Raw genomic sequence first — 144,179 nt, forward strand, 5'->3', positions numbered from 1 at the left:
TGCTGTGTTCCCCATTATGTAGACAGATAAATTTTTACTTTTCACCAGGGATGGTCCACACCTATAATTTATCATATTGAAGAATGTCTCTTTGTATCATCGATCCTAAAGTATTAATAGGTGCCAATTGACTTTCTGTCATTCCTTGTACTGATTTAAAAGTATATATACTTTAAAGAGATAGAAAAAACACATAGGTATGAGCTGAATTTTTTTAAAGCAAAATGCTTTTTTTCTGAATATGTATTTGCAGTAATCCAGAACTAATTCTGGATATGGCTCTAAATTAGTACTACATTACAGCTGAGTGAATCAACTTTTTTTAATGATCGATAAAAGCATTTGGAAATATCTAGTTGGATTACCATTGTGCTTAAGAGGCAAATCTAAAAAGTCTACTTACATCAGGATTAAGATATCCATTATACCATCACAGAGAGGGTATGATATGATATAACTCATCTCTACCACAACACCTGAAGGACTTAACAAGGCTGTGCAGCTAAAGGAAGTGCTGATGTCAGCATTTTTTTTTCAAAATATCACAATTTGTGTAAAATATTTAGCTATTCACTAGTTCCTGTGACTAACTGTTTGTTTTCTGGAAAAAAAGGGTAGTCAAGATAAGGCTGCATTAAAATTTTGTCAAGGTGTGCAGGTTGTGTAGTACTTATCCCTGCTTATTCCAGTTTTTTTTCTACAGACATGGAGAGTTACAATGGAAGTGTCATCTGGATGCCTGTGAAATCAGGTAGAATAATGAGAGATGCTTGAGGCATATCTACAGGTCCCTATTGTCACATAAAAGAGTAGGAGCAAAAATAATTTCTCAAAATAATTTAAAATATGTTATACCTGGTATTACTTTTCCATATGGTCAGTTTATTTAGCTGTTCGTTGCATAATCAGAAATAAAAGACTGCACAGTGCTGCTCAGTCATCATGTACACATGAAGAGACAGTTTATTGTCCTCAAGACTCACTTTATATTACAATATTGCTTACCTTTTACAGATATTTAAAGATTTCTGTTATACTTCATCCAAAGGGAAACATCTGATCAAGACCTTAATATTAGCCCTTGTTTATATCAATCCTGCATGCAAACAGCCTCCTTTCTTCTTGAATTCTTTCTTTGAATTCTCAAGGGCATTTAAAATAGTCATTAGAATCAAGGCACTTTGCTTCCCTAAAGTCCTTGATAACCATTTTTTTCATTGCTGGACTTGTCTTTAGTCCTAGTGGACTACTTCTTTCCAGAGATTCTCATGAGCAAATCCCTGCATTTGGGTCATCTTCTTCAGACCTGTGTCTAGAGTCAAATTTCTGAGCCAAAGCTCAGGACAAGAAATGAGGATCAGTCATGTCTGGGGACTTATAATCTCCTTCATTTCCATTCCCCTGGGGTGGTACTAGCTTGCTTTGTGTATATTCTTGCTAATTTGTCCTTATGCAAAAATCCCTTTGTTATGCTTTGATCCGGAGATGTCTTGTGCCCATTTTTAAAGCTTACTATTAAATCAGTGCCTCACAGGCACAGCAGGTTTAAAAAGTTCTAAACCATAGGAAACATGAGAGGACACACATAATGAGAATTCTTCATGTGCATTAGTTGAACCTGCATTGCATCCAGCAGCAGATTTCTGTTTCCTAAATACCCAACGCTATGATGCATGTTGAGTTGGGCAGAATAATGAGGGGTTAAGGAGACTGTAAGGCCCTGACAAGTTCTTGTGAATTCAAGCTGTAGTTGGCACAATCTCAGATTCAATCTTATTAGTAGAAATATGGAAGCATCAGAAAAGGCATTCTAGCTTTTGAGCTTCTGCCAAAACATATATCAGGATGGAAAAGGGGCTTACTTTATATCTTTTAGCTGACTATTTTATCACTGCAGTGGATCTGCCAGGCAGCAACACCAATCTTATTAGCTACTCAGCATCAAACCAATGCAATCATATTACAAACAGTAGTTTTTTGGCCATATTTTCTTTCCTAGTGTTGGAGGATTTCACTTTGAGCTAGAGTTGGGGACTAAATTTAAAGAGTTACCTGAGCAGTTCCTACTTATTAGAGGAAGCTTCTTGTCAAGACAAAAGCCTTTTTCAGAGACTTATGTTATTGATCTCAAATCTGAGCAGGTATAGGCTGCCTGACCTTGACTCAAGGTGTGGATAAAGTAGGGTTTTCAATTTTCTATTAGAAGAGGAAAAGTACATTTTAGGGTTCTACCTACACATATTTCATAGATAGTCAGCCTTATCAGCGAGTTATTCTATGCTTTTAACATGTGGTCATTTTCTGCATCTTGTCTGAAAGGACACATGTGCTGTAGGTTCTCATTAAAAGAGTTTTTCTTTTGCTTTTCCTTTACCAGCAAAAGGTCATGGTAGGTATTAGTCCCCTGTCCCAGCAAATGACTAAAAATTTATCCCAGTATTTTTCTTTGTCTGTATTGGGTATTTCAGGTTGGTTTTTTCTTTTGTTTGCTTGGGATTTTCATTAAATCTACTCATATTTATTAAACACATTTTTTCCTTTCTTTATAAAGAAGACTGTGGGTCTTTTGTTTGCAAGGACTAATGACAGAAATAGATCGAAGCATCAAAAGGTGCAAACTAATTCATTAAAACAATGTGGAAAGAGAGATGAAAGATAGAGGCTTTGAGAATATAGAATTTAACATTATTTCTGTACACCATCAAAATAAAAAAAATCCATAGAAATTAAAAGTGTTTTACCAAACTCTGGAAAAAAAGAAACTAAAAGCTTTAGTTAGCAATATGCAGCAACAGAGTCTGCATCAAAGGCCTTTGCTGTTAATTGGAATGAATTCATGCCTTCCCCATTGTAAGTCAAAACTGCACAAGCTTCCTCTCTCTGATAATGTTGCAAAGGTAGCCTCACTTCCATCTATTAATGTCATCTCTAGTGTGCCTGCAAAATTTGCCAGAGCTGATTAGAGCAGATATTAAATGATAATTGGACATTTAGTGCTCATCAAACAGAAAGTGACAGATGGGCCGCTAATTAAATTATAGTTCTGACATTATTCACAATGGTTTATGAATCTTCAGTAGTGACCTTCATGCATCTCTTCTTTCTTTTGGGGGATAAGAGAGTGATAAGAAAAAAAAAAAAAAAGCACTATTATAATTTTAACATATATGTGCAAAGTGAAAACCTGCTTTCTTTCCTCATTGATCACTCCTTACAATTAGATAATTAATCATAAAATGGTGCAACAAATAATCAGTTTCATGTAAATCAGGCTGAGTGGCTGAAGCTGGGAGGAGAAATTAATCATTCTCTGATAAAGCAGAGTGTGTTTTAACCAGGTTTTCACTGTGGAAAAAGAAAACGTGCCTAAATGCAATCTGATTCTAGAAAAGGAACTGCAGGGCCCCCAGTAGTGTGCTTTTTTATTTTTCAGCTCACAACAGCATTGCCTACTGTCTCTGCCAGCTAAATGAACAGGATTTACTTCACGAAAAAGAGTAAAACCTGAAGAAAGAGACACAGTTGCTGAGCCAGAACTACATGCCCACTTTCAATTAAAAAAGTAAACACACTGTTAATTACTTTGTAACTTTGCTTTCAGCAGTTTTGCCTAATTTTAGAAACTAGTTCTAAAAATTAATAACTGTAATATTCCTGATTATTGCCAAACCCATTTTTTGTAATCTGTTTTTGTGTTATAATTGGTTGACTAATATTTGTATAATATTCAAATAAATAAATAAATAAGTGCTAGCTTTAGCATTTCAATGTAGTTCTACTTGTTTATAACATTGTACAGACACTACTGTATTAAAGATATTAGAACATTTTATATATATATATATAATTATCATACTGCATGTGCATATATAGCTACACACACATATGCATATATTGTAAGTATTCAGATATCTGTTGCTATGATAAAAAAATGAGTAACTTTTCTTTAGGTAATTAGTCTTACTGTTTTCAAGGGAGACTGGTGGCCAGGGCAAAATTCCCATCTATATGTTGCCAGAAATTGCCTTGTTAATGTGAGGACATATAGGTAAACCTTTAAGATTTAGAAACAGTTAAATGCCTTTTTTTTTCCTTCCCTGTTTTATTTAATAGATGTAGGTATAGGAATTATTAATCAAATAATTATATACATGCATCTTTGTAAGTTTAATTTTTCTCCATGTATTTCCTGACAGGTTGAAGGTATAATGTGTATACAAACTGGAGCTCACAAACTAAAAATAATTAAAAACCCACAAAGGCACAAGCACCCAATTCCCTCTCATCTCCAAAAGAAATCCTCAGAAAGAACAAACCTTTGGAGTACTTGGAAATAAATACAATCCTTAACAGGTTTTTTGAATATACTTCATCCTCTCTACACTATGCAAAATCAACTGTGATTTTGAGTATATTGGAACTTTCTTCTAGTCACATGTTCCATTTTTCAGTAAGGCAATAGAATATTTTAAACCTTTTGATTTCTGAAATATCTTGCTCACACATGACCAGAACCTCCAAAAGAAAGTATGTAAAACATACAATACTCAAGCCCATATAAACAACAGAAGTAATTAAAAAAAAAATCCAAGCAACCAATCAACCAAACAAAAAACAAAACCAAAAAATCCTAACAAAACCTAAAGACATAAAATTCAGAAACTATAAGTAAAAATCTATAGAAAATATGGATGCTGTAACTGGAATTCCAGAGTGTTTGGAATCCAATATAGCTAATGTAAAAAACATAGCATATCCTGAGCATATTTTAAAACACTGTGTCCAAACAGTAAAGAATTAAATGTAGAACAATAGTGAGATGTTATTGTTCTGAAATGGCTGCTCTCCTCTGAGCTTTCAGGAGTTTCCTGCTGTGAAAGTCATTTGGACTTAATGGAAAACTCCTTGATTCAATTATACTCAACGGGCCTTTTTCTTTTCTCAGTTAAACTGGTATAAATGTGGAGTAACTTCACTGTCTTCAATAGTTACTCTGGATTTATTCTGCTGCCCTAGCCCACCTAATCTTGTGCTTCTGTACCGTAATGGGTATTTGCAGAGGTAAGTATCTTTGCTGGATTGTCTTCTCTATATTTATTTTCATTTTTTTCAAGTTACCAAAGTGAGAAAACCCATTAATCTCTGCTCATGAGATCTGTGTTATACTTCCTATATTATGTTCTAGGAAAGCCCTTAAATTCATCATAATTTCTGTTGAAATTCTTTCTCAGTACCTAGTTCCTGAAAAGAAAAAATGCTGTTCACTTTATTTTATATCTGAGAATCTTAGCCTATTGTAGACATAATAGTGAGATGCCTATGAAATGAGCCATTTTTTTTAAATTGAACTTACAGTATCTAAACAGTATGAACCAACTTCCTAGGCTCCTCTGTGTTTCACAGCCTGTCTCAAGATCCTGAGAACACTTCACCCATTCCTGGAGCTTATGTGGCTGAGGTAAGGTGTTTATCTGGCTGAATCCAAAGTCACTACTTCACCCATAAAAGCTGCTGTGAAGAAAGCCAAACGTGAGGCACTGCCTCTCCTTTCCATTGGGAGCTGCTTTAGGAAGAGGTTTTACTGCCAGCCCAGCCTGTGTGTCTGCACAGACGGGCAGCAGTGAAGGGTGTGCTCTGTCCCACGTGTGACCCCATCCATCCTGCCCTTGGCCCACACCTGTGCACTGGGATTCCTGGCTTTCCCTGGCACTGTGGACCTGCCAGGACACCCCTGTCCTAACTCTGACTCTGATCACTGCTCCTGGATGCAATCCTGATGCTAAAGTTGTCACTCAGCATGCTTGCTGATAATCAGAGGTCCACTTTCCCCTACATTCTGAAAAAGATAGGGAGAAGAAGGAGGACAGTGACCTCAAGAAGAAGTGATCAACATTAGATGCCTCCTATAGTGGCTGAGGGGGTGTTAGCATTAAAAAGATGGAAGGTTAATAAGACAAACAGGAGTACAAAATCTTCAGTGCAACATCCAAGCAAAAGAGAGAGTGCAACTAGCTGAACTTCTTAACTCAACCATCTAACTCAGCCAAATAAACTCAAACAGGACAAATGATCTCCAGGCTCTAATATCCTAGTTCAGAGGAAAGTACCATCTCATGTCTTTGAAAGAAAGAGTAGCTGCAACTTCTGTTTAAAGTGAAATATGAAACTCTTTTATTGTCAAATATTTCATATTGGTCATCTCTGTGCAGCTACAAGCTGGCAGTCTGAACATACCTTTTTTACATACTGAACATATTAGGAATACAAGAAAGAAAAAAACAAACAATCAAACAAACAAGGCCCCAGATATTCAGGTAAGAAGGTTTTGAGCACAAAAGCTTTTTATCCTGACTGAATCCAAAGCAAGTTACAGGGAATCTTCGACCTTGTCACTTCTTTCCTCTGACTGTTGGTAGCAAATAAATCAAAATTTCCTTATTTCCTTATTTTCACTTCTCACTGAAGACAAGGGAAGGCAAGGTAACAGCATATTCCAGGAACAGAGCAATCAATTCCAGAAAAATCTTGGAACTATCAGACTCATCATACCCTGTGAACAAGCTTCATACATATCTATCACACACATAACTTGTTTTATCCTTTTAATATGCCTTTCTCTTCAAGGCTTTTGCTTTTTGTAAATATTTTGTAAGTATTAAAGTTTTCAATATAACTCTTTGAATACCATGGTTAATGCTCACAGAGAAAACAGCACCTGAGGTACAGAAGATAAATCAGAATGATGGAATTATCCGCAGATGGGAAAAAGTAAAACAAAAGTAGTGTCTGAGTGGAGAGGGAAAAGAAAGAGATTTTATACTTGTGTCAACAGATGGTTTTTCCTTGGGTTTCCATGATGGTGCTCCAGAGGGACAGAAAACATCCACAATATTTGCTTTTGAGAAAATGAGAACTTGTTATGCTCATGTGTTTTTTTCTGACAGGATGCGGTCAACTGGAAGTTGGGATAGCAGGGTTTTGCTAGCTAAGATCAGGTTGCTGAGGCTTTTTTTTTTTTTCACAGCATATTATTTTATATATGTAACAATACATAAGAGACCAGGAGGATCCTCACAAGTCTTTTGGACCAAAAAGACGATAAAAGTAACAACTTACCATGAATGATTGTATGGTATATCCATGCTTTATCACTGCTCTTCTGCACCCCTTACAGTCTCCTTGAGGGCAGTCCTAGTTTCTTTGTCAAAACTAAAATAGATATGGTGAGCTCATGGGCTGCTTTGGGCGACAGACTGGTTGACAAAACCAAAAACAGCACAAACATTAACAGATGGAGCAGGGGGAGACCACATGGCTGCCTGACTCCCCATGGATGGCCGAGCCTGGGCAAGTGCTGCCACAAAATGAATACAAACTACCAGGCAGGCCCTAACCTCGTGACAGCTGGTCCAAGTGACCTCTTTCCCTGGGCCTGTGATGTACTGGGCGAAACTGGATTTAGGGGATTAAGCTTTGGTTCATGTGAGTGAGTATTGCTGTACCATTCCCAACACACATCCAATTGAGTTAATACATTTTATGAGCATGTATGTATGTTTGTGAGTATGTGTCATTGAGCTGTGCATTTCTCTTCTAGTAGTCTTCCAACCCTCTTTCTCATCATTCATTCACTGCAGGTTGTATCACTATAAGTGCAAGGAATTTTATTTTTTTTTCCACTGGAAGATTTATCAAGGCTGCCCAGGGATTCGGCAGAGTCACCATCCCTGAAAGAGTTCAAGAAATGACTGCATGTGGCACTTATTGCTATGGTTTAGTATGGTGGTGCTGAGTCAGAGGTTGGACACAATGATCTTGGAGGCCTTTTCCAACATTCATGATTCTCTGATTTTGTGAAAAGGAAGAAGAAAGAAGAAGGAGCATGAAAATCTTCACAGCCTTGTTTAAGTGCTCAATTTTATCCCAATTCTAACTCAGAAAAAGTTGGAAAGCTTCAAAGTTCCTCAATCATTTTCTGTTATCACTGAACTCAAAGTACCTTACTATTTCTAGGTGCAAATCTCCTTTACAGCTGTTCTTATGATAGAGGCATTTCTGATTTTTCAATCTTAAGTAGTTGCTGATGTCTAGATCAGACCACTTGTTAAATCATGTGCATGGTTTTTCAGGAGTGTCTTCAATCACAAGAATGCTGCTGATTATGCACAATAATGACTCAAAATTAAGGAAGATGCATTTTTAATCGTTGTTTCCACATTCTCTGCACTTAATTAGTTTTTTCTAGTCATGACTGATAATATTTTCAATTGGTTCAGCAAGTGGTATTCATTTGATCAAATTCTTAGAAAATTAGAAAGAATTCAGGAGTGAAGTGCTGCAGCAAGTCTGAATGAACAATGGCAATTTTTTATTTTCCGCAGGATCACTGACATAAAATATTTAGACAATTGATCTAACACGGTAAGTTTCAGGAAAAAATCCTTTAAATGTTTTTTATTTAATGGGACTTGTAATTGAAGGAGAAAATAAAGGAATAAATGCCATTTTTTATCATTTGGATAGTTATGCTTAAAAATGTCTTGATATTGATTAGCTGCTTTGCTCTGGGGGGATACACTCACAAACCAGCTTGTGTTAGAACATAACAAGCATGGCTTTGTCCTTGACTTCTCAATTACCTTGCATGGCAAAAGAAGGTAAATCACAGCAGAGGGGCCTCCTGATCCTTTCCTTTAACTTCCTCCTCCCTCTACCTCATTCTCTAGTGATTCAGTTGATTAGTCCACCACTTTACAGCATCATTCCTACCAAAAGAAGTCATGTTTTCACTTCTGTTTTATTGGGTTTGTTTTCCCCTTTGGGCTGTATTGAAAATGCCCAATTAGAATAACAGGAGTTTGACTTCAGTAAGCTTTGGACTTGGTGTTTTTAAAGAACTTGTAAAATAAAATAATTTTTTCTCTTTTCATTTCCCTAAAAACTAGGAACAGGGTCTAGAGAGCCTTCCTGTTGAATGACAGCACAGCACTCTGGGGTATCAGCCTCTCCTCCAGCCTTTTATCATCAGCAGACTTGCTGAGGGAGCACTCTGTCCCTTCATCAAGGTCACTGATGGATACATTGAACAAGACTGGACCCAGTTCTGACCCCTGGGATGCTGCTGGCTGCAGAGCTACAGCTGCACCCTGTGCCATGGATCCCAACCCTCTGAGCTCTGCCATTGAGCCAGTTCCCAATCCATGTGACTGTCCGCTCATCCAATCCACACTTCCTGTGCTTATCTATAAGGATGTTATGTGAGAAAGTGTCAAAAGCTTTGTTGAAACCAAGGGACGCAAAATCCACTGCTCTTCCCTCATCTGCCTGCCAGTTTTGCCATCATTGAATGTTATCAGACTGGTCAAGATGATTTCCCCCTGATGAATTCACATTGACTACTCCTGATAATCTTTCTCCATGTGCTTAGAAATGAAAATTAGGATGAGGTGTTCCATAATTTTTCAAGGATTGGAGGTGAGGCTGACTGGCCAGTAGATTTCATGTTGCCTTCTGAAAACTGGAGTGACACTGGATTTCTTCCAGTCCTCAAACACTTCTCATCTCTTTAAGACCTTTCAAACATGATGGAGATTGGCTTAGCAATAACATTTGCCAGGTCCCTCAGCACTTATGGAGCCCCTGGATTTTTGGATGTTAAGCTTGCCTAAATGATCTCTAACATGATCCTCCTCTGCAAAGGGAAAATTTTCCTTTCTCCAAACATTCTCTGGTCCCCATGGCATGTAATTGGTGAAGATTGTCATTAGTAAAGACTGAATGCAAGTAGGTTTTCAGCAACTGTGTCTTTTCTTTTGTGATCTTCCATCACAAGGGCATCAATCTTATTTGGCAGTGTTCCCACATTTCTCCTGGTCTTCCTTGTGCTACTGATTAAAGTGCTGGTACTTAAAGAAGTCCTTTATGCTGTCCTGACATTTATTATCACATTTAGTTCCAAGTGGACCTTAGCTTTACTGGTTGCATCCCTGCATACTCTGAAAATATTTCCATATTCCTCCTGCTTGGCCTGTCCTTTTCCTCCACATTTCTCTAGATACAGTCAAGAACATGAACTGCTTAGTTCAGTAGCTGTTACCTGATGAACTTTTATGACTGAATTGCCAGACTAGATGATTGTCTCCCTTGTCAACAACAGTGCAGACATACTAATGGTATGGTAAAGGTGAAAATCTTGCTTAGGTACACTACCTCTTATATGGTAGTAGCCTGGTAGTTCTTCAATCTGGCTGTTCATTATAGCCTTCCTGCCATGAGCTGACCACATGTACCTCATTTTAAACTTATATATAAATGAGGGAATTAACATGGGTTAAAAGTGGCAACTCCTTAAACTGAAATTGCCATAAAGAAAGGTAAGTGTGGAGCTTACCTTTGAATTGCTAGAACACGTTTGAGGTAACTCATTGAAAAATTGCAGAACTTTTAAAGAAGTTAAAATATAGTAAACAAGAAGGATTCAAAATAATAAGAATGAAAAGTCACATTCATTATGGCAGACATACCACAGAAAAATTGCAGATGAGGATATTGCTAGTGATGTTTGCTGATAGTTCATGCTGTTCTAATGGATAGCTCATTTTTACGCCTCTGTGTTAAGAAAATTAGTGGTTAGCTTTCAATAAATAAAAGTATAAATAAAATATTTTAATGGATGCTTTCTTCTCCCCATTTAATGGGAAAGAAATAATTTTATGAAGCTATTACATGCAATACTGAATTGGAGCTTATTTCATCACTGTCAATTAATCATGAAACCTATCTCATTATCTTTAAACATATGTGGCTTGTATCACTGCCATATGAACTCTTTTTGTACACAATCTGAAGCTGTAGCTTGTGATTTTTTTCAACCTGAAACTGAATGAATGAATGAAACTGTTTTGTTGATGTCTGATTTTTTTCTTCTACCTTGCATCTCTTGGCCTAATTGAAAAGTAGGTCTCTATTTAGTAAAAAAATTGAAAGCATCAGTTACATTTTCCCATCTATTTTTGAGAATTCTTAGCCAAACCATTGTTCCATGCACATTCTGGTAGAATGAGAACTTTTACTTCCCTAACCAGCTAAACTATATCTTCTGAAAATCCAGCGCATTGGAAAATTGTAGTCTGTCTGATGAATGTCATGTAGCTTCTGCAGTGGGTTAACATCAAAGACTCTACAGCTTTTTATCTGTTGACCAGAAATATGGACATTTATTTCTCAGAAGTCAGCAAGCTTTTTCATGGAGACGATCACTATAGCACCCCAGCTCTTCACGTGGATTAATAGATTAAGCTTCACAGTGACCTGAGTTTGAACTTAAAGAGAAATCTATTCTCCAAGTTCAGCTGTAAAATGTGCTCAGACTTAGACTTTTGAGCAGCTTCTGGGTTTTTTTTTAATTATGATGCTCACCTCCATACTCAAGGATGTTGAATTCTGCCCATATTTATGCTTGGCATGATAAAAGGCATGCACAAGTGAAGAAAATGTGAATAATCCATCAGACTCTGTGGAATAAACTGGGGCACTAGAAAACATGGCCAACAGAAACAGATGAACCTGGGTTAGGACTTTTAAAGACTTTTAAGGACTTGGAACAGTGAAAATCTGAAGAATTGAATAATTTCCCTGAAACATGTGGGTTTTGGAATCTGAAGCAGCAGTGCCAATGAATACATTCCTGCTAACCTCAAGTAAGGAGAAGATTAGGATTTATAAAAGAAGCGTGAAGTGGATAAGAAATTGTCTACATGGAAGATGAAAATAAATTGTGTTCAAGGCAGAATTTTGGAGCTAGAAATGATTACCAGGATCCTTCAACAAATACATGTGACCTTACATAATGTTTTCATTTGTGACCTTGTCATAAAGTCAGTTGATCTAGGGAACTATGCTTACTCATGATGGAAACCTGAAGACATCATCCATATAGAGAAGCAACATGGTATCTCATAAAAAGAATAAGCAGGCAATGAAAATTTAAGCAGTAAAAGGATTTTATAGGGGCTGGTAACTTGGCACTTTAGTATTTTCTGAAAATTGATTAGTTATAAATTAAGAAGAATTACTTTGTGTATTAGTCACTAAAAAAGTAATGATAAACACTCAATGTGCTTCATTTGGGAAATTGGAGACTGTGCCTGCAAAACAGACTGACTGAGGTCTACAGGGTCTTCTATTGTCAGTAGTCAGAATACTACATTACCCATGGTGTGTTATACTACAGGCCTAAGGCTCAGAATTAAAGAAAGACTGAAACCATTGAACAGTCTGGTGAGACACATGGATTCAAGAAAGGTGAAGCAGCAAAGCAGATGCAAATAAAGTCTGCCTGAAAGCACGTGGGACTAGCCTCGGAAATTTTGTAATAGGGTGGGAAAAATGTGGTAGGACTAAACTGCATTCTAGGATGAAGAACTATAAAGAAATGTGAAATGGGACATATTTTATGAAGACTGGAAAATCTAGATTTCATTTCATGTAGACTGAATGATAATGACAGTAAGAGAAACTTTTAGATTCTTGGATAAACTTCCACTGTTTCCAGCAAAAATGACAGGGACTAAAATCCTTAGTGTAGCTGAAGAATGTATTTGCCCAATGAATTTCCAAAAGCTTCATATACTGCTGCAGAGGCACAATTTTTTTTTTTTTTTCAACGGTAGATCCAGGGACACAAAGATTATCAATGGAAATATGGTGATGCAGAATATAAACTTATTGAGTTCCTGTTCAGAGTTTTAGCTTCACATCAACATTCAATCTTTTCTTTCCCTCAAGTCAGGTTATATTCAGCCAAGAGCATTTTAATGTCCCTACCTCCTTATTGCATTCTATGAGTTCTAATTGCTTTTGTAGGAAGATCTTGAGACAAAAACTCCTACTCTGATTTTTGAATTCATCATGTTCATTACAAGAGATCATTATTAAAGATTTTTCTTAGGAAAGAATATGTGTTATAAATTGCAGTTTCATAATAATATATGAATCTGTTTCCAGGGATAACCCTTGGCATATACACATGGATTAACCGAAACAGTTATCTTGGACATAATGACTTACTGTCATTGTAATAAATGAAAAAAATAATCCCATAAAATTCTTAGAGTTTTTTAACCCATATGCAGGAAAATTTATAATGTTTTTTATTTTCAATTGTACTTTTCAAAATCTAAAATGTTTGGATGAGGCTACTCTCTGCAGTAGAAAATGAACAAATGCATTAAACAGACGTAGATGGGAAATTAAAGTAAATGAAACATTTTTAATGAAAACTATTAAAAGAACAAATTAGGCTAAAATGTCACTGTCATTAAACAACATTTAGCAAATGTCAGAGTTTTACAGAACTTCATAGCCTTCATGAAAGTCCTGTGTCATCAGCTAGTGCAGGTACAGGAAAATATTGTTTTCTTTTACAGTCATTGTTTCTTCCAACTTTAATACAATGTATTTATGCTGCTCATTTTTGTGAAGGGAACCATTACAGATCTTTCTTCTTCTTTTCAGCAATGCAGCTGCAATATACACAAGTGCCATGCAGTCTCATCCTTTTATGACAAACCTAAGTGACACCTACGATGCAATGGGGATATAAATAAATCCTTACTCAGCTATGATGTATTTTGGGCTATTGTTCATCATGAGAGGACTTGTCCACTAACTCTTTCTGTTCTCTTAAAACTAGCTTATTTTTCATTCCACATACTTTGAGTTGTGGCAAAGAGAGAAATGTATGGCTTCCAGATGTACACAAACTAGAATTGTTCAAAGCACATTGGGCTTAGAAAAAATATCATCTTTGCAATGCTTCAGAATATTAAAGATAAAGAAAATATTACAAGATAAACAATGTCTTGTTATGCCTATCTGTCAGGGTTTCAATCAAACCCACAATAATTGCCAGAAATCAGTGAAAAGACTCACAGTTACCTTTAAGAGTATATAATATAAGAGTATATAATCCCCAGCTGCTAAATTCAGAAAATGCTAATTGACTTCACGTTCCATCATCCCATAAAAAGCCAAAGGTACTTCCCTTGCCAGTCTTAAACTTCTTTAGAATCTTGTGGTCCTCATACATGTGATTCAGTGATACTCAAGGAGTAAAACATTGAAACATCATTTTAATTTAATTGCCCACTACTCTGCTTTTCAAAGGATCAGTCATCAAGATCCAAAAAAGAGGTAGAAGGTATTAAATCATAGAATATTATGTTGGAAGGGACCCCAAGGATCATCTGGGTCAAACTTTCTCAGCATAAAGCACTATTAAGGAAAGAGGGACCAGCACCTGAACCAGGTGGATCCCCAAACTGTCTGATTTCGGGGAAATTACCGCCTGCCTGTGGAGATTATTTCAACAGCTGATTGTTCTTGTTGTGAAAAATTTCCCTCTTGTGTCCAATCAGAATATCTCCAGGGGTACCTTTTACCCACTACCCTTCATTGTTTCCATGTGATTCCCTCCTCTATAAAGGGAATCTCCATCTTTTTTGTAGCCATCTCTTAAATGCTGTAACATGGTGATCAGGTCTTAGCTAAGCATGCTTTCCCCAGAGTTACCCAGCTCTCTCAGGCATTTTCATACACCAGGCTTCCTGGTCCTTTGGTCATCTTTGTGGATTTCTCTGGATCCTTTCCAGCCTGTCCACATCTGTTATGTGTTACAGGAACCAAAAGTGAACACTCTGCTCCAGCTGTGGCCTGGAAAGTGCTGAGTACAGTAGGATAATGATTTCTTTATTCCTGTTGGTGATATTCTTGTTGATTCAACCCAGCATCTCAATGCCTTTCTTTGCTGCAGGGGCACACTCTACACTCATACTGATCTTGTCCAGCAGGTCCCCCAGGCCCCTTTCCACAGAGCTGCTCCTGAGGAGGGCAGACTTCAGTTTGTGCTGCACTCCCACATTATGCTTTCCCAGGCACAAGATCTTACCCCTAGTGCAGTTTGTACTCAGTTGGCTTCAACCAGCATAGTTCATCACTCAGACATGCATATTTTATTGGTAAAGTGCAAGCAGTGAACTCCTCTTTTTATTTCCAAGTAGTGGTAAAAAGTTGAGGAATGTTACTGGGAAATGCCTATGCAAATATGCTCATTCAGGCCTTTAGGGGCTATAATACCAGTCTGTGTTATAGAAAAAGGAAATTTGAGTTTACATTGCCTTGATTTTAGCTGGGAAATTGTGGCAATAGTTACAATTTTTCTAGTCTTTCTAAGATGGTGGAATGTAAATATTGTCTGAGCAGTCTAAATGATTATATAAAATGATTATATTTTAAAATTGTTTCTTTACTTCTAAACATTCTCTGTCTTCTTGTTATAGTGCTTTTTTGTTGTCATGAGTTCATTGTATGTTAAACAGGTGTCACTGGGGATTCATCTTAACCTTGTCTGAAATGAAGTTATCATGATGTTACATATCTACATGAAGGCATTCTTTTGATAGGCATATCTCTTTCTATGGTTATTATAGGAATCTTAATGATGAACTTTAAAATAAGCTCCAATTTTTATGATAGGTAAATTTAAATAAGATTCATCTTAAATTCAAAATATGGAGTTAGATTGCAATAGTGTAAAGCATCTAACATACTCTTTTCCATTTGAAACTACTACTGTGTTCTGGCCAACTTCATATAAATTACATACCTTTGTAATTTACTCCTGTAGTCCTGTTTACAGACTTAAAATTACCCTGATGCTCTCCTAAACTGATGTTTACATAATCAGGCATTCACCTGTGAAAAGGGTTGTTGAACAAGGATAATTTTCTCCACGTAGAGTCAGTAACTTCTAAGTACTGCACAATGAACTTTCCCGTTATCAGTTGTTTGCATCTTGCTGAAAATACCTTCCTAACACTTGAATGGTATTGGGCTATGCTGAAAAATATTTGATGAAAGCAAGTGATGATTATTGGTTTGAAGGTATGGTAATAAGAAGATCAAAAATGAATTGTAATTCAGAGGGATTCTGCAAGACTATAAAAGGTCATGCTTTAAATTTAGAACTGCACCATTCCTTTATTTGATTGCATGCAAATTGTTTACAGTATTAAATGTTTTCTATTTTTTTAGAATTCATTTTATAGCTTTTTCTAAGAGTGAATAACATAAAAGCAGGTTATGAGGTTTTACAGTTAAAATAAATCTCTGAAATAATTTAAAATTCATTTGCCTTTGAGACTTGCGGTTAATGAAAATTCTGTCATTAAAGCTTCTTAATTTAAACAACTGTACTTGATTCAATTGAACCTAATGTTTAAAAATAATTGTCACTCTGCAGTATTAATTTCACACTGGACTAGAGTCTTCCTGCCTTAAAGTGAACATAAATTTCTTGAGCTTTGATTAAAATATGCAAAATGGTACCTACATATAAATTTTGTCTTTCTCTCCCTTTAAGTCTGATTATTGTTTTGTACTACCATTTCTTCTTATTTTCCTTAACTTTAAAATGCATATACTGTTTGTCCAGCTCCCACCTATATTTGTAGAAGGGCATCCCAGGAGAGCAGACATTTTGAAAGTTTCACCCTTAGTATGTCTAGAAGCTGTGTCTCTGCCATTTAGAAATGCTGGTCAGTAATGACTTCTGGAAACCACATTCCTGTAAGCAGTTCAAAGGATGTGTTTAAAAGCCAGTTCAGTTTGAAAACAATTAGGCTACTTCCACAGTACTTAATCTTGCAAAGTCCCTTTTCATTTATACCAGAAAAAATTAGCTATTAGTCTCCTACAGTTATTGCCATTTTGGTTTGGGGTTATGCACTGTGGGGGTTTTTGCCACAGTCTGAGGGTAAGCAATCCATACAAATACGCAGCCTATGTGAATTGCTTTGAAAGGATTGCCACAAATTGTTTAGAAAACATAAGCTACTGTGTTCACTCACACCTGAATTGCTTCTTGAGTATTATTACTATAAAATATAAACCCTTCAGTGCCTGATCTGAAAAGCGAGAGGCTCAATTTCAGTTTGGGAAATAAGAGAAAATTAGAAGGTTAAAACAGTAAGAACTGAGTGTATTACCAGTTTTAAAAGTGTCTGCTTTGGGATTTGGTGCCTTCCTTTCTTTCTCTTGGGTCTTATGTTTCTAGCCCCATAGATAGCTTCCTGTTTTTCTCTGAAGTAATAAAAAATTGAGGCTCTATTTCCCTGAGGGATATTTCTTAAAACTTATATGAATAAATTTCAAGTAAGATGCAGCTTTCTTGAAAGACATTGCAATTTGACATTTGTGTTTGAATTTTAAGTGAGCTTAGGAAGAGCCATTACCACCTTAGGCAGATATTGCAGTCTATTTCTGTATAATGAAGTAACTTGTGTTTTCTGTATTGAGTGCAATCTTGCTGAGAGGTGTCATATTTGTGTTCCCTTCTATTGCATCTTCCAAAGTTCATGGAATAAATAACATCTACAAATCTTAATTTCTTTTATCATTTGTGAACATGGAAACAGCACAATAGAAAATGATAGGGTTTTATTTCCTGTCAGAATGTAGAATGTGTTACTGAAACAGCAACAGCCCACAGGACTTCAGTGTTCTTGATCTACAAGAAATCCTGTGTAAGATGAAATGTGCAAGTGCTAGGTCAAGGGAACAGAAAAGCTTGTGAGCTTTGAATTTACAAGGAAAGACAAAATGCTTTAGTGGTCTTTAAAAATGGTGTTTCTTAGAACTCCTTAAAGGCTTTTGGCAGCACAAATCATAGCCGTGTCATCACTGACTTCAGTCGTTTTATTTCCAGTTGTCCTTTAGAGCTTGAATTGTCTTTGTGGAAGGAAAAAATTCACTCTCAAACCCCTTGTTTGAACTATGAGAGAGATCATGACAACAGAGACTTTTCAGACTTTTTCACAATAGCAAGATTAAATATGATAACTAGCACAGAGAGTTTGGGTGTGTTAGATTTGTGGACTGGATTGGCAGAACATGGAAAGGCCATAGGAAAAAAATATTTTAGGGGATTGGGAAAAGAAAGAATAATTACTGCCACTTCTGAAAGAAAAACTCCCAAAGCCAACTCTAAAAACAAAATACGAAAGACACAATTTCCATTTAGATTCCTACACATAATAACATTACTCTGTAAAACTCATATATTTGGAACAGAATAGTCTCAACATACAGAAAATCAGGCATGGATTCACAGAAGATAAACAATATAAAATGATAGAGAAGTTCTGTTAAAAAAAAGGTTTTATATAGAAAAAGTGCATTTATTTATCTGTTCTGTCATGCAAAATTGAGCTCATGGAACTTATTTCAAAGGGCAACATATTCCTCTTGCACCTATATAACCACTCACAGGTCCAAATTATTTAGGTTCAGATCATCAGATACTGTAATGGGGCCCAATTCAGAGCTATCCAAAACCAGTGGCACATGGGGAAACTCTTCTCTGCATCAAATGATATTATAGGTAATTAGAACTTGAATGGATTTAACAAAAAGATTTGAGAATTGAATTGTAAATCTAGCCACTCCAGATAAAAATAATCGCATGACAATTAGATGTCTAGAATTTAAGTAATTACTATGAACTAATCATCCAGGCATTAAGTGTAGTACGTGGAAAACAAAGCCACCTCAAGAGAGATTCTTCCCCATGTATCTCGGCAATATATTTGTACATCCCTAATTTAAGACTAGACATATCTTCCAACACAACTGTACTTTGATACTTGTTAAATTTTGGTGGTTTGGGAAATAAACAGGCACACTAAAACATTTGCAGGAATAGTTTTTATTTGGCTATTTGGCTATGCACTGTCAGCAAATGCCAACAAAACAGTGCTCTTTGCCATTCATCTTCTCCCTGGAGAATAAGATTTACTGTTTGTGCATGAAAAGATACAGCATTCAAGTTGGACTAATGTTTTAAGGAGAAAACATTGAAGGGCCAAAATAGTGTCATGACTAACTGATCTCCCTTCTGTGATGTCAAAAACAAAAGGTTACATGTTTTTTTTTCCAAATCACTTCAAGGTTGTCATTTCAAGATAGTTGCTTTTCCTGATAATACAAAGAGAGGGTAGCAAAAAGCCTTAAGACAATCAATACTTTGCAATGAGTTGCATGCTTCATAATTCCTTGGTAAATAGGGCAATGTTCTCTTCTCTGAATCCTGCATTCAGTCAGTGATTTTCTGTTCCTAACACAGTGCTGATTTACACAGCCAGATCTTACGTCTTTGTGATAAAGCAACTGAGCACTGCAGATTATTTTTAATCATCCACAGTACATTTCAAATGTCACTGTACATTGTTTTCCATCTTTTGCTGAAATGTGTCACCCATACATATAAAAAAGAAAGGTTTGACTGGACTCTTACTGCCCTTTTTATCAAGAAACATAACTGGAGTGTTCAGGGACAAAAGTGGCTTAAGAGTGGATGAAGAATAGTCTTCAACTGGCTAGCTATCTAAAGCTGTGGGACTTCAGACACTCAGATATAAACAGGAGCAGGTGAGACCCTGCTTCACATAAAGACTTCTGGCTTCATTCTGAAGTCATGGGCAGTCCTAACTAAATTAAAAATTGTGCTGGGAAATATAAATGTTACATATTGTTTTAAGTTTGTTTTGATAAATCTGATCTTCTATCTCCAAAGAAGAGCTAAACTGATATAAAAGAATAATTTTGTGTTTGTTTTTTAAGTTTTATTTTTACTTTTCCTTCAATCAACACCTTTGTACAAACTTAAATTGATAGACTAAAAATGTCTTTAAAGTAGGTATAGCAAGTGGACACTAAAATCAGCCCAGTTTTCCTCCAAAAGAGGAAAGGACAAAGGCTGGAGTACAAGCATAAGGAGTGAGATGCCTCATTTTTTTGCTGCGGTAGTGAAACAGATCAAAATTACAAACTAAATTCTTTCTAGGCTAGCCCAAATACCACAGCTGGAGATTTCAGATCTTTGGAGGTAGTCCTATGGAACAAGTTAGACCTTTTTTTTTTTCTGTGGAGGTTATTTCAGAGGAAGCCTGTGATGCATTTTTGACAACAAAATTGGAAATTATGATCCCAGCTCCCATTATCTCCCAGCAGAGTAGAAGTCCCTTTAACTGAATGACACTGAGTTGAAACCCACAACTTCATATTTCTTTTCTGGATGGACCATGTCTGGATGTGAATAAGAAGAAAGGGGCCAGAAAAGAAAGAAAAATAATTCTTTATATTTCTGTGCAGTCTGTCAGTATGGAAATTCAATGGCTGTTTTGGACTAATAAGGAGAAGGGGATTACCTACATAGTACATTTTCTCTCTGTCTATATCTATCTATATCAGCAGGCATGTTATGCATATTGTAAAACACTGCTAAAGGCAGGTAGGAAAATGGAAGGAAATCTGTTGCACTTGGATATGGTTGTGCTTTAGTAAACCTAAACCACACCTCAGTAGCTATAAAACAAACCAATACCTATAGTATTCTGTGTCTACTGAACAGATAATAGCCCTGAAGATGGAAATAAATCTCTGCATTTATTTTTTTAGATTGTGGTATCTATTGTTGTTTATTTGTTTGAGGTTTTTTACTGAGTTTAGCTCTAAATATAAATAAGGAAAGTAAAATCTTTAAAAGTCTACTTTTGTAAAACTTGGAAGCAAAAAGGAACTATCTTGTTGGGACATACAGATTCGTATTCATTTTTAAAAAGTAATAGGGACCTTTGGTTCTGTATTTTCTCCATAATAGCATTAATGTATTTTAGTTATCAAAGTAGTCAATGTTTTTGAGGAGAAATTTGTTCCATGTTGATCAAGAAAAATAGTAAAAAGTAAGAAGTCTAAAATTCTCTCCCAGTTAAAGTGATTTTGCTAGACAGATGATATCTACAATTTTTTACACCAATGAGGAAGAAAAAGATGAGGCTCTCAAAGGCATCAAGCATAATGAACTTTTCCTCAAAACAGGCAAAAATATGCTAGTTCAATCATTGAATATTTAGCCATAGTCTTCTGTGGGATCAGGATTTTACTCAGTATTTCAAATTCAGTCAATAAAAATACCTACTTCTGAAGCATTTTCTATTTTCTCTTATCTGAAAGCTGTATTTTTTATCAGAACTGTATTTTTTCTAGAAACAACTTTTTTGTTCTAGAAACAGCAATTTTTTGAGATAAGTTAGTGTGACTAATTTCTTCCAATGAATATTAGTGTAAGCAAATTAAAACATAATTTGTTTTTATTTTACTCATTAAGTCTGATGTTAAAATAGAATGAGGAAGTATTTTCATTTCATGTCACTTATTTGCAATAGGTTATTTGCAGTAGGCATGACAACAATGTAAATCTTGATCTCCGCAATGTGAATTTTATAAATCTTGAGTTACTAATTGAAGACCAAAATCTCTTGAAGAAGAGATTTGAGGATTAATTTTTAAATCAGTTTTTAATCTGCTTATTCAGTTTTCATTACTGTGCAGAGGAAATTTATAATGAAAAATACAGTACTTAACCTTTAATAATTTTCCTGTTTTCAATATACTTAATCCCAAAGAGCCAAAAGACACTACACATCTGAAATATTTTCTAGAGGAAAGAATAAAGAGTTCACATTATATTGTTTATATTTTATTTTACAGCATATCTCTTAAACTGTAAAAATATTTCCTATACTTCAATTGCTTAATGTAACATATATACATTGACTTTAAAATATGAGATCGAAGTTGTCAGCATGACACTGGACAGAAAATCCTTCCACAGGAAGTATTTTGTAACTTAACATGCATCAAATACCACAAAATACAAGTCAAAAAGAAGTCTTACAGCTAATAAAATGTTGACTTTTTAAAGACATCACCTGCACAGATTCATTGAAATGAATCCGATTTGCCCAGCTGGATTGGCCAAGGACCTTACCTTGACAACACGTAGATGACCAAGGGTGAATGGAAATTAATCTTAGGTTGATTTTTAACTTGACTCATGGAAGACAACATGAGGTTTCTTCTCGTTAAAAAGGATCAAGTTTTTGTACTAAGAATGGATTGACACAAAGGGTAAGATTTTATGAAATGTCTTCCTTTTATGATTGCGCAGAATTAGATTGACAGTGGTTACAACTGTTGGCTGCACGTAAGAATATTTTGTGTAAAGTCCAACAAAATTATTGTGAAGCCTATGATATGAACTTGTTTGCTTTTTCTTCATTTTATGCTTCATCAATGTCTGGCTTTGGCTTTAAATTTAGGATTTGACTTCAGGGGGGATGTGAATCCCATTCATGATACACAGATAATTTGGCATTAGCCAAATTTTGTTTTGGCTAAGCAAGGAGATTTTACTCTTTTTTGAGGGTTTTTTTTTTTTTTGCCTTGTTTTACAAGAAGAAAGTGAAAGAAACACACTATTTTCTTCTGTTTTGTAAAACTAATCTTTCATTAAGTCAAAGATGCCTTTGAACTAGGATATTCCAACCAAGAAAGGTGAACAAAATCAATAGTCTTACAAATAAAATACTGTTAACAATTCCAGTACTATTGTTACTAATTTATAATGAAAAAAAAAAAAAACCACAAACAAACAACAACTCTATTCATAACTTTTCCTTGCGCATATAGTTTTTATTTTCCTTTGTAGATTAAGGGAAGCATCTCCACAGGCCATGTTAGGTTGATGCAACACCTGCTGCCACTAACCAGTGTCTAAAAGAGAAAGTGAAAAATGTAGCATTGGAAAGACACAGCAAAAATTGTGTGAATACAGAGCATTTACATATGACTTTCTTTATGATGTTTAGCTTATCTGCATGGGCATATAACTATGTTTATTAGATGATGAGACTGATATGATCAGTACCTGATATTGTTTTTAACTCAGCCCAGCAGTGAGACTCAGAAAACAATGAAGCCTGGAGGAAGGCAAAGGGTCAGTACATGCAAATCTGGCAGAGAGGTGTGCAAGGTTTCTGCCACAGATTGGACCACAGTGCTGGCCAAGGATCCATGTGCAATCTCCTGCCTAGAGAGAGACTGAAGTTTATGGTTTGCTTTACTATCTCTTAGACAGATGCTCCTGCTCCCTGCAAAAAGAGTTTTCATGTCCTGTGTTGCCCTAAGAAGCAGTAGAGACGCCATTCTGTGTACCTTCATTGATTTATTCTCTTGAGACTTCCTGTAGTGAACAATGATCAAGGAACTGGCTGCACATCAAGTCCTGTCCAAGGCCACCAACAAGCCTGGCTGGGCATGTATAGCAAGGTTGGCATTTTTTCTGTTGCTATTTTTTGTTTTCTGTTTTGTAGCATATGCAAGTAGGAATCCCAAGGGGTTGCACATATTTTGAAAATGTTACATTCTAAAAGCCAGCAAGCTTGTCTGCAAAATTAACCTTAAACTCTTATGGACCAGCTGAGTGTGGAAGGGACTACAAAGTATATAGTCTCATTGATTTTCCCAGTTTTCCCCCCTTCCTCAATAGTTCTGATGGAACTGCTTCTGATTAGGAAGCTGGCCCTTTCAAGGACTGTTGTCCTGTTCACAGATCTCTTTCAGAAAAGGAAGAAGTTTCTTGTCTTAACCTTAGATTTTTCTTGCTTTTATGATGTACAGTGTTAAATTGAAAGTAGCTTGGATGTATGAGCAAGGGTGACTCTTTTGGAGGGGAAGCATTTTTTCAGAAGCTGCCAAAAAGCTAAAATGCATTGAAGTCACAAAAAGTCTTTTCCACACAGTCCTTTCCTTACATATTTTCTTTATCTTTGAACTGAAAAGAATAGCAATATTAATGTTATTCCAAAGTTTAGCAGTTCATTGATACCCAGTAAAATCATTCAAATTACATGCAGGAGGTGTGCAATTATCTGGTAAAACAGGCTCTAGATCTATTTTTCACTGTGTCTGCACGTAATTGCATTTAACTACTTCATTGCTAAAACCCACTTGAAGCATTGCATTTTAAAGGAGCCTAATAACTTCTTTTAAACCAAAATATAACAAAAAAATTAAGTACTGCTATGGTACCACTCTCTGTTTGATTTAATGCTTCAAACAAAGAGCTCTCACTCTTCACTAATGGCTTAATCAAATGTTCTGCATTGTGGACATGAAGAGATACATCATTCCACCTTGCACAAGACATCCTTTCTTGTAGAAAATAGTTTAATGTGTTAAGACTGGGCAAGAGACACAATCTCAGAACAATCCTTTATTTGAGTGGTTGGATAGTTAGGGATGAGGCTCCTCAATTTCAGTATTTGTCAAAATGAATATTCATTTAACCCTGCAAAATGACAAGAGGCAGTTTGACAGCTTATGAGCAGAATAACAGTGCCATAAATGTGTTTTAGGAAATCTAAGCTAGCATTTCTAGGCCAAAGGAATATACAACTTTTTTATAGGTTTATACAGGGTTCTTTTAGCCCATTCCACAGTCTAGACAGATAGTTCTCTTTTCTCTCTTCCACTTCTAGTTAAAAATTTATAAAATTCCATACTAAAATCCAGTAGGCCATTAGCTCCAGTCACTCCTCTTGGAATGTAGTAGCAGAGACCCTAATAATCAGGAGCCATTTTATAAATTCCAGCTCTAATTTTCTGTGCTGGCTTATGCAATTATGCCCATGCACCAAAGTTAACCTCTAATTAAACAGAAAATTTTCCTCCTTAACACATTCATGCTCTTTTCCTACCATTATATTTTCTAGTGTGGATACTCTGTCTCAGAGTCTTCTTATCTCAGTTTGCAGGTGCTTTGTTCCATCAATTACTTTGGTGGACCATTTCTGTGATTCTTGCAGCTTAAATGATTTTTTTTTTTTAAAAAAAAGGTGATTGGACCTGCATTTTTGTCAAAATTCTCTTGTATGGTGAAATTAACAGATCACGGTCTTTTTGGAAAATGGCTGTTGCTTTGTATTTATATATCTTCCCTTCTGCATCCCATGCATGCATGTGCCATTCCTAAACACTTTTCTTCCTTCTTCAGACTTGTTGGGAAAAAGTCTGCTTTACATTGCATAACACTGTTTCTTGCTTTCAGCTTCCACTAGTCCAGGTTGCTCCGAACCCCAACCAACCCAGCCATGAACACTCCCAGAGACAGCACAACCACAATTTCTCTGGGCAACCTATTCCCGTGCCTCATCATCAGGTAAAGGATTTCTTTCTAATAACTAATCTAAACCACCATATTTCAGTTTGAAGCCATCCCCCCTTGTCCTGGCACTATGTTTCCCTGTAAAAAATTCCTGTCCCAGTTTCTTGTAGGCTCCCTTCAGGTACTGGAATGCTGCAATTCGGTCACCCTTGAAGCCTTTTTTTCCCAGGTTGAATAATCCAGATTCTCTTAGCCATTCCACATAGTAGAGGTGCTCCACCTCTCTGATCTTGGTGGCCTCCTCTGGACTCTCCAACAGGTCCCTGTCCTTCCTGTGCTGGGAGCCCAGAGCTGATGCAGCCCTGTGGGTGGGGTCTGAGCAGAGCAGAGGGGCAGAATCCCCTCCCCTGCCCTGCTGCCCACACTGCTCTGGATGCAGCCCTAGATATGTTTGACTCTCTGGGCTGTGAGTGCAGGGTCAGGTCCAGCCTCTCATCCAGCAACATCCCCAGTTCTCTCCCAGCAGGGCTGTTCTCCTTCTGTTCACTCCCCAAACTGTGTTGATACTGGGGGTTGCCCTGATACAGGTGCAGCACCTTGCACTTGGTCTGGTTAAACTGCATGAGATTTCTAAGTAAAAGACAGTAGAATGGCAGAAGCAATGTGTTGCACAGATAGTGGTACAGATGCAAATATATTCTTAATGTAACTTCCACAGTCTTAACTGTGATTTCTTGGTTTTAAATTGTAGAAATCTTCTACCTAATAAATTGAGAACTTACCATCCAAGGAGAAAGCATGTTTCTCCACTGGAAAAAGGGAGTTTCTCTTGAAGAATTTCTTTAGAGCTAAGTTTCCTTTACAGAATTATTGATCTGGCCATTTTTAGGTATGTAAAATCAGATTAATACTACTCAGGATGCTTTCACCTGTCTTAAAGGGAGTCAAGAATGACTGCATGTCTGGTTTGGATCGAATTCCTTTTTCTGTGTCTGATTCTCCAAGACCTGTCTGCTTTCCTTTGACTCAGCTAGCTTACATTTCTGTCAGGCAAGATATATTATTGCTCTAAAAGGAAAAGGAAGAAGTTAAAAACTGAGCCTATTGAAATACACTTGCCTCCATCTTTTTCCAGACCCTATTTGTCTTTCTCCAAGTGTTTGTGTATGTGAGATCTCAGGAAGACTGCTTTAAAGAAAGATCTTATTTTCAGTTGAGCCTAAGGAACATCCAGTCAATTAAAGCAAACTATTCTTAGTCTTATTTTATTCTCTCAGGGAAAGGTAGGAGGACACACACACACAAAACGTTTTCTTCTTGCAAACATAAGCATGGGAGTCATTTTATAGGCCTTAAAAACTGAAAAGTTCGGGACCATGTTTCTTGCTAAAATCAGGTAAAGTTTTCATGGTCAACATAAAAATGTTTTGGAGCAGAATTCAACAGCTTTTTCTGACTGTATTATACTCAAGGAGCTGTTTATCTGAATTCATAGCTGACTAAATACATTTCACAGCAATCAGCAAAGATATTTATATGTGGAGTGACTCCTTGGCTCTATGTCCAGGACCTTCACAGACACCTTATTCACAATTTGGTCGTTTATAATATTTCTTTGTATGATGGAAAAAGATATAAAATTGCATTAAAATAACATTTGGATATTATCAGTCGGAACTCATTCCCTATGATGTTTCTGCTAATATGAGATTTTTAATTAACAGTAAAAATCCCTTATTTTAAAATTGCTGTACTAAAATTCTTGTGGATATTGACTTCTTATAGATTATTTCTCAAAAGAAAAGTAGTAGGTGAATGCTCTTTTGGGTAGTTGAAATAGTTTTGATGTTAGTTAACTCTTATCTCTGCAGCTAGAACTACATGTCTGTTTGGCAAAAAGTGTGACTATGTATATACTTTTCATACCTCCTGTTGTTGTATTGGGAATCCTAGACTATTGCTAATATTACATCATTATTTTTCAGGAACATGTTAAAAAAAATCTCTTGCAAGGTCTGGGAAAGCAATACTGGGGAAGTAAGCCCAGGAAGATACTGGGCTTACTTTATTTAAGTATAGGGAAACGGGGAGTGATATCTTTCTTTTATGAACAGCATGAAGCTGTCCTTTACAGAGCTTTCTAAGCCTCTATTGTTGCTATACCCTCAGGCTTCTCGCTGCAGGTCCTCATTCTGCAGGAGGGATTTTCATTTTTGTTTCTGATTCATTCCTAAAACCACCCTAATCCAGTTGTAAATGGGTCATTCAGACAAATAGTGAGAAGCAGCTCAATTTTAATGTAGTCATATTGATTCTGCAGTGTTGACTACAGTGAAATTAATATTTGTCTACAAAATCTTCCAGGCTTATTTTAACTAGACCAACCTGGGTCAAGGTGGGTCATCTCAACTAACCTGGAACTTTAGGAACTGTCAGGCTTCATTCAGGGTTGTCCATTTGTGTTGTACATGAAGGTCTTGACACATTTACTGTGATGTCAGCTGAAATAGGAAAGTCCCAACTTTGCAACTTGAAAACTGAGACAAACATGAGGTCCCAGATACCTTAAAACACCAGCAAATCCTTCTATTCACAGGCAATATAAAATTGAATAGGAAATATGTGTAAGAACAATTTCTCCCACCCTGTGATGGTTGAGGCACTCTTCCTATTTAGAGCATCCTAAAATAGAAGCAAAGCAAAGGACTCAGCAAGGTTTTTCTCAGAATAATACTCCAAATTATTCTGTGGGAGTCCTGAGGTTCTTCAAGCTGGTGTAACAGGTGTGTCTTGCTCCAAAGCTGAAGGTGTGCTTGAGGCACACAGCCAAGAGTCTCAAAACACTAATCACACCCTACCAGATTCAGGCAATCATATGGGTTTCCCCAGCTCCCTGAAAATGATAACCACAGTGTGGTCAGATGTGTGTGTCTATTTCTGTCTGCAGAGATACATCAAAGTGGGTTAAGAGCACACTTTACTTTTTTTCATATACTTTTTTTATTCAGTGAAGTCTTCATCTAAGCCTACAGATAAACCACTATAAAATATCCCTCTAGAAAATACTTGAGCATCAATATTCATACTTTTGTCTACAGTGTAAGAAAACTTTTGTGTTAAGTATCTACAATTTTTTCTTTTGATATTACCTTTTCCATTCAGAAAGAAGACAAAAGATAAAATTCTTTGAATGGGTTACTTCTTCACATTCATGAAAGGATCAATGACAGAACCTGATATTGTACAAAGAGAAATCCACACTGCTTTTGGATACATGCCTATAAACCACTGCACTGGAATGACAGTGTGTGTTTGGATGTGCAATCCCCAGCATTTCCATTTTTCAGAGAGAGAAAGGAGAAAAGAAATGAGGGGAGATATGAAGCAGGCTAGAGGCAAGAGCAGGAGCCTGATCAGTCATAAGAGAAAGTAGCCATTATGAAAAAATACCACTTCTGAGTCAAGAGAATGGGCTAATGATCATACTTGTCAAAATCACTGTTAACAGGAAAGTAGTTTTTTTACCTTTATTTTCAATATGGCATTTTTGCATGGGAATGCCCTACAAGACCCTCAACAGCAGGTTTGCCCAGAAGTGCTCTAATTAACTGTACCAAATGGCCTACTCCACTGTCATGTTAATGCCTTCTATCTGGCTGTTTGCTGGCCATCATGTATCATTGTTCAGCAAATGACAGCAGTCAGGTTATTAAAGGTGTAGATATTAAATTAACAGCAGTGGTAAACATTGTAGCTGTACTTCACATCTCAGCAGAGCCAATGAAGTGGATGACACTGCATCCATGCTGATATGCTGCAATGACAGATGGGCGTCATTTAACACAATACATCAGTGGGCAACCCACGTACCACAGCTGTCCTCCACTAAATGAATTAGATCAGGGTAATTAATCTAAGGCAGAAAGTATTACTAAAGTGGGTCCTAAGCGGAATTAGAAACGAATGAAATATCCTGTTAAAAAAGGAAAGGAAAAGAAATCGAAAGAAAAAAACAAAACAAAGGCTCATTGCAGCATGAGTGTGGAAATGATTATTAAGTATTTTAATTTGACACACAAAGGACAGTGCCCATGTCTTAGTGTGAAGGAGTATATAATAGGCACCCTTTTGTTCTGCAGTATTTTATCATATAATGTTTTTTGTCACTATGTGTGTCAAGGAAAGCAACAACACCAGCAAGAGACCAAGATGTTATACTTGATACTTTAATGTGAGAAAATCCTATCATCTTTATTACTTACCTGTACTGCTCATGGAATTATTCCTTGTTACATATCCTCCACTTATATTGATTGACCTGTTTAATTTCCATGACATTTTATCAGAAGTATGTCTTATTTCTGGTTTTGGTCTGAGGATAGCTGTAAAAAACCCCAACACAATTCCCTTTCATTTACACAAAATTTGTAGTGTTTCTCCAATATTCCCCATCTGTATTGGGTCAAAAAACCAACCAACCAACCAAACAAACAAACAAAAAAAATCAACCAAAAAACCCCAGAAGGAGTAAAACAATTTTGTCTTGCTTGCATTCTGGATGGTTGCAAAAATATTTCAAAATTTTTTATTATACATTGGTATCAATGTTCTATATGAGTACATGACAAGTTTGTTGGATTTTTTTTTCAATTAAAACCCAATCAATGATGTGATGTGTGTTTGAGATAATAAGATCATAAGCAGGTTAAATAAGCAATGCTTACATCTAGGGTATAACAATTCATTCCCAAATCTAGGCAATTTAAAGAGCAGTTATAGAAGAAAAGCAACAAAGAAATATAAGCCTGAAAATTTCATTGTTAGTCTTGCAGGTTCTGTATTAATTCTGTTCCACTTCATTTAGTGTATGACATCTGCAATGGAAAATTTCCCTAAAGGATGTCTCTGACAAAGGCAAGCATTGATCAAGCATCATGTACTTGCTTGATGCTGTCAGCTCACTTGCAGCTTCCTCTTTATTCTTTTCCCTTTGCCTAAGAGAGCTATCATCCTTCAAAACACCCTTCTCTGCAGGTAGAGACTGGGATTTGCTATTTGTTTTAATCTTTAGAGGAAAAAGGGAGTTGAGGAAGGAGAATTATTTTGGGAATAGGTATTATAGCAGTGATTATATTAGATTGGTGTGATGGAAACACATACTGCTATTAGACTACAGGCAATTTCTGAAATGTATTGACTTTTATGAAAGTGATGTTTAAAAACAAGTCACAATGTGTGTTTCAGAGTGCATCCAAATTATTAAATAGCTATTTACTGTTGTTTTGGTATAGTCTCCATTGTGAAACAAACTTTACTGTCTGTGAGCATTGCAAATTCTGTTATCCTCTTCACCCTGCTAAACCAGAGCAGTGTTATGAAAAGATGATATGGCATATGCTTGGAAATTCCAGCATAGCATATTTTGCATGTAAGTTGCTTCCTCATGTGTAAATATGTTAAGAGTGACAGCATGACAGGCCCTCAGTTATTTTTGGTTAATACCCATACTTTTTCTACTTCTGTGTTACTTTTGCTTCTATGGCATCATGTAAAATGTCCATCCAACCTAACAGCACTATCCCTTACTAATCTGTTCCTGCTTTCATTAAAACATATTTTTCTTCCATGTGTAAAACATAACTGTTCAGATCAACTTTTCCCTATAGCCTTGAGCATGTACCAGATTTCCTTCACTGTTAGTTTTGAGATGCAGCATAACTCTTGTCTCTTTAGTTTTATACTGATGGAATTTTCCTTTGCATAAATTTTCCTTGGCATGTCTTCCTTGACTAAAGGGACATTCTTATTTTCTTGTGAAGGTTTTATTTCTTCTCTGATTCCCATATAAAATCAGCCAAATATCAATATTGGCTGAATCGAGCAGAATGTGGGCTTTTATGGTGCCTTAAATCTCATTCCTTTGCAATACATCAATGTTTTGAATCCACATACACATTATTTTTACATGAGTATGATATCAGTTTTATCCTTGTAGATCTTCCATCACTGATGTCTTGGTTTTAATTGCTTCACTCTTTTATAAAATCATCACACATATAAAATTCTTGAAGTCTGGAGCATCTCTCTTCATGAGGAGAGACTTTGGGAGCTGAACATATTTAGTGTGGAGAAGAGTGAGAGGGGATTTCATTAATGCATATAAATATCTCAAAGGCATGTGTCCAGAGGGTGAGGCCACATTCTTTCAGTGTTGTCCAATGACAGGACAAGAGTAAGGACCATAAACTAAAACATAAGAAAATCCACTTCAACACAAAAAAGGACTTTCTTACACTGAGGGTGGCATAGCACTGGAACAAGCTGCCCAGGCTCTCTCTGGGGACATTCAGAACCCAACTGGCTGCATTCCTGTGTCACTTGCTCCAGGTCACTCTGCACTGGCAGAGAGCTTGGGCTGGATGATCTCCAGAGGTCCCTTCCAACACCAATAATTCTGTGATTACCGCTCTTTGATAGCAGGGGTCATACACACCTAGGGTTTTAGATACAGGCATCACTGTGATTATTAACATACCACAAAATAAAACATGGACTGCAATACAAACTAAATGTGAAGAATATGTTGTCTGTAAATTTAAGGAAAATAAAATGCTTTCAGTTTTTCTTTATTACACTTGTTCTGACTTCCAGAAATGCTCATGCCTATGAAAGGTATATCCTTTCACTGAATTCATGCCAGTAATTGAGTGGGAAAGCTGCATGTGGTTTGGTTTATTTTTTTGGCATGGACACTGAACTGAATGGAGACAATAAATTCACTTTGTAGAGATGATCAAAACTTTGTACAGTTATAACTTCAGTTTCTTCTGATTTAATCCTGATTTGAATTGCTGCTTTTGAGGCGACATGCTACAAATGTCCTGTTACTACTACCTTCTTTGATCTGAACTCTAGACAAGGGTCTACTTTTTTGCAAACCTTTGAAAATTAGGATCTGTAACAAGTATAAACACCTACATTGCAGAAAAATTGTGCATAAATGAAGTTAGAAATAAATGATGATTTATCAAGGTGTCAGATGTTGTGTGATGATAGATGAACCACAAAGATGTTATAGTACAGTTTGCATACTCATTGAAGTGCTGCATCTTCATCAGCATTTTGAAAATTAGCCAAAGTTTTTGAAAATTAGCCAAAAACCTTAGAAGAAACAACCACCACTTGGCATGCTCCACATTGTCATAATGCTGAAACTTTCTGATGCAGCTTCTCTCTTGAAAGTTTTCTGAGATTTCATGTAGTGGTGGTTTTATCGCCACTGCTGACTGCAGTGAAATCTGGAAAAAGTTTTATGAATTTTGTTGAGTGTTCATGCACATACAGCTTAAGAGACTCATCACCACTGTAGCCTTTATGTACTTTTATAGCTTAAGGTTTAATAATGAGCATAATAGTGATTTTTATGAATTTGAAAGTTAATCTTTCTTATAATATCCTGATATGGCTTCTTTTACAGCATATTTTCACAGTGGTCAGATTACAAGTGCTACATGAGACGTGGACATACCATCTCAGGACAGTGGAAGATTGCATTGGCATGAAATAGTATAAAATTGCACTTAGAGGAAAAGAAAAGTATCACTGGCTTCAACACTGGTAAAAACTGCTATATAAATTCTCTGAAGATTGAATTTCCTCTGTTTAACTACAAAACCTCTTCACCTAAGACAAAAGTGATTGTTTTCATAAGATGGATCAGTCCCACAAGCGAGGGGCCTGAAAGACAGAGAGTACAAATTATTTTGCATTACAATTTAATTCTGTATATAATTTTCGGAATCAATTCAGGAAAGTTTACAGAGTTATGCAAGGAATGATTCATGGGGAGTGGAGAACCTAATCAGAATATCAGAATATGATCACATAAGATTTCACAATCAGCACACGATAACATCTCAAGACTGCTGACTTCAAAGGAGGAAAAAATTATTTCAAATGACATTGCTAAACTTCCCTGCAATCTGCCTAGTTTTTGAGACTACACTTCAGCTTTTTTTCCCCTTTCCTTTTTCTCTGTCATTGTTACTCTTACTTTTAAAATGTATTTTATGTATGGAATTAAAGATAGTTTCTGAGCCTGTGGTTCCATGAAGAAAAGATTTTTTAACATAATTTATAGCAAATGTCCTCCTACTATATAATCTCCAATTTTTTGGGGGGAGAGAAATTTGGTGGCCAGCATTTTCAAAAAAAAAAGATGAATCATAAATATATTTTACTAATTAAATGTAACTGTAAAAAAAATTAAGTTCATTTAGCTATGGTGCATGTTGAGAATTAGTTTTGTAAGAGAAGGACACCACAGTACAATAGAAGCCCATATTTTATGATCCATTTTCAGTGTGGTTTTTGATACACTTTTCAGGTTTACAAGGTAGCTCCCTATATACATACAGCTCCATAAAATGCCAAGTGTAGAGAAAAGAAAACAAAACTGGACCAAACCATTGATACTTTTTCAGAAACTTCACCACACTTACTAAATTTCCAGGGCTTTATCTTATTGAATCTGTGCAGTATGTCTAGACAGGTAGTACTGTCATAACATCTCATGTCTGGTTCATGTTAAATCTTTAGTAAGAACAAAACAATATTTTCAACTGATTTCCAGGCAACTGCAAAGACTACAAAAGGCTTGAATCTCTTACCAGGATAAGTCAGGTTATGTGGTCATAACCCTCTTCTCTTTCTGACCTGGTTTGATTAGGCTAATTAATGCCAGGATTTGCCTCCAGCAGTCTTCACAGTCCTAATAACTGCTCAGTATGGCAATGCTGCTGCAAGGCAAGTGCAGAGAGGCATGACTTTTTGTGTCCTTTTCCTTTCCTTACACACAAGCACAGAGCTAGTCTCAATAAATCTGTGTGATATATTTTATCATCCTTGACACAAGAACTGGGGGAGCAAGAGTTTCCCTGGAAAACAATATTTAGTTCCTAGTGGAAATGCATGTGTATTCATTCTGGGGGGTCTGGTCTGTACACTTTAGTCTCCATGCTTGGTAATGCGTTTTATTTCAGGGGGTGTGAGTAAAGCTAATTTTCTGCTGCAGTGCATCACCTTCTTTCCATGTCTGTTGAAACTGAAAGGCTGCCTGCTAGGCTTGCTCAGCCCTGGTGAGAGACTGAGGCTTGGGCAGACAAGTGTGCTGGAAAAGAAGGCATAAGGATAAAAAAGGTCAGGAAAGATGCATAAACCAATCAGAATCTAGTACTCTGGTCTGCAAAGGAAGCAACCATCTATTTATTCTACTAAGGAAAGCAATCACTGTTTTTGTTTGTCAATAATTATAATCTTTAATACTGTAGCTCTTAAATAAGTCTTCCAGGCCAAGTAAAGAAATGAACATTTTGTCTGTAAACCAGCAAAAGAGAGATATTCACTGTGCTTCAACTTTTGCATCTTTGAGACAAAATCAAATATTCATAGCAGTTTTGGCGGTATTACAGGGCTTTCCACTGGTTTTAGGGGCTTTGAATCAGGACTCCAATGAATGATGTCTTTTTTAAGGAATTATTTTCTTGTTCCTTTTCCTCTTCTCCATTTCTGTACCTATTTTCTTTAAAGTGATCACATTGCATTTCATTGTCATGCTTTCTGGTTCACTGAAATCCAGCACTGGAATTACAATACAGAGTTGACAGAAAGGCTTCATTGATTGTAGTGGAACCTACCCATGGATCTGTTTTACTGATCACATTTTTTAATTGAATTAGTTCTATATAGTTCATTAGAAACAATTCAGCAAGAAAAATCTATTAGGGTGAAACTAGAGTACAGATCTGTTGGAGTTTATTCACACCAAAAATGAGATATTTTCTAGCAAAGTATTAAAACATCATGGCTTATGTCAACAAGTAAAATATACTGATGAAATTATCATCAGCACTAATCAGAAATGACAGAACATGATCCTCATGGTTACAAACTGACCCGAAGAATTTTCAGGTCACTAAAGTTCCTGTAGCTAATCTTGTTGTTATTCAAAGTAGTCTAATAAAATTTTATCAGTATGATGTTATTTTGCACTCAGTTTTGAATGGCACCAGAAGAGATAAGTTAAAATGTAGCTGAGCTCCCAAGGTGCAAAAGTATTTCAGATGTTTTCAAAATTGCTCTTGATTTATATTATTGGAAAAGAAGAAAAATATTCTCAGTGATCAATTCTTTAAATGGGAATCTTCAGACAATATATGAAAGTTTAATGAAAGACTGCCAGGTGGAGTTAATTTTAAATTTAGAAAACATGTATATAAAAATAAAGAAATGGAATTCCACATCCAGAGAGAGGTCTCATATTTCAGTGCATTACACCCTAGATATCCTTGTTTCAGACAGCAGCTTATGCAACTTTCAAATACATCAGTGAGTATTTAGATCTTGCTGCTGAAGAGCAGCTTGAAATAACAAGAATTTTATTCACTAAATATTTTACAGAATGGAGGAGAAAAAGATAATCTTCTGTCACAAGACAGGGATAATAAAAGTATGCTTGAAACACAAAATAAAAGAATGTGCACTAAAACTATCATGTTATCTATATCATCTGAATCAGACAGAATATCATTCAAATTCCTGTAGGATCAAATCAGAAACTGAGGGTATGACTATTAAGCAAAAAAAAGAGTGAAAGTTCCTTATCTGACTTAAATAACCTACAGACTATCATTAGTGAAAAAAAAGAACACACCCTTTTTCCAGTGAACCCCCTCAGGCCCCAAAACACACACACACACACACACACACACACTCACACACACAGAGACATGTCCTAGACGTTGTTTAGAAATGAAGTGAGATATATTTCCTTAGCTAAGGGAACAGATCATGTGATACACTACAAGTTATTTGACTTATCTTGACAGTCAAATGTCTTTCCTTTAACTCTATGTGACCCTTTCTCATTTTCCTATTGGGATTTCCATTTTAATTTTAAATTGAAAATTATTCCCCCCCACCTTTCTATCAGCGAGAGTTTTGCAATTAGTAGTAGGTGTAAAAACAGGATTTTTCTATGTCCCCCAATTCATGCCCACTGATCCACGAGCAATTCCCTTACGAGGTAATTAAATGAGGTCAATGAAAGCCTATTCTGTTCTAATCACTGGCTGAAATCATCCGAGTGGTGATTTTACATCACACATTACACAGACAGCCATCACTCCTGGCTGCAGGTGTTTTCATACACAGCCACATGAATGCTCTTATGGTTTTCCTGGAGGGCTCGACAGTGAATTTACGAAGTGGGAACTACAGGGCACTCTGGGTCTCCAGGTGCAGAAGGAAGTGGCTGGAGTGGATGGGAAGGCTGGATCATCCCAGAGGGTAGCTCTGCTGCAGCCATCCTTCCCTGCAGGCTTGCAAGCTGGCTGGTGCTGTGTATCCACTTACACACAATCCCCAGAGCTCTTCATCCTCTCAACTGTGTGCAGTGCCTTGTACTCTTTCAGCCATTTCAAGACTCTGAGTGCCACAGAGGGAAAATTATGCACCTTTTTGCATTAAATGACACTGCTAGAATCTCCTTCAGATACCTTGTATTTATTCTTGGAGGAGAATTGTGTGTAGTAAAGTATTCAGCTGTGCTAGGCATTTGGCAATTTTTTTTCTAATGTACACACTGTTATTTTTTTTATGTTAGAGTTTACAAGGTTGAAGAAGTGCATGTTGACCTGGTCATTTCCTTGCAGACAACAGAAGAAAAGTGGTTTTTTTCAGGAAACAATTACAAAAGGAAAGGGCAATGGCTTTCCTGACCCATTCTGGTAGGGCACTTCATTCATATAGATAATGGGAAGAAAGGCACGCAGCATTTGTATGTTGGTATTGAATCATTGGTGAAGAGGTGGCGTGATGTGATAAGAGAGTGGATGAAATTGATTCAAAAGAAAAATCATCAAAACACACTTTCAAGCAGAGCTCTTAACAGAGTGCTATTCCTGTATTCCCTTTTATAATTAACATCCAGTTTTTATCAGGCTTCTTTCTGAAGTCTAAATAATTGCCCCTATTGTGTGGCTTCTGGCTTATATCTTGCAGAAGACACAGGTTCTAGTTCATCATTAAAAACAAATCCTAGTTTTATGAGCCATATAAAGAATAAGGCTGCCCATGGCTATAATTGAGTTGCTGGGTTTTATCTCACTACAGTCTGTTGGGTGTCTCTCTAGCTATAAAACAAGCAATTTTACAAAGACCCTGCGGTGCACAGAGCAAGACTTTTGGCTTTCTAGTTATTTAGTTCCCTGTTTTCTCTGCTTTTTTTTCCAGAGGTATCAGATGCAAATTAGGTTTCTAGTTTCTCTTATCTCTTTGTTCCTTCCAAAGCCGAGATTGATAGCTTTAAGGAGATCAAAGTCAAATTTCAAATGTATCCCAAATTGATAATCTCCAGACTATCATACACCTTGTACTCAAGAACAAAAAACCCTAAAATCCATAATGACATGAGCATGGTAAATATGGTTCTTCTGTTAGACTAAGTAAAAGTAGATTATACATGTTTTTTAAACTTCAAAGGCCTGTCCTGTTAGTCAGGTTTCTTCAGGGTCTCAAAGGCACTGTGCACTCCCTTTTGTGTAAGAAAAATAAAAGACACTGCAGCAAGAACTTGAGAGGATCTTTTTCCTGCTAACATTGCAGTTTCAAAGACACATGGACAAAACATTTTAAGAAAAGAAAAGTAGGGGCATTTCTAGTTTATTTAAAACAAATATAGAAATCTAATATGTATCTAAGATTTATCTAATATGTATCTAAGAAAAGAAAAGTAGGGGCATTTCTAGTTTATTTAAAGCAAATATACAAATATAATATCTAATATGTTCGTGTATCTAACAGGTTTTTGTTTCACATCTGATTGTAATACATAATAGTCTATTGTTTTAGATATTCTGGCCAAACAGGTCACTAAATAAAAGAGACGAAAATGATGGTCCCTTATTTTTCTTCCTATGTCAAGAAAAATGAAGGGGAGAAATGCTCATTTCCAATAGACTGCGAAATCCGCTGCTCTAATCCAAAGCCAGCTCCCACTGACACAAATGAGCAATGACAATGTTTCCTAATGTCAATATTTGGGACTGAGCTGCCTGGTGCAAACGAGACTGCACTTGGGGCCCAGGGAAAGCTGCATGGCCAGGGACATGCCAGAGCCATCGGTCAGGCCGTGTGTGCCGGCACACAGAGCGCGTTCTGTCCCTGTGGAGCCGCTCTCTGACAGTGCCCAGGAGCTGGCAGGTGGCCACCGTGCTACCTGGCTGGCAGCCAGTGCCTGTGCCCTGGTGAGCAGGCTGTTAAAACTAATCCCAAGTTAAAGGAGAGGTTTTGGTATGAACTTGATAGGAAAAAGTCTCAGGAATAGCTACATCCTCCCTGCCAGGAGTGCTTCTGATTTTTCTTTCACACAACCCTTTTTTTTGGAGTGCTCAAAGGCAGACATTTGGAGAAAAACAATTTTTAATCCTTCAAACTTCCAAATTGTTCTCTCCCAAAATAAAAGGATGTTTGTGTGTATGTGGAGGTGAATGGAAGAAAATAATCCTATTGTTCAGCATAGATAAATACTTCTGTGATTTGTACATAAAAGCATTTTCTTGGGTTAGTGCATGGTAATCTGTTTGTGGGCTAAGAAATACATTCTTTCCAACAGCATGTCTTCTGGTATAGCATTGGGTGACAATTTGATCCTGTATATGCTTACAAAATATATGTTTTGTTATTCTCTGTGCAGTGCTGGAAGCACCTGTGTATTTCCCCTATGGGAAGTCTGTTGTGATGCGACAGATCTTCTCAGACAGCACTTCTGGGAAATATCAAAAACTCTACACAGCACTGGAGATAGAAGAAATAGAGGGGTTTGAGTGGTTTTATACTTCAAAAACTCTTAGAGAAATATATTCTGAAAACACTAGACTGTCAAAAGAATTCCCTTCATTGACTGGTAAAAAGCAGCAGCTATGCTCACATTGCTAACTGCTGTGTCCCAATTCCCACATCTAGGGATAAGGAAATGCAGTGGTCTCTCTGGTGTACTCACTCAGCTGAGGCTGACAGCAAAGGTGCAAATTGTTGTCAGTTGTCATTACCTGGTTATGTGTTATAACATACAATGGAAAAATAAACTCTTAATGGAAAAGTACCTGAGAATTAGTGACTTCTCCAGATGCACTGAAACTGATTCATGATCATAATCACATTTGAAAAAAAGCTGTATCTCTGCCAGTCTAAAGTGAAGAATATAATCCAAATAAATTAGTAAATCTGATTACCTCTGGAATGCATGTAGGCTCTAAATAAAAGCTGAAAAATGATGAGCCAATATATTTGTTTTCAGTCCACAAGTGCATTTAATTAATAGAAGATAGAAAAGAAAAGGAATAAAACTTAGAGGAAAATAAAGACTAAGGAGTACTTTTCTCACTAGCCACCACTATGACAAGAGCTAGACTCTTCTTCCCATGAAGTCCTGTAGTATAAGCCACTCCTGTCACACTTCAGAGCTCTGCAGAACTGGAAAGAATGAATGAGGTGGGAAGAAGTGGGGAACTGAGCTCTCATTTTCTTACCCCAGGTCTGCTGACATCTGTCTGCAGTTACACAGGTGGGAAGAAGGGATTATATTTGGATGTTGCCAAAATGGCTCTGAAACATCATCGGTGGGTTTGCTCTGCTGGTTCCATCTGCCTGTGCCTCAGCGCACATGCAAGGTATTTTTAAGCCACCTGCTGTTGATACAGTGGTTTCTTTCTTTTTTTTTTTCTTCTTTTTCTTTTTTTCATAATGGCATTCAGGCTTGCAAGATCAAAGTATTGATCAAAATTCAGTGAAAGGCTTAGTATTATCCCTAAACCTTAACTTGCCTGTCTGGATTCCCATTACACTAACCCCTGATGGGCTGGGACATTTGCTGAAGTATTCATTTCTCACCATGGTGACACTGCTATTATAACTACGGAGGCTGCCTTTGATCATAACAAAATTATGCTGACAATATGGACTTGTTTTTTCTATGCTCACTCTCACTGAAGACTTGGACTCAGGTGAGCTAAAGGAGGTTGAACTAAATAACATTTTGTTCCTTTTTTCTTTTATGATAGGAAAGGGAAAAAAAAAGTAACAGGATGTGAAATCATCCACAACAAGAACTGTGATGTGTGTCATCAAACACTAGAATGTGTCCAGTAAAAAGGGCAGAGGAATACAAGTGTAAAAGCTCTGTTTCACGTCTTCCAACTACTGCAGTGCCTGTTGAGCAAACTGAGAATTTACTCAAACAGTGGGTATTTTCACTGAAAATTAATTTTTTTTATTTTTTAAAAGGACAGCTAAGAAAGAACTCAGTGTCAGAGGAAGAGCTTCAAACAGTAACTGTAAATTCTTAATAATTTCTATATTTTCCATTTCTTTGAGGAATCACTAATCACTTAAGTCAATATATTGACAATGATTTCTACCAAAACAGGATCTAGATTTTACTGCACAGGGATTCTCTGCTCCATCAAGTATTTTCAACATCAAATAATTAAATTTGAAATGTCACCTTGTATGGTAAGTTTACAATAATGGATGTGAAACAGAGAGGTTTTCTCATTTGTAGTGTTCCTTCTTTCAGATACCTTATTCAAAATTAGGAAAAAGATTGGAAATTTCAGGAGATATTTTGAATTATTCCAAGGGAAAGAAGATGCAAGGATAGTTAGTTCATCCTTACCCTCAAAATACTTTTACGGTAGACAAAAGCAAAGTAAAACTTTGTGAATTTTCTGCATGTGTAATACACACAAAAGTCTGGGAGGATATAGACTTTGGTGTATGTATACATATATATGTCCACATAAAACAACTAAGAAAGAAAATGTAATAAGTAAATTGTTATCATTTCAATATTAAAAAAATAATTATTTCAATTAAATTTCAATTAAATAATAATAACAAAAAATAAATCAATAATCACAAAATCAGCATAATAAATACATTTAATTCAAAATATTGTTATTTATTTTTATATCAAGAAGTGAGCAAAATAGAAACTTTGGAAGAGTGATAATACAATCACGTATGTATGTATGAAAATACAACTAGAAATATGATAAACTACTTTGAAATGAGCCATATGTAACTCCTGGGAGAAAAAAATAAAGTTCCCCAACAATGATTAATACAACAATCTTCCTAACATGATTGCTATGCTTGGGGATACCTTCTATGAAAGGTTACCATTGCTTATCCCAGAATTCTCCATGACACAGCAAGACATTGGCTGCAGTTTTACAGCCTTTCAGCAAAGGAAGTTGCTGTCAGTAACATTATGAAGTGTGTTTTGAATTTATGATATATATTAGTTTACTAGTCCCCCTGAGATTGTAACTGCTTGGAAATCAGAAGCCAGGGAAAACTGCTTCCTGGATTCTCCAGTCAGGAACAGCCCTGCTTTATCACTCCAGCTGTAGAGCCTGTGGCACATAATCCAGCTCTGATACCAATGAGGACACCAACACACAACAAATGACCAAAGAATTGGTAAGGACTGTGTCTCAGACCTGGCCCACTGGATTTACAGCAGATAATTCACCAAAAATTTGATCTAAAGAGGTCACTGAACATCAGACATAGTCAAACTTGAGGTCAGCTCGTGTTCTTGGTCATTACAGATTATTTATGTCTTTGGATCTCCCACAGTACATGATATTGTAAGGTAGGTTACAGTAGTGAGATTCTAGAGCAAATTAATGGTCCTGTGGTAAGCATTACAGTACAGGCATTGCTAATTATTTATTTCCTGCTGTTAAGCAGAAAACAGGCTTGACTGCCCTGACAACAGCTGCAGCATTACAATGTGTGAAGCACTGTGAACTTTATGTGCTGGCTGTCCTGGAGAGCTCTGGGGGCAATGGGTATTACAAGCAGGTAGACTTGTTGTCAGAAGAGCCTTCTGAGGAGTCCTAGTGCATCAGCAGCAATTAATGCAGGTGGTATTTTAGACAAGGGAGCTAATGAGCTTTAATATGCATGCAGGTGAGGGAGTGCTGAATCAGTAGAGCCATTAATGAACCTATGACAGCCTAATTAGCTACAATTTAAAATCTATGGAATCTAATCAGAAGAGCTGAACACTGCTGCAAATCTGTGTATGAATGAGTCTTTCTAAATACTCCAATCTGTTGCTTAGTCACTGATTGATAGTAATTGCTTTTTTTCCTCCATTGTGTATAGGAAAATGCCCAATTTTGTTCTGATAGAGGAGGACACAACATTGAAGTTAAATGCCTGAGATATTTGACTGCTTAAGTTTTAATCAGGAGATGTTTAAAAAAAATCAAAGTAAAATTAATTTCCAGCCCTGAATATAGATGATTAAAAATACACCACCAACTTTTCATGTATTTGGCAGGCAGAGATTATATAGTAGTTAATCAACTCCAAATAGCTTATATGAAATTAAAGATAGAGCTACAGCTGAAGTGGTATAAAATACACATATTAATATAAGAACTTCTTTATATAGGAGTGTTATTAAACTCCTTAGATGAATGATTTTTAATAGAACCAAAAAAAATTTTCCTATAAAAGAACAATAATATCTCCTGAATGTTGTTATTAAAAAAATCAAAAATAGTAAGAACCTATTATAACCCCATTACTAAACATGATATTTTCTTTTTCCAAAACCATTATGGGAAAAAGAGTATTTGGTAGTGCACAGCCAATGTACACAACACAGCTAAAGGGTACGTCCAATATTGTTACTAAGATATGAATTATTCTAAATGAAAGTTTTTATACCTGAAACACTATTAAATTTTCCTTATGTTGATGACTCAGGTCTTATTATTTTATTTAGGTTAAATCCCATGAGAATTTTCTTTTTCTAGCCAGCAAGGAATCTCTTGCAATAGTGCAATAGCAGATAAACATTAGACTGGTGAGTAGAAAGTTGATGAAGAAATGAGAATGCCGTTTTTGCATCGATTTATCAGTCCCTGGCATCCTTAGTAAACATTACTGAGTGTTTACACATTTTAACTGGGTGTTAAAATGAATCTAAAAGGATTTGCTCATTTTTAGTCTTTGCTATTTTTGCTTTTTTTGCTATTAATTGAGGTCATAGTGTTCTGTGTCACTACTGACATTTTCACTAAGTATTTGAAAACAGGAAAAGTATTTGAAAACAGGAAAAGTGTAAGAGTTTTAAGTCACCTCTAATGGCCATGAACCTGAAATTACTCTTTTCTGAATATTACTATTGAGCATTTATTGACTATTACTATTTATACACAGCAGGTTGATGAGAAGGATGCTGGAAAGGAGCACTTGGGAGACAATTAACACCTTAAAGATTGCTCCTTTTTTTTTCATGATATTTGAGACCACCTTATGATCTCAACATCTCAGCTTTCCTTTCTTGCCACCGTACAGGTGAATTAGGAAATACCAGGGGGAAAGCACTATAAGGATATTCTGGGAGGAGCTATCAGCTGTGTTACTTGCTTTCTCCACAGTGTCCAAGTGACTGGATTTCAAGTAGAAATTTGTCAAGAAATCTGCATTGTTCAATATTTTAAGCTTTCTCCCTATAACTAATGTTAAGCCTCTCTTTTCCAGAACTGGAAATGCATTTTCAGTGAGACTTGTTTTTTTAATGAGCTCAGATACTTTTTCTCCAGAATTTTCTACAAAGATGAAGGAAGTCAGTGAGAAAAGTCTCAGTTGAGACACCTGCTACCTGAGAAACTCCTGGAGACAATCACAGGCTCTGGCCAGTGTTTAACCTGAATAGCTGTTTGTGAATGTCATCCAGATCACAATATACTGATTGATGACATCCCAAACAATTCTGAATTAAGAATAACACTGAGAGAATTGCTGTCTGATCTCAGACAAATCATGGACAGAAGAAATGGTGAAATTCACAGAATAAATGTTTTTTAGGAATTATTTCCTTTGCTATAATCATCATTACCACTCACAAATATTTTCCTGAGCAGCAACACCAGCTTTACTGCAGATGAACTTTATTTCTGGTGCTGCTTTTTAAGATCATAAAGAGATTGAAGTTTGATTTAACATAATCCAACAGCACAATCCTCTTCTTTTGATAAAGTAATCAGCCACATCTCAATAGATTAAATTTTATACACATTTTACCTTGCAGTTTTAGTTATAGAATTATACAACAGGCTAAGAAATAAATGAGGACTATGCCTGATCCTGAAGCCTTTATTCATACAAAGAATAACTTTGCTTGACTTGTATGCAAAATGAATTCTTAAGAGGTTCCCTGCATTTGTTTTAGCTTTCCCTAAAAGTAGTGAAACGTTTTAATGTCATGGACATACATGTTATAATAACCACATTTTCACACAGAGGCTTTGGTTTATGTTCATCTTTTTCTTGTCTCCTTTGCTATGTTTATACACACACATCTATTTACATTTATGGAGGTATTTGCTCTGTATATAATGTGAGTTTATCTTCCCTGGTTTCATAGTAATGCCACTTAGAAGGCTCAATTCTCAACTCATCATTATTGTTAATACTATACATATTTTTTCATGTCATTTTTTCCTGTCATTTTGTCTTCATACAAATACATCAGAGCTTTTTGTCAGTGTGATTGTTTCACACACATCAAGAAGGAGAGCCCAGGGCCTGACTTCTCCTGGCCTCAGTGGGGAAAGGCAGGGATGCATAGACTAGATATTATAGGAACATGTCTGTGAGTAACATGGCTTCCTATTACTACCACAGAAAGTCTGGTATGTTGTAGGTGACTGATGCTGGGAGGAGTTCTGGAATCTGATTTTTCTCTTTGCATAGCATCAGTAGGCATGGTGGCTTTCCAAGGCTTGGAAGATGCATGGATAAAGCATGTAGCCAATTTAGGTCTACTGAAACACAGCAGAATCACTGCATCCTTTGTGGCCCCATGCCTGCTCCTAAACACAGGGGGAGTTCTGAGCTATCTAGATATTAAAGAAGTTCTCTAGGTTGACCAACCTAGCTCACACTGGTACAACAAAAATCCTAGTGAGAGATGTAGAGCATAAAAGTAATTATGAAGTTCAGTTTACTTGCATGTGGGGCAATGGAATAAATATCCTGAATGCTCCACCTTAGTGCAGCAATGCTGGTTTGATCATTGTTGAGTACAAAAATGAGTAACTATGATCTATGGGGCTAACAAGTGTATCTGAGCTTACACAGCAGATGGCAAAATCAAGGTGATAGCTTGGAACGACTGCATTGTCACCCCTACCATGGAGTATCAGAACCAGCCCCACTGTAAATGTATATTGGATATACTTGTTGAATGGGGCCAGGGAATGTGACATCATGAAGAGTAAAGCCACTGGCAAATAAAGCTGTCTTTATGCTCAACTAATGCAAAGAAAGCTATATAAATCCATTTTCAAATGACAATTTCTTGCCCCTTTTTTGAAAATAATTTTATTTATTTATTTCACACAGCGGAGATTATAGTTTTTATAGTATATCCTGCTGGTGCATAGTTGAATAAATTTATTTTAAGCTGTTTGGTAAACTGTTTTCTTTCTGTACATCTTCGGTGATGCATTTTTTATTAAATTATTTTTCAGGTGGCTGTTCCAGTATTTTTCTTATTTCCTGCTGTGGAGATGAGTGCTCTAATAAACAATTTTTTGAAGTGGCTAGTTTCGCATTTTTTTGTCCCGTATCCTGCTGTTAAAGTGCTGTAAGCTTGTTACATGTTCATTTGTTTTAAATAGCTGCTGTTCCTTGTTTTTTTAAAAATTATTCTTGTACATTAGCCTTCATTTTGAGAATTTCCTCGTCCCTTCTAAGTAAAACTAAACAGGAAAAGGCAGTGGAACAGACTTTTGAAGAAGTGTTGGTATTGGGATTCACAGGAATAACTGACCTGAGGGCTCGGTTATAGCATGTGACTCTTCCATACCAAGTTATGGAACTGACCCCTCATAGGCTCAGGTTTGTCATTTTCCCTCTTTAAATACATTCTAATTACCTTGTTGGAATTTACCACAGAGGCTGAACTCATGTGGAACTGTGGCAGCTCATCTGATCCATTGTAATGTTTCAGGACGTTCTACCTCAGCCATGGGTTTGAATGCTGACCTCTTTGTAGCATATACTAAACACCACCATGTTGAAACTATTCCTAAATTTGAGTTCCATTGATAACTCTCTTGTTAATATGACATGATTTCTAGAAATTTTGCCATGTTTTGTATTGATTTTTACAACTTTTTGGAAAACCTGACCAGTTTAAAATTTCATTTTTTAGTGAAAGCTCTAATTTCCATCCCTCCAAAAAAGGACTTTAAATGGTTGAATAATTTAGAATAGAATTCAGTATTTCATGTGAGGTTGGCAGTTGATACATATTTTGGCTTGCATCAACAGTGGGGAAAAAGAGACAGGTTCTTCCCAATGAATAAAAAGTTGTATAATGTATCAGAAAAAGCAGTTAAATGAGAATTCCAGTATTCACTCCCCCTAGTGGATTACTAGTATTTTCTTAGAAGACAACTGCTGTCAAACCTAGAATCAATAGCAGAATCAAAGGAATAGCAATGTGAGATCAAAATGCTAATGTGAGTAAAAGAGAGGACTAAAGGTAAAAAATTATAAAAACAAGGAGAAGCCCTGAATATTTTGAAAGGTTTCATATCACACAGCTGAAGCTAAACATTTTGGTTCCTTATAGTCTCTGGGCCTTAAAAAAATACAATGAGCTACAAAAGAATCTCAGAGGTGTGAAGTAACCTAACTATTTCAGATACCGACTTGCTCTCCAGAGGCATCTCTTGCTACAGAGGACACCTGGATACTTAAATTTTTGAGCAAGTGAATAAATGTGAGACAGATCCTGCTTTTTAGTGGAATTGTGTGAACATGAGAAAGAAAAGCAATTGAAATGAGTAGCATCTACAGCCACTTCTAAGGTTAAGTCCATCTTCTGTGTTGTGATTATACTGGTTCACTGGATTTGAATGAAATTCTAGCAGTGCTGAACTGAAGAGAAGATTCAGTGTAGTTAAGTGTTAATGGTTGTTTAGATAGCCTCAGTGCTGGTTTCAAAGGGACAGCTTGATTTCACTGACTGCTGCTTCTCTGATGAGCAGTGCCTTATGATGAACCACAGTTTGCCTACAGAGGATGCACAACCTGCTTTTATCTCCCCCATAAATAGTTACTGTGTAATGTATAAACCAGTCCTTGGACAGAAGTGGCCATAAATACCACAGTGGTCTGTTCTAACAAGTTTCCAATCAGTTACTCTGCCCAGAGAAGATTAGGACAGAAAGAGAATTCCCTCATGCCAGATACCAGACAAAGATGTGGAATCAGAACATAAAAATTGATACTTTGTCCCAGGGGTACACTTCTGCAGGCCAAGAACCTGAACTAGAGCCCAATTTATTGAACTTAACCTGCCCTAGTTTTGCATTGTGTTTTATCTCTCTAAAATATATTTACTGACAGATTAAACCATACAGTGCACTGAAGGGAAGATAGCTGTTCAAATGCTTCTGTATTCAACTATTCATACTTCACTATGGCAGGGATTCAAGTTCTTTTTACAGGGCAGAGAGTTGAAAAGTCATTTTTCTCTTAAGAAAAGGGAATATTGTATAAAACTGATTGCAAAACTTGCTTGAACACAGACAAAGCTTTGCCTTTTATATACAAAGCAGTCTTCATAATTGCTACCTTGTATTTGCAGAGATTTTGAAGAGTCTTTGAAAATAAAGTACTTTTGAAGGCATTTATTTGCCTTACTTTCTATTTTAATTCCTGTCCTCTTAAAATTAACTCCTGAAACTCATTTTAATGCAGCATGGTCTGCAGGTAAACAAAAGACATTTGTCTGTGTATCTGGTTTTTTCATAAGCACAAAAATGCCCTCATTAATTCGGATTATGTGTACATTCTGGCATCAAATTAAAGCAGATTGAAAAGTGAAAAGTGCTTTCATTTTTGGGACAGGTTCTGAGGTGATTTAAGTAAAATTCCAGTTGTAGTTTGAAACCGTTTGTTTTCATCACACAGAACACAAAATGTTTTTCCCAATCAAAGTAAGATGAATATTTCTACTGACATCTGAAGAGCAGGAGAGACGGAAGTGGAAGGGGAGTTAGAAAGAGGTACTGATGAAGCTTTTCCACCAGAAGACCCTCATCTTCAAAAACAAGAAGTGGGAGGAGATGTTTTGAAAGTCAAATCATCTGTCAGGAAATTAATTTAGATGAAAGTTAAAAATCAAAAACGTTTAAATAATTCTTCAAAAATAAGCATACTGGTTAGGATTAACTCTTCTTGATGATCTCTTCTTAGCTTGAGTGGAAACACTGTAATTTTTATCTGAGCCTCAGTACCACTCTAATTCTCATCTTTTGGTCTACCAAATTTCTTGCTACTTCATAAAATCATGTTTTCACGTATTTCCTGATGAACGTGTTGGCAGAATCACAATTTGTTTTGTGTCAGCCTATTTTCTTATACTTCCTGTGAAAGGAAGTTTTAGTATACTCATTATAATTAGAGGGCTTCACAAATGTTTGGCTATGCTATCCATGGCTAGACATATATAGGGCATGTATGCATATGCTTGGATTCTATAGGAAACTAAGAAAAAAAGCCACCTTATTGGGGAAAATGGAAAAATCCCAGTTGCTTCAATGTCATGGTGATAAGCTGTGGTACAAATGGGAGATTACTGGAGATCAGAGTATATGCCAAATTACCTTACCCCGACACTTGAAAAATTGGCTTTGTTTTTATGCAGTCTGAGCATCTTACATCTTTAGGACAAGATATTTTGATATAATTTTTGACTAGAAGGAAACTTTCAGTCTAGACTATGTAGGAAAATTTATCAATGTATGAAGGAAACATTTTATAGACTTACTGAAATAATAAAGTTGAGATTACTGCCAGAGATATGATTAAAAATATAAAATTTTTTCAAAGACTGTAGCTATCATTGCAAAGCAAATGAATTTAAGCCACTAATAATACCATGCATTACCTTGTGCTGCCTCTATCTTTCTTTTTTATTTTTTCTCACTTGAATATGAAGATATCCTGTGTGATTGAACTATCAAGTACTGAAGAGTCAGCTTTCCTGCTGCATTTGAAAGAGCTACGATGAGAACTTTATTATGCACATCTCAAAAGCAAAACCAGTAATTACAAACAACTTACAGGACAGCTGAATGTAGTTAAATCATTTACTTGCCATATACCCACAATCTTAAAATGCTTTAATATATAAAAACATATTCAGCAGCTGCAGTGCTTTTATCTGACATGTATTCTCTTGTAGCTTATGGAAACTCTGCTTTTTAGGAAGGGGTATGTGTTCCTTTGTAAGCAATAGGTAAGCACAGGGAAAGGATATCTGTATGCTGGATGGTTTCTAGAAGCTCCTCTGGTCCTGGTCAATAGAGCAGAGCTGTGGAACACAATGCAGACAATGTTCTTTTCATCACCTCACAGATTGCCTATGTGATCTTAAGAATAGGGAACAATGAGTCTGTTAGATCAAAATGAACTGCTGAAATAAGATTAAAACATAGTTCTATTAATGGATAAGACAAATCTGAAGATACTGAGACAATCAGAGATGCATGGACATCTCTACATATCTCTCATCGTGTCTGCTAATTGCTCGTTATGACTGTATTTCCAGCCTCTCCTTATGTCTGGGTTTGGAATTTTATTAAAAGCCATAAGAAGCAGGGGACACACACATTTCCCATGGGAAATGTCAGGTTAGACAAAAGTTTGGGATATTTTTCTATGAACAGGTGTTGATTCCTATATCATAGTTTTAATATTGAAATTTCTTGAATATGACGTACTGGTGACTTCTCGGAGGGATACTTATTTCTGTTTTAAAGTCAAGCCTCTGAGCTCTTTGAACTGTGTGGTTATGAAGGAAGTAATCTGCTGGAGGCTTTGAGACTTACAACCTGTAACCTTGGGAGATCTCACGTCTGCCTTACAGCCAACAGTGTACTCTGAAGTAGAGCTGCATTAGCAGCTGTAAATTCAATCTCACTGTAGTTTAGCTGCTCTATTCTTCTCCAGTGGTAATTACACCATGGGAAATAACTATTTAAATGGCATCTTGTGCTACAATTACATTTTTCAAAAACTGATTACAACATACAAGACAATTTTCAATTTGAACTTCCAAGTTTTAATTTAAAACAACTTTATAGTAACAATTTAGACCTGAGATGTACAGACATTAAAGTGAGGAAACTTACATTCCAGTTATTTGTGCTGCTTCTACATAAAAACAGTTCTAGCATTTCTGAAGATTAAATTCTGCCAACCAATGACTAATATCTCAGAGTTGAGTAAATATTTCATAACGAATGAGTAATTAGAGAAAACTTGGCCTTTTTAGTGAACTACACACATGTACATTTGAAATTTCTTAAACTAGATCCCTATTACATACCTATATTCAGTTCTACCTTACTTTACAAGTAATCTACCTGGCTGTACCAAAACTCTGGTCTGGTGTCCTGGGAGGTAGCCCCTTATATACTGAGGTGACTTATGTCCCTGACCTACATGACACATGATCAAGAGCAGAATTATTACCCTTAGCCAAGAGAGAAAAAAAATCCAAGTGTTGGCACTTGCCAACACTCAGAGAGCAATTCACCGAGGTATTTACCAAAATTTCCAGTGATTCTAGCACTCTCCTCTAGATGAGATTAGCCTAGGCCTGTGATTGGGATCACGTGGTGATATTTGCCTCAATTACTGCAGCTGGATCACTGACTTCTGCAGCCAGGCACCCAGACTGACAGAGTCTTAACATGGAATGGAATGTTATTTTACAATCCAACTGTTGTGGCTTAGCTGTCCTGATACATTCAGTTAAAATGTTAAACCTGGGTTCATTTCCTTAATTTCTGGTTGCTAAACAGAGGGATGTAACATAAAATATCATGGCAACGAATTGTAGTATACTGTAATGTTGAGATTCAAGAAATAATTTTACAAAAGTTACTTCCACTATGAAAGATGCCTTATAGAGTCGTATTTATTTTCTTACCTCATGGTTAAAAAAAATATTTCTCCAGATACCATAGACAGCAATGCATTTGGATTTGCTTACATATGACTATAAAGATTACTTTTGCAAGATGACTCTAATAAAGAAAAAGAGACAATTAGAAGAATGAAATATGTATAATATGATCAATAAAAACTACTTTCTGATAACTCCTGAAACTTTTTGAGTTTAGTCATTCACCACATTACTACATAGATAAGGTCTATGGTAGCATACCAACTTTATTTTATTTCATCTCAATCAGATTACTGACTTCAGTGAAGTATTTCTAAATTTATATTATTTTCAATGGAGAAGTGGCTTGTTGTACCAATTTTTACCATCTCATTACATGGTGATCAGTGAATTGCTTCTCTGTAACATTTTGCCACTCTTCGGTATGAATAATAATTTAACATCCAATCAACATAAAATGATTTTTAAGGATTGGCTATCATAATCTTCATAATGACTAGCCAATTGTTAGTAAAAAGTGGCATTTGTCCAAAAAAACAAAAGGAAAGAAATGTGGTTTGTTTTTATATTTGGTATAGAACAATTATATATTATCTTCAGCTTCCATAGACTGATCTGTGATTGTATGGAGTGCCAGGTAAAAAAACCCAAAGAAGTAAAAATTAAAAAGAAGTGCAATGTAAACTCAAACAGTGAACAGCTGTTCTGTGAAAAACATGACATACAATACCATTATCAATTAAAAAGTCACGAGCTTGATTCCTTACCCTTAAACAGACTAATCTGACCAGACCCATCTCTGTCAAGTCCTCCAGGCAAGAATATTTTATTGCTGAATTGCATTTGTCCAGTCAGCAGTGAAATGGGTACCAGCAAGAGCCAAATAAAGCAACAGGAGATCCCTCATCAGATATCCTGGAGACCTTCTGGCTTAGGGGCATTCCTCAGTAGGAGATTTGCACCACTTGCCTGTTACAACACAGCATGCATGGACCCATCTGTAAAATAAACACATTCATTGCAAAATCTACCCTGAGTGTGGCTGCTATTCCATGTTGTAGTAGAGAATCATCATCATCATCTGCCCTGTTCGAGCAATTTCAGGGGAATAGGGTTTACAGATCACAGGTAAAAGTCATAGAAAATTATCTTTCTGGACACTTTCTTGATGTTAAAAGGAGCAGTTAGCAAGGTTCTAGGCAGGAGTTCTCCAGTAAATCATAGAGAGGCTGTGGTCATCATAGTATATTTTAATATTCAAGATATTTTGTGTTCATTGCTGGGAAAAAAGTGATTATCTATGATCATTTTAGAAAGGAACATGGCGTGCTATTACAGTCCATTGCTTTCTTTGGTTATATAAGAATAAATGCAAGGAATAAACAAACCTGCCAAAACTAGGCCAAGAAAAACATTTTCTTTCTTAAACTATGCTTCCTTTTATCTTAACCACACAATATAAGGAAGAAGTGTGAAACTGAAAGAAAAACTGAACACACTGATGTAAACAGAACAATTCAAAAGCATATACACTACAGGCTTTTTCTGTGAAACAGGTGTTGGTCTTCTATCAGCAAGAAAACTGTGCATTAATTGTGCTATGGGGTAACAAAGATGTTAGCTAAAACTTTCTTTCTACTACAGCTGATTACATAGCATCCAGTATCCTAAGAATAGTCTACTCTGAAAGAAACCTAAAAAATATTAAATTACCTAATTTATCCTCAGAGCAATTTGTCTCTTTGAATACAAACATAACAGTAGAAGTAGTTACTAAAACTAAAAAAAAAAATCAGATAAAGCTATCAATTTAATGAAACTCAGTAGTACACTATAAACCATGCCCACATTTCCCACTCCCCACCACTGATTCTTGTTACAACTAATTTGTTTTGTTTTCTTCCACAATGGAGCTAGATATCTCAATATGACTACAAGAAGGTCATTTAAAAGACAAATGTCCCAGCAACAGATTTCTTCCCTCTCTCCCTCCCACTAAGCATAGAGACAATATCACCATTTCCATAGGAGAGGTAGTCTCCTGTCCCGCTTCACAAATATTTGTGTTTATATGGGGACAGTAGCCATTCTTTAGGATGGCTATAAAGGTAAAAAGTACTGTTAAAGTTTGGTACTCTTTGCTAGGATTCATATAATCCTTTCCACAGACACAGAAAAGGCCTTTGGGTTGAGCGGCTTCATTTTATAACACTTTATGTATGGCACATGCCTTGTGGTCCATGGGTAGAAAATCAAATCAGTTTTCTTGTTTATCCCCTTGTCAGTTCAGGATGAGTCTAAGTCACTTTGGACTTCAGTTCCTAAAGAATTGTCATCTAGTTTCAATACAGTAACATGTAAGAGACATCAGAAAGAGATCCAGGAATCTTCAGGTAGTGCATCAGCTTCAATAACAGTATGCAGGAAAGTTTTGGCATCTTCAAAGGCACAAGCCCTCAGCAGAAAGGGCCAGCTCACACCAGTATTACAGCGACCTGAGGAGGTCACTGGGGTGAGAGAAGGACGAGAGTCTTGTTTCTTGATCAGAAGGCTGGATTTATTGATATATGATATATAATACATTATAACTATACTAAAAAGAATAAAGAGAGAAGTTGCAGAGGCTGCTAAGCTAAGAATAGAATAGAAAGAATGAATAACAAAGTTCTGTCTCCAGGGAATCTGTCCCTGAGCTTGCTTCTGTGATTGGCCCCCAATTGGAAACATGGAAGATGAGCCAATCACAGGGGCACCTGCTACATTTCACAGCAGCTGATAACAATTGTTTACATTTTTCTTCTGGGGCTCTGCTTCCCAGAAGACGGACAAATGTGAAAGAAAGGATTTCTATGAAAAAATGTCTGCGACACACCAGCTTAGCCTAAAACTAGCAAACAAGGAGAGTGGGACTGTATTTTTATCACAACCACTTCTGTATATTTGAATATGATATATGCAGGCCATATTCTGCACCTGGGATGGGGCAACCCTGGATGTACAGACAGACTGGGGAATGAGAGGCTGCCACAGAAAGGGACCTGGGGGTCCTGCTTGACAGAAAGTTAAATACGAGTCAGCAGTGCCCTGGCAGCCAGGAGGGTGACTCATGTCCTGGGGGGCATCAGGCACAGCACAGCCAGGCAAGGGAGGGGATTGTCCTGCTCTGCTCTGGGCTGGGGCGGCCTTGCCCTGACTGTTAGGGACAGTTTTGGATATGTAATGTAAACAAAGATATTAGGGATTGACCAAAGGAGGACCTTCAGGAGAAGCCATGTGAGGAGCAGCAGAGGTCCCTTGGTCTGTTCAGCCTGGAGGAGACTGAGGGGAGATCTCAGTGCAGTCACAACTTCCTTGAGAAGGAAGAGGAGGGGCAGGCACTGATCTCTTCTGTCTTGTGGTCAGTGACAGGACCTGTGTCAGGGGAGCTTTAGGTTGGATGCTAGAGAAAGGTTCTTCACCCAGCAGCTGGTTGGACCGTGGAACATGGTCCTGTTAAGTGGTCACAGCACCAAGCTTGAGAGAGTTCTAGAAGTGTTTGGACAATGCTGTCAGGCACAGGGTGTGATTTTTAGGGTTGTCTTGTGCGTGGACAGGGATTGAACTTCAGTGATGCTTGTGGGTCCATTGCAACTCATGATATTCTATGATTCTGTGATATGAGTGGATTCAGCTAAAGTCTTCGTCTTAATCTCTTTCATAGAGTCATTTAAGAAAGTACAAAAGTGATATCCTAAAATAATTTAAAGAGGGAGAAAAGGATTCTTGCGTAGGAGATGAAGAATTCAAGTTCAAATCCCCTTCAAAAGACCTGCGTATTAATACATTTGTTAATTGTGATAGCCATTGGGTTTGCAGTGAAAGGAGAAAAAAAATCTCTCCATCATTGAGCAGGGCCTCATCTGTGTATAATTAAAAGAAGTTATAGTTGGAAATGAAAGAAAATCACTTAGGTCAGTATATATTCTTAGAATTTAGATGGAATCTAGACATGACTTTTGGTACTTACTTGATGCTTTAATATTTGAGGATTAGGCCAGCTGAATTCTACTGAAGGAAAACTCAAAATGTGTTCCTTTGACTTTGTTCATCAAGGCCACTCAAGTTTTCCTATATTTCATTTTTATGTACTGAAATGTACTCCAGATTATTTACCATTAAAAGTTGAATAGTTTAATTATTTTTTCTTTAGCCTCACAGCTCTTCATTTAACTGGTTGCTTGTTCAGCTTATTATTTTTGTATTAACCAGCATTTCTGGCTTCCTAATTGTTTCCCATATGGCCACCAGTATCAAATGATAGACTCAAGTTATCAACAGCCAACATAAATTTTGTCTCTGTACAAAGCTACTCACTTGCTCAAAGAAATCTACCCAGTTTTCTGTCCATGAACTCACTCTTGTCAATCAGCATTTTATTCTTCTATTTATCTTCGTTCTATACCAAACTTTGCTGTGTGACACATACTAATATCTTGTGTGTTATAAGTATTATATAACTCATACTAGTTTCTTAAATGCAGGTACTATTTTGTCATTCCATTGTTGCGTAACAGTGTCGCTGACCTGACTTTTAAACACTTTTTACTAAAACTTTGATTTTATGTTGCAGTTATTTCAGAAACCTAGTATGGTCAACAGTTTATGTCCATGCTTGAATATATGAAGCATTTTGATCTTTCTTTCACCTGATTATGAAAATTTATATTTCTTAAACCTATTCCTATTAGCCATCTCATGATGCCTTGCTAAAAATCATCCCAAAACCCCAAAACAACCACTCAAAACAAATTATATTTAATAACAATGAAATATTATTCTCTTTATATGCCTCACTTCCTCTGCTTATTCCTCATAATTCATATGCCTAATTTTCTTTTTGGTTTAATATACTTTATAAGTGATAACTCAGATATTTTAGCAATTCTACACCACATGGACTTCATGAAACAGCTTTCTTTGCTAATGGTATATTTCCTATTTAAAAGGGACAAGAAAATTATAAAGGAATTTAACTATATACAAATTCTTTGGGGTTTAAAATAAGTATCAAGTGTTATAATGCAATAACTCTGATTAGAATCAATTTGAGAACCATAATCTGATTAGTATATAACGTTTCAAAACAGAGGAAAAAGCTTTATATATTTGCTGCTAAAATTAAGAGCCAGCGTTCAAGATTTATATAACTGGAGTTTTATCCTATTTGTACATATTGCTAGGGGATTTCCTAACGTTACATACTTTTCTTCTTAGCTCCAAACACATTGTAATGAGTATGACAATTCTACTCCAAAGCAAAAATAAAGGCACCAAAAAGTGTTTTATTTTTCCTGAGAACAAAGCCAGAAATTTGAAGAAGTGAGAAAGCAGAATTATCCTAAAGCAAAACCACACTGAAAATGTATTGGAAGTGGTCCTGAGCAAGTATATGCTACATGCAGGAAACATTTGTGCACAGCCTCTTTCCCATTACAATTTTTCATGCCAGGTTTCTCCAAATAAGACTGAGGAGAATCTTGAATCTAAACTTCCTTTAGTCCAGGCAAAGGTATGCACACAACAGGTTTAGCAGACTTGTAATGTGGTATGAGATTGCTCATTGTTCTTTAAACTGGGTATGTCCCAGTTTTCTCTGGGACATATAAATCTTCAAGGTAACAAGTCTATACGTAGCAGAGCCTATTACTTTTAGAGAAATTTGGTTGGTGGTCTTGAGGTCTTTCAGCAATGAAAAAAATTAAAATTAGAGACTGAATATACTGAAAATTCAATGTTAAATTTCATTTTCAGATGTAAATTAACTATTTTCTCAAAACAAAGTTTTACAGAAAATTTAAATTTTGTGAAAAATAAATTTTCTCTCAGAATATCATTCATGTGATGTTTTCTTCATCAGCCCTAGCATAAATTAGCTACTAAAGTATCTTTTCATTGTGATCAGTAAGAAAATTATTGATAATGGAATTGTTATAATCTCTCAAGTTTTTTTTTCATTACTACATCTGTGGAACTTTGAACACATCTGTATATTTTGTAACCTAATATTAGTTTTTAATATAGTGGTATCTATATTTCTTTCAAAGTGAAAGTGGGCTTGCACTGTGTTGGACATCTTACTGATGTGCAAAAGAAATACTGGGTTTGGAAAGCTACTATTTATACGGCAATGGCAAAAGATGTCCATGAAAGTAGACACAGAAGACTTGCTAATTACCTGCAGAATCTCTGGCACCAAAGGTTAGAGAAACGAGGTTGGGAAATCAGTAGTATTCAGAAGAATACACATACACTTATTTCTAATACTATTACTTGGTCCATAGAATGCATACTACCACTGTTCCTAGCTCCTTCTTCTTTACTTTTCTAGTCCTGAAATACCCAATTTTTGTTGAATCCATTCTTTCCAACCTTGTTTCCCTCACAGAAAATTTTTGCCCTTTGTTTGAAAGAACTTCAATTAGAAGGAAAGGCAAACAATAAATATTAAAAAAAAATGCATTCAACCAGAGTCAGAGGTAAGGCTCATACTAGCATGAATAGACACAGGTGGGTCAATACTCTGTGCTTTTAAAAAATCTCACTTTTCCGATGGTGTGTGAGCAAAGGAGAATTTTGTTTCTAACTGTTAAGTAGTGAATCACAACAAATATGAAAGAAAAGAAGACAAGTAAAATCTAATAAAAAATAAAAGGCCTTTCATAAATAAAATTGAGAAGATCTGTTTAAAACAAAGTTAATAATTTCAGTAATTGTGCTCTGGAACATGTGCTTATTTCTGTTGATATGTGCCTTCAGCTATGTGCAGCTGAGTGTCACTGTGCTGACTTATGCTGAGAGGGTGGTAAAGAAGCACTTGATACAAAACACTTTATATTTTTCTTATCCCTCCTTTCTATAAAATTCCAAAAGAAAACCTCTCAAGTTTTCAAATGCAGTAACTAAACTGAAAACAGAGCCCTGTAAAAATGTGTTTTCGTGACTTGTCTCGTCTTGGTAGTCTGTAATAAAATTAATATAGAGTTTTCCAAGACATCTGAGCAGGAAATATCTCCAGAGTTTGCATCCTGAACACTTTATCCTCTTTGTCTCTCTTTGCTCTCGCTAGAGTAGTTCTTGGTAGGCATTGTTAGCCCCCACGTATTTACTCTTTTGCATCCTCCTCTCATCACTCTGTAAGCAAATTATACAAAATCACAGATTCATCAGATGGATTGAGTTGGAAGGCACCTTAAAGGTCATTTAGTTCCAGTCCCCCTGCCATGGGCAGGGACATTTTTCACTAGACCAGGTTGCTCAAAGGTTGCATCCAACCTGGTCTTGAACACTTACAAGGATGGGGCATTCACAACTTCTCTGGGCAACTTGTTCCTAACAATTCCAATATTCCTTCCTAACATTTAGTCTAAATGTACCCTCTTTCAGTTTAAAGCCAGCAGCTACATGCCCTGGCAAAAAGTCTCTCTCCTGGTTTTTACAGACTCCTTTTAGGCACTGGAAACTGCCATGAGGTCTCCCAGAGCCTTTTCTTTTTCAGGCTAAACCACCCCAGTTCCCTCAGCCTTTTCTTTTAGGAGAGATGCTCCAGCCCTCCAATTACCTTTGTGGCCTCCTCTGGACTTTGTAACTTACACTCACATCATGCACGCTCCTGTGCTGCAGGCCCCAGAGCTGGGCACAGAATGCCATGTGCAGTCTCACTGGAGCACAGCAGGGGTAGAATCACTTTCCTTGGCCTTTTGATAGTGTTGGCTTTCAGGGCTGCAAGTGTGCACTGCCAGATCACATCCATCCAGCTTGTCATCTACCAACCACCCTAGGTCTTCTCCACATGGCTGCTTTCAATCTATTCTCTGCCAATTTGTGCTTGGGATTGTCCCAGTGCGGGACCTTGCATCTGACCTCGTTGAACTTCATGAGTTTTACATTGGTCCACCTCTCAGGCCTGCCAAGGTCACTCTGGATGGCACCCCTTCCCTCCCCACACAGGGATTTAGTGTTTATGTGTTTGGTTGTGACCTAGTGTGTTGCACACATTAATATGTAAGAAATGCAAGTCTTGCAATGCTATTTTTTCTAAGGGCAGTTTGTGCCTCCCTGTACTACAGTGCTTTCTGCAACACGGCTTTTTCAAAACCCAGAATTGATCTAGTTAGGTCAACTACTGATAGTCTGAGCATGATGAGCTTTGATGAGGTCTTTGTAAGTCTAACCTGCCTCCTGAAAACAAGGTTTTTGGTTGAGAACTCTCTCAGTGTTGACTTATTTCTTAATCTTGCTACCACTTTGTAAAAGCTTGAGTACTGAGGGTGTTACCTGAACCTGAATAAGAGTATTGTGTTACAGGGCATGGTTAACAGATAACTGCACTATCTTCTACCATCTTTTCACCTGATGTAGCAGAATAGATATGCGCACAACTATCTCTGATTTATTATCATGGAAATAGAAAGATAAAAGAACACAAGATAAGTAATTGAACATTTATGGTTTGATCTTTATTAAAACTAATTTATGGAACTTGACTGTCTTCTTAACTTTAGAAGCTTATTGTTTTATGTATAAACAAAGATTTGCAAAGAGAAGTGAAGTGATGGAATTATACTAGGTCATTCAGTTAATCAAGCCATGAACACTGCTAGTTCAGGTAGAAATCAGTGTTCTCTGATATTTGGGTTTTTCGATTGTCACAAATGTATTTTTGTCTTTTTTTCTGCAGATGAGATAATAATTTTTAATCAAAATTTGACTATGATTATTTCCATAATTATTCATGAGCATCTCACAAAACACTAACATTCATATGATCATACATATGGTCTTAAGTTAGACACTCTTAAAAAAATTATTTCATATATTTTCAAATTAAGGATAAATATATAAAACAGCTGGTTCACAATCAGTCCACTGGGACTTGATCCCAAACAAATAGGATTATGCTTGTAAGTTCCTAGTATTAAAATAAGAGGTGGAATTGTAGCATGACATTATCAACTTCTGTTTCAGTTCAAAGTGACCAAATTATTAGTTCAAACATTTAATAGAATTTGCATAAGTAAAATAGAACCATACAGTCAAATTTCCATAAGATCCTATACAGTTCCTGAAATATTTAAGATATCTGCAAGATTTGGCTAAATTATTTAGTATGTTTGAAAATCATTAGCTGGGGATAAACCCTCTCATTCCCTAAGAAGAGCAACTTAAGAAGTGCTATCCAATCTTAAGCCTGTTCAGGACTTTGTGTTTCTGTTTAGAATACTTCAGTGAACCAAGAGGACAATTAAAAGCAAGTCCGGTAGCAGGAACAATAAAATTTAAAAGTTAGGTTTTTTAAGTATGCAGGTCTACAGTTTTGGTGTAAAGTTCTGATCTATTAAGGGTAAATTCTTCTGTTCACAGTTCAAGCAAGGAACTTACATTTATGACATTAAGCTGTTCAATCTTTGTTGTCATTGAAGCAGGCTTTAAAAATGAACCATTTTACATGCCCTATGTATTAAATTAAAAAAAATAATGCAACATTAGGATTTTTAAAATTTTTCTTTTAAATTCTTAAAAGTGGAATGTTTGCATCTACATTTCCTACATAAAAGGCAAAATGTGTGTCTTTTGCAAATAGAATCAAATATGTCACAGTTGGGATAAAGCAGATTTTTTTTCATGCTAGAAGATTTTTTAATAAATTTGACTTGAGAGATAGACTTACCCTGTTATATGAACATAGACTTCTTGCATATGAGTGGAATTTCATTTATTTAACAATAATGAGAATTTCTTCTGACTTTAATTTAAAACAACATATCTGTGGATAGGAAAGACGCAAACCTTATTTAAAGGCTGATTTTTATTTTTTTTTTTTTTTGTGGAAGACACAAAGCACCTTTGCATAGGATTAAAAGAATCCTTTATGAATAGCAACGTTCATTGCTTTGGTTTTTTATTGTGCTGGTAGTGCATGAGATGTGTCAACTGATTACAGAGGTTATTATTTTCTTCTTATTTTCTTCTATATTTTTCTTTCTTGTTCTTTTATAGGAAACAGAGAAAAATGTATTCTGAAATTTAAAATTATCAGCTAACATGAAAATTAGATGTAGGAAGATTAGCACATGCTAGAACTGCAGCTCCTTGTGCTAACTAAATATATTAACAGTGTGCATGAGAGCTAAGACAGCTATTACTTTTTCATGAGATTTTCAGAGATAAATTTTGGAAAGAGACATTTTGAAGTCAAAACTTGTCATTTGAAAATGTCAAAACAAAAACTATCAGCTACAGAAATTGAGAAATATTATCCAAACACAAAGCCAAAAAAAAGTTGAGTTGCTCAAAGCAGGATGCACAATATCTCTCACAGCTCTCAGAAAGATCCTGCACCATGACTCAGAGATAATGAAAACCTGTTTTGTCACCAAAGCAGTTTTTAGTCCTTCCTCAAATGTCAGTTTCGTCATGGTTTATACCTTAACTCTAAAAATGATGGTTTGAGTTAAAGAAATCAAAGGGTTTATTCTGTTGATTTTTTTTTTGCATGAAACAATATATATTTATGTGTGTAATAAATATGAGAAGTAAGTTGAAAGCTGAATACAATGATAATTTGCCTGTATTATGAGATTGTATGCATTAGAACTTATATCAATTTAATATGTTCCATACTTCTATTTGTCAAGGATTCTCTCTTTAGGAGAGATTGCAGTATTTGTATATTTTACATGGTAATTGAAGTAAAAAAGTGCTTATTCAGTCAGCTTCAGGTTGTTCCTAGTGTGCGTCACAAATATATTTGCTATTTTATGAGCTGATAAATAATTTTGGTAAATTCTGTTCCCCTCACACAGTAAGTGTTTTGCATTTTTCACACAGTTCCTTTTACTGACTTAAGGGAGGTAGCCTAGATACCTTTAATGGCTGCTGCCAGATGTTGTGAACCAACTTAAAAAAATACCAAGGTTTCTTTTTTAGAGGTTATTAGCAGGAATACAGGGAAATGTATAGAGGCTTGACTACAGGGGTGTTCAAAGATGCTAAATTCATTCTTTCTTTGCATTCAGAAAAACAGTGAATAAATTTTGGGAATAAATTTTGAATCATGGGAAAGGTTTCAGATCTTTCCAGCAAAATGACTTCTTTTCGATATTTCACTTTCTGCTACCTCCAGTTTGCAGAAAGTTATGGCAGCTTGTGAGCTGTGAGTCACTGAGGGAGAATAACATATATGGAGGAAAAAAAGGAAAAAAATTACCCTTCAAAGCTACTGGAAAGGGTATTGCTGAGACACATCAAAAGGAAGCCCAAAGGGTTAAGCTTTTCACTTCATTAATTTTAAGCTGTTCCCTGCCTGAAACCTTGCAAATTTCTGATAAGAGTTGTAAAAACCAGGTGTTTGTTCTAAAACTACCCTACCATAGCAGTGAATATTTCCCAGATAAAAATTAATGAAGGGAAAACTCATAAATGTGTCAGAAGAAGATAATTATTATTTCAGATACACGCCAGATGCTCTCCATTGCAAATCAAGTAGGAGTAAGAGTCTCAGTTTACAAAAGGCTTCACCAATCATGGGAAGGAAGAATCTTCACTGGTGGACTCTAGGTAGCATAACTCTGACCAAGAAAGTTTGCATTCAGTTCTAGGATGTTATGCTGTGAAAGGAAAGAACCTATTGGTATTTTATTAATAGTATTGGTATTGATGCCATCTTGGCATATGGATTCTTGAGTGGCTCTGTAGAGATATATTAGCTAGTTTAGACCACTCCAACAGCTCATAAATCTAGTAATTCTGGATAAATTTTATTGCCACCCAGAGAAACCTGCAAAGTTATGTTTTGTGCAGATAATTTTGATCTAATTGGAACTTGCATTTGATTATTTACACACACTTGTATTTGCATAGCTGGAATTTCTGGTAACAAAAGGTTATGCAGTGAATTGTAACTACCAAGTGCATGGTTTACTTAGTATTATGACACTGAAGACCATCCCAACGCTAAATCTCTTCACTGTCCCATCCAGTGAAGATAGTTTTAAGCCAGAAACAAATGTCAGGGCAAACACCAAAAGAAAGCAGGAGAGTCCCTTTGTGCCTTTTTCTCATTGTACATACAGGTTTTTCTGAAGTTAGCATTTGTTCTGGTTTTCTCTTTTCAGACAGCTTTGCCTGTGCCTTGCAGCACCATGCAAAGGCCTAAGTCTGCCCCAGTAAATCTGCATGTTCATCCTGTTGGGCTGCAGCACAATGCAGGGATGTCTGACTCTGGCTCACTGGATTGGTTTTATCTTTCCAAGCTTGCAACAGAGGCATCTTTTTAGCCTCATAAAAGGGGTCTGCAGTCCTTGGACATATTCCAGCTTGTCTGTGCTCTGTCCCCTATCCCATTCACCACCCATCCACTCCCTTGAAGTCCCCACACTTCAGATATGCCATGGCTTGTACTGCAACCTGGTAAAGTGGCAGCACAGGACTTTTCTTCTTTTGTTTAATGACTTGCTATTTGTATTTAAACTTTAATTATCCATTCCATTAGCTCTTATTAAACCTGTTTTTGTCATTTTGTACCTATGATTTTATGGCTATATCTATTTAATTTCTACAGTTCCATCAATACACACATATATATACACATGTGCATTATGTAAATAGTGTATTTAAGTAAATATGTATGAATATAATATATAATGTAATGTAATATAATATAATATAATATAATATAATATAATATAATATGTATATACATATATGTATATTATATATATATAGTACACATAAGTACATATATTTGTTTTAGAACACTTCCTGGTTGAAAGGAAATGGGAAGTCAGTCTCAGAGAACACGTGGATATGATGACGCCAAGAAATGGTGATCAGCAAGTCATAGAGCAGGATGATATTTAACAAAGTAACAGCTGCCTATCACAAAATGGAGATCCATCACAACACGCCTTGGCTGAAAATGGTGGCTGAAACATAACAGTCCTCTGTGTAGAGAGGGGAAGGGCCTTTGGAGCTGGTGTTCTTCCTGCTAAATTGGCAGGGAGTGTCTGCTGTGGGCATGACATCCAGGGAAAATGGCCCCTGAGGCTGCTGGGAAGGGGACAGGGCTTCTGTGAAAAGGTAGATAGAGATGGGGCACCTGACACTTCTTATCTCATATATTTGTGGCACCTACACCAATCACAGTCCTCAGACTGTGCACTGAGCAGGCAGAGCAGGCATGGATTCTTATCACATTCATCGGCAGCGAGTGATGTCTCTTTTGACTGTAAATAAAATTATAGCTCTCATCTGCCTCCTAGTGCTGTTCACATTTTCAGTATTACCTTCTGCCTTCTAAGGAGCTGTGGTCTACCTAAATTTCACATCAAACTGACAAAGAAAGTAGCGCTGGCACTGACAGTGTTGATGTTCTTTCTGCCTTAGAGATGTGAATTTCAGCATAGGGGAGTTTTTGCCACTTTCCCTATGAACATTAGAGTCAATTAAGCATAGTAAAAAAGCATTTCAGGCAATGGAAACAGAGCAGGAGTGGCACAACTACAGTTTCTTTGACTTTCAATGGGCTGTCAGGAAGGTTTTCCAGAGTATATTAGCTCAAAATAATATTTTTAAATCATTCATGATAGGATTTATTCTCTATTCATTATACTTCACTCTATTCATTATACTTTATTCACTGTATGCCCATTGACACTAAAGGGAATTTGTATTAGTATAAGGAAATAAAAGAAGGTCTTGTATTCTGCTCTCCTTTTCTCTTCAGTACAAAATTTCCACTCTAAGAAAGTGGATTTCATTTTTAAGAAGAAATATTTCTTTTCAGGACAAAGTCATATGTTTCATTTGAAATTTCCATTCTTTATATTGTTTAGCAGTATGTATTGGTGTGACAGAAGTGATTCTAGAAGATTTTTGACCTTAAAATAATTCTTCTTCAAGCTTGCTAATGCTATGGTGCTATGAATTAAGTTTATGCATGACCACACCTGACAAAAAATCACCACATTTAGCTCCCAGTGGAAAACATTATTCTACAACTTTTGAAGGATGATACAGCTTGTATAGAACAAAAGCACTCAGGCCATCTTTTAAAAAACCACAAAAATAAAGTGTGGACATAAATTTATCTTATTAAGTAATAAATATTGCTTTTAGGGAGATTTCTTTTAGATGCCTGCCTTTAACTTAGGGGTAATTAATACATTATGTTTCTGTCTGAACTCCCCTGTTTCTGTTGACAACTATTTTATCAACTCGTTGTACTTTGTCATTGTGTGCAACATTAAGTCCTTCCAGAGCACTGTCAATGTCCATTATAGGTCTTGTTGTCACAGCCATTAATCAATACCTTTTTCTATGCAATTCCATCCATTATACAATCCTACAAACACTCATATTAAATTAAAGATTTATGGCATATTGTCTAGATGAAGGTAGCCCAAGTTCTGACTCAGGTTTTATCCAAACTCAGTAAGCAAAAGAGGACAGAAGGACTACACTTACTTACCAAGTTAATAAATTCTTTCCATGATGCTTGATTAGTTTATTCTTATTTAACTTGATTTACAACCTGGCCACAAGCTGTCAGAGCACAGTAGGCCAAGCACTCAAGGATATCAAACTTCCTACTCATGTCCTACCTTGCTGATGTGAAATGAACAATAAGTTCAACATCCTGGGTCTAGGCAAGTCCTCTGCACAAGTTCATGTCTGGTAAATCAGAATTCCTCCTTGACCGAAAAACAATTATCACTTTACGAACTTTTAAAAATCAACCAAACCTAACTTCATGTAGGTGACAACATATTTGAGATCATTTTCACTGAGGGATGGATGTGCCTTGGGGCAGCAATTTATTTTTACTTTTTTTAAATTTTACTTTACTCTGATTGTCTTTCTCACCTCTGTGTTCTAAGGGTTGTTTTAGTTTGTATTTAACCTCCTCTTTAACATTGTTTTAAATATCCCACAGGAGAGTAATCTTTTGCTGAGTCCAGACATCACAGAAAGAATAATAAATTTTCTTCACATAGTCATGTATTGGGTATAGGTGGCAAGAGGGTTGTGGCAGGGGTGTCTGCTGGACGGGTGGCCTTGTGGTAAGAGGCCAGGGGCTGTCCTGTGTGAGACACAGCTGGTTCCAGCTGATTCCAACAGGCCAACTACAGCGTTCCATCTGCCAATCTAGTGGCAACTCTGGGAAAACATGTGCCATTATTTTAAAGAAGTATTAAAAAAAGTGGGTAAAAGAGGAGCCCCCATATTCTGGATCTATTCAATCAGTAATATTATGCAGAATATATAACAGTCTAAAAATTTGATTAGTCTGGAATTTAGATTTAGCCAGACGAAAAATCTGCACCAAAATTTACCGTACTGATATTGAGAGCTTAGGAGAGCTTTCACAGATTCATCTTCTAAGGCAGAAAGGAAAATGGGTACATTAAAACTCCCAGAAGTTATGTGAAAGCTACATTAACTAATACTGTATAAGGTTGTGGTTGGCATAATGTATCAGCTGGGCAATATTACCAGCTTGGTTTTACTGTCTTTTTATTCATCTGCTCTCAAATAGAGTGACACAAGTTATTGCTGCTTTCTATTTCTCTCAAGGTCTGTCACTAATTTTTTTTCCCTTTCTCTTGGATGAGTACAGCAATAAAAAATGCCTTTCCTTGAAGCGGTCAATTGATAGGTGTAGAAAATGAGAACAGAAAAGGACCATTTTGAAAAATGCCACAAGTAATTCACAAGGACAATATTTTAAGCAGCTCACAGAATTTCCTGCCAAATGACTGTGTGAGACACTGATAGTCTTGCTTTGTTTTATGACCTCTTTGTACATCTTTAAGAACAAATAAAGGATTTTAGTCTTCTCCATTCTGTTAATATTTTACATATTTTGGCTTGGTTAGCTGTTTTTAACAAACTTTATACAGAAAAGAATGATATTGCAGTGTTTTTGTTTGATGGTGGGTGGTGGGTTTTGGTGACATGATGGAGCTGTAATTTAAACTATGTTAATGAAATCCCTTTCTTTTCTGTCAGCTGAAAGAAGCAATCATAAATACATACCCAGAGAATTGTCAGAACAGATTAATGTGAATATTTATTGCTGCTTTGCCACAGAGAGTTGTTCCACATATTGAAGTATTACAGAAAATTAGTACATGAAATAAGGTTAAGAGACCCAGATTTCGTGGAGGGTGACCGGCATGCTAAGATTGTCACCAATGAACAGAGACTGACTGATGGATGTACAAACAGCGTCCTTTAAGACACTGTCAGATTGTTTATTGTTCCATTAGGTCTGTCTCACTAAGGCTAAAATAGTCAGTGATAGAAAACTAGGAGGTGCTCTGATACAAGAAGGTAAGAATTTTAAAAGAACTTCATTTTTTTTTCTGGACTATGAGTGTTTGCTGTAATACAATAAACTCAGATTTATGTCAGGATTAGAGCTCAATGGTAGTCTGTGTCATGCTACTATCTCAGCATCTACCATACAGGACTGTCAGATATGAAGCCTGTGAGAGGGTTGTACATGTCAGATGAAGTATCCACGGGCTGTTCCTTACCAAAACAAAGCCACACAAAGCTCTTTACACAAAGCAGCTCAGACCTTGGTTTTGCGTGAATTGTTGTGGTCAAAGAACTTACCTTTACTGACTACATCAAAAGTCCCTCTTTTCACCTTTTGCTATTGAAAGTAAATTTATGAGTTAAACAGGGCCAAGTAAAATAGATAAAGAATTGTGTACAGAGTTCTTATTTCAGTGATTTGGTTACTCTACTGTATTAGATCATTAGCACAAATTAGCAGCTAATTTGTATGCTGAAAATGAGTCTGCATGACGCTGGTACATACCTGCACTGCTCAAGGATCAGGCATGACTGAAGATTTACAACCTGTGATATTTTGCATGTTTAGTTCTTATGGAAATTGAATGACCTATTAGCAGTTTTCAAATTTTACTCCACAATTAATGAAATTTTATTTAACTCATAGTTTGACAAAGTTGTCACAGTGAAACTTGCTAACTGCACTAACAAGATGTTTGTGATGTCTTCCTCTGTTTACATGAAGGTGGGTTATATTTTTATAAATTTTCTTAATAGAATAAATCTGACACTCATGGCTGACATTGCTACATAACTTTTATAAAAACTTATCTTAAAGATATTACAATTATGTCAAGACTGTACAAATATTGTGGTTATTATTAGAACATCTACTGATAGTGTGAAAAATAAAGTGTGGTTACATACAGAACTAGATTAACACTGTGTAGAACAACAACATTTGTTCAAAACTGCATTAATTTAAACATTGTATTTTTGCTTTTACCTTAAGATTGATGAGCTATCTTCTGTATTGCAATTTAGCTCCTAGTAGAGTCACCAGATGAGTTCAGACTGTCACTGCTGTTACAGAGAACATGGATACAAAGGTTTCTGTTCATGTCAGCTTTGTCAGTCAAAGGATTGAAAGGTTTTCTTCCAATTTCATATCTGCTGTCTTTTATTTAAGTTCTTATTGTATTTTTCAGTCAGAAGAACTTCCTCTTGTACATTTCTTGCTCATTAAAAATTTTTAAGGATCAGAGAATGAAGGAGTTTTGGAAAGTTGTCAATCTTTTCCCTGAAAGTGCATCAATGACCTTTTATTTTGGTATAAATGAGCAGCCATGGTTTTGATTAAGAGCCACACATTGCTGGAGATGTAAGTTCCTTATCGATCCACAGGTCAAAGCTTCATAGCTTTTTTCTTTTTAACCCTTAGAAATAATTCAATTTGTATGATGCATGAGTCCTAGGTGTTAACAGAGACTGTTTTTATCACTGGGTAACGATCCACTATGTGCATGAATGCTTCCACATCAGTTATTTGTAATGGAGAGATGATAGCGAATCCTTCAAGCTTATTACAGTTAGAGTTAAGAAATTAATGATTTTCAAAGAGGAAACCTCTGTGGTGCAATTACAATGATGTTGCTTGGGGATGCTCCACCCCAGAGAGACATCTGTGGTAGTTTTAGGTCTGCCTAACTTTTCTGAGAAGAAATCACTGGTTGAGATAAGGATAAAACATTAAGAGGCCATTACTAAAACAGTGGCTTGAGCTGTTATCCTGTGCTGGTTTTGACAGGGAGAGAGTTAATTTTCCTCAGAGTAGCTAATATGGAGCTATGTTTTGTATTTGTGCTGGAAAGAATGCTGATAATTTAGACATATCTTAGCTATTGCTGGGCAGAGCAAAAGGTCTTTTCTGCTTCTCATACTGCCCCACCAGTGAGCAGGATGGGGGCATGGGAGGGGCACAAGAAGCTGGGAGAGGGCACATTCTGGACAGGTGACCCCAAATGAACACAGGGATATCCCACAACATATGACATCATGCCTTGTAAATAAAGCTGGGGAAGAAGGAAGTTGGAGCATTCAGAGTCATAGAATTTGTCTTCCCAAACCACGGTTACATGTGATGCAGTCGTACTCTCCTGGGGATAGCTGAACATGTGCCTGCCCATGGGAAGTGGTGAATGAATTTAAATAAGGAAGACACAGAACATCAATCTAGATTGACTGAATGCTTCCCTTTTTACATTATTTTTTTGCTATTGAGTGCATGACATGGCTAGCATGGCTAGTTGCTTTCTTTTCTACTCACAGTTCAGGACTGTCAGGTCCTCCTGTGCTGTGGCTTGCTTCCTCTCTAATATCTTCTTCTGACTGCTCCCTGCTCTGCTCTGGGGCCATCACTGACTTCTCTCCACGGATCTTTATTCTTCAAGCTATTCCTTGTTATGCCTTTCCTCAGTCAGATGCTCCTGCTAGTCACCACCATCAGATACCCTTTCCACTGCCTGAGCCACAGCCTCTCTCAGGAGGCACTCTGGCCACTGCTTTAACTGGCATCTTCCCTTGTTTTGGCTCCAAGGCCTGGGGATCACTGGGATCACAGTGGCAGTGCACTACATACTTAAACAGGTTACTTTCTGGCTTCATTTTACAGCTAACAGGATACTTTTAAACTCTATTTTCTACTCTCTTTTTTCCTTTCTAGGCTGGGTATTTTTCATATCAATACTATGATGTTGTGTACCATACCTTTAAGCATAATTACCTGCTCTGGATTTCTATGTACTAATAAAATCAGAAGCCTTTCTCCATTTGATTATATACCTTATCTTGCTTTAAATCATAAATGGCTCACTGACACAGCAAAACATCTATGAATATATGTAATATGTAATGTAATATATCATTAAAATTGTAATCATCTGGGCTTGCAGACCCATACTTTTCATTTGTCTCCCCTTCTCTTCCTTATGTAAATAATTTGAGTCTCTACCTTTGTTCCCTCACTCTCACTGAAATCTTTTCATCTGTGGGGAGAGACACCTTTTGCTTTAGACTTCAGCCTGCAGTGTAGTGGGTACAATGTACTTCTCTGCTGTGTCTACAGCAGAAGATGGGATTTTGGTATGTTACTGAATAAAACCAAAGTATATCTTCTGAGTCTTGTGATTTCATTAGTGTTTCTTTCAAAGTCACAGTGACTTGTCTTTGGCTGAAGGTCTTAAGAAGAGTCCCTGGTCTAAAAACGAATCCTAACTTTGGATAGTTAGCAAAGGCTTCATCATCAGAATACTGTGGAAACACAACTTGAATAGAGGCGGAAAGCATTGATGAGAGAAAAATTTATCAGAGACTGCTAAATACCAGACACTGTCTGATTCAGGAGGACCCTAATTCACAAAACTTTTGAAACTAGGAGATCTTAGGAGACCCCTATGGTGTTCACATAATCTTGACTCACCTTCTATTGCTGGAAACAAGGCAGGAACAGACCTTGAATTGATCCCAAAATTCAGTTCTTAATTTCTCATGTTTTGTCATGTATAATGAAGAAAAGATGTGCATGCATAGGCTTATATAAATTTTAATTAATTTATACTTTTTATTACAGTTACATTTTTTACTTGGGATGCAAAACCTCATGAGCTGATTCCTGCTGTTGAGATGATACCTATGAGCTGACTATATAAGAAACAGGCGCAATGCACAGAAGGGACCAAGGTCTGATATGCTGTGATTACTTACAATTCAGAGCTATATTTGCAATGTTTTTACCAACAATTAATTTCTCTGGCTGCAGCTGCCTATCCTAGACACACACACCATGCATGTGTGCAGACAGCGCTGGTTGTCTGAGGATCTTGTGTCTGCACTGCATGAGGGGTGCTCACAGGGTGCCCTGGTTTGTACCACATCTATTCCATAATAAAGAAAAACTTCTGGCATATCAGCATTACACTCAAATCTGCAGTGTATCACTTCAAGCACAGAGACTCTCTAAATGCTAGAAGTACCTCTGCAGAGTTGCCCCTGTAGACATATTCTATGCCACTTGTGACAGGTTCATGGCAAGGGAAAGGAAAGCCAAATAGGAGAGGAAATTCAAATCAGTATTAATCACCAGTAATCAAATGGTGTTATAGGAAATAGACAAGCAATGTATGATGAAAGCATTTTGAAGTGAGGAAAGCATGTTGACAACAAAGTTCCTTCCGAGCTCCACTCAGGGGAAGTGGTTATTCACAGCAGCAAATAGGGTAAAACAGCAGCTTGGAAGAGAATCTGGGAAGCCTCTCAATGTGTGAAGCAGTATGAAAAAAAGGAAAGGTAGATTTATGTAAGGAGAGATTCATGTGTCTAATGAAGAAAAAGTAAATAAGTTAGCACTGGGCAACAGCTACACAGAAGAACTGGTAGGTTTGATAGGATGAAGCATATGAGTAGAGCCTATATAGGCAGTTTACAGAATGAATTGCAGTGAGAAGCAATGTGAGACTATGTACACCTGTAAATTAAATGTGTCTGGGACTGAGCTTTTGCAATGAGACCAACAAACTGTGTCCATACCAATAAATGTACCTATTTTCTACAAGAGGGTAGTCTCAACCAAACTAACCAATGAATTTAATATTATATTCATGGCTCATCTTAAATTGAAAGGTGTCCTCTGAAATTTGCTAATACAGTCCTATTTGGCCTGGATGGAATCTGGGCAAGACTTATTATAAAATTATATGTATAAGCAAAAGAGAGTTTCAGTGCTCAAAAATGTCCCCATGCCTAGGTCCATACCCCAGTAGCCTTTAATTTACTAGCAAAGATAAAGCTGGAGGGTAGGAAGATGGACTAATGGGTAACAGTTGTGATGTGACCAACAGGAAGACTGCAGTTTTAGTGGAAGAAATTGCTACAAGTGGAAATGAAAACCACATATTTAGAGCATAAAAAACCTGAGGAAAAAGAAATAGGAAAGGTAAATATTAGCACAAGATAAAATGTATATGATTCTGAAAGGTTTTATTTCTATTTTTTATAACTGATGGTGAAAAAGTGAAAAGGATGGATCTTAAACATTTGAGACTTAGGTATATAGACAGATATATAGAAGAATATAGAAGAAGATGATGATAGAAAGATTGATGAAACTATTAAATTAAAACCTCTTTAGGACAGATATGTGATGCAAGTGAATTATATATTAAAGAAAGTCAGAAAAAGCAGGGATGTGGAACTCTGATTTTTCAAGACATGGCAAGATTATCTGTAATACTAGAGTTGGAATAAAAGAATGACTTGCCTGGCATGTATAAGGCCATGAATTATACAGGAGACAACGGACATGAGAAGTAAAAATGGAGAAGACTTGAGATGACTGGATCTTGCTTGAAATGTAGCCTTTATACAGAGGGCATCAGGATCACTGCATTTTTCAGTTCTCAGCCTCTCACACTTGAAAGGGTTTTTCCTCAAAAAGGAAATTCATGTGTACTTGAAATCAAGGGTTACTTGTACAGCTGGGGATACAGTCAAATGCTGAACAGTGCTTTCTCTTTTAATAAGGATGGAGGTGAAATTACCACTTGAAAGTTCATATATTTGCACTGTTATTCCTAGAACTCCTCACTGGTTCTTCCACAGTTGTGAAAACAAAACAGACAACATTCTTGCCATATTTAGATATACTGTTGGCCATACACAGACAAATGCAAAGAGAGTAACAGGTGAATGCACACTCAGAAGCTGGTACAGCTGTATAATTCATGTCTGAAACAGGGTCACATCAAACTCTTCAATCTTCCTGCAAAATATTAATTAAAATAATTGTGAAAAGCAGTACACTGAAGGACTGTGCTTTTAGAATGCTTTTGGAAAACAAATGTAATGACCTCCTACTAAATTACTCCTTTTGTTTCAGTTAGAAATGTTTTTCTATATTTTGCTCAATTGATGAATTCATAATATTTACAGTTATCAGTTCAAACTCAGGAGGAGGCTCTATTGCTCCAAATGTTGTGGTGATTTGAGGAGACTGGCTCTAAATATTGGCTCTGGACTCTTCTCAGCCAGGCTGTAGCTTTCATCCAAGACATTTAGAAAGTACAAATCTGCACAGTCATTCACTTCAATAGCGTTCTTTTACAGCTTTATTGTACTGCTGCTATGCCTATAACAATAAATATTTCTAAATGACTTGACAATTTGCAGCTTTTCAAAGGGGTTAGTCAAAAGCAGCTGAATTCCAAGTTCAATTAACATGCTATGAACCTGGCAAAGAGCACACAAAGGAATAAGGGTAAGAATTTTAAAATTATTTGCTTTACAGTGATCCCCTCTGGATAGTCTAAATTAAGCACAGCAGCCACCAGGCAAAGTACCCCAGGATTTTCTGTAACCACTTGATTCACCTGCTGTTTCATCAAAAGTTGGAGCTTTCCCAACTGCCCTATTAAGTTAGCTCATCACTGAGTGGACGGCCTTGGGATCCATGTGCTTAGCTATAATTTGACTCTATAGCAAAAAGGGGGAAAAAGAAAAGAAAAACGAGAAAAAGAAAAATGTAGTAGATGGTTAGAAACTAAATATTGGAATTTAAATGCCATCATTCTCATTTAATGGCCAAAGAACAATTTACAGGATTAAAGAAAAAGATATTTTAAATTTCCTTGACATTGTTTTATATATTTCACAAATAAAGAGTTTATACTGAGAAACAAACAACTATATTACTGGTGGAATAATTTAATAAATCATACCATCCAGTGAGGCCCCAGAAAGTTGAAAAAGATTTCTAGGAGGACTTGCAAGCTCATATTAAAAAAAGGGTATCCCTGACTTTCTGGATTGCTTATAAAGCCAGGTTTTTAGGAGCCTTTTTTTCTCAGGTTCCGTGACAAGACAATTGTAGTGACAGACTGCTGACAGCACAGAGGTGCTATACCCCATTTCCATTCAAACATTGACATTTTAAATGCTATCAGAAAAGATGCATGAAATAAAAGAGTGACTTTCTATGTTACTTCCTAAAGCTCATACTTATGAGTCTATAAAAATAATTATTAATACTTTTAAATTATTTTATAGAGTTGATTCCCAATAGTTTCTCACTTTCAGACCATATAGAAACAGGATATTCAAGACATTTGCAAGAGCAACTAAAAGGTGAAGTCATTGATATAAAGCTGTAACAAGAATCTGAATCAAACCACTCTAGTTTAAAGGAACTTCCAGACTAGAGCTTGATATCACTACCTAGAAATCACTTTTAGAAGCAGTTGCTGGCATCAACAAGAAGTATGTGAAATATGACTACTGATTAGTCTAAAAAATGAACAACAGTAATAAAGCAAGTGACAAATTTCAAGATCTACACCACGTCACACATATTTACTGACATAAACTGATGATTGATAGAACAAATTATATTCTTGCAATTTGAAATGGCCTTTGACACTTTATTCACATTAATCTTCATTAGGGCGAGGTATAGAATCAAATCTTTAAGCAACTGCAAAATCTTGCTCTATTTTCCTATAAAAAATTCTCCTTGCTACCTTGAATGATAAAAATGAAGTAACCAAAGATATAAAAGCTGTGGGGAAAAAACAAATATCTCCCTTGACAGAAGAATTGTTAGGATTTTTCAGTGTTTTGTTGGGGGTTTCTGATTTTCTCTTATTAATTCTTATAATCTCTTGAACACAGTCATGAGCTTTACTTTTCCTTTAGCCCTATGTAAAGACTAACATCTATTTCCTTTGAATTTCAATGGAAATATATGAACTTCCCCTAAAATACCTTAAAATTCCCCAAAAGAATGTGTGAGATGGAAAGAAAAGATGGGAAGTTGTTTCACAGTTGTTTAGAGCAGATGTAACAGAACAAGTATCAGTGTCTGCCCTACCACATTTTGGATCTCTCCTAAGAGTTACATGGATTAAGAGTGTGCCGTAATTTTGCTTGCAGATCCTTCCTCTTTTTTACATACAAATAATAAAAGCAAAGATGAGGGAAACATACAAATAAAACCCCCAAATGATAAAAAAGCCAGGCACCAATCTGAAAATTAAATTATTAATTTCATTACCTTGGAAATACATAATGAAAAACTGGAAAAGGGTAACAATTCACTGACATTAGTCAGGAAAGTGAGGACCAGACTTAGGGTTAGGGTCAAGGGAGCCACAAAGCCTACAGCTCCAGGGACACTGGGGACACAAAAGGTGTGCCAAAGGGACAACGGCACTGCCACAACACTGCTCCCCCTCCAACACCTGTCCCATCTGGGCTCTCCCTGATGCTGTGCCAGTCAGCCTCACCCCTGCCTTTATCACTATTACTTTGAGGCTGCTAAGAAAATTGTTGAGTAGATACATATTATATTTATATGTACATGTATTTATATAGTGGAGTATGTGATTCTTTTTTACATTGCTGATTTTTTGCTTACTCTAAGCAAAAATTGTCATATCTTTCATACACAGGATATCCTCTCTTTTTTTTCCCCAGTAATTGTTATTGTTCAGCATGGGCTGCCACACACAACTAAGCCTTGCCCTACTTTTATGTTCTCTATTTCTCTCCTGTGTTTTTACAGACACCTTTTTGAATTTTTTTGCAATATCTACCTCTCTTAACAGAACTAATTTTTAGTATTACTTTAATTCTTGTTCAGCCAGGAAATGTTTGTATTTTTCCTAGGCTACATTATATTCTATTTACTGTGGTTTGGAAACCAGGGTCCTGGCTTACCAGTCAAACAACACAGTCATATCACGTTTAAGAAGCCCTGCACAGTTCGTTCTTTTTCATAACACCAACAAATTTTAACTTCTTCATCTAATTTTACTTTCTCAATATGGATGTACACACCAGTCCCTTTTGTTCTTCCCTGTGTTAGGTTTTCCTTATGATAGCCAATGTCTTTTGCTTACTACAGGTGAGTACATAATAGTAATAGCACATGTGCTGGTACAACTCTTACCCCAAATCTTTGCATATCCTTAGCTCTGTATTCAGCAATACACTTACAGAGACATATAAGACATATTGTACAATGTTTTCGTGAACAAAAACACAATGCAGTGGTAATGCCTATTAAGTCACTAGGAACTAAATCAAGGAATAAACTGAGGAAAATATTTTCACCAAGGATGCAGTAAATTTCATCTGTAAAATCAATAATTATTACTGCATTCCAAGTTTGGCTTTTATTGAACTTTTTTTCTGCACTGCTGTTTCTTTGTACTGCTTGCTCTTCCCCTAATATTCCTGTCCTCTCTAGATCAATTTTTGCATTTTTAGCTCTAGAATTTATGATAAAAATTATTTTAAAGACAGTGAAGCCAGGTAATAATTTTAACCATTGTGGTGCTTAACAAATAAAAGCTCATGCACAATCATGCCATTTTTTACAGCAAATCCTAAATGACAGTTACAGTTTGATGTGCCTGTGAAATCACTGGTTTACTTACAAGTGGTAAACTCTGTCCCCAGAGGAAGAAAGCTTAAAATAGTGAAAAGAGTAAGGTTAGAAAAATGTACCTGGACAATGCCAAACATATAGAAAATGTCTCTGAATCCCAGGTTACTTTAGAAATCAAATGCTGATATTTGCCAAATGATTACTGCTGTCCAGATAATAAAATTTCAGTTTGTTCTCCAGACTCCCTTTTGACTAGGGAATACTCTGACTTTGGTGAGATACCTGTCATTTGAGAAAGCTCTTAGCTTTTAGCTACTGTTCATATTTTCAGATTCATGTACAGGGCTAGAGGCTATCTTGCAGTATTTGGTATTTTCCAAAGGAATATTTTGCATATGTTTGCATTTTTTTTATCATTCCTTCTAATCTGCTTTGTGGGTGTAAAATCAGCAATAGATGTGAAGAAGCTAAAGCAGAAAGACTAAGATAAAAAGATAACCCCTTGAAAAAATTTTTAAAAAAACTTAGCGTCCGAACGTAGCAAGATGTATTTATTTTAAACCATATCTTATACAGCCTATAATAATGTTTTACAGCATAAAAATCAGATATTTTATCTTTAAATCCATCTCTTTCTGTATAGTTTAAGAAGAAGTTTGGCAATTTTAAATGTAACTTTTAGAAACTTGTATCTTTAAAGTCAAGTTACAGATAAATAAAATTAATCTCATAATTGAGGGAGAGTGAGAGTAAAGAGTCATAGGAATATTAAGACTGTGGCATAACTTAATGTTTCCTTATGAGTTAAATAAACATTTCCAAGAGTAAGAAGGTTGAATTCCTACAATCACTGAACAACAGCAGCAAAAACACCCTAAAAATCTTCTTTCTCTAAATAATTTTCTAAGTCTAGGAATACAGCAAATATAAATAATTTGGTACTTTATGGTATTTCACAGCAGGAAAACATTGCTACTGTCAAATAACTAGAGAAAGAATATGAAACATGAACCCTAGCATTAGTGGACATGCCTGCTAGTATTGTAAATTGTGTGCTGGAGGGTTTCCAGAGACTTCTGTATTCACTGTAAATCTTACTGGTGACAGATTTTCTGTTCTGATGTCATTTCCTTAATCTGTGTGTTTCTATGAGTATTAACCAAACCATTCAAATGGGGATCTAAGTGACTAACAAGGTACATGATCAAGTACATTGCAAATCTTAATACTAAATTTACTTGAAGATGTAGAGGCTGAAACACCCCTCCATAAGACAGGCCCTCTCATTAATTTTAGTGGTTATTAGTTTCTATATCAAGCTTTCAACAATTTCAGCTGCTAAAAGGTGCAGGAGCATTACAAGGGAAAAGTTAACTACCCAATATGACACCTTTTTGGCTTGTATAAAATTTAGGACAATAAAAGTCAAATCACTGTCTACACAGCAGTAACAGTAGATACAATAACTGCAAATTATATACAAGTATGGATTTTAGAAATACCAAAAATTATAAATATTATATCAGACACTAGATCCAGAGCTCATTCAAATGTTATATGAAATGTGGATCCAAATAGTGCATCCTGTGTACATTTAAAGTCAGAAGTTATAAATACAGGAAATTCTGAGTGTTCTTCATGCATTGTGGTTCACCAATGTAAGCTCTCACCTCATTCCCACCTACAAGCTGCCACTTCATAGCTTTTTGATGCTACTGACACATGAAGGAAATTCTAAACCAGAACTTCCAACTAAGCGTTGTTCCAATTTTAAAAAGCCATGCAAGGCTTGGCAAGCACTAAATGGTAACAGTTCACACAAGATGCAATATTGTTTCCTTCCCTTAAGTATTCCACTTCAGAATGTCTCCTCCCAGAAAAAGAAAAAAGAAGACATTTTTGCTTCAGACCAGCCTTTCCTCTTAATAGTCTTCTGGTAAATAACTATGGGGACACCAGGACTTCACTTTTACACTCTCAGTTTGAAAAATATTCTAATAAACCAAGGGAAGACAGCAGTATCTGTTGCCAACATGCCATCCAAGAAGAAATATATTTACAATTTTGAAGGTCTACAGAGTAAGTTAAAAAACAAAACCAAATGTAAGCAACAACTGAACAAGATAAGCAACAAATCAACAAGAATAACAAAATTAACAAAATGGACAACTTAGAGGCCTGGCATTTCCTCCCTAGATTTATATGGATTTCAATTTTTTAAAAGAAGATGTTTCTTGAGACTGTTATAAATTCTAATTTACTTTGTAGTTATCTGTTGTTGCAGTCATAAAAGTTGTATAATAAAATATTTCTTACAGGATGCAATGAGCAAACAGGAGCTGCCAGGAAACAAGCACCTCAATCCAAAATTAAAATGTAAAAAAATGTTTTAAATACAGAGAATATAATGTAAAATAGATATTCCAGCCTAGTTTATTTGGATCAGAGAGAAAATGAAAACTTTTCTAACACTGCAGCTAACAGATGACAAGATTAATATCCATTCTAGAGAGGTGTTCATCACAAATGTGTACATATATTTGTATTATTAGAATCTTATCTTAATCTTCTTTCAGACTCTATAATTTTGAATAAAAAAAAAGGAAAAATAAAAAGAAATTAATATCTTGGCTTGATGGCACTGAAAGGTAACATTTTGACTTTGCCAGTTTATCTTTCAACTGAGTAACATAAAATGTCATAGCAAATTTCTTGAACAAATATTCTGAAATGAAAAGTCACAATGTTTCATCAAAGAAAATATTTCAGTTTCATCAGTTAAAACGTTTTGACTTCATTGAAATTATTTCAGCTTTTTTAAAGCAGTGTTATTGAAATCTAGCTGCTTTAATGAGGTGATGTTCTTCAATGAAAACAGTATTATCTCAGAACATTTTATAAAATTTCAATTTTTCTTTCCGCATCTGATGCAAATGTGCATTTGAAATTAACAACTTACAATGGGAGAAAAGTGTTTCATATTGGCATGAAGCTTTGCCTCCATGGAAGGGGTTGTGTTTATAAGCCCAGCTGGAAACTGGGCACCACAGAGCCTCTCACTCAACCTCCTTCTCCCTTCCCTCCAACCCAGTGAAATAGGGAGGAGAATCAAAGTAGGTTGAAATAAGAAGAGTTTAATAAGGAAGTAAAAGCTGCACACACAAGCAAAGGAAAACAAAGAATTAATTCACTGCTTCCTGTGGGCAGGCAGGTGTTCAGCCACCTCCAGGAGAGCACAGCCCCATCACACCTAATGGTTACTTGGGAAGACAAATGCCATGATGTAAATGTCCCCCCATGTGCTCTCTCTTCCCCATTGCTTTATATACCGTGCATGGCGTTCCAAAGTTTGGAATATCCCTTTGGTCAATTTTGGTCACCTGTCCCAGCTCTGTCTCATCTCAAACTCCCATGAAACCCAACTTCCTTGCCAGTGTGGAAGTACGAAGAGAAGAAAAGGCTTTGCTTCTGTGTAAACCCTGCACAGCAATAACAAAACATCTTATTATTATTTGGCACAAATCCAAAACACAACCTATACTAGCCACTGAGAAGAAAATTAACTCTACTCCAGTTGAAACCCGCACAGAAGACAAGGAGGTGGGAACGTTAACCTAGCAGACATTTCACAAGCTACATACATGACTGCTGCAGCAAAAAATTTGTTTCAAGGAGAGTCACATAAGAATTATGGTGATTTTAACTCTACTTCAGACCATATCCTATTATAGCCAATTGTATATAATTTTTCCCAACTCCAAAATGTAAAACAAACGTAAAATGAGAAGAATAAGGGCATCTACTCTGAGACCCTGCTTATCACTCTATTGTCTGTATAAATTATATTCAGAAGAGCTTTTCAAATTTCTCTTGCCTTTTAAGAACATCCCACCACAAAAATATTTTGCAACTAGCACTGAATTAAATCCATTGTGCTTTCCCATGACACTGATGAAGGAATTGTGTGCTGTGTTTTCATGACAAACACATCATTAGTGTACATACATTTAAGCTGATTATTTCATTCAGCAAGAAGAGACATTAGGGTTAGAATGATACAAAAGCACAAATCACACTTGACGTTTCCCAAATACCAAGCTTTGTGTGATCCAATCAAGATTTCATCAAATGTTTTATTAAACTCAGTCACGCGAGCCTTGCTGAAGCCAGATGATCTCTTATTATCAACTAGGAGTAAATTACATTCATTTTTTAACTGAATTTCAATGAAACTCTTCCTAAAATACTTGGAAGCTAGAAGGGGGTTAACTTATAAAATCACAAAATTGGAATTGTGTTTTTCCCTAGAAATTAAATGGTAAGCAGAAGAAATCAGCATTGTACCTATTACTGATCACAAAAATATTGAAGTGTACGGTACAGGCAAGAAATGGTATGATCACTAATCACTAAAAGGAATTAATTTTGATTTACTCCTGATTTGTATTTGAAACAAACAATAAGAAAATGATTCCTGACTAAGGAGATAAATTGCATGTTAGTAAACAGCATAAAAAATCCTGCATGTCTCCTCCACATAAAAGTTACATTTCCCATCTTTTATATGTAAGATGAACAGGGGAAAGACCTAAATATACATATTCAAAAGCATGAATGAGCCTTCCATTCAGAGGGTGAGAAAGAAAATGCTGAAAAGAGGAGTTTCTATGGCAGGCCTTCCTGAAATAGACCCCATGTTAATGTGCTAGAAAAGGTACATTAAAGGCAGAAAGAGACTTGCCTGTCCACTGAACCCCTAGCTCTACACCTGAGGGATGCTGAGTGGAGGAATGGCTCTCATAACCTGAAGATAAAATAATTTTTAATCAAGGGAGAAAGGGTATTTCTAAACCCTGTAATGTGTACTCCAGCATTAATTTAGCTGAAAGTACAAACATAAGAATCCTACTTCAGAAACTGCCTTAGAAATTACAGAACAACGCACAAGGGGTAGGGATCCAGCTCTCTGAGGTATGTGTGAAGGCAGACCTGGTTCTTTCCCTTTGTTGCCTGCTCAGGTCTGTGAATTGGCAGCCTGGTTTTCATCACTCCAGTCACACCCATTAAACCTTTCAGCAGGCACTGGTAATGCACAACTGCACACTCAAGCCATGTGTCAGTCAGATAAAATAACGTGTTTACAATTGTTTTCAAAACCAACTGATTATATTTAGCTTGGCATACTACAGTGGGCACACCTGACAGGATGGGGATAGCAGGGTAGGGAGGAGGCCACAAACCACACTGTACTGGTATCAGGAGGAAAAGGAGGGCCAGGGATGTGAGGAGACACCAAGGAGCCATTCTTGGGGAAGATCCATGGGGGGCAAACATTTGGGGGCCCACAGCAGGAGACGTTCTCTTGGGAGGAGGTGCTTCATGCAGAAGAGGAGTGTCCCAATGGACAGTGGTTTTGAACATTGCCCATGGGGAAAGAAGGAAACCCAGGGGACTGCAGCCCATGAAGGGCAGGGCTGGAGGCTGCACACTGAGAAGCACAGAGGAGGGGAAATGCCTGGGACAGAGCAAGTAGCAGCAGTAAGAAACTCTTACACACCACTCTGATTTCCTACATGGCACATTCAAAGGAAGTTGGATGGTCTGAGTTTAACCCACAGTGAAAACAAAGAAGTTGATAAAAAGGAGTCAAGGAGAGGTGCTCAGCTTAAGGTGAGCCTAGGAAGTGGGGGAGTAAAGGTGTTTAACTGTTTACAACTCTTTTTTTGGCCTCAATTACAGATCAGTGATTAGAAATTTATATTAACTGGGAATAAATTAAACTAAATGTAATTCCCTGAGGGAAGTCTGGTTTTTCTGCAACACATCCATAAGTTCTTATATTTTTAATGTGAGTTTCACTGTCATTCAATGATGAGATTCATCAGACAGAGGATATAAAACTGCATTATCAGCCTAATTATTACCATTAGTCTTCCCCTGGAAGAGGTCTGATGTATGACTAATTTTAAATATATGCTCAAGTGAAACTTATGGCCCTGAAAACCACAGCAGATGTTCAGGACTGTTTGCTTTTCATTCTTTTTGTTTACATTATATTGTGACAGTTCTACATTTTTACAGTGGATACAAACCTGGAAGTATGTCTTGCTTCTCAAGTACCAGAATGTACACAGCATCCCATACCTCCAGCACTGTGTTCAAACCCTTAACTGCAAATTGGAAATTTAAACTGGGCACTTATTTGGAAATTGAGTGTAAAGAATGAAAAAGAAGGAGATGCCTGTCTTGAAATAGTGTTATTAATGAGTAGCTGATAGGCCACACAGCATTTTCTATCCAAGTACACTGAATCATTCAAGTAGTGAAAAATAAAGCAGTCATTCTGACTCTTACTGCAATATAGCCCCTCTTAGATATGACTTTCTACAGCATAGATCATTCTGAGGCTGACACCTCAGTATGTTGAGACCACAGCTTCTCTAATAATCTAATACAGCAGTTACAGCAAGTTGACAGGAAAATGGCAAGGAAATAGTGATTGATTAAAAGGGAGGTCAGGACAGTGCAGTTTCTCTCAATACTGATTAAAACAAACAAACAAACCAAATATTACATGGCATTTAGGAACCAAAATTTTTCCCTTTTAAAATGCAAAGAGCCTAATTAGACAACCATATGAAGAAGCAGATGCATAATTTACTGTTGGATAGACATTACATAACAGTAAAATCACATTGGGAATTTCTGGTGTCAAGATTTTGCCAGCATATCTTATTATTTATAGCATTCTCAGGGAAGATTGAGGACTCCTAAAACATCATTCACCAAACTGTCCAAATATCTTCATTTACGACCAGGTGACCCTCCTGGTGGCAGAGGGGGAGGCTGTGGATGACTGGAGTCAATACCTGGACTTCAGCAAACCCTTTGATGCAGCATACTCCTGGAAAAGGCAATGGCTTGGATATTTTCATTCTGCACTGGGTGGACAGCCAAGCCTAGACATTGTTGATGAGGGTTGGTGGTGTTGCATCCAGCTGGGGGCCACTCACTGATGGTGTCCCCCAGGGATCAGTGTTGGGCCCCATCCTGTTTAATGTCTTTATTGATGATCTGGATGAGAGGATTAAGTCCTCCATCAGTAAATTTGCGCATGACACCAAGTCCTGGAGTGCAGGAGGGCTCTGCAGAGGGATCTGGACCAGCTGTACAGATGGGCTAAATCCAGCAATATGAGGTTTAGCAGCACTTGCATTTTGGTCACAGCAGCCCCATGCAGCACTACAGACTGAGCAGAGTGAGTGGACAGTGGCCAGGAAGAGTGGGACTTGGGCTGACAACAGACTGAACATGAGCCAGCAGTGTGCCCTGGTGGCCAAAAGGCCAGTGGCATCCTGGCCTGTGTCAGGAATAGTGTGGTCAGCAGTACTTGGCACTGGTCAGGAGGCCACACCTTGAGGGCTGAGTCCAGTTCTGAGCCCCTCAGTTTGGGAAGAACATTGAGATGCTTGAACACATCCAGAGAAGGGCAACAAGGCTGGTGAAGGGTCTGGGATAGAAGGCATATAAAGAGTGACTGGGAATGGGCTTGTTTATCCTGGAGAAAAGAAGGATCAGTGGTGACCTTGTCCCTCTCCACAACTGCCTGAAGGGAGGCTTTAGCCAGGTGGAGGTCAATCTTTTTCCCAAGCAACCAGTGACAGGACAAGAGGACACAGTCTTAAACTACATCAGGGAAAGTTAAGTCAGGACATTAGAAAAACATCCTTCACAGAAAGAGTGACTGAGCACTGGAATGGGCTGCCTAGGAAGGTGGTGGAGTCACTGACCCGGGAGGTATTTAAAAAGAGATTGGATGTGGCACTTAATGCCATGTTCTAGTTAGGTCACAGGCTGGACTCAATGATCCCAAATTTCTTTTTTAACCTAGTTAATTCTGTGATTCTGTGAAATAAATGGGAGGACCTGGAAGTTCTGATCAGGCATGTGATATTTTACTGTCTGGAAATTCTCAAAACCTTAGATGAAAATCTCTTCATAGATAACCAGTATCAGTCTATTACTTTTCTTAACATAGGCTATGAGTAGAAGATGGTCTCATATATATTTTTAAAATTTTCTCACTATTTTATACTAAAATATTAGAAGACTAAATATAACCTCAGATTGGGATACTGTTACGAAAAGAATCTGTTTCTTCATGACAAAACAATTCCAATTCTACACATACCCAATGATAAGAATGATTTGAGTTGGAAGGGACTTTCTAAAGATCATATTGTCCTATCCCCCTGGCAAGGGGCAGAGAAATCTCTCACTGGACCAGATTGATCAAAGCCCCATCCAACCCTACTGTGAATGTTTCCAGGGATAGGGCATGGGCCGTGGGGCATCCACAACTGTTCTAGACAGCTTCTTCCAAGGTCTTGTCACCTTTATTGCACCGAATTTCTTCCTTATACCCAATCCAAATCTATCCTCTTTCAATTAAAAACCACTACCCATTGTCCCATCATTAGAGTCTCTGGCATAAATTATTTTTCCATCATTCCTATGAGTTCTTTTTAAGTATTGAAAGACTGCAATAAGTCTTCCCAATCCTTCTCTTTTCCAGATTGGACCTAGAAGGAACCTAAAAAAATCTGCCCTTTGCAATAGACTAGTTTGAATGATGGGGGAGGTGGGGGGGTGGGGGGGTGTTTTCTTTGTTTTGTTTTTTGTTTTGGGTTTTTTTGGTTGATTTGTTTAAATGTTGCTAACAGTTTGACAAAATTCTGTGACCATTCCTATTCTTTTTTTCCTTCAGGGATTAGACGTAGCAGTCAAAAAGTAATCAGTAAATATAAGTGAGTTTATTAATCTTCCCTGATGGTTAGGATACCATATTATGGTAAAGCTATAAATATTGAGCGCAAACTTGTAGTGACTGTGTGAGTCATTTGATGACCACTGAACTGATGTGAAAAAGATAATTCTCAGAAAGTAAAATCTGGGTAGTGGTATCACTCTACAGAAATAAGCTGAAGGGTGGGCAGCAGGGTGGAAAGTAAGCCATTCAGGGGACCTGATACTGAAGCAGATGGTGCAGGGCTGTACAGTCATTCAAAATACTGGGTACAAGTCTCCTGAAAGTAGGTGACTGCTAGTCTTTATAAGGAAATGGACATTCTTAGATTTCCTATGTTCAGTGGTAGCCAAGTTCAGTTTGTTTTCTCATCACAGGCAAAGGTTTACAGTAAGTCTCATCTCATGGTTGAGACTCATGCTACTAAATGCAAATTCCATACTCAGGCACTTCCTTTCTTTTGTTTTTAGCAGTAGATCTGAGCAAAAAATAAAGATAACACATCACTTCTGACAAAGAAAGGTGGCTGCATGTCTCAGATGTAATCTGCTACTTGTGACTAAGTACATGAAACAGAATTAGTTCTGTTTGCCTGACAATGTGAGATGGTCCATGTATTATGTATTTCCGAATTCCACACTTTGAATTTATCAAGCACAGCTATATAGGTGTATATATATGACATTGAAATTCTCTATTCTGAGAAATTGTTTCAGTTCAGTTCAGACTGAAACAAATGTAATGATAAAACATGGTTGAAAGTTATGTGGAGAAAAGATTACTCTTTTGAAGAATTAAACACTTGAAGGGAATTATTGTTCCCCTCTTTCAAATGTATGCTTAAGTATTCAAAAGGCAAAAACTTTACATTTAATAGTTTAAATATTTTTTTGCGTCATACTAGCTTTAATAGAAAGAAAATAAGATTCAGGACAGAATTTAACAAGAAAATTTTCTGCAAAATTTTCCTAAAACTAAGAAACTATCAAAAACATTTGTTCTAGAGCTGCCATTTCTGAAGAGAAGCTTCATTTATGTGAAGTTTGGAACCTATCTGAAGTGATTCTGGTATGATCTAAAGTGCTGCAGATGCTGTATGTGCTTCAGTAAATAAGATGCAAAACACTGATTAAGATTGTTTCAGTTATTTAAATTCTTTTTCTGTGTTGATTGTCAATGTGTTATAATCCCTTTTGTAATTTATGATGAGACATTTCCAATCATCTCCTTTTTTGAGGTCAGGGAAAATTTGGCAAGGAAATGTCTAGATTTTTAGTTTCTGTTAACAGAAAAATCTACTTTGAAGGGGTGACATAAATCCATGAGGTGTAGGAGAGCACTGATTTATTTTATTTCATGTAATGAAAACGCATCTGTGGAAACAGCAAATTAAGTTGTAATGAGGCCAAGCACCCTGAGGAGTCAGAGAGAAGGATGGTTATTAAGCAAGGAGCAGTTAGGAAGCAATCATGCTGCCCTCTCTTTCTGCCCATATGAGGCATTTCAGCCTGGCTCTGAAGCAACCACCTCATCCCAGTGGTTGAAGCAACCACCAGCACACTGATGCCATTTCTGTTTAAAAATCAAAATCAGGTGAATCTTTTCAGTGCACGCTGGCACACTTAGAGTCTTAAGTTTACATATTTTCTTCTTCTGCTGCTCTTGAACATCTACTGACAAAACAGCTTTTCTCTTCTAAACCAAACCTTTTAAGAATGAAAAAACTACTACATAGGTCTGATCCTGATATCATTGCTATCAACAACAGTTTGGCAATTTAATTTCAGTGGAAAGATCAGATTGATTAAGCAATGGACATTAATAAAAAGACTGTTCTTACTAGAGTTTAAAATAAGGCAAGTATTCTGTTTCAGTGATAAATTCTGAGGACACCTCAGTACTTGGGTAAGCACTCCATAATTTAAAATCCTGTATTTTTTAAGGTACAAGGACATGTCTTTTACTTTGTTCATCAGAACAGAAGATTAAATAAATAATTCTGCTGTTGAAAAAGAAGCAACTAGATAGATACCTTACTCCCACTTTAAATTCAATAGGAACTCAGTCTGGGAGTAGGGATACATGTAGAGAAAGTTAAAGACAAAGTGAACATGCAGTATTTTATTGGGAGGAAAAGGAGAAGACCATTCCTTTTATAGACAGGAATTCTTTGAATTACCTTAACCATAATCAGACTTCTGATCCAAACACATGATCCTACCCACCTCAGGCAGCCAAGTTTACAATTTTATTTCCAAATATAATCCAAGAAAAAAGATCAAAAATTAATTCTGAGATATGTTGATGTTCCCTGGCATACACTGTCTGTATAATCACCTCCCAACAGAGGCAAACAGTCAGGCAGAGGCAAACTGGATACTTAAGTGCAGAAAGAACTGTCTTGCCAAAGCTTTGTAGAGTAGATAGGCTATACCAGGAAATATGGCTAAGCATTCTTAGAAAAAGACTCAGCTCACTACAGTAAATGTTGCTTTTACAGGAGAAATTTATATCTCCAAAATGAGTAGAAAGTATATTACTTAGTTTTTCTGGTGTTTCAGTTATATTTCCAGTTATATATATATACTGGAAAGCAGCACTAGCCTTGATATTTTGGAGCATTTATTTGCTAAATTTAGCTCTGTGAAAGTTAATCTTACAATATGTATTTTGTTGCATCTCCCTTTTTAAATTTAAAATGCAATAGAGAGCTCCACAGTGGGCCTTATTTTTTCTCTCACTCTCAGACATCAAATTCCTAAAGCACATAAACAGTGGTTTATTTTTAATATGGCACTCACTCTTTTACTCATCTCACAGATACATGCTGATACATAGGACTTTAAAACCAAAAGAATATATTTGTCTGAGCTGGATCCTCATTAGTTTCAAAGAAACTTGCTTTAGGCCAGTAAATTTGTACTGAATTCACCAGCTGATCATCTGGTCTATAACTGGAGAGCGTTGAACTTATAAATAATAAAAACCATTCAAAAGAGACCATACAGACTTGATTTTTCTAAAACATTTTAAAGTAGGATAAATAAGGCTGAAGTTAATAGGGTGAGCACTGCTGTACAACTGATGGCAGAAGATTACAGGAACATGAGCTGTTATTTCCCTTCATTTGACCCATCTTCTTCCATTTCATCAGGCACTACAGGAAGGAGACACAGGAGCTGGTAACACTGATGTGCCAACAATCTGGAGTTCTGCCTAAGCTGGCTGAGGTTTAATGTCATCTGCAGCTCTTAAGGATGCACTTCCACAGCAGGAAGACAGGGCATTGCTATTTGAGAGTGAAGAAATTAGAAACAAAATTGCTAAGATTGGAGTTATTATGACAGGAAATGTGTGTGTAGGCACTAAAACCAAAATATAAAACAAGGGTTAAAGGGGTGACAAGGTTAAAAACTCTGTATTGAAAACATAGGACATTGTTTCTAAAACACTATTCCCAGGAGTAAAATTAAGAAATACATTATGTCAAGACTAAAAGTCTTGAACTTGGAAAAATCAAAGTCCAGCTGACTGTCAGCAACGATCCTTTGTTGTAATACAATGAAGATGGCAACAAGATTGCATTTTATCACATATACCAGCTCTTTTTCTATTAGTTGCTCAGGAGAACAAATTGCAAACATATATTTCAAGGACACATGTAATAACACTGCCCCCCACCCCCCTCCCCAAATAAACAAACACCTAACCAAAAAAAACCTGGACAACAGGCAAGAAATGTGGCCTAAGATCTATGGAGACTGAAGAAAGCAAGATTTTGACCCAAATTGCAATCCTACATCTGATAACTCTTAGAGGTTGTAGAGTTTGTCACTGTCGGTAAAGATGACCCCGAGCTGCTGCGAGGACTCCACTGCCAAGTCTCTTCTCCTGTGCAGCACAGAAATTATCCTGGCCAGGCCAGCTGGATACGCATCTTGTTGGCAAAAAATCTTAACATGTTCAATGTTATTTAATATGTTTTTACCATGGTCCTAATGGTAGACCACTGAAGTCAATAGAAAGTTAAGACATTGATTTAATACTTGAATTTTGGCCTAGAAGGGGAATACCCACATTAATGTTTCAGGGCAGATCAGGAATATGCTTTTGAAGCAAATCCTCTGATGTGTTCATATATTTCTTTCATATTGCAAAGTACTGTCAGAATACAAAAACTTGACAGAGAAGTTGAGGCAGAACATGCTCTCAGCTTCGTGTAACTCACTGACTGTTCTCCACCTGATAATGGGCACTTCTCATGAGAACAAACTACACCTAGTTCCAAGTAAAAATTGTTTCTACTACAGTCGTTGGTACCCCAGAAGGATCTGTAACTATCCCTATAATTAGCATGGCTACTTAAGTAGCCTTTCCTTTTTCTGATGGGGCAGAGAACATCAAGATGTGTTCTGGTTTACTCTGCTGTGACTCTTTTGCCTCGGCTTGTAGGCAAATAAGAATTTACACGTGTTTTCTTCATACTGAGTTCAGTAATGATCCTAGTCTGTCAGATTTTTGGCATTTTTATTTTTGTTTTGGGGGTTTTTTTGTGTCCCTCAATTCTTCCGGCAGTAAAAACCCTGCTGCATTAACAGCCTGGTTCTAGAAATCCTTTCTCTGCCAGAATCTTCCCGGCTTTCTGATGGGGATGGGAGGTGGGTGAGGACCACCCTAGTGGGGGGGCCCCTGCAAAATCCATTTGCAGAGACTCAGCCAAGCTCTCCCCGCTCCAAGCTGGCCTCGGGCCAAACCTCACAGTGTTTTCCTGCGCTAAGACCAGGTCCCATAATTACAAATGAAAGGGTTTTGCGCTTTGGTTTATGGGGGTTTTTTGTTTGTTTTCGGTTTGTTTTTTTTTTTTTTATTTAATTGGGATTATTTTGGGGCTTTTGTGTGTGTATGGATTTGGGTTTTTCAGATTTTTTTGGGGGGGCTTTTTTTTTTTTTTTTTTTTTTTTTTTTTTTTTTTTTTTTTTTTTTTTTTTTTTTTCCTTTTTTTTTGCAGGGGAGTTGTTGAAGGGAGGGAAAGTGCAATTATGTTTGACCTAGAATTCATTTTCATCCGTCACAGCCTGCATCTCTGCCTGGCGGCACTTTATTCCCCAAGGAGACAGAACTAACCCGTGCCGCTAGAAGAAGGCACCTCTGTCGGAAGCCCCGGGCCCGCCAAGGGCTGCACCGGCCCCCTGGCAGCGGGCTGGACCGAAGGCACCCGGTGCCGGCTCTGAGCCTCCCTGCGCTGGCTCCAGCCCTGCGGGGAGCTCCCTATCCCCGTCAGGGGCTGTCTCCATCAGGCAGGGCAGCGGCTGCACGGCGAGGAGGACGCGAGGAGCTGGGAGAGGAGTGCCTTAGGCACGGGCAGGCAGGGCTGGAGCCGAGCCAGGGCAGAGGAGCGGGAGATGCGGGGCTGCAGAGGGGGCACAGAGTGGGGGGCACAGAGGGAGGGGCACAGCACCCCCGTGCACCGGCACCTTTCAAGGCATCGCCCGCCCTCGCCCCACCGAGGGGTTGGAGACAGGGAGGGAGGACGGGGAGGCGACTGAAGTGGAGCCTTAGGAAAGAGGAGGAAATGTGTTTCCCACTGTTCCACTGTTTGTTTTTCTCAGTGCCAGAGTCGCGAATAAGAAGTTTATGGTACTCGGCAGTGGGTTAAAGCAGTGAAAGCTCTGGACCCGAGGAAGTTTGCCCGCGGTAGCACCAGTGGGCCGTGCCCGTCCTGGGAAGGGCCGAGCTCGGAAGCACCAGCCCGGGGACTGAGAGATCCCGCGGGCCGGGGCCGGGGCCGGGGCCGGGGCCGGGGCCGGGGCCGGGGCCGGGGCCGGGGCCGGGGCCGGGGCCGGGGCCGGGGCCGGGGCCGGGGCCGGGGCCGGGGCCGGGGCCGGGGCCGGGGCCGGCCGCACCGTGTGCTCCCGCCGCCATCCGCCCTGGGCACCCGCAGCTGCAGGGCAGCCGGCACCTCAGGGCAGGAGCTGGGGGCTGATCGCCACCGGTGTCTGACCAGCCGTGTAAACTTGTAGGCTTGGCGCTTAACAGAGACTAAAGGGGAAGGTGTGAGGCAAGTTTACTCAAACTGCGGTAATCTTAACCCAAACACTGTAATCTCCAGGGGTGAGGGGTGGAGGTGTACTCTGTGTGCGTACACACTGAAAAAAATCTATCCCTCTTGTCTGAGAGGAAAGCTTGAGTTTACAATTCAAGGATATTAAAGTTGTGGCCATGCTTAGTTTATAAAAGGGTGTGTGTTCAAACAGGACCATTTCAAGAGGAAGTGGAGCAGAAAGCTGAGGAGATCCAGAAAGAGCCATGGTTGGAGATGCTGCTGAAGAAGTGCTCCTGCCAGAGAAGATTTGGCTCTGAGGACTGTGGCCTGTGAGTGGGTTGCCCAGATTGGGGCAGACACAGACAACCCTACAAATCTGTCACCCACAGACAGCTCATTCTCACAGTTTTATTGTTTATTTTTAAACTGATTTTGCTCACTTTTTATCACTGGTATTTTGGCAGCTTCAAAAAAGTTTTCTTTTACTGAAAATAAATCTAGTGTGTGATGAAAATACTTTCTTATATTTAGCAAAATTCTGTTTTCCATGTTGTATTTGGGGGAACCAATAGAAGAGTTACCAAAGTGTGAATACAAAATACTAACTGGCCTACTTTAAGAAAAGCATATTCTCACCTGCTAATCATAACTTTTGAGGAGGAAACCTTTCCTCTGAATGTAGTCAGAAAAATCAACTTTATATACTTGTATTTATTTCCTGAAGAGATCTTCTTCTTATGTGTCTTCTGAGCACCCTGTCTAGCTTAGTGACAGAAACACATTTATCTTGTCAGTACTGCCGATCAATGTAGTTGCAAATGGAGGAGCTGTGCTCTGTTTTATCTTGTCTATCATCAGCAGAATTTCCAGATTAATTCCCACACAAGAGTCTTTTCTCTCAGAGTTGATATCTCAAACAGAAGCAGAGAAGAAAAAAAAAAGCTTGATTTTGAGATCTTGGCTCTTGATCTGGAAACTTTGTTTGAAAAAGTATTCCTGGGCTAGGAAGATGACTGAATGAGCTGTGTTTGTAGCTAAAGAATCAAAAGGGGCTGCACAAGGAAGAACAGAGGCTGTATCTCATTCAGTTCTGTGTACAATCAGAGTACATGAAGCTGTACATTTAAGATAATTTTTCAGTGTCTTGATTCAACTGAGTAAAATAGGTGATAGCAGGGGTGGTATGTTGAAAAGTTCATTTTTCATAGGAATAAATGAATGTTTTCCAAATATTATTTCAGGCATAGTTAATTAGGGCATTGTTAATTAACGAATTTAAATAACTTTGGTACTCAGTGACCTTGGCCATATCCTTCTGTCTGAATTTTGTTAGATTTCTTCTAAGTCCAGCTTCCCTGTTGTCACCAGAAAAACATGGATTAGCAGTGCATGTGATCTGCTGTATCTGCTGCTCTGTGAACTATCAGTGGTGTAAAATAGTTTGCTTCCTTACAGGAAAAGGTTTAGGATTGGTGTTTTTTGGTCTGTTTGGCTTTTATGGCTCCATTACAATGCAATAAATACAATAAATACAATAGCAATAAATACACCATGAAGAACAGTGCTTGATGTCCTAAAAAAAAAAAAAAGAAATTTTAATATGTTAGGAATCTCAGTATATGATTTTATGGCTAGTGAGAAATTTCTGTAATAAATAAGCTGCAATCATTAGACAGAAAAATAGTTATATACTCATTAAAGATGGAAATGATGCATCAGGTTCAAGTATTTCTAACATAATTCAAGGGTGGAATTTTCCAAATTATTATTCCTCAGCTTACTCACAGCCTGCTGTAATCTGTAAGTGGCTGCTGATTTTTCATGATGTCCTTTACATTTACCATTGCCAGCATGATCTATTGTCAAGTTCAAATTGAAAGACAATAGGAGTAATGTAGCCATCTTGACTTTAGAGTCAAAAGTGGGTAATATGGGTGTGCCAATGAAAGAGTTGTGAAATAGCTGCACTCCTGAAGAGACAATAATCCTTTCTGGTTTACATACATTCCACTTAGCTCACTACTGAAGACTTATATGTTACCTTTTTTTTTTTTTTTTTTAAGTTACTTGAGCAAATGAATCACTTTCTGCAAAAAAGGAAGGAATGCTGCTTTGGAAGTCTAAATTAAAATTTTTGCTCAAAGATTGATTATAAGTGAATGAAGCCAAAAAGATGCAGAAGAAAGTGTTGATAAAGGCTTACTAGGTTGTAATTGAAAATGGCTGGAGGGAGGTCTTCATGTAGCAAGTCAGGTGTTAATTTGCAGATCTAAAGAATCTGTATCTTCCTACTCTAATTTATTAATGTGATGAAGTCAAGGTCAACATCTTAGTCTGTTGTTTACCAGGCTCTGTATGGACTCTGCTGCCATTTCTGTCTTTGGAAAAGGAAATGCACACAAGATAGAGCCTGTTTGTGTAACAATAAGAGAGGTATCAGGAAAGTACTTGGCTTTGTAATAATATATCTTTTATCTCTCTCTAGCCAGACATTGCTCAGGTATTGACTGTTGCAGTCTGAATTGCTGCCAGTAAAGTCGAGGGTAAAGAAGTAAAAAAGGCCTTTGCATGGTACCCACGCGTTTAATTCAGCCGTGTGGTGAGATGTTCAGAGTCCAAGGCACACACACAAGGAGAGCCCAGGTTTCTCCCTCCTGAGAGGCCCCGGGGGTCAGCATGGCCTCGGGGCAGTCCAAAGATCAGGTCCAATTAGGGAATAGGGAGGGAGTGGCTCAGGAACATAGGAACAGACATAGGAACAAACAAAGGAACAGGAGAAGGTGGCAGTGGGATCTTAACAGCTTTTTGAGGGAAGCTTCTTGTGTCTCCCTAACCTAGGGGTGCTCCCCAGGTTCCCCACAGTTGACTTCCCATGTATGTTCTGCAAAACACTTTCTTTTTTGCAGATTTTGGGTGAAAGTTTTTTCTGTTTTGTAATAAGAGTAAAAAGGAGGTGATTAGCTGTACTGGTTCAGTTGTCTTCTTTATCATGAGATGGTGAAAAGGGCACCATGGAGGAGAAGGAAAGATGTTTAATTCTGTTTTTCAGTAAAATATTAATATTTATATAAAAGTCATAGACTGCTTTAAAAACCCCAAAGGAACAAATGAGAGACAGAAAATTAATACATTAAAGCCTGAAGAAAAAGTAATATTGATGAAAATTAGTAGATGAAATAGTAGATGAAAATGCAACATGCTTAAGACTTCCTGAACTCTCACCTGAGTCAGATATCTTGCCTAAACAGAGCTGAGGGTTTGTGAAAGAACAGAGCCAATATAATACAAGTCAACATTTTTCAGCTCAACAAATAAAGTGATTCTTAAATGAAGTAAGCTTAAATACTTTCACTTCAGATGGCAATATACAAATCTCACAAAGTAGTTTCTGTTCAGGATCTGGTTAGAGTTTGTGGAGTTTGTGGAGAAGTGCATTGTGTCTGCTGACACAGAATTGTGTCCCCACTAACTGCATGACAGCCATGCTGTAACAGACAAACATGAAAAAGTAGGATTTTGCAGTTCTGAAAAAGCAGTAGCAGAATTCATTGCATAGTAACAAATAAACCAATTCAAATACACCTCATCTTTCCTTACTCAGAAGAAGAGCATGACAGTTATATTTACCATGCAAAATACTGTATGTTTCTCTTAGAAAGAGAAATCCATTCCAGTTTCAATTCTGAGATGTTATTTATATACTCCCCCTCCTGCCCCCAAATATATTTTTAACCAGAACAAAACCACAGTTCAACTAAGTTTGTCAGAATATAATTCAGGCTGCCAATATGTACTATATTATTTTCTGCGTCTTGGGTTCTGGCCTTTATGCAGAGTAGGCCAGAACTGCATAAATACTTGTTTTTTCTTTAAATCAATGTATTTAATATAACAAAGTAAACTATATGATATCCATTTCAATTGTTGTAAACCAGAATTTTATGTATGCAATCAAGGGAAGTTACAAATATTTAAAAATCCTAATTCCACAGTTCTGCCTGACTGTAAATTCAAGAATTTGGGTGTTCCTTTCAGCATGCCTCTGTCATCTCTGGACTTTAACTTATGAGCTTCCAGCAAACAAACCATTATGTGTAAAATAAGAGTGAAAATTCATGCCTGCTCTAGGGATGAACTTGATCATTCTATTTAATCAAAATGTATTTCATAATACAGTAAAAAAGTATTTTTGTAAAATACTGTTTTGAAAGGTGGAAATGAAAATGTTGAAAACTTTTAAAATTTTTCTAACTCAATGATTAGGTTTTTATTTTAAATCTATTTTAAACTTTGTAGTATATTTTTTAATATAAAAAATCCATGTTGAAGAATTCATGCAGGAAAAAAGTGAGAGTGGAACAGTTGAAGTTCAAGAAGACTTAGCTTTAGGTCAAACTGAACTACAGGAAAATGCTTTTTTCCCTGAAATGCAAATTCATTATAAAATTTGGCATTCTTAAAAAAATTGTTCTAGTGAGAAATTTAGCAAAAAAGATCAGGCTGTTTTCAAGGAAAAAGATTTAATTTGAACAGAATCTGTTTTACCTGATAGTTTCCATCCAGAGGTGTGATACCTGGTGTTTGGTAGTCATTGGTATTACCTCCAGAGTCCACAAAAAGAGATGACATTCCTCAGATGATTAATCTCTATCCTTGGGTCTCCTTTTTGCACAATTTATAAAAAACAATCACGTACTTGGATGTATGAGCAAAATCATAGGAACTGTCTAAAAGTAATCTGCAAATTTTAAATACATAAGGTGTTTGTAAATGCAAATTTATTGTCCAAATCAATATTTTTATCCTAAAGTATATTAAAAAAATCAAGCAGCAGAGCTAAGTAGCAATTATTATCAAGGTGTAGGATTAGCTTCCAATTTATTCTTGTGTGATTTGTAGTTATCTATTGTAGTGACTTGGTTTTGAACATCAATATGGAGAATTGAAATTTTTCCATTATATAATAGTACAAGGAGAATTGAGTCTGAATTACACTCAAAATTAGCATTGGTTTGCTAATTGCTATACACATGAGGACTCAATTACTGTGCTTCAGTCCACATGTGTAAAGGAACAGCTTTATATAAAGCAGTATTTCAGGATGAAACTCTAACAAGCCTACAGGGATATCAGTGTTGTGAGGATTCCTCACCTGTTTGGGGGTTTCAGACTTTCTCTAATCAGTTTTAAACATACAAACAGGTACTGCTGAGTTATTTCTGCAAATAACCATAAGGGCCTCAGCCTGAAAATAGCATTTCTTAACAAATCTGTACTTCTAAATTGACATTTATCAATCCTCTCTCCTATTTGTTTATTTCATTAGAAAGGGACAAATATCTTGATGAATTTTAAGAAAGGCAATTATAAACCCAAACATTTTTATTCTCTCTATTGTCTCATTTTCCCATAGGCCCGAAATGAATTCTAGAACTTCTAGTCCACCTCAAATGTACTATTCATTTTTTTTCAGGTCAGTATTCACACATAGGAACTCTGAAACAATGCCAGTGATTATGTAGCCAATCACTTAATTTTTTCCTCAAGTTATTTGTTTTGGAAGACCCTATGATATGGTGACATATATGGTAGTATGGTGGATACTATAACATTGGATGTGTACTGTTGAAACAGAGTATTATTCCATTCTCTGGCAATTTTGTGCCCAAAACAATAATACAGGGAAATTGAACATAGTTTCTCAGCTCATTCTATCAAATTGGGAATTTTTTATTACACCCAACAGTGATCATCGGTTGCAGCACTTTCTATTCAACAAATAATATTCTGAGTTAAAAATGCTAGTGAGTCTGGTTAACAGCAAAAACAGAGCTAAATAGTAAGCATTAGAATTACAGATGCTCTCATTTGTGCATAATCTTTGCAGCACCAGCCACACTAAGTTTCATGGTAATGAACCACACTAAACGAATCTTTCAGAAATTATTTTATAGACTGACAACAACACACTGTTTACCCTGGGCTGGTGCAGATGAAGGTAAGTGGGCAGTGGTCTGAAAAACAAGGACACAAAGTGTTCCTTTTTATCATTGTAGGGGAAATGTTGCCTACCAAATGAAGGAGTTTGTGGGACATATGGAACATTACAAAGAATTTGCAATAAGTATATCATCAAGTAAATTCTTTGTTCAAAAATGTTTTCTGATTTGTTTGAAAACTGGATGGAATTTAAATAACCTAATGGATCATAATGGATCAAAATGAAACTAAAAAGCCTGTATAGTTGGAGCAATTGATAAAATTTCTATAATATTATTTTTCATCTAGATTTAGAATAAAGGAAAATGAAATCTTAGGCAATAGGAAAGTATTTCCTGCCTACCTGTACTGAAAAATTATTAATTGTCTGGTGGAAAAAGTGCTACTTGAAACCTACAGCTTCAGCAAGGACAGTTCATTGTAAAATTGGGCAACTCTACCCTGATATTACAGCTAATGTTCAGAATGGAAACCTTGGTCACTAGTTGCTACAAGAAAGATGTGAGAAGGGAAGACAGTGGAAAAATTATTTCTTGATTGCTAATTCCTATGACACATACATTCCTGCTGCATAAGGAAGTTGTTCTCCACCTATGAACGTCCAGCAACTCTCAACATCCAGTTTAACTCTCAAATGCCAAATGTACTTCTGAAAATAGCTGAGCAAAACAAGATCTGCCCCATCCCACCCCCAAAACCTTTGCTCTCTGTATTTGTCGTGTTGTTCAGGGTAGAATTACATGAGCTAGCTATACAGAAAGTTAGTTTAAATATCAGAAGCAGCCCAGCCACCATAGCAGAATCTTAGTGGAAGCCAGCTAATGCTGCTTACCAGGACAACTTCCCTTTTAAAGCAAGGTAAAGTCCCTGCAGAAATATTAAAGCCAGTTTTTGTCTCTTTTATCCAAAGGTAATTTTGAATTACCCATTCATGATGAGAGAGAAATGAGCCCTAATCTGTATTTCCAAACTCTGCTGATCCTACAGCTAAAGTATCTGCAACAAATTTCTTCAGCTTGCATTAATGCTGATAAAGTTAATGATCACTTAGGCAAAATTGAGCATTGATTGCAGAAATATAGGTGCTTGAGAGAAATATGTGTCTTCATGAAATCTAACCACATGTTAAGAAACTTGAAGTCAGATCACTTTGTAAACAAGTGTAATAACAATGCAAAGAGACCCAAGCATTCTGGTTTATATTCAGTTATTGACAAGGAGTGATTGCTGATGTGTGAGGTATTTATGAGTCTTCCAATTGTTATTTGAATTTGCTGGCCCTTTGAGAAAAAAGAATGGAGAAATGGAATAGTCCTATGTTGCTTGATTAATGCATGTTGATCTTTTCTTAAAATGTGCTAAAAATTCAGAGATGGTGCATTCAAGCTAGGAATTCATTAGCACTAATTTTTCCATGGCATGTGTCCAGTTTGATTTGAAATCAACCAAATTGGAGTCCACAAGGTTTGTGAAAAGGAGAAAAAAGCATTATTTCAACAGAGTTCTCCAATTATAAGATATAGAGTCTTTAAGTATTGGAAAAAAAATCTTACATTTCAGGAATAAAAAAATTAATGCTATCTACTCTTATTATTAATTATTCTGGTTTTTTCTGCTCTCTTCTCAATATGTTTACCAAAGTACACATTTACTCCTGATGTTTCTAGTTTTTGCTATTAATTTTTAAAACAAAATGATTGGATAAGATTTAAATACATGTATTTGTCAAAAACAACAAAACAGAACTTTGCTCCTTAGGAGCTTTGTTTAAAGCAAAAAGGAGGTTTTGGTTTTTGGTAGTCACATAATGAAAAGAAACAAAAACAAAGGAAACTTCATTATTCTTCTTTATTACTATGTTGCATAGTGCATTTTATATTGCCCTTAATATTACCCATCTTATAAAGAAGAAAAAGGAGAACTGACACATAAAATAGGGCTATTTTCCTTTTGCCAAATCATAGTGTGCTTCAAAGCACTTTTCTTTTTTGTTTTTTTCTCCCCTCTGGTATAGTTCGAGTTGTATATTATCTGGAGTTCTGCCTCTTTTCTGGACATAAACAAGTGCATCTGCTCAAAAGTCAAGTTTTGAACCTCATCTTGCTGACCCATGTATAAGGCCTTTCATCCTGGGAGTCTCTGCTCTTGTCTGATGCTTATACTCTTTCATTATTTAAAAGCTCTTGCTTTTATATACCAGCATTTTGGCTCTTTAATAAGATGAGAATTTCTGCAATAGCAGCATGACTTTTGATGCTCCTTTCTGAATTCCTTTCAACTTATCTATACTCTCCTAAGAAGCCTGCCTACAGTATTTTAGGTGCAATTTGTTATTCAGACCTCAAAGAGTGACTTTTTATGTCTTTGTCATGCTATAGAATCATAGGACCATAGAGTCATAAAATCATTAGGTTGGAGAAGACCTCCAAAATCATCAATCAAGTCCTTCCTTTGACACCACCATCTTTTTAACTAAACTACAGCACTGTGTCGTGATCAGTCATTTCTTGAACAGGGATGGTGACCCCACCAGTACCCTGCTCAGTCCATGTCAATGTTTGAGAACGTTTTCCATGAAGAAATTCTTCCTGTTGCCCAAAGTGAACCTCCCCTGGCCCAGCTTGAGGCCATTTCCTATTATCCTGTTGCTAGTTTCCTGGGAGAAGAGGGTGACCCTCAGATGGCTACAGCCTTCTTTCAGGTACTTGTAGAGAGCATTAAGGTCTCCCGAGTCTCCATTCCTCCAGGCTGAACACCTGCAGCTCTCTCAGCCACTCCTTATACGACTTACTCTCTAGACCCTTCACATGCTCCATTTTCCTTCTTTGGGCTCTCTCCAACACCTCAGTGTTTTCCTTGTAGTGAGGGGCTCAGAACTGGACCCAGGATTTGAGGTGTGGCCTCAAATGTGCTGGGTAACAATCTCTTCTCTAGTCCTGCTGGCCACGCTGTTGATGTCAGGATGTCACTGGCCTTCTTGGCTACCTGGGCGCATTCTGGCTCATGGTCAGCCAGCTGGTTGGCAACCAACACCCCCAGGTCCTTCTCTACTGGGCAGCTCTCCAAGCTGTAGTGCTGCATGGGGTTGTTGTGACACAAGGGCAGGATCCAGCATGGACTTGCTGATCTTCATACCATTGGTCTCAGCCCATTGATCTCGTCTGTCCCTCTGCAGAGCCTTCTTACCCCTCAACAGATTAACACTCCTGCCCTACTTAATAGGGATGCTCTTCATCTCCTCATCCAGATCATGGATAAAGATATTAAACAGGAGCAGAGCCAATACTGAGCTCTGGGGAGTACCACCAGTGATTGGACACCAACTGGATGTAGTACCATTCACTACCACACTCTGGGCCCAGCCATGCAGCCAGTTTTTAACCCATCTGTCCCTTCAAACATTTCCCAAATCATATTGACCTCTCCTTGTTGCAAATTGGCTTTAGAAACAAATACCTAATTTCAACATACACCTACTGTTCATCATGAGTTGAAGTCCTTTCATCGGTGTTTGTTTCTAGGTTGTTCTCTCATAGAATGTTATTGCATATTGCTCTTTTAGTTTATGCTACCTAAAACCAACATGCATATGTATGCAATGTGCTGCATTTCTTTAATCCACAAGAACCGTGACTGCAATCTTCTAAATGTTCACTTAGGGGTAAATTGTCACAGATATGTTAGTTCCACAGAGGAGCAAGAATATGAAAGGCTTGTAAGATGATATTTAACTTAATATTCTACTCAGCCTAGGGAAAGGTGGGATATTTGCCAGTGCTCCATTGTGACTGCACACTTTGAGGTGGAAAGTTTTGGGAAGACATATCCCCACATCCATCTTTTGTTGTTCTACAGGCAGAGAACATAGACGGATGAACAGAGGGTGATGTACAGATCTGCTGGAAGAGAGGAGGGGTATTGAATGCTCATCGCAAGAGACAAACTGTGACTGTCTCTTTTAATTTGTTACTAGATATACTGCCTGAGTGATGAGGCTGAAGAGGGTGTGTAATTATCTGTGTCCCTTCAAATGACACTATAAAATTCTAGGCTTTTCCTATGATTTTCCTGCACTTCTTACATTATATTTGTTTCCCTAAGCAATGGAGTTAAATACATGGCTCCTAAAGATTAATCTTCTCTCTGTTCCTTTTTTGTATGATTACTGTTAGGTTTGCTTTTTCTAATATTTTCTATTCTCTATGCCTTAAACAATTTTTAGTGGTTCAGCAGGTTTGTTAGTAGAGTCATTGAATCCCTAGAATCTGTGTTCAAAGTCATTATTACCTACTAAATGTTCAAAGCTGTTTTATTCATTTTGTGTATCACTATCACTTCTTTTTCCTAAACTGAGCCTTAGGATGGCATGTTAATTTAATTTATTTAATCCCACTCCTTATTTATTGATGAACTAAATTTCACTTATTTTTCTTTGTCCAGTTATCAGATCTGCAGATATCTTCCTTACTCTCTTGACCCTTGCATTATAATATTTTTCAATTGCCTTACATCTTACCTAACTTGTTTCCAAATATATTTATTTCAGCAAATATTTCTGGGATTTAAGCTTCTGAAGTAGTGTCCTGATCAATCTACTACTGCTATGGCCTTTGAACATTGAGTTACTACTAACCATCTCAGTTATGTCACTTTGTGCTAAGAAAATACAGTATTTTATATTGGTTTGTTCAGAGAGAACATTGCTTAGTTTGTTAAATTGAAGCAGCTTGTGGTCAAAAAGTATTGAATGTCACTATTTTTCACAATTTCTATTAGTTCCTTCTTGAGTCGGCTAGTTAAACCCTCTCCTTTCTGGATCAAATAATTGCCCTCTGTGATGATGCATCCTTGGTTAGTTTTGTTTTTATCCAACAGCTGTATCAGTACTTAATGTCCTCCATGACAGGTATGGTTTTGGGAATCATTTTGGTATAATTTTGAGAAATGATCCAGGAATGTTTTCCAGTCAGTCTTCATGCTGCCTTGCAGGTTCTCAGCGTAGTTTCCCTTCAGACTTCTCTTCAGACAGTCTTGAACAAAGCACTTTGATAACTTTTGGTATATTTAATGATATTTTTTGTGCATCAATTAATCTGCACACATGTTGATCTTGCAATTAATTTAAATTAGTTTAAGACAGTTTGCCAGTAGAAGTGGGGTAATCTGTCTAACTTGCTATGTAGGAAAGGCATCTAGGATACTTTCCTATCTAAAAGGATGCAGGACCTCACATGTCCATATACTCAGTAAAACTTGGTATTTTCATATAAATTATTTCAAGTAATTAGGTTGTTAAGCTTCAGCAAAATATTTTGCCACTATTTTATTCACCACTTACCCCTTCCTCCAACACTTCTTTTTGTTCCAAAGTGGACATTATATATGTGATTTTATGATGAAAACTTTTCAGTATTACATTGTTAGGTTTCAGATATGATTCTATTCCCAAAAAACACTCAGTGATTTTTCTTTAATTGCTTGTATTAAAAGAACCTCTGTCTCCTCAGCTGTGATTAAAATGTAGATATGGAAGGACCAGAAAATATACTCAAATGAAATCAGTTTCTGTTCCAAAGATCCAACACTTCTGGGAAGCAAGTCAGACAAAGAATGGGAGAACAGAAGGATTATTGTCTTTTTTTTATAGATAAGGAACTGAATAATAGAGAGATTAAGGTCAGAACAGAGGCTGTGTCTGGTCTGGGAACTAGTCCCAGCATACTTTCTTCATTACAAAACAATCCTTCATTCTGAAAAAAAATTTCTTATTCTTCAGTCACCTTTTATGGAGCTGAAAGAGGAGCAGATCTGGATCAAGCTTGAGATCCAGAATCGCAATGACTTTGCTGTTTGATTTAGAGTCTAACTCCAGGGTAGGGTCTGTGCTGAAGTCTCTGGATTCTCAGAAGTGCAGCTCTTATCAGCTGGTGATCTGGAGACGCAGGGATTTTGGTTCTATATAGTTTAATTCAGGTCACATTAGTTTTTACTCATCTAACTCAAATTAATTTTAGTAAGTGTTAAATAAAAGCTACTTTGATTTACATTTTGTTTTATATTAACTTGCACTATTTGATAATTCAGTTTTCTCCATTTTGTCTAATTTCTGGAAGTAAACATATCTTCAGGGTGTTAATGTGCAATTCTTCTGGTATAAGTGGAAAGCTGATGATCCAAAAAGGACCTTCTTGTCATTGCTTATTTTTTAACAACCTGTAGATTCCAAAATCTGCTTATTTACACCAAAGAATTTTTAGATTTGTCCTGGTCTCTTGTCACAGGGGACATTCACTGTACCAGAAGATATGTTTTGCAGCTTCCTAATGGCTCTAAATGGAACAGTAAATGTCAACAGGCAAAAAGGCCAAAAATCAGGGACAACTGATGCACCCTATGATGTCTTTTGGGAATTAGTCATAGCAGTTCTTGGTTCTTTCTTTCCACAGGCATTTTTGCAATAAATGGTATAAGATCTGAAAGCAAGATAAATGTTGGCTGTTCTTCTGCCTAGTCAACAAATGAGTGAAAACTGAAGAAAATAGCTCTTGAATTCAATCTTTCAAGAAGCAAGTCTTACTATTTATAGTTTTAATTATATCAAATTCTATATCTCCCACCGCTTACACAAAGAAGTATGAAACAAATTTAAAAAGAGACCTGAAATGCATTTTGTTATCAAAATTGTGTTCTAAATTATGTATACTTTTTTATAGAAATAGATATTGCTAGTTCAGTCATTTATACTTTTTCTCCATATTAAAACAAAACAGAACAAAGCACAGAGAGAAAGCTCTGCAACATATTCACAACTGAGTTATTTCATTAATAATAGCCCCATAGTTCATATATTGCTTATTTATCTTATCACTTTTTCAGTACTTATGTAGCTACCCTCCTTCCTTAGCATAATATTTATAACTGATTCAGGAAAATGGAAGTATCTCTTGGACCTTGTGTTGTTTCTTTCAGCTCTGCCTACAGATGCTCTTTGTGCAATAATTCCAGTTGGTAGAGTTAAGCACTAAAATGAATTTTGAGTGTTTCAGATTCTTAGGTGGGCATTATAGCTACTTAATGTGAAATCATTTTATAGCTGTACCACATACTGTGTCATCAGGGGACAATTTTTCCTGTCATTGTCCTTTGCATTCTAAAAAACAAAGCTTTCCTCTACTTGTGTGCATATATATGGGAAACTTTTCCATGAATTAGTTTTGCATTTGTCTGCTTTGGTTGTTTTTGAATGATTTTGAAAATGAGAGACCCTACTCGTCAAGGTGCTCCTTTGAGCTGTACTTTCCCTTTCCTTATTGTTATAAACTGATGTTTACATAAAACCAGCGATTGCCCTCTGGTCGCGCTGAGCATGCCAGTGCCCCCCTACCCTCTGAAAACACCCTCTAAATCTGACTAAAAGAAGACCCTGAGTAATTTATGAAGGAATCCATTGACTGAGTCATTGAATCACAGAATATTCTAGGTTAGAGGAGACATCTGGAACTTGTCTGTGCTGACCTCCTCAAAGCAGAGCTGACCTTAAAGAGAGCCCTTCAGTTCCTTATGTGGTAGGGTCCATTGGTTCAAGTGTTCAATACTTCTGTCTTTTTCTGGGTTCCTCCCCATCAGGAAATCAAGTTTCTCACCACTGCTTATGTGAAATATCACAGAATCAAAGAATTATAGAAAGGTTTTGCCTTACAGAATTAAAGACAGTAGCTGGGCATGTTAAGAATAATTGGTAGCCCTGTCTCTGATTTTTTTCTGGAGATCTGAACCATGAAAGACAGACTCTGTCTTTACATGTTTTATAGCGAGCACCAAGCACCTTTTGGGAACAGGAGATTTCAAACTAACTGCTGCTTTATTGATAGCACAAATACTGTCATGGCAACTAATAGCACTTGCACAGACAAGCAACCCTTTGTAGACTCTCAAGCAATAGAACAAGAAAAACTGAAAACAGTATTACACAAGTTTCAGGCAGTGATCTATACTTGCTAGCAGTGAAGACTGAAAAAGCACTGATCAGTTTGATGTTCAGAAGGTTTACAGCATTGGTGGATAAGAGCAACCAATGTCATCTGCCTGGACTTGGGTAAAGTATTTGACATTGTCCTGCATGACATGCTTGTCTCTAAAGTGGACACACAAGGATTTGATGGATGGGCCACTTTGTGGAAAAGGAATTGGATGGCTGCACTCAAGGAGTTCAGGTCAGTGGTTTGATGGCTGAGTGGAGACTAGTGAGGAGTGGTGTTCCTTTGGGGTTGGTATTGGGGATGTTGCTATTTAACATCTCCATGGGTGATATGGAGGTGGGGTTGAGTGCGCCCTCAGCAGCTTTGCTGAAGACACAGGGGTGTGTGGTGCCATTGACATACTGGAGGCAAGGGATACCATCCAGAAGGACCTTCACAGGCTTGAGACGTGAGTCAGTTCAAACCTCACAGAATTCGGCAAAACCAAGTGCAAGGTCCTGCACATTAGTCAAGGAAATCCCAAGCAAAAATAAAGGCTGGGCAGAGATGGAATGAGAGCAACCCTGAGGAGAAGGACTTGTGGGTGTTGTTTAACAAGAAGCTTAAAATGACCCACTGGTGAGCACCTGCAGCCCAGAAAGCCAAATGTGTCATGTACTGCATCAAAAGAACTGTGGGCAGGATACCAGGAGAGAATATTCCCCCCATTCTACATCATTCACCTGAGATCCCACCTGGAATACTGCTTCAGCTCTGGACCCCAAAAAAAGTATGTGGACCTGGTGGAGTGAGTCCCAAGGAGGACCATGAAGATAGTCAGAGGGCTGGAACATATAAAGGCCTCCTATAAAGGCAGGATGAGAGAATTTGACTTGTTCAGCCTGGAGAGAAGACTAGGGAGACCTCAGAGAAGCCTTCCAGTACCTAAAGGAGGCTTGCAAGAAAGCCCATAAAGGGACTTTTTACAATTGCACATAATGTAAGGATGAGGAGCTAAGGCTTCAAACACAACAAGGGTATTTTTAGATTAGATATTAAGAAGAAATGTTTTATAATACACTAGAATATGTTGCCCAGAGAAGTTGTGAATGTCCCATCCCTGGACATGTTCAAGGCTAGGTTGGGTGTTCCTTTGAGCAACCTGGTCTAGTGAAAGTTGTTTCTGCCTGTCTATCTATCTGTTTTTCTGTCTATCTGTTATCTATCTGTCTACTTCCCTATCTACAGGTCTATTTAGTGTACTGATGTGCTTCATGTGTTGCTGGCAAAATGCAGAAAATTAATTCTGTTAATTAGATATAATTGCTAAGCTTTTATTTTGCCCTAAAATTGCGTATATAGCCTTTATATAGAAAGTATGTTGCATAGTATAAGCATGCATTTAATTATATTCTGAGAAAGGAAGTATGTTCCATATTCTATTCCATAGAATTCAGGAGGCTATTCAAAAGGCCTCCCACTTTACATGGTTCCTGTTTGTGCTCTGGAGATCAAAACCAGCAGGATTGCTCATGGAGAGGTGAGGATCAGATGTGATCAGTGATCAGTACAGGCCACAGAGTCTGTGGCCTCCTACAGCACCACTTCAGGTTACACCTCTGTACCTGCAGGGCCAGCCATGGTGTGTGTGCCAGAGGTGAATGAGTGGTTTTGAGTAGGACAGTGCCTCTAACTCACGTGTATTCCCATCAACACACTTTTTTAGCACAGGTTACAGGCTGTGAGCAGAATCCTTGCTCAAAAACCATAGGAAAAAGTCAAATGCTTCTTTTATGAAGGGTGATTCAGATATGCCAAACAGTACATTAGTTTTGCTTCACCTAAATTCAATTAGAGACTCTGTATGAAGCTTTTAAACCTCACTGATTTTTTTACACTGAATTAAGTATAGCTAAGTGCAATAGTCCCAGTCGGGATTTTTTATCCTGAAGAGGTGATTGCACAATGCTTTGTGTATCTTTTACCTGCTAGCATTCTGGATTTCTTATAGTATTATTTCTTTACTATCATTCCTTTCATATAGAGGTACAATGGAAATATGTTTCTAGGTTTCTTGGAACTGACATTATTCTATTGACATAAGCCTTTTGAGGAGGAATGATGGAAGACTGAATATTGTCTTTTTTTTTTTCTTTTTTCTTTTTTTTCTTTTTTTTCTTTTTTTTCTTTTTTTCTTTTTTCTTTTTTTTCTTTTTTCTTTTTTCTTTTTTCTTTTTTTCTTTTTTATTTTTTCTTTTTTTCTTTTTTTCTTTTTTTTTTTATCAGACAATAGTAATGAACCAACTGAGGATTTTACAGTTTGTAAGTTGTAGCCTTTGTAGAAAGCTAGAATGTTGCTGGCTGAAAGCAGATTTTCTGCTTTGACAATTCTATTTTCACTGATACCAAGTTTTTCCTTATCTCCTTCTCTATGTATAAAAAAGCTTTCACTGAGGTAATTTACTCTTTCTTCTGGGTGAGGACAGGATTTCTTTATATGTGTTCAAGTGTTAATATTTTACCAGGGAAGAAAACATATGCCAGCATAAAATCCCCCAATTTTTGAAATCAAACTCATGATTTTGAGGGAAAAGCTCTCATTTGTGATATTGTAAGATTGGCAGCATCAGAGAACTGGCTTTTGGCACACTCAAAGAGATAACTAGTAGAAAAGAAGATGATTTAATCTGTAGTATCTGCTATCTCTACCTGTAATATCCAGTGGTTTGATACCTGCAGTTTTCATTAAAATGTACAATTACAATTATTTTCCTTTTTTTTTTGTCTTTACAATGCCCAATTATAAACTTAAACATGAGTTATAAACCTCTCAGATTTACTGACAGTAACATATGCTCTCTTCTGCAGTGTCTTGGGATTGGATGTTCAATCACTCTTGTAAATTCCTTTTTCAGTGTGGTCTATAGTTTTTAATTTCGTCTTCATAACTTCCTGTTATTTGCATTGGTTTGAGAGATTTAAATTTGAACATTATGACAAAATACTGGATTACACTTTCAGTGAATGAAGCATAGATCAGTAAGGAAGGACAGTGTGGCTCCAAATGACCTTGTTAGCTTTCACATTCTGGAATCAGCCAAGGACCTGGCTTTTTCTCAAAACAGAAAAGAGTTGCATAATTCTTGTACACCCATATCTTCAAAAGGAAACCATGCTGTAAGACTCATATTACAAGTTCCAAACATCAAACTAGTCAATGATAATCCCAGAATGATGGTTGCTCTGTTTTTATAATACAGAATAAATTGTACAGGATAAACCCTGTCTTCTGCGGTTTTAAGCAATATGGGAAAGTAAAACACTGTGAAGCGGGACATCATCTTCCCTCTTATGGTTTAGTAGCAAAATTGTATTCAGTCTCCAGTGTCACACCTCCTAAAATCAAATGAGGCTGTGCACCTCAGTTCTTCACTTCCAAAGACTAAGTCACAGAACTTGATAGAAGACTGAATTATGTAATTTAACTTGGAATAACATATTTTCACTTGAAGGTAATATCATTAACTAATAATGTAATGTTTTTTTGCCTTTTACTTGAGCTCATTACTTATCTTTTTTCTGTGACATGTGGCCTTTACACACTGATTCCTCTTGATATTTTAAACAGAAATTTACTATCTTGCCTATAAAAATTACTGTTCTTCTCTATTCAGGTAGACTATTGTAAATTTGAAACAACCAACAAACAAACCTACTGACTGAAAATCAGTAAAATTAATTCTATGGAAGTGAGCTCAGAGGCATGCCCACTTCTCTTTGTCAATTTAGCCATTTTTCTCATTATAAATCTTTTAATCAATAAATATTTCTAGTTCAATTTTAATACAATTATTAATTGCTATTTGTGAGTTCTTGCAATGTCAGCCAACAGTTTGAAATTCATCTGTTATTAGTAAATCATTCATTTTGAATACTTGTAGCTGATTATTCATTGTTTGTAGAGAGGAGTGGTAACCTGCCTCTCAAAGATCCAACTGGTCCTTGTTTTGCTAAATTACTTCTATTTTTGGAACAGGGAGATGACAAAGCAACTACTTTAGCTCATACATAAATACCTTTTCAAGTGTTTGAATTTGCATGTTCAGTATGAAAAGCAAATCTTTTTACTAATCATACAGAATCACAAAATCATAGAGAATAGATTAAATATATGCATGGTAGAAACACCATATACAGGTCCATAGATGCAGATAGTTCAGAAAATAATGGCCATCCTTTTTTTAGTATTGAACTGTGTGATTAAATAATAATTTTATTTAATGTTTGGTCACTACTAGTATTTGATGCATTCATAATCCATTATGAATGGAATTGTTCATTACTTTGTTTGTGGAAGTAACACAAACAGCCTAGGTTGAGTAGAGATTAGCACTGGAGACTTTCCATGTTTGTTAATGCAGGCTGGGTATTTGGTACTGGTTTTTCAAAACACAGTAACACTTCATTTGTGGCAGCATGAAATTCTAACAATCTTGAATGCTTGACTGTGTAGCCCTGATAATGTTTTTTAATGTACATTGTTGTTGTGTAGGTTCTTAGCCAATTTTCCCTTGAGCTAAGAAAATAATTGTATACTGCTGCCATCCTGTCAACATCCATTTTTTCTGTGTTCTTGGCTGGAATATTTTTAACCATCACATAGATGTTGGTACTAATTTTTTTTTTTTTTTTTTTTTTTACCTCTTATTGGTCACTTCTTATAAATAGCAGTTTGTTTAAGCTGTACTTTACAATATGAAAAATGCCTACTTCAGATAAGAACAAATAAATATTTTGAATTTCAAATGATCCCTAGTTATAAGAAGCATTTATCAGTAGAACATTACTTTTCCTGTGAGAAGTTTTTTTACTTTGTAATGTCCATACTGGAACCCCAAAATTTCGTGTTGCAGTTTTTCATGTTTCACTTTAGAAAACCTTAATAAGATAGTTTAAGAAAGAAATAAAATTATTAATCGACTTAAATGCAAATCTTGTCATCACAATGTGAATTAATCTCATTAATAATACAGCTATTTCTAAAATACAGCTATAACTAATTAACTGGAACAGCAGTCAGATAAAGTAGATTCAGAAGTCTAAAGACTGTCATGATAGATATTTCAGATTTTTGTGGTCATCCATGTAGAGCCTTTTTTCTGCCTCCATGTGTATAGTTATCAGAATGTGAAAATATGAAGCAAATAAAAATGTTCCCTCAAGAAGGAAAACAAAAGACTTTTTGGGATTTTAAAGTTTACTTACTTGTGGTGCAGAGATAATGCCCTTTAGTTGTAAAGTCTCTCGATATTCTCAAAGCAATTGTACTGTTATGCAGTGACAATTAAAGAACTGAATTATATTTTATACTGCAACAGAAGTGAAATTTCATAAAATAATTAGGAAAAACACAATTTAAAAAGTTGAATCAAAATGCAATCTATTTAATTTTGAAAATAAAGTAAGTGTGATTTTTCTTTTTCAATGTTCAAATTGTGCTTTTACTTGCAAAGACCCCTGTGGTTTAAATAAACCAGTATGTGTATTCTAATAAAAATCCCATTAAATTAAATGGCCACTAGGCATATAGAGTGTCCTGTTGCAATTTCAAGAGACAGTTTGCTACACGACACCCTGCTATGTATCTTTTATTTTATCAAAATAAAAGAGAAAAAGAAAAGGTTGCAAAGTGTGTATATTTCTATGAAAAAAAAATGTTTCCAGTGTACTAGAAAAAATTGATGTGTTGTGTGTTGGTTTTGTTGAGGATTTTGTGGGTTTTTTGTAGAATGAAAGACTTGGCTTATTCCATGTCTGGTACATTTATAGCACAACCTACAATAAATATATATAATCAGCAGAATCGATTGGTAATTTTCATCCTCTGAACTATTACTTGTTTCTTTTGGAAGGTGGCAATTCAAGAAGTAATTCAGTTTATATTGTATTAGATTAAACTGTTTTAGAGCACATACTGTACTTGTTTGCCAGCAAACATTATTTCTGAAATAGGGTATGGTTTTTCTTGCAAATGTTTCTCTTTCTTTCCTTTCTTCTCTTTAAAAAAAACCCAAACCAAACCAAAACAAAAAACATACCAAACAAAACCTCTAAACCTGTGGATGTATTGAATACTTGTGAAAACAAATTACAAATATCACACTGAGATGAATTTAGTACCTATGGTTCTCAGCAGATATTCTCCTCCATCCTGCCTTCCCAAGAAAGGCCTGTGATATTTTGTTGAAGTACAAAGCAAGAAATAGAATAGACTATCAAACTAATTTTGCTTTGTAAGATTTTATCAGAAGTTAATATTTCCAGAAGTTGCTAAATCTCCTGGCTTGCTTTCCCATGTTTCCTTCATACTCATAATAATCAGAGTAGTGAAATTTAAATTCCTTAAATTTATCTCACAGTCCTGTTTCACTGATTATTTCCTGATCCATCACTTTACACCTGGCCAACCCCATTTAATATTTGCTTCAGAAAGATACATATATATAGGCTTTCCAGGACTCTGCTTACACAATGTCTGGTCTGCCAATTCCTTCTTGTGGCTTCTCTTAAAATGAATTTCCAGCACTGTCATTACTACCTCTATCACAGCCTATATTCAAATAATATTTAATGACAACATAAGGATGTATATAAAAGACATATTTATTAAATGTAAAATAAAATTGAGATTTTCCCATGTAAAGACATAGAGCCTCAGTTCTTATTTTAGTAATTAGTCTCTTTTATTGATATAAAATATGGAGGGAATAAAATGTCTGCAACATTTGGCACAGTAAGTATGTATGGTAGCTCCTCTCAGACCAATGTGGTTGTGTTATATACAAATGTTTGGAAAGAATTTTGCACTTGTCTTCTGAAGTTAGAAAAAAAATCTAAAGAACTGATAGGTAAAAGAAATGTTTAGCTGTACTTTACTGAAGATGCAGTCATTATTGTAGATAGCTTTTCCTTTGTACCTTCCAGTTTGACATCTGTCAAGCTCTGCCTGCCTACCTGGAGTTGTGAAACCTCTCTGTTGACTATTTAACTTGGCTACGCTGAAATTTTTTTCTCAAAATATAATTATCTTGACGCTGTCCTCATTTCTTTAACCATTTTCTTGGCGAGCTCAAGAGAATCTCTGTCCTCAAAAGTTCATGGCCCTACTGTTTAAAATATTCTCTTATAGTTGTTTGCCTTTACTACCATCCCAATTTCCCATTTTATAACAAAAACTGTGGTTAGACAAATGCTAAACCAACCTAATGTATTCCTGCAGAAGGTTTCCTCTAAAAGACATTAACAAAACAAGTGACAATAACTAATAGCTGCAGTGACTTCTTGTAGAACGTTTTCTTCTGCTTATAAAATTTGCACTCTTAGACTGAAACACAATGCCTGTGTTGACAATGTTTATCGATTGCTAAATGGACATGAAATGGTCTTCATATATTAAAAGTTTTATTTTCTGCCATTCTCTTTCCAGTTTTGAATGGCTCCTTGAAATTTAAAGGCCAATAGATGCAACCCATTTTTGTATTAAGAGATTTTCTCGAAGAACAGGACAGACACTAACACCATCATACTTTCTCAAAGATTAGGTTTCATGGGAGAATGGGTAGATCTTGGCTGTTTTAACATTCCTAGAGACCCTTTGTGGGACAACTTCAGTCCACTAGTATAAACACAAGGAATTTTTCTCTTTATCCAAAGTTGGCTGTGTGAAAAAATTAATCTCTGAATTGAGATCATAGAGGAAAATGAAATTATTTTGGCTGAAATGTGGAATTATGTCAGCAACAGTTGGCTTAAAAAGTAAAAGCAAATAGTGTTTTTTTGAAAGTCATTTATGTATACATAATAATTTTTTTCTGAGCACATGTTATGATTCTCAGGAGCCACCATGTCAAGAAGAATTAAAAAAGCAGTGCAACAAAAGTGTATAACTGCTCAAATTTTCCATGAAAAGTCTTTTAGATGGGATTTCTAGCAGTTCCTATGGCTTTGAGGAGCAGACAAAGCACATTAAAAGAATGAGAGGAAAAAATGTCTTTCATGCTTTTATTTAGGCATTTAACATAAATATTTAAATTGTATCTAAACTTTGATGTGTGTATTTAAATAATATTGTGTTTTTACAGACAACATTCTTGCCTCCTCCTCCCATGCAATTAATGTATAAGAGAAGTAAATGAGAGAAGGCAAAATTCAACCAACTGCATTTCTCAGCATTGTCATTTTTCAGATAGAACTCACAGGTGTCTTCTAAACAAAGACAAATTAGAAGACACAATATTTTTTTCCTACTCATTTGTTTGTTAAATACCTCAGTGATAATAATATATTTGCATATTTAATTTCCTCCATTGTAAATGAGCACCTTTGAATAACTTCATAATTTTTTTATAGTATTCTTGTATCCTTCATTTTCATGCAGTCTATTTGCCTTTTCCTCCAAAAGACATTTGAAAATATCCTAATTCTATACATTGAACAGTTATTTCCAAATACAATATTAGAAGAACCAGAAGGGAGTTCCCTAATATGAAGCAGATATTAAAAAATGCACTTTTCAAATTTTGTCTCAAAGTATCTTTCCTTTCCTTTCCTTTTTCTGTGTGAAAAATCTGAATAAACAGACTACGTATGGACTTATTGAACTTATGTATAAGAGCAAGAAAAATACCATTCACTCACAAATTTTGTGTGAGGAAGATGAGGAACATACCACAGAAGACCTGGTAGTATTGTCCAATCAGTGGTCACTACTGACCCCTAATAATTTATTTGGAGGTCTTGTATGTTCTCTGATAAATCTTTCTCTTTTTCTTGACCATACATAGCCCTATTGTTGAGTTGCCCAATAGCATTTTGTTCAGCTGCACTGTCTGTGGGAGGCAAAATCCTGTTCTTGCTGAGTATTGCAAGACCCGGACTGCACTGTGATCATGCAAAAACCCCATTATTTGATCCATGACTACATAAAGATGCAACCACCTCCACTGATTTACAGTCTTTACAGAGCTCATAAAGTTTATCTTAGAATGTCTTTTCTTATGTGACCCTACCCTCTTGTCAGGTATCTAGACAATATTTTCAAGATTAAATAAAATCCACTTTGTTTTTCCACTCCCTGCCCTTTTCATCTCTACCTTCTTTCCTCCTTAGCTATCTTTGTCCAGCATTGTACATCAGTCCTCCACCTCCATGATGCTATTTCCTCCTAATTTCTAATATTTCCTTATATGCTCTTTAATCTCTCACATTGCAAGTAAACCCTAATTTCCATCATTCATTGCTGTTTCAAGGGATAGTGCTGGACAGCTCTAAAGGAAGCCAGCACAGCATTTCACAGGCTGGGAGGAAAATGTATGGGTTGCACATTGGCAGTGTTGGCAGTTCTACCTCAGCATCACTTCAACATTTAATCAACTACAAAAGCCATTTAATGCTTGGGATACTCCACTGCTATAAATATGATCCCTTAAGTAATTACACAGCTTTACTTCCTGTAACATATTTGGTAACACTTTAAATAAAGTGTCTTCAGTGCATTTCAACGCATTTTTAATTTAGATTGGATACAGCTATGATTGTATGCTAGATAAATAACAGTTTGAATTTAAATGGATGCATCGACATTTCCCAACTAGCTAATAATTAAATAACTTGGAATATTGCAGATGAAAGTAGCAGTATATTTCAATGATTAATTAATAACATATAACTTCTATGAAAAACATCTTTCCTAACAGCATGCTATTAACTACACAAAGCAATGTGGCAAGGCCTATTACTTCGACTGCAAATGAGGCTGTAGTAGAGATTGCTTTTGGACTATACAAAAAAAATATGGGTCATCACCTGGGTTTCATTGTCTGGATACCACCTTTTATCACCTAAAGATGAGTTATCTCAGCCTCTCATTTGCCCATGACATTCAGTATGTAATACTCATGGCAGAATTTTCTCTGGTTTGTGAAACTTTAGTGTAAAAAGGAATAAACTGGTCTTAACTAAAGTGTCAAAGTATTTTATTGAAACAATTTTTAAATTAAATATATATCTTTGTATTAATAAATCTCATTCACTTAATACTTTTCTCTAACTAACTTCTATTTTAATTTAAAATCATTAGACCCCTTACTTGACTATAAAGCAAAAATTTGTATTTAAAGTCCAAATTGAGCTTTTTTAAAAAGTTCAATGCTTAAAACCTCTTAACAAGAAAAAACATGAAAACCAAGACTTACTATATAGTTAGCATATGCCAACTATACTATTGGAATTTCTAAAAAACAAATAAAATGTACAAGTCACATTGCATGCTTTATAGGGGAATTAATAGTTCTCTGGCCTTCAGAGTTCATCACTGTGAATGCAGACAGTAACTGAAGGGGACACAAACATTACTGCACCTGTGAGCTCACAGTAATGTACTTAACAATGTAATGTTTGAATAACTATTGCTTATTCCACAGTTTGCACTGCAATAAAGTGCTAGTTGAGGATCCCTTCTAGCAGAACAGTATTGCAAATATTTAGAAGGTATTCAAAAGGCAGAAGCAAAAGCAAAAGAAAAAGCAAAACCTCTTTTTATGAACACCCACTATCCATATAGCTGAAGTACTGATGAAATCTTTGGAAGAACAAGACATTTCTGTCCTGCAAAATTACATTTGTACAGCATTTAGTCTTTAATTTTGCTATACTTAATGCTATACCCTGATGAATTGGGTCAAAGGTGTACATCTAGGAGGATTCAAACCTTCATTATATAACATTATTCAAAATTTTATATAGCTATTGTATGAAACAAATAAAATAATTTTTACTAAGCTTGGGTTTCTTCATTTAATCATTAAACCTAATTGCAAATGCTAATAAAATGTTATCTTTTGTGAAGTTTGAAAACAAAGATCTGCACAGAGACTTATTTTGGTTTATATAAGGATATGTACTCGATTTTAATATTCATTTCTTAAGGAAGTATGATTCTACAATAATCAAAACTATTGAGAGGCTAAGGATGTTAAGAAAGCTTTGTGGAAAATGAACTCTATATACTTATATACAAGGCCTGAGTAGCCTAAAGGAAATGCAAGACTAAAAAGCATTCCAGTTAATCTTACAGGGGACAGAAATAGATATTATAAATTTTGGTATCCATTGAAAGCTTATTCCTTAAGTTCCCTGAACAAATACTTGCTTAGAAAAAAGAAGTAGATCCAACATGCTGGTTTAAACAAACAGTAGAATACAACCATTATTTTTTTCTTTCTTCAATTCAAATGCAATAAATAGAAAAAATGAGGGAGATTTCACAACAGCACAACAGTTTGATTTAGGCTGCTCCAGTGTTCCATCATCCAAACAATTAAAAAGATTTTTTTATTTTTTCCTAGAAATGAGTATACATCAACTTATCTCCAGTTTTATCAGGACTAATAGGAGGCATAATTATTTTCCATGTCCTACACAGGATACTGCTATTGCTAAAGCTCTGACCTGCATTGCTTATTTAATGTTTTTGCAATGGAAACATGTAGCTGACTCATATTTAATTTCAAAGACATTATAACCCCTAGATTCTTTTCTGTACTCCTGTACAGGTCTCATTTTATATGAGTCCATTTAAATACTCTCTTTGAACTGTGGATCTTTGCTCATGCTTTCATTTAATTTGCTCTTGTCTATTTCTTGCTTTGCTTCCAATTATCCAAGATCATTTTGATTTATGATCATATTCTCAAAGAGCTTGCAAGTCCTGTTCCTTGCAGTTTCCTGCAAAAATATCTCTCTGACATCCAAATTGCTGAAACTGTTAAGTGGAACTTGGCTTGCAATAAATCCTTTCCATTTTGACAGAGACATATTGATAATTCTTTTTGAGACTTACTGCTCAAATTTGTTGTACATGAACCAATCCATTTGTTGTAAAAACACCACAGATGTAAGTTACATCTATACCAGTATTTATCTAGCTTTTTTAGGAGCCAGTCCATTTGAATAATACCAAAACCATTGCACATTCTCAATATCCAAACAAGAATTCCTGCCATACTCACTGTATTCTGTCAAAGAAAGAACTTTGAAAAATTTAAGCATAATTTCCTCTTGTCAAATCAAGTTTAATTCTTTTCTCCTACTTTAGTATTTTCAGGTATTTGTTTGATTATTTAATAATTTTACCCTCACTATTTCTAGAGATGAAGAGGAAGAGAATTTCTGAGTTTTCCCCTTCTACTAAAGACAGTTCCTAATGTTGCTTTCCTTCAGTCATTGGGGATGACAGTAAAGCTTTAGAGATTGATTCAGAAAAACATATGACCCTAAAAATTCAGACTGTTCTAACTGCGTATTTTTCAGTCCATTCTGATTTGCATTGTGTTCCTATCTTCTAAATAAAGTCCAGTAGCTAGTCACATTTAAATGTTTTGGTAAAGATTAAATAAACTGAAAGGTGCTGAATATTTTAGCATTTTTTCTATGCTATTATTTGCTCTCTCTCACACTTGGTAATGGAATTATTCTTCCCTTTGTTTTCCTTTTATTTACAGTGTATTTATAGAACTATTTCATGTTGCCTTTTTTGTTCCTTTCTAATTGAAACTCAGTTTGTGTCTCAGCCCCTCTGGATTTTTTTTCTACATACTCATGCTTTTTTGTTTTCAAGCATATGAGCTCAGATTCAATTATCACATTCTCCTGGAACACTTTATTACAATCGTTATTCATATTAAAATATTATTATTTTTAATGAAATTTTAATAAATTAAATTATTATTTTGCATTGTAATTCACACAGATAAATTTGAAAATTTGTGGTTTTGGTGTTTATCCAGAGGTTCCTCATCCTTATGCATTTTGCGTAGAAATGTACTGAGGTGGTAAGGAATAGCCATCATTTAATTCTTAAGTCACATTTGTTTTTCTTTCCTCTTTATTATTTTTTTATATTTCTAGATCTTATCTATAGTATTCTGGAAGTTGCATGGATTACTAATACAACAGCTCCAAATATTTATGTTATTTTTAATGTTTGTCTTTCTTTCATCAGATAGAGACTCCCTGACAGCCACAAATGCTAAAGATACATATCTCTTCCTTTAGTCTGGCCAGTGGAAAATTGTCATTCATTAGAATTTCAGTAATTAACTTCTTTCTTAGTTTCAGTGGAATCAGAAACCACGATGGGACCTTTTATCCTCTTAGAATATCTTTGCAGTGGTTAATAGTTCATTATGGCTGGAATGGTAATTTCAGTATTTTAAAATATTAATGTATTTCGAGATTTTCATCGCATTGCACTTCACTGGAATGGAATATCACTACTTTGGTCCCTCTGATATTCTTGTCACAAAGGACAAGAAGAATAAGCTGCTGCAGATATTTGGGTGAAAGCAATCACCAGTAGCTGAGACAGTGTGGTCCATGCATCTTGCAGAAGCAAATTTCATAGTAGGACAGGGAAACAAGGAACACAGTTTTTTACTGGAAATGTTATCATTCAGGTCAAGATGATTCTATCATCTATATTGGTTGCAGATTAATTTAAAGTATTTTTTCAGATAGGATATGCCATTGCTGTTTTGAGGTCATTCTTCAAAAGGCAAAGTCAATGGGCATATGAAAGTTTTGTGTTATTTCCTAACAATTTTCTTCTTCCTGTTTTTTTCATGTCATGTATGTGACCTTTGCAAAATAAACATTGCACATAATCTAAGGAAAACTGTCAATGTATTTTACTTAAGAATTTATATCAAACTTAAAAGTTGCAATTAGTGATCATTTATGATGTGCTTGTGTTCACTGTATCATTTATTTTTCCAGCAGTCTATCTATTGCAAAAAATGCACATATGAAATTAAACTACTTAATAATTCAAATGATCAGGAAAATGCTGTTCCTTTTTGCTTTGTCAGATAAAGTAACCAATTAAAATAAACTAGGAATTGTCCTACTAGGTCAGGCCAATCCAGTTAATAAGGTATCTTTAAAAATGTGGAAAAGTGCTTTCCTTGCCTGTGAAGAAAATGATTTATGGCTGTTATTTGCCATCTTCCCACAACATGTTCTCTTATTCCAGTAATCTGGGGTTTAAAACTTCTCATTTTTTCATATCAGCAAAAAACTTTTTCCGCCTCATGAAAGAATCCAGAAAAAAAAAAAAAATTGAATGAGAACCTCACAGATGCTCAAAATACTAAGAGCATAAATAAGTGGATGAGTCATGTTTTTAGGTAAGACTAGACATTTTAAATGCTTCAAATAGTAAGCTTTTGCTTCTCCTTGAAACAAAAAAGAAATGAAGGCAACCAGATCCAGTAATTTTTAATGTTTTGCCATTTTCTCTTATGCTTCCCGCTGCCTTTCCATTTTCCTCCAGGCCTTTTTTTGGTTTTTTTTCCTACTAGGAAAATATCTTCATGATATTCTGTAATTAATGGAAGAAGTTAAAAACCAGCTGAAATAATAAATTCTGTTTTTTCTTCATAGGTATATAATTTGCTTTGACATATGAACGGTAAGGTGAAATTAAGCACAATCTATACAAATTCTATCGTGAGAAAGTTGAGTTCTTAACACCTGTTGTACCTACTGCACCATGATCTATGACATCAAAAAAAGTCAAGCCATAGCTTATGCACGACACATAATGGTGGTAATTATATATTGAATTTTGCATAGGCTCAAATGGATAAGAATTTAATAAATGTGAAATCCACCAAGGTGATAAATTGAGAAAGTTTCGTATGGGTAGATTTCCTCTTTGATCTGCAAACACAAAATAAAAATGAGAACATTAGGAAGCATGGCTTTCAAGTAAATTGCTTCTCTGATAGCAGGTCTGTACGTACACCTAGTAGGGAAAAAAAGCTAAATTAAGTATTAAGGCAAATGCTCTCTTCTTGAATATTTATATGGCTTATTTCACTATTCTCATGTCACTGCTAGTGTCAGACAATCAGGCAACTCAGAATGTTGTAATATTTGTCCTATAAAATAGAGTGCATTTTATCTAAAATGCTGCCCGTTCTTGATGTCCAGGGATACCAAAGCAATACAGTCAGACCCTTTTTCCCTGATCAGTGAAAGAGGGATTGTTCAGCCACTGAGACCAAAACAGGCTTTCTAAAAGCAGTAGTGTGCACTTTTGCTCTAAATTTACTTGCAGTGTAAGGGTTCAATAACTCATTGGAAATTACAGTGTTTTTTCCGTTTGGCTTGGGAAGCAGCTATTGTGCTCTGCTCTTCAGCTTCTCAGAAATGCAAGTAAAAGAAAGGCATTTATGGAGCCTTGCTCTGCTTTTATCTGCTCCATGTTTTTGATGAATATACTGCAAAAAAGTGCCAGATAGTGCAAATAGAAGTTTACATTCATTTACCAACTTCTGTATTAAAATTCTGGCAACGCATCACCTATTTACCTCTACATTTTTTAAACAAAATCCATGAAATGAACCCGTTTCTGCAGTATAAGCTGATATTTACAGATCATGAAATGCTCAAGAAGCTTTTTGTTAAAATATCCTAACAGTGACTTTTTTTGCCCCTCTAGGACTGACCTTTTAAGAAGGGTCTTGTTGTTGTAGATGAAATTTTGAATCAATTGTTATTTACAGTTTTTGTGGTAATTTCTGAGGAATTTTCCCATTTTCAAATTAAAATCAATGCAGGTGGATTCTGTGCACTGTGGCTCTTTCCCCACACCAGAAGCATACAGATGGACTTTTGCACAGCAGGAAAGCCTGAACATTTATGCACCAGTTTTCAGAGGTTTCATCAGGAGGAGAACTTGAGGGCTCTGAAGCCCTCTGTACTGTGAGCCCATCTCATCCACAGAATACTGGAGAGTGAAAATGAAAAAAGAGGGATAACTTTTAAGAAACCTGGCCAATGAAGGAAGACAAACTACTGCTTCAGTAAAATGGAATTTGGGAAGCGGTGGGTTGAGATTGAAGCTTCATTTTGACTTGCAAAATGTTTACATTACCAACCTGGAAAATGTGCTTGACAAACCTTTGATAGGAAAAGATCAAAAATATTGTCAGAAGTCTTTTAAAGAATTCTGTCTGCCTTCCTTGTGCTGTCTCTTCCAGGAGGGGATCAACTCTCTGCTTATTTGCCAGTAAATACTTTGTCAGGACTTTAATTTTTTGGTCCCTTAATATTCGCAGGGATTTTTTTATGTTAGGCCAAGCTCTGCACATTGCCCTCTGAACCTTGGCAGAACCTTAGCTGTGAGATGTGGCTACATTTCTAGTCCTTAGTCTCATAATAATTTTTGCCACAGATTCACCACTTCCTGCCATTTTTTCATGTCTCTGTGATACTCTTCCAGGTGTCTACACTTAGTGGCCCCAGAGAACACATTTTGTTAGAACAGCAGGTTCTTTCTCTCTGTGTGTAGAAAAGCCAAAATATTGAGAATCCACTGACCTCTTGAAAATTTATCAAAGTCTCAATGAACATTGGAACTCCAGATAACACATTTTAGAATTTTACGTAAGAAACTAGGATGCAGAAGACCTTTGAAGTACAGTATAGTCATCTTCTCACAACAAGGTTTAGTATTTTCAAAACATACTTGACGAGAAAAGACAATCATCAAGGAAATACATGATTGTCTCAGTGAATATCACCAGATGATAAAGTTCAGGACATCTGTACTGAACTCCAAATATGATTTGCTACTGTGATTTTCTATTTGGAAAGAGAGCTGCCTGCAACAAAAAAGGCAGCTCTCATGTAAGGTATAATTGGAATTGTTGATGTTTAAACACTAAAGAAAACTTAAGCCATTGCTTTCACACATCCTAATATTGGATTTTGCACCGTATCGAGTGAAGCATGAATATTTCCCTGTAATTAAAAAAAAAATGTTTAACTTCTTCTTGTCAATAGGACTATTTGAAGGATCATAAATGCTGACTGCCCACATTATTGCTTTACTGTGGATTAGCAGTATTTTAGAATTATTTGGAAAATGAAAATGAGTTTTCTTATGCATGTAACTATCATCAAGAAGCTACTGCAAATGTAAGTATTTGTCCTGATCTGAAATTGCCAGATTCCTCACTTCCTCACTTATTTAGATATACTAAACACAACATCATAACCAAAAATTCAGTTCCTCATATTTGTCTTGTCTGGAAGCAGAACAATTTCATAACAGCCTCTGGTATTCAACACCTGTCTATTGGAGTATGAAATAAAAAATATGCACAGAAAAATGTAGATTACTTAGGAGTTTGAGGTGCTTCTGTTTTGTTTTTTTTTATCATAGTCTATCATTTTATTAGGTCCGATATTAAATAGATTAGAAGAAATTGTATCATTTTATTGGTGTCCTTCAGCAAGCAGCAAAGAGATTACTTTGTCCAATAAATATTTGCACTTTAGCTTCACAGAGTGTAAACTTAATGAGCAGGTAATTTTAAGGGTTTTAAGGGAAAATGGCAAGGAGCTAAATTCACAGATCACACTTTTGTGTTTGATACCATGAAGCAGTGAGTAGAATGGCTCAGTCAAGCAAATCCCAAAGAATGGTTATGTTTAAGTTCAAGTACATGCCTAAGTGCTTTGCTGGAATAAAGAAAGAATGCTCAGCAATTAGTAGGACTGAAGCTTTAATGGGCAATTCCACATAAATTAATTCATCAGTGAAAGCTGGTCAGATTAGTTTTTAAGTGTTTATTTTCTACTGCTCCATTTCCCTGTTCTCTCTCGGAGGACGGCTAAGGAGATTTACTTGAGCTTCTCTTTAAACTTCCAAGTTGCAGTTGAGCAACTGAGCATTGCATTTCCTCAAAGCTTGCAATTGCTGTCTCTGTGAAGAACAGAAACACTTTTCTGAGCATTTGCAATTCAGTTATACCGGTCTATGCTTCCTTACCAAGAGTCTGCTTCAAATTATTTGTGATTCAGATGAGGATGACACTGTGCACCAGAGAATGGATTTAGGTTTAATTATTTTCATGTGTTCCAAGACTTCTGTACTGGGACCCTAAGAACTAGAGGATAGTTTGAAAGAGTTGTATTACAAACGTGTCAAAGATGAATCATTATTGAATTGATCTCACAATATTTAGTCTAATGACATATAATGACTTAATTTAATCTAGTAGTTTTATCATAATGGATAACTCCCCATACTGTGAGAAAATTAACTTATTAATGTTTTCATGTATCAGTAAAGAGACTGGTATATAGTCTCCAGTCAAGAGTCCACTCTGACTGCAACTCACTTTTCATTGACATATGTCCACATAAGCACAGAGAAACCATTTGAGAGTACCTGTAATAGGCTGCCATCTGTCCAAAAAGCAGAAAGAATCCTCTTTGTTTAATTTTGATTTAAAGACAGGCTCAATCTCCACATACCCACATGAGCTCTGTAGATGAAATAGGAGGTGATGACAAAAATATTGTGAAGAGTTGCTGTTAAAATATAAATCCCCTCTATCTTATGATGCCTCTGCTGTACTCAACACTCAGCTACTTATTTTGATAAATCCAGTTCTTTATAGGTACCACGCTTTCCTGAGCATAAGGATGAGAAATAACCTTTATGAAGCTGAATAAACTAAACTATTAAAACAGGATGGTGTGGAGAGGTTGGCTTCTCAAGCTGTCTCAGTGTTTGTGAGCTCTTAGTCTGAAATGCATTTGGCCTAAGACCAACTTGTTACAGGAAACTTCCTGGCTAATTCAGTTGCTATAAACGTAGTTAATTTTTGCCAGAACACAATTATTTGCAAAGAAAAGCACAGTCTATTAAACACCTTCAGATAGCTGCAGCTAAGTACAGCCATTTTGCATTTGAGACTGAAGATGGAGCAAATTGCACAAGAGATTATATATGTGTTTTCTTTAATGGCTTTCAGCAAAGACAATGTTTTCACGATAAAATTCCTGTTTGGAAACTTTGTGTTGCTCTATTCATTCTCCTGTCACATCAGCCATGCACTGTCATGTTACAGAAAGCAGTGTTACACAACTTGACAGTTTTAGCTACATGTGCTTTGTCACATTATGATAATTCAGCCAAGGAAATTTAAGAAAAGTCTGTTTTGAAAGAGAGGTGATCTACAAAATCCGTTTACATTGTATCTATGAAAGGAAAAAAAAATTATAGTCTTTCTTATCAAGAAACAAGTGAAGTGTATATATTGAAATTCAACTTAGAAATGTCACAGCCCATGAAAACAAAAGCAACAAGAAATACTTGTAGTCTGAGTTCCTTTTTTATCACTACCACTACCACTATCACTACAACAAGACAGAATATTTTTAAAAACATCTATTTCCAAAGTTCACTTATGTGTCCTTCCCTTCCCTTCCCTTCCCTTCCCTTCCCTTCCCTTCCCTTCCCTTCCCTTCCCTTCCCTTCCCTTCCCTTCCCTTCCCTTCCCTTCCCTTCCCTTCCCTTCCCTTCCCTTCCCTTCCCTTCCCTTCCCTTCCCTTCCCTTCCCTTCCCTTCCCTTCCCTTCCCTTCCCTTCCCTTCCCTTCCCTTCCCTTCCCTTCCCTTCCCTTCCCTTCCCTTCCCTTCCCTTCCCTTCCCTTCCCTTCCCTTCCCTTCCCTTCCCTTCCCTTCCCGTCCCTTATTTCTCTCATACTCTCTCCTTTCTCTGCCAGCCCTTCTCACATTGGCACCAGCATTACAGAATGTGAAGATTATTTACTGAATTTATTAGGAAAAGAGCACAGAGGCATGTCCTTCCCCTTACACAGGTTTCTCTGTCTTTAGGGAAATGCTCAGTATTGTGCTAGAAAGCCTTTAAGCCAAGGACAGCAAGAGGTATGCCAGCATGCATTTTTCTTCCTCAAATTTGAGTTCTCAAATGAAGTTTGTGTTGAAATATCAGCTCCAATGAGATGCTGGTTTTCAAAAGTTGCTGTTCCCAATAATGCTGTTGGTGATGTCTCATTCCCCTGCAAGGGGTTTATCTGGTCAGAAACTGGGAGCAGCCCTCTGTGTCTCCTAGAAGACTTTCTTGCTGCAGCTCTTGTGCTCCTGCAGTCTGTGTCTTGCACCATTTCAAATCTCTGACCCTGTGACTGATTGCCTTGACCCCTGTTCTGTTTGTTGCTAAATGGTACTGTAATGTGAATTTATGGGAGGCTGATTTAAAAACAACAAAAAGAAAAAGATTCTCTTTACTGCAGCGTTCTGAGTTTCAGAGGCCACTGAATGCTTACATATTTCACCTATTCATGTCAATCTGAGCAAAACAGGCAAAGCATCAAAACTCACACTCATGCCAGCAAATTTCCATGGGTATTTTTATTATTGCTGCTCATAATTTTGTCTTTAACTGTTTATAGCCCAGCTAAAAATTATCTTCCCTTTTCTGTCTCTTAAGCCATACAAGCAAATTTTTTTGATTTCTTGCTTTTTTGTGGGTTTTGTCTTTTTTTTATTCTTTTCAGCTGTGACAATCTAAATTGGATGTGTGTTAGACTCTTTGAAAGCAAATCCAAATTAAATTTAACCAGTTTAAATGCCCCTGAATTTTAACCCCTAGCTCCTAGATCCTTAAATTCTGCTTTGCAATTTTTAAATAGGTTTTCTTATCCAGTGTAAATTGCTGTCTTAATCACTTGAATTCACTAAAACTGAAATACAGTAATTTCCATACATTCTCCTTGAAAGTCAATTTTTATTTTTACTTAGGAAATATTGTCTCTGACATGTTAAATTCCATCTAATCCATGAGCACTACCATCTTTCACCAGAGATCATTATAAAGACAGTCAGTCATTCATTCTCTTTGCTGGGGGAAAGGTGCAATGCAATGATACCATGAAAGCTGATAATCCACTCATGTTTACAATTCAGCTATTTCCCACAGAGCTCTCTGAGAAAAGGGACACAGATGATGATTTGGCAAATGCTGTCCTTTCATACAAATTCCCTGGGTGCTTTTGAACCAACCTATCAGAGAATTCTGCTCCTGCTATTCATGTCAGTAATTAGATTTGGAGAGAGCAGTACCACATGCATGTTTATGGCAATCACTGTTAACCCAAATGATGATCTTTTTCCTTTCTTCCTCCTCTCCCTGTGTTCCCACTTGAATTTGCTGCATGCTGCCACAGCATCTGCCAGTAAATAAATAAATAAAACCCAAAATACCCAAGCCTGCTACCTAACAGGTCAAAATCCCTTGCATTTTCCTGATAGCAAAGACGAAAAGAAATCATTGTCAAAATAAGAATAAGACAAGGACTGAGGGAAAACAATTAACTAAAGATGAAATGAGAGAAAAGCATGAAAATAAAATGTTCATAGGGAATTCTGAAACAAAAGCTAACTTTTTAAAAACTAAAAAGCTAAAAAAAAAGGTATCTAGATATAAAATTTAATAAAATGGTTTTTTTAGGAAAGAAGTGTGCATATTTATGAGATATTGTAATGTAAAGGAAATTTATATGATTCTTTATATATTTCAGTGCTTTGCATCTTTATTTTCACTGCTGACTGAAATGCCATTCAAATATAGCATAGCCTTAGGACTGACTCTGCAGAAACTCAGCTTAACCTCTCTTCATATTTGCATGATGTGTAAAGCTTATGCATTTAGATATTATCTGAACAGACTTATAATATGTTACCATGATATTTTGTAATACATATTTTCCATCCCTCTCCCACCCGTGTATCTGAGTAAACAGATGACGTTACTCACAACTTAAGTTCTACTTGAGGAGAACGACATATTCATTTAATAAAAAATTTTCTCAAAGAGGTTTCCAATATCATGTAATATTACTGTACTAGATTAAGAGTTCCCACATTTACCGTGTATTTTATAAGACCTTTTATTTCAATTATTTATAATAGATAAAATATGTAATATTAAGACACACAAGTACATATAGATGTGCACATCATATTTCACACAGTTAATTTGTGCTTTAAAATCAATAAGGCCTTTTGCAGGGCTTAGTGTTTGCACTTGCACATATTCCTATGTTTGAACTGCTTTTTGCACTTCCATTTCCCGACATGACATAGGTGATGAAAGCACAAGCACACCATCAAAAATACTTTCCTTCTGAGCAAAGGTATGCTTAAATATAAAGAATTATTTGTTCTATTCATAAGCTTGGATTGTGTTTTTTATCCTGATCAGCTAGCAGTTGAACAATTGATCATTCTTGTAAAATGAGCAATTGATCTTGCTGAACTAGGATTAAACATTGAGCCAATTTTCTATATGCCACATTGCGCATCAAGTAATATTGGCCATCACTCTGTACTGATTTGGGTCTTATCACACCACTTAGCTAAGCAGAAAAGGTCTGTCTAATCTGCTCACAACCCCCTGGCTCATCCATTTACTCATAAACAACCTGGATTTAAGTTGTGGAGACAAACCCCCTTCAGTTAAGTGTGGTTTTTTGCTTCAACAGATCAGGTAATATAACTATCCCTGTAGTGAATTGTTGTTTTCATTAGATGAGATTCTTGACATTTTAAATTCTACAGATGAAATTTCACAGTCTATTATCTTTATTAGGACCAGGAAACCGTGAACCTGTTTAAAAATCTTTTCTCTCTTGGTTTTGTTGGTTTTTTTTTTTTTTTTTGGCTAGATTTAAAAGACCTGAACAGGAAAATGACCAGCTGTTTAGATTACCACTCCAATCCTCTCATGAATTTTTAAAGGTAGGGATTTTCTGAGAACCAACATCAAATAAAGGATCAAATGCCTTCTATTACAGAATACAAATGTGTTGCTCAAAATCCCTAGAAATTACAGTCTTTGAGAACCATCTGGACCCACATGTTATGCAGAAAAGGAGAAACACAAAGGAAGTACTGATTAATTTTAATGTAGAGTGAAAAGGCTTGTAATTAAATTCAGTTTTATTAAGTTAGTGGTGTTTGTAGCTCAGATCTTCAAGGCTAGTATTACAGCCTAAGCTTCTCAAAAGTAGGTATTTTTCCAGATTTTGAAAACTTACTGAATCTATTGATAAGGCTTAGCTTGTAGATTTGGCAATAGTTGACATGGACAGTCCTTCTGAGCAAAACGCTGTGTTCGTTTAGTAATACTTGCAGTTTTATATTTTTTATAAAGAAATAGTTATCTATCTATCTATCTATCTATCTATCTATCTATCTATCTATCTATCTATCTACCTATCTATCTATCTATCTATCTTTGTTAATGGCAGTTTAAGAAATGTTGCCTTTTTTCATGAAAAGCTGAGTGTGACCTTTTTGTTAGCACCGGTTCAATACACTTTCACCTACAAATTAAGAGCTTTAATTTTGATCAGGATTGCTAGTGAGTAGGAAACTTCTTGTTTATCTGAAATAATTTGACAACACAGAGATCTATGTTTTCACACACTCAATGATTTTACTATGAGTAGAGTGAAAGGGAACAAGTTTTATGAAAATGTTATCTGCTACTCTTCTGTTGCCTTTCAAGGGTCATAAATTGCTCACACACTTCTCTGTCTGATTATTTGAACAGAAGATTTAAATGACAGGTTTAGTTGAATGAACATAGAATTAAATTGAAATAAAGAGGCAGCATGTGACCACATTGCTCAGTATTGCACAGACTTAATACTGAACTCTACACAGAAGTTATTTGCTCCCAGAATTGTTTGCCAGCCAGAGAGATGGCTGCATTTGCTTTCAGAGTGGCATTTTCATTGTGTATAAAAACACATTAATTAAATGAGTTTTTTCTGATGATTACTCTGAAAAGCAGAAAGTAAATGACATAAGCACAAATTTCCTATTTCATTTACAAAGGAAAACTGATAGATGAAAACCTATGAGAAAAAATAATAATTGAAAAAATTACCTGGAAAATGAAATATCTAAATATAAACAAAGTATTTCTACTAGAATTTCCTATAATAATACATAGGAAAGACTAAAATTGCTGATTCATAGTGTACTTAGTTGCTAGGGCTACCTAATTTGGAGTTGATGTCTTAGGAAAGAAAGATCAGTCACTATGACTGTAAGAATATAAAAAATAAGAGAAAATTTGTCAGGAATCAGTAGAACTACAGAAAAACAGGAATACAGAACAGCATGAGTGATTTTGTTCTCCTTTTTGCCACCATAGAGGATGTGCTACTTGTTACAGATACTTATATCAATCCCATAAAGTCCTCTTCTCTTCTTAGTTATTGATAACATGGAAGACTCCATTAGCTCCTCAGCTAAAACTGGTTTTGTACTTGTTACCCATTATCACTAGATTTTTTTTACAAATATAACCTAAATTTTTGTTGATGTAGTTGAAGTCCACTACTCAGAGTCCTATCTGCCATGCATGGAGAACAGATTTTTTCTTTATCACTGTCCCAGTCTTTCAAAATTCTGTTAGGCACATGAAAACTACCCCCAGCTCAGGAAGTCCATCACTTGAAAATAGTTTGAGGTTGAGAAGGTTTGGGGTCTTTCCTTGTATTTACTTTGAGATTCTGTTTTTGACCATTACTATAAACATTGTAACAAGGTGGACCTTTGAGGTTATATATTCCTTTCCATTCTAATTTTGTATAACTTTGAGTATATTACTGTATCCTCTGTCAGGCTTCTTCTTTTATTTAGGTTTAATAGCTCAATTTTTTAATCTAGGTCATGTTCTGTAGAACTTGATCATTCTCTCTATCACAGGCATAACTAGTTCACATCTTCATTGAAACATGTTTCAGAAGACAATTTTGCAGTTCAGCTGAGCTGATGGAGTGAAAAAAAAATCTTTATTTTATAGACTGTCCTCATATTTATTATTCCACTATCCAGGTTGCCCTCTCTGCAATGCTGTGGCCTTACTGTCTTGTATTCAATTTATGGTCTAGGAAAGCCAACTTCCACTTTCTGAAGAATGGCACCAGATAGCACTCATGCAGTTGATTAATTTTCATAGAAAATAAACTAGAACTCTTTCTAGACCATATCTCAAAATTATTTATGCTTTCTTAATTGTAGCACTGTCCTTGGCATATCCTCATTTAGCTTTCTATTATTTCTGAAGCAAGGCAAATTTGTATTCCTTCAGAAAGATTACCAACGAAAATCCTGAAGACTATTATAATCTTTAGAATTTTGCTTGACACAGTCTTCTATGTTAAAGTAAGTTTTTGGAAGCTTATTTTATGGATTGAGTGGTCCAACCTGTTTTGCTGCAAGAGAATAGAAATTTAATCGAGAATTTTCCCCCACAGCTTCTTTTGTGAGATATGATTTAATAGATTAAAGTCACTGAATTTCTATTAGCTCTTTCCTATCCTAACACCTGTTCCTTTATCATTGTTGTGATTTAGTTCCAGTTGGCAACTAAGCCCCACTCAGTCACTCACTCTCCCCCATTGGGACACATGGAGAATTAGGGGAGTAAAAATCAGAAAATTTGTGGGTTGAGATGAGGACAGTTTAATAGGTAAAGTAAAAGACATACACAAACAAAACAAAACAAATAATTCCTTTACACTTTCCTGTGGGAACTCAGCACATCACTCCTGATGTCCAGAGTTGCTGAGACAACCCTTGGGGGGCTCGGAAGTCCTGGAACGTTGCCAGAAGTGCTTGGTGGCTAGACTTTGATCCTGCATGGGATGCCACACCTGTATGAGGATGAGAGGATCACACGGGGATAAGTGGTGAAGGGATAGATTAATTATAGGGTGAAAACACAGGTTTTAGAATCTCGGTACAGGGGGGTTCTAGGAGACAAGATGGAGGAATTAGGGCGTGTCCTTTCCTTCTTCTTCTTCTTGTGATCCAACTTTGATGGTGATGGTGGCACTTTGAGATTGGTTCTTACTGAATGTGCACTTGTCAATAAGGGTGAAAGATATTGGGAGGAAAAGGTAAATATCTTACACGTAGTTTTTGGTATAAAAATAAGCGGCCGCCCCGAGGGAGGTCAGTGTGCTCATGGCTGGCTTGCTGTGAGACCTCTGTCGGGCCGGGAGAAAATATTGTAGATAAGAATTAATAAACAACACTGAAGAACTGAAAAAACCTGAAGACTCCTTTCGTCCTTTGGAGCGCGGGCTGCCCCAAGGCCATCCAGAGCCTTACCAGGCCATTTCAACAGCCGAGACAGGGCACTTTCCCATAGGCAGGAAGGTGTTCAGCCATCTCCAGGAGAGCAGGGATCCATCAAATGTAACCATTACTCGAGAAGAAAAAAATTACTCTTGAGTGTTCCTCCCCTGCCTCTTCCTTCCTTCTTCTTCCCCCTAGTTTATATTCTGTGCATGATACTATATGAAATGGAACGTCCTGTTGGTCAGCTGGGACCAGCTGTCCCAACTGTGCCTCCTCTCTAGTCCTTGTGCACTCTCAGCTCACTTATGGGGTGGGATGAAAAGCAGAAAAGTCCTTGACTCTGTAAGTACTGCTCAGCAACAGCTAAAACATCCCTGAATTACCAACACCATTTCCATTACGAATACAAAACAAAGCCCCATATCTGCTACTATAAAGAAAAATTAACTCTGTCTTGGACAAAAACAAGCACAAATATGAAAATTTGGCTCAATTTGTTCTTGTCTGCTGTTCATCATCTTACTGTCATCCATACATTTGCAAATAATTTCATTGATTATCTTTTGCAGACTTTTTCAGAATTGAAATTGAACGGACTCAATTCCCTTTTCCCTCCTGTTTGAACACCTGTACAATCATGTTCACCACTGCTCCACTACCTCCTCCTTTTCAAATGACATTTTGATTATGAAACTGCTTCAGATGTTTCAGACATTTTTCTAGTTTTCCAAGGAAAAAGCCAGAAAAACTCAGTCCACACAAATCTCTGAAGGAACTGAAGAATTGCATGTGTGTGCCACTTACAAAAATAAGTTAATTTTTAAAAAATGCATGGCGCTCAGATGTTATGGAAGGTAACATTTTACCTTACTCTCGAAATTACTGTGAATATTATGACAGCTTTCCAAAAAGGTTTGAAACAAATAATGAATCCTGAAACTGTGAAGTATCTGCATGAATATAGATAAACTTTAAAAGTTTAAAGCACCATTATTCTGCTCAGTTGCCTGCCTAACACAGTTAATGCTCTTCCATTATGTAAACCCTCTTATTTCATGTATTTGAGTAAAATACATACTTCACACTAAGACTTTGTATTCTTTTGTAAACTTTCTTTGAAATACTGGAACATGATAAGATATAACTGAAACAAAATCACTTATAGAAAGGGGACAAATATGACTCCAACCTTTTTGATAGATATTGTTGAGTTGGTCAGCAAAACAGTAGGTAAACAGGAACCGACAGATATAATGTATTTTTTATTCAGAAATGCTGCAATCATACTCCTCATAAAAAGCTAAGAGCTACGTGAAAATACAGATATTTTGGGATAAGAGGAAAACTACTGTTATGGATTGGTACTGACAAAATAAAGAGTGTTTTCTAAACACGGAAATATAAAATACAGAGTTTGCTAAATGGTGCAATTTGGGACTGTTTTTAGTCTTCATTAATGATCTGGAAACAGGATGAATAGGGAAAATGAGTGAAGCAAACAAAACTAAGTGCTGGCTGCTTTTACAACCAGTAATATGCTGTGGGATTTTTTTTGAGTTCAATCAATATGTTAGCCATTTTTTGTACTTCAATTTCAAGAGAAGATCATAAACAGTACGCATCTGAATAATTGTGTTTCATAGCAGGTCCAATTCTATAGCTCCTCCTCATAAGCAAGTTTTTTAGAAACACACTGAAAGTAAAAAATATGTTTAGATGAATTGAAACTATTTAATAAGTCACTAGGTGTTAACCCCTGAGGCACCTGCTGCTGATTTGTCCTGTTTTGCAGCAGGGCTTTTGCTTCCCCACTGCATACACCCTATGTGTGTATATCTTATAGAGATACACATTCAGTCTGCCATTATGGTGTGTGGCAGATAATTGTGTGTGCATGTGCACGAATGTCTCAAACTGAGTCTTTGAATTCTCAAGCTCAGGCCTACCCTGGTGAGCTACAGCCAGTCTGGGCTGGCTTTGAACTGTAGGTAGGGCCTGACAAAGCAGAAGTTACACATGTGGGACTCTCAGAAGTGTAGAGCTACACAATATATATTTGTCAAAAGAAACAGCTGGGAAGCTGATGGTACATGGTGCTTCTGCATATAAACTGGGAAGTTGGAACTGCAAACAGCTGGACTGCATGCAACCAACAGGTCTTCCAGTCCAGCTTGTCCTGACCAGCAGCAATCTCATTAATGGGAAGACAAGACTGGGTAATGCAGGGGAAGTTGAGAGCGTTAGTAGAGGCACTATTCTTGTTGGCTCTTAAATAAAATCCAGTATACAAACCTGCTGTGGGTTGCCATTTAGTTTGTCTCTTCCGTGATAGACAGGATGGACATAGCTCACACTCTGCAGCTATTACTGAAGCAATCTTTGAAGACCTTAAAATTAAACTTTGTGTTTCTTGCTGCTGTTTTATGCACGGCTATTTCTCTGCATTCTGATGAGAGAAACTGAGGGTTAAGTAGATTTATCCAGTACCTCTCTTTTCACAGGAACTTGAAAACACAATTTGAAGACTGGTATAGAATAATGATATTCTGGTAGAACTTTTGTATCAAATTCACTCACTTTTTACCCTGGTAGCAACTGGAGTTGAGAAGAGGACTGTGGAAGGATCACTTTATTACCCCTGTAAAATTTGGCTTATCCTTAAATCTAATTAACTGTGACTGGCCAAATCAGCTATGGAAATTCATTAAGTTTCCCATAGGCTGTACCATACTGCAGATCTAAGCAAAACACAGGGTTCCTAAAGAGCTCTGCAGTCCCTTTTTATCCTGCAATCTGAGTGAGAAATTCTGTCCTTAGCTAAGCATGTGACACTTCAGGTGACATGTACAGCATTTGCAGGGTTATAAAAACGTGTCTGAGAGAAAAATAGGACTTTTTCTGTAGTATTAATTCTAACCAGCCTCAGTTTTGCACTGTCATGTAAAGAAAAAGTGTTTCACTCAAATGCAAAGACTGGGATGAGTTTCTATAAAATAAGTAGATTGATTTCTCTTCTGCAAAACAATACACAGCTGAGGAAGGGGAATATTAAGCTGCTTATTTCTCACAGACTTTTGGAATTTTAGCAGTAAGATGACATTAGAATTTACTGCCATTTCCATATTGCATTTTTTGTGTGTAACAATGTACTGCTGATTAAGGGACAAATAAAACATCATGTCTCTAGATCTTTCAGTTATCATGAAACAGTAAATTTGTGTTTGGGTTGGAAGGGACCTTAAAGATCACCTAGTTCCAACCCCCCTGCCATGAACAGGGACACCTTCCACCAGACCAGGTTGCTCAAACCTCCATCCAACTTGTCCTTGAACACTTGTGGGGATGGGGCATCCACTGCTGGGCAATCTGTTTCAGCGCCACACTGTCTAGTATTTTCAAACAGAGCTATTAATAGACATCTCTTAAAGATTTTATTTTTTTTCTGAGGACTGTATTGTGGGTCATTATAAAATGTAAATAATACTAATAAAGTCTTCCTTTCCTTTATTTATTTTTTTCCTAATGTATATGCAGTAGCTAATGACGGGAATTGGCAGAATTTATGTTTTCAGCTTCCCTGACTGCTAATCATGCACGGTGCCTCATACTGGTGCAGAGGGCTGGTGTCTGGCCATCAGCCCTGGCATAGATGCCCATGTAAGTCCCATCAGGCACAGTTAAAGCAACATATTACCCGCGGTGTTGAAAAATAATATTGTATTAATAGCCCTCAGCTTCCACCTAATCTGGTAAAAGCTGAGAGGTAAAGAGAATTCTCAGTTCACAGGTACTACCTCCTGTAGGTGGGTAACAGGTTTTAAATGTTCTAACACCTGCACTTATACAAGTATGGTACTCCAGGGTCTACCTGCTAGCTGTGCATCTGCCTGTAGAATGTTTACAGTGTCTTGACTTTTTGCTTGTTTTTAATTAATGTTTTACCTCCACATCATGGGTGATCATCCTTTGGGGGCTGTCACATGGAATATTCTTGGTGCTTTACTCCTGATCTATGTCCTCTCTAGTCATAAAAAATATTCTGCCTTTTAGCATTACAAACACATGAACAAGCTTTGATAAGTTGTTGGAGCAAAATACTTATTGGGGTTATTGATTTTTGTGTACTCATTTATTTGACCTCCTTAAAACAACTTTTAGCAGTTGATGGGTTGTGCTTTTCCTTCCTCTATTCCTTCTCTGAGAAATTTAATTTTAAATTTAATTTTAAAATCCTATTTTAAAAAATAAGGTGTACAATTCAAATAATGGCCAATCTGCAAAAACAGTGGGATAGGTGTTTAGTTTCTGGAATATTTTCCTCTCTCTCCTATTGAGAGTTAAAGTGGATTTCTAATTTTTATTCCACTCATTACTAAACAGGAACACTGAGGTCACAGCAAATAAAGCAGTATGAGTTAATGAGAACAGCTTTAGCAAAAAGAGGAGGTGTTTCTCAAAGTACATCAAGTGCTTCACATATATTAAGAAACCCCAGCAGAATCGATTTAATAATGTTGGGATTTACACAATTATTACAGAGCCTTCATTATTCACCCAGTCTGCACATACCACAGCACAAATGAACATCTCAGTCTGGTGGTATTAACATTGCCATTTTCTAACCCATTCCCAGGCCATCTGCTACATGCTGATCATTCACTGCTTTAACATTTAACAGTTACCCAACTGCAACTTAGCAGATTTGTGTACTTTTGAAAACAGCTGGTTTAATAACTGCTTCAGAGCTTTTGGATAAAGAAATTATTTTGTAGTGCTTTACAATAGACTTTTTTTAAAAAGTGCCTCTGAGAAAAGGGTATAGCAGTTTCTTCCACAAATTTATGAATTTGCAATGCTTTAAATTATTTCTTGTCACATAAGGACAAATGTTTGAGTATTTATAGAACAATAATTCAGGACATCTCTTTTAACATTCCTGGTTTAATTCTTGTCCTCTCTCAGCTCCTCTCAGAGGAAATATTTATATGATGGAGTAGTGAAAGAGCTTAATATGTCAATCTATCTGAAAGGCTCAAACCTGGGGTTTTTCATATAAAACAAAAGACCTGTAGCTTAAAACACAAGATCACAGAATAATAATAACTAATAACTTAAATGAATAGTGAGCTTTGAACATAATTGAACTGTAACCTTGAATTTCCAAACTTGATGGGAATGTGAAAATTGTGTCCAATCTTCCACTGTTTTTGGGGTCATATTTTATAAAAAACCTTAGCTAACACTAACTAAAGCTGTTCCCATTACTTTATCTTCTATATGTTGTAAATTATACCAATTTAAATGTTCTTATAATTTTCAAATATTTTCTCAATCACAACGGTCAAACAGTCCTTTATCTTTGATCTAAAACAGTTTGATATATATACACACATCTTTTTAATAAGCATTTACTTTCCTTATTCTAAAAACCCTTCACATCCTGTTTAACCCTTGCTTCATAAACATTCAAGAAGTTGTTTCTGGATGCAGAAATTGATATTTATATTGGAAAAAAAGAATGTAAGCATTTAAAATGAAGAACTTAGTATTATATTGATGTGTCACAAAAGTGACAATTCATGAGGTTTTTATTTTCAGAACACCTCTTCTTTTACACAGCCATCAATCAAAATGACAGCATCCCAAAGTTTGGATTCCCCAGCAAAATTTAATTAATCTGTCCAGTACTTCCCATCTCTCTGTTTCAAGAAACCAACAAATAAAGCTAATCAAGACTTCAATTCTATGCTTATTAGTCAATAAACCATGACAGCACACTTGTGACAGTACTTCTGGGATTCTCACACAACCTTATTTGTAGTAGGTAGCAAGTGTTGTGATCAGTCTTCACAAATGGGCATGCCTTTTATTATTATTTTTCAAAACTATCTTCATAATAACAAGAAATGAAAAATTGGAACAGCATAAAAATAAATCTGAGAAACACATTATCTGAAATGGAACAAAGCATAAAATGAGACATCTCAGAAATCACAGAAAATGGAAATGCCTTAGTAGCATGTAATAATAACTTCCAGCTCCTTTCACTGGAACAAGAGCAGTGAGAAGTGTAAAACTGAGACCGGCAGTGATGAGCATTCAGCTGGCCAGAAGGCAGGCTGAGCTGTGGAAATGTCCTTAAGTAGTAAAAAAAGTCACATATCGTCACTCCAAGGAGTTTGCCTATTCTACAGGAAAAGTTATAAACTCCAGCCATGGGGAAGAGGGAGAGCAAGGATATCTTCAGCAGCCTGTGAGGTGTTAGGAAGGAATACTGTGCCCCTGACAGAGCTCAGTTAATATCTCACACTATTCTGATTTGTCCTGTGACAGCCAGCTTTCACCAAGAAGAAGCCAGAACAGGATCATGAGAACAGTTCATTCCATATTCTTCCACCAAGGTGCAACAGGAATAACACCACACAAGGCTACACCTGCACCCTCCCAGCAGACTTTTCACACCTAACACAAGAATATGCAATTCCCTGGGTTTAACTCACATAGTTCCACCTCACGGGAGCTAAGTCACCATACCAGTAACATACAATGTAATCTTTAGCACTTTAAATTGATTAAAAATAGAAGGAATATCTTCTTTCCTAGGGCCAAGGGGGATTTACAGTCTAGAATAATGCAGTGCAAATAAGAGCAGTGTGTCTTAGAGAGAACTCATTCCAAACATTATGGAATAGTTAATCTGCACCACTTGGCCCTTGAACTGAGGTTTGTTTCTTGACCCTGTTTTATTTAGATGTTCAGTGATGCTCTTCACCTATACTCCTGAACTGGATCCTGAACAGAATCTTAGAAACAAATTTCATTTAAGCTAATATCATTATCTCAACTATATCCCATCCTGAATATCTCATGGCAAACTTAAATAGCACATTTTTGCCTTTTTACATTTTAGCCTGATAGCAAAATTTGCATGTCTACAAAGGGCTTCTCTGCCACATAATGGGTTTTTTTGTAGAACAGGAACACAAAAGTTGGATCCACACGAATCCAACGTGGATGTGTATGCATTGTCAGTAAGGACCTTATGTCAGTTTGGTATCACATGAGATCTTCACAGTTTTTGTAAAGCAGAATAAAATTTTGCTCCTAGAGATTAAAAGGTGCTTTTAAAAATTTCTTGTAAAAGTCTCATTGAAGTTCTGATTAATTCAGGACCAAAACTAAGTGTTAGCAAGATCAGGAATTAATTCAATAAAGATCTAATTCTCTCCTTATATAATTCCTACCAGTGTCAACTGATGTAATTTAAAAAGAGACATCTGAGCAACATCCAAAAACTTACAAAATAAATATACAGGGATTCTCTAATAAAACCACTGTAGCTAATCGAAATATGGACCCTTCTATTTTTCAAGTGTTCAAGAAATCAAGTTACATGCTGTGTGCTATTACCATGAGCATAAAGTTACATTGTAATTAAATTTCTAAGTAAAATTTTAATACTTTAAATTACTTAAAAGCAATGGCAAAAAAACAAAGTATGAATGAGTAATATTATACTTCACATTATTTTAACTTTCATGAATTCAGTTTTGAAAATAATATGCAAAACATTATTTAAATGCCTCTTTCATTTCAACTGTTTTCTAATGAAATTAATATAATTGGATGCATTTGATTTTTGCAGATGCTGAAAAGTAGATTGATGATGAAGCATAAAATATTTAATGTAATTTCTGGGTAAGAAATGACAAAGAAGCTATATTACAAGCTAAACACAGTTGATTTTTGAATGATTTATTTAAGTTAAGTTTTTCACCCACAACCTAATAATGGTTGTAACTGTCAGCTAACAATATTTACATAAATACATATTAATAAAGAGAATTAATATAAAGAATCTTAAAATGCATTTCTTATACATGATGACATTTTCTATGACAAAGTTTGAAGACCATCTAGTAAATAGGAATATGATAATTTAAAAATATTTTTTATGTTCCTTTGTAAGTCTTTTGAAATACAATTTCAGCTGAATTCCCTTAGGCATTGGTACACGTGCAATTCCTGATAATCCCTGATAATTTTCCAAACAGAGGCAATTCTTGTATTTCTTGGGTCACAATAATATATATCTCTACTGAATATATATACTCTCATTTGTGCTATTCTTCCCAGAGATTTATATTCCCTCATTCCTGTTTTCCTGTTTTCATTTAAACTTTTCATTTATGCATGCAGATCTAAGCATTTAGAATTTTGTTCATAGTGTGTATGCAAATATATATATATATATATATATATATATATATATATATATATATATACATATATATAAACAGACATAAATGTATATCTATATATGTGTGTGTGTGCTCACACACATGTATGCTGTCCAGTTCACAGGGGTCATTAACATTTTTAGCACATTTTACAGTCATAATGCCTAAGTAATATTTCTCAGCTTCTCAAGTAACATTTTTGGCTATTAATTGTTTTTGAAACTGGAGTGGATTATGTTTATTCACTATTTCATTTTTCCATCTTGGTTTCTTGGTTTCTTTCCACATTTTACATATGTAGTCCTGTTTTCTTAGAGTTGTATCAGTATTAGCAATATTTTGGACCAGTGCTTTCCTCAATATAAACTTTTTTATATTGCTTTACTGCCTTTTAAATTAAAAGGCAGTAATACTTACCCTTTTAAATTAAAAAAAAATTAAAAGTTATATTGTGAATGTACAAACAACAAAATGTTGCAAAATAATGAAGAAAAGGTCATTTCAGGTTTCAGAGCAATGCTTTGGATTGTAACACATTTTATCAAATCTCATTTGTCATGTCATGTTTCATATCTCTTGTAACATCAGATGCTGCAAGCAGAAGCAAGCTGATGTATCATCAGAATGTAATGTACTGCATGACACCTAAGAAATCTTTGACAATATTGTTAGCAAAAAGCAGATGATTCATTGAAGGAAAAAATGCCAACACTGAAATTACAGGGAAAATAAAATGTTTTACATGTAACCAGGGGTTAGATCAGATTAAAGAAAATATGTATATGGGCATGGATTTATTCTGGTGAGTTAACTGTTCATAAAACAGTCCAAGACATTCTTGGGACACATTTGCTTCTAGGTGCCCCATTAGGGATTCATTAGGTGACTTATTAATGTTGAATCTTCTCCTACTTAACAGAGTAGAGAGTATTCTGGTTACATGTCTTAATTTGGCTTCAGGAATTTCCTTACAGACAGAAAAGATCCTGATTTTCTGATAAATGGAAGAACACTTAATCTTTTAAATCTGAAAATAAGATGAAAGGTATTTAAAGTGTTGTTGCAGAGTTTCCATTAGAAATACTATCTGAAAAGAGAAATCTGATGGGAAGAATTCTAATTGCTTCTTTTGATCTCTACTTGGGGAACTAACAACACTGACAGATGAACTCTGGTGAGTCCTGTTGAAATAAAGATGGTATCACTGCTGCTACTTACTTTTTTTTTTTCTGCTTGAGGTTTCTATTTCCATGGTAAAGCTGTCAGAAGAGACCACCTGCCTACACATCAGTAGGAGTCTTGGACTGACTTTCATGCCTTGGCTTAAAAATACAATTAAACTGGATTTGCATTAAGGTGCCAGACCCTGCATGGAAGCACTATGGATTCTATGAACTCTTGTGTTCTCTTTAGCAAATTCTTCTGTGGAAGTGATAAAATATAGGGGGTGGCTCCTGTAGTAACTTAAACTGCCACAAGAACTTTTTGAGTGTCCCAAGTCTCAGCATCTGAATACCAGAGAGGAAAAATTTCTGCATCTTCTCTTGTTATCATAACTATCCAGTTAAACCTCGGGTAGGTAACTTTCTCAATATGCAATATTATTTACCTTCCTGCCTTAACAGAAATTCTAGAGATTATTTTCCTTACTGATGATTTATTATTGCACCCCATTGTAGTTAAACGTTATACTTTTTAAATAATGCTTGTACTCCTTGTAGTTCTTTGGCAAGCAATAAAAATTTTATACTAAGTACATGAATATCATCAGACCACTCAATTTTTTCCAGTCTTCTTTTCTTCTGGCCCTCAAACTTAGAGAGAAAAAAAAACTTTCACTAGCTATCTAGTGTTTAAAAAGAAAAATATTCACCCATCTTCAGCATCTGAAATCCCAAGTCATCTTCCTTCTGCAGGGATCCCCTCTTGCAGCAGGGAAATGGGAATAAAATGAATCAGTTATGAGTTACCATTATTGGTACACATCTGATTTCTTCGAGTCCATCCCAAAAGATTAAAAATATAATACATGCAATTATTTCTTATTTAGACATGGTGTTTTCTCTCAGTCAATTTTACATGCAAAAAAGTTTTCTTGTCTTTTGCTTCAGAATAATGGTGTTGAAATCAGATAGGTATTTTCATAGCATGAACAGCATAGAATTCAAATTATTACAAGGAATATGTGTTTGATGTGCTGAATGACAATGACTTCTGTAACTGAGAAGCATTTCAGTTATTTTTATTTTCATTACTTTATTTTATTTCAATATTTTCCCCCCACTCATCAATTCCCTTGCTTTTGCCATTTATTGCTTTTTAATTTTAGAACTTTATTTAACATCCCTTAAAAATATTTTGTGAGCCCCTTACTCCAATTGAAAGGAATAGAATTAAATAAAAATGTCATCTGTACTCTTTGAATTGGAATAAAGTGCTGGTTTTTTTCAAGATTGAATGGACTTTTTCTCCTGAAATTTACAATAACTTTATTTCTCTGATTGAAAAGAGACTATGGCAGAAAGATGAAACACTTTAAAAAGAAAAGGAAGAGAAGAATTTCTTTTAATGAAAAAAACCAAGCCCCAAAAAAATCTTTTTTTTTTTTTTTTCAAATTCTCTCTTTTCAAACACGTAACACCTCCTTGAATTAATTTTTCAAAGTAACAAAGTTTTGTGTCTCTATCTCATAAACTACACTGGAAAATTCATTTGGCAAAATATTGAAATTTCTGTAGTGTTCAAGAAGTTACAAATGTTTGTGGGCTTTGAATGGTAAAAAAAAGAGACATGATATTTTCATTAAAATTGAGCTTTTCATTTCAGCTATTTTTAAAAAAAGCATATATGTTTATTGTTCCAATTCTATTTCCTTTGGAAAGCTTTCCATTTTCAGAAAAAAGGTAACAATATAATTTAAATTAATAATAATTTGTGAAAAAATAATTACTTTTTTTTAAAGTTTTATTTCAATCATCAGATTGAAAAATCAAGCATTAATGTGTTTAATAGTGGTGATTGATTCTGCATTTCTCACCTATCTGTGTGTTGAGGTGTGTGCTGATTCCTGCAAAGGTCAGGAGACAAATTTCCTTCCGCCTTTTATCCCAGTCTACAACATTTAATGCATGTCTAGAGACATTCACTGTGACTTTTGCCTTTCTTTTAAACATCCACTATTAGTTACTGTGAAAGGCAAGATGCTTTCTTATCCTGTGTGGCAAACTGTAGGTTCTCTTTCTCTCCTCACAGACAAATAGATCCTTTTAAACAGATGTATAGTCCTCAAATGGAGATGTCACTCAAAAACCACTTTTTCTTTCATAAAAAATCTGTTTAACAAGTATTTTTTTAACATTTAAAAATTCCTTTTTTTCTCTGAATAATTAAGTACTTATCTCTTTTTTATTATGGACTTTTTTGTTGTTTTTTTTTTTTGTTTTGTTTTGCCTGATATGTTTTGTGGCTTTTTTTATGTTTGTTTTATTTTACCCCAAATTTGAAGGGAAAAAAAGAAATTGTTCAGGGGGCAAAAAATTGCAGTTTTGGGCAATGTTCTGCAGGTCTGTTTGCAGTGATCCACAGAAGGGAGATAGTGGGATCTCATTTGAAGAAGATAATGAAACAGAATTCTATAATAATTTTTAGTTTTGTTGCTTCCATCAAAACATGATAAAGTTCATTATTTTTTAGATAATAATAATAAAATTAATTCAAGCACACGTGAGTTGAAACCTTGAGAATAATGTTGAAAAGGGGACCATATGAGATCTGTTCATTACATTTTGGTGTTTTTCATTTTATGTTAATGGGGAAGAGGAGTTTTCAAACAAATGGGACACAAAAGAACCACTGCAGTGCACAGGAAAAGGGGATAAAATAAAGCCCATGGTACTTGGGTATAAAAGAATTGAGAAATTGTAGCAAATAGCTAATATGAACAAAACAAGGTAAGTCTGCTCAAAACTGGAAAGCAGAGGTTCTGTTTGTCTTTGCTTTGGAAATAGTCTCAAACTCCTTTAGTGATAGCTTATACTATAGATCTAAATAACAAAAAAGTTTAAATTAAAAAGTTCCAATATAAAATTAAACTTTATGAAATGTATAATTTCTGGGGGATATGTCCAGGATTTTTTTCACTTCTAAATAGTTAAAGTAGTTTTAAACTCA

This window comes from Zonotrichia leucophrys, chromosome 2, assembly GCF_028769735.1.
Source record: "Zonotrichia leucophrys gambelii isolate GWCS_2022_RI chromosome 2, RI_Zleu_2.0, whole genome shotgun sequence".
NCBI classification, from domain to species: domain Eukaryota; kingdom Metazoa; phylum Chordata; class Aves; order Passeriformes; family Passerellidae; genus Zonotrichia; species Zonotrichia leucophrys.